We start from the raw sequence: 144,179 nt of genomic DNA on the forward strand, positions 1-144,179 counted from the left end.
CAAAGAGGTCCGGAATTCAGTTCACTATGCTGCCATGGCTTTGTCCTTTGTGGGTGGATTGAACAGGACCCAATCAGTTTCATCATACCGTCCATAAAAGACGTCATCAGCACTATGTACAGCCCGTTACCATCAACGGAGAAGTTGTTGGATACCCTCAGCAGCGCCGTTGTGTTGGTAGTGCGAATGAAGAGACTACTGCCCGAAGAATCTCTGTAATAGCTCTAAAGCGAACGTCATGAAGCACTTCCATCACATTATGAATTAAATTGAAGTCACAAGGGCTTAATTCCTGAAGGCGTGGTGCGTGGTATGGCATCCCTCGGCCCCACTGATTGAACAAATCAGTGCCATATGCATCCGACAGTGGTCTTGCAAAATGATGAGCCGATCTTGCAGAAAGGGTCGCCGCTTCTTCCTCTAAGCTGTCCACTTTTGGAAAACAGCCTGTGACAACCATAGAGAAAGAAGCGGCGTTACTTTCTGTAGGATCGGCACACCATTTTCCAGGAGAACGGTAGGATGCATATGGGACAAGTTGTGTATGAACTGTTCGAGCGTTGAGGCTGGGAAGTGTTGTACCACCCGGCCCCTGTCACTTCATTTTGAATCATAAAGGTGCAGGAACCACTTCATGGCTTTCGAAGAAGAGTTAGAGAGATTCGCCAAGCCATAGGCCGTTCCACTACAAATATAGATACAACTGACTCTGCTAAGAGTATTCTACGACTTCCACATTCCTGACAACGGATTATACATGTACTGGTGACTATTTGTGACAGAAAAACTCGAATCTTTTTTTTGCTTATTTTCTAAAATATGTGCTTATTTTGTATAAGTTTTAAATAAGTACTGGCCCCTATTAATGGTTCATCCGTTGTATCTGCGGAAAAGTAAAGCAACTTTTGCATCACTTATCCTCTGTCTTTAATAATTTCTATTTAAAGCCCCAATGTCTTTTCGTGTTTTTCTCTCTTGATAACTCCTAGCACACTATGTACATCATCTTTCATTTCTACCACGATGTCACAAAGTCATAGTTTTGCTCACGATCTATTATGTACATTTCTGACTTATCATGTCATCAGGTATAAGACTTTAAAACTACCTTCGAAATCTGGTATACTTCTGCCTCTATTAAGGTTTAGTTTGGCATTAGCCATATTAACTAACGAAATAAATGCCTTTTGGCTTCATCTTACTATTAAAGTTTTCAGTACCTTCTCTTCATAAAATGCCACTATACCACATCAGATCCTCACGAAATTTCTGAATAGTTTTCTTAAGAATATATTCTATTAGGGACCTGTCATTGGGCACTTGAAGCTATTGCTTTCTTATTAACTTCTTTAAAACATTTTATACTTTATTTTATTTTATTTTTCCTCCTTTACATACACTTTCCTGTCTACCTATGTGCCTACGTCAAATATGCATTAATCGGCCAAAACGTTACAACCCCTCCCAACCGTGACTTTGGATGACGCCTGCGAATGTTGCTGGCCCTCGATGCGATAACAAAAGTATGTAAGAGGAGCAGACATGAACGATGAATCACCCTAGTGAAGATATTGGTTGCCAATGGGGAAATCCGTTAAGATAACTGACATTGACCAAAGGCATTATTATTACACAGAACCAGTGAGTGAGTATCTCGGAAACTGTGAAGCTGTGTCGAATGTTCACCTGCTACTGTCGCGAGCATCTACAGAAATAGAAATAAGGACAATGAAACTACAACTTTGCACTAAATTGTTGGACATCTACGACTCTTCATAGGACTTGGGGCTCGGAGGCTAGTCCACTCTGTCAAGTACACAACTGGACATTAAAATTACAACACCACGAAGATTAAGTGCTACAGACGCGAAACTTAACGGACAGGAAGAAGATACTGTGATATGCAAATTATTAGCTTTTCAGAACATTCACACAAGGTTGGCGCCGGTGGCGACACCTACAACGTGCTGAGATGAGGAAAGTTTCCAACCGATTTCTCGTACACAAACAGCAGTTGACCGGCTTTATCTGGTGAAACGTGGTTGTGATGCCTCGTCTAAGGAGGACAAATACGTACCATCATGTTTCCGACTTTCATAAAGGTCGGATTGTAGCCTATCGCGATTGCGGTTTATCGTATAGCGACATTGCTGCTCGCGTTGGTCGAGATCCAATGACTGTTAGCAGAATATAGAATCGGTGGGTTCAGGAGGGTAATACGGAACGCCGTGCTGGATCCAAACGGCCTCGTATCACTAGCAGTCGAGATGACAGGCATCTTATCCGCATGGCTGTAACGGATCGTGCAGCCACATCTCGATCCCTGAGTCAACAGATGGGGACGTTTGCAAGACGACAACCATCTCCACGAATAGTTCGACGACGTTTGCAGCAGCATGGACTATCCGATCGGAGACCATGGCTGCGGTTACCCTTGACGCTGCATCACAGACAGGAGCGTCTGCGATGGTGTACTCAATGACGAACTTGCGGGCACGAATGGCAAAACGTAATTTTTTCGGATGAATCCAGGTTCTGTTTAGAACATCATGATGGTCGCATCCGTGTTTGGCGACATCGCGATGAACGCACATTTTAAGCGTGTATTCGTCATCGCCATACTGGCGTATCACCTGGCGTGATGGTATGGGGTGCCATTGGTTACACGTCTTGGTCACCTCTAGTTCGCATTGATGGCACTTTGAACAATGGACGTTACATTTCAGATGTGTTACGACCCGTGGCTCTGCCCTTCATTCGATTTCAGCACGATAATGCATGACCAGATGTTGCAGGTCCTGTAGAAGCCTTTCTGGATACAGAAAATGTTCGACTGCTGCCCGGCCAGCACATTTTGCAGATATCTCACCAATTGAAATTTCTGGTCAATGGTAGCCAGCCAAGCAACTGGCTCGTCACAATACGCCAGTACTACTCTTGATGAACTGTGCTATCTTGTTGAAGCTGCATGGGCAGCTGTACCTGTACACGCCATCCAAGCTCTATTTGATTCAATGTCCAGGCGTATCAAGGCCGTTATTACGGCCAGAGGTGATTGTTTTGGGTACTGATTTCTCAGAATCTATGCACCCAAACTGCGTGAAAATGTAATCACATGTCAGTTCTAGTATAATATATCTGTCCAATGAATACCCGTATATCGTCTACATTTCTTCTTGGTGTAGCAATTTTAATGGCCAGTAGTGTAATACAGATGGTGATCTGTGGCATCTCTACTGGTGCAGGCACAAGTGTCTCGGAGCATGCCGTTCGTCGTACGTAGCTGAACATAAAGCTCTGCAGCAGAACACCCCTACGTGTTCAAATGTTGATCCAAGGAAATCGTAGGTTAGGACTGGAGTTGACTCGAGACCATCGGGATTCTACCGTCGATCAATTGAAATCTGCGGCTCTTCGGGTGAATCACAGTTTTGTTCCACTAGGTCGATATTCGTCTCCACCAAAGCTGCCATCGAAATGAAAGACGCCTACAAGCGCGCAGCGCGCAGCGCGCCACAGACGCAAGCTGGTGGGAGCAGTACTATGCTCGCGTACAGTTGGCAAGTTGTGGCCGACTCTGGCGCATGACGACCCTCTGGATGTACATTTATTGCACTTGTACGTCATAAACATAGGAGATTTTATCGATCAATATTGCTGAACGAACAAACGGAACTATAGGTGTTAATGTTTCCAAAAATGTATTTCGGAAAAGTATTTAATGTAAAGAGCCACACAGTATCCAGAGTGGCTGGGGAAGATAGAATTACTTCGCACTCACCTGGGCGATCAACCACAGAAGTACGATCATACTGGCAATCAAAGTACTTCAAGGCGCCACTGCTGCTTACCATGAAATAGAATTCAAAGTAATGTACAGATAGCTTTGTTCATGAACACATTATCGCCCGACATAGCAGTATATTTTGCGTCAGGCCAGTCTTTTATCGGATTAACTCTGAAGCTTGGATTCGTTTAAAATATTTCACTGTGGCAGGGGAAATATGGTCCATTTCATGTATCTCGTGTTTTCCAGAACATGTGATTCAAGATATTAGAACATTAGTAATGCTTGTGATAAGTAGAGGCCGCTCGGAGTGGCCGTGCGGTTTGAGGCTCAAAATCATGGATTACGTGGCCGCTCCAGCCGGGTTTTCGTGTCCTCCCTCGGGCATGGGAGTGTGTATTGTTCTTAGCATAAGTTATATTCCGTGTAGTTGAAGTAGTGTGTAAGTCTAGGGACCGCTGACTTCAGCAGTTTGATCCATTCGAAATTCACACACATTTTTGATTAGTAGATTTGTTGCTTGGAGTACTGGAGTGAGAGTGTACTTTAGTGTTTTGAATACTGAACAGTTGCATTTAACCAACTCTCATGTCTGGAAAGCCATGTGTGTTTAAGTGCCGCTTCTGGTACGGGGATGTGCCCCAGTCTCGGATCGACTCCGCATATAAAGGACGAGGGACGGTACGCCGGCCATCCTGGACGTTGTGTTCGGAGGTTTCCCTTCATCCCAGTTACACAATTCGCTAACATTTCGGAAAATTTCCAAAAATTACCCGTGAATGACAGGACTACACATACACCATTGTGGAGCAGGATATGATGACGACATCAGGAGGGGCATTTCGTGGCCCCTTAAATTAACCAAGCCTACTCAGTTCATAACCATGACCACTCTGTGCAGACACAAAACAAAGGCACAAGAAGTAGAAAAATTCACATTCCATTTAATGTGTGAAAATAATTATCACCAGTGATGTATCCGGAATGAGATTTTCAGTCTGCAGCGGAGTGTGCGCTGATATGAAACTTCCTGGCAGATTAAAACTGTGTGCCCGACCGAGACTCGAACTCGGGACCTTTGCCTTTCGCGGCCAAGTGCTCTACCAACTGAGCTACCGAAGCACGACTCACGCCCGGTACTCACAGCTTTACTTCTGCCAGTACCTCGTCTCCTACCTTCCAAACTTTACAGAAGCTCTCCTGCGAGACATGCAGAACTAGCACTCCTGAAAGAAAGGATATTGCGGAGACATGGCTTACCCACAGCCTGGAGGGTGTTTCCGGAATGAGGTTTTACTCTGCAGCTGTGAGTACCGTGCGTGAGTCGTGCTTCGGTAGCTCAGTTGGTAGAGCACTTGCCCCCGAAAGGCAAAGGTCCCGAGTTCGTGTCTTGGTCGGGTACACAGTTTTAATCTGCCAGGAAGTTTCATATCAGCGCACACTCCGCTGCAGAGTGAAAATCTCATTCCGGAAACATCCTCCATGCTGTGGCTAAGCCATGTCTCCGCAATATCCTTTCTTTCTGTACTCGATGTTAAAAAACTTATTTTCTATGGAAACGCTTTTCTTTCCAATGATAGCCTACACTTTACACCCTCACTAATTCCCCCATCATCATTTATTCTGCTGCCCAAACATCTATTACTTTAACTGTCTTGTTTGTTAATCTAACTCACTCAAGATCACTTGATTTAATTCGATTTCATTCCATTATTCTTGTTTTGCTTTTGTGGCTGTTCATTTTGTACCCACCTTTCAAGGCACTGTCAATTCCGTCCAGCTGCTCTTCCAAGTCTTTTGCCGTCTCTGTCAGAATTACGGTGTCATTGGTAAAGCTTAAAGTTTTTATTTCTTCGTGTTGGATTTTATTTCTTTCTCCTAATTTTTCTTTGGTCTCCTTTACTGCTTGCTCAATTTGCAGATTGAGTAACATCAGGGATAAACTACAACCCTATGTTATTCACTACTCAATCATTACTTCCTTTTCATGCCCCTCGACTCTTGTAACTGCCACCTGTTTTATGTACAAGTTCTAAACAGCCTTTCACATGCTGTATTTTACCACATTCCAGTAAAGAATATCAATAACTTTTTTCTACGTCTACAAATGTTATATACTGAGGTTAGTCCAAGATACGTCGTACGGTCAGTATTGCCAAAGTGTCCACATTTCTGTGGAACCCAATCTTATCCTCCCCGAGGTTGGCTTCTACCAGTTTTTCCATTCTTCTGTGAAGAGTTCGTGTTAGTATTTTGCAGTCACGATTTTTCGATAATAGTGGAGGAAAAATACCACTCATTCACGTAGTTGAAACGACGGAAATTTCTTAGCTGGCGCCGAATGACAACGAACAATATGTTTCATTTAATTTTTGGTGTGTGTGTCTAAAATACACTTCTATTCTAGGAACTGAAGGCTGTTGTGAGACATATTAATTACTGACGCCAACAGTAGATTACAATGCATCTAGAAATAACTGAGACATCTCTGCCAAGTATAGTTCTTGTTGATATGTGTGTAAAGTTATTTTGATTTGCAATATACTTTTCATACTTGCTTGGCACGAAAATGTCCGCCTCTGTAACTCTGTGCTCAGCTTGTCTGGCTCCCACATGAAGGGCCCCGGTTCGAATCTCAGCGCTGGGAAGGATTTTTCCTTGATTGGAGGAATGGTAAGAGACGCACCCATATTTATGAGGCCAGTTGGGGAGCTACTTCTGAAAGAAGTAATTGTCTTCCACATCAAGGAAGCCGACATAGTCAAGGAGAGCGCTGTGCTGAGCTCATTCCTCCTGCATATCACATAGAGTAACACCATTGGCAGAGGGTGATACGGCGGTCAGTCGGTCCCAAGAGGCCCTTCGGGGCCAAAAATTAGAGTTCTACATTGCTTATCACGGAAATAGCAGATGTGTAGGTAAAAAGTAATTGAAAATTACTCAGGATGTTCCTTTCAGTTTTATATTCGCATGGCTCGTTTTTTTTTTTTTTTTTTTGTTTTTTTTTTTTTTTTTCTGAGGGGGGGGCGGGGGGAATTACTTGAAACTGTTTGTACATCATGAGACGAGATCAGTTTCATGCTCTGATCAGTTCCTATAGATCCATGCGGCTGCACTGGCTGACAACTGCAACTAAATGAACCTCATTCGGCCTTACTTCCATGACTTACGTCTGATGCCAAATAATACTGTTCAACGCGAGTGAAGCTTTCTTCGATTTTGATTACATTTTCCAGAGACATATTACATCAGCAACATTTTCGGAAATATATCCAGTGTTGTCAATTACAACATTTATAACGCACAAATTTAATCCTAACTCAGGAGGTGAAATCCCTGTAACGTGTATTAGGATGTGGGGTCTCTGAGATCCCGGTATGTAAACCGAGATCTAAGTCAAAAATAATCTGAAATTTTTAATTCAAATTACATAATACCATTATTATTGTTTCATTATTGTTCAAGTATCCTGTAAACATTGGGTTGATTTAACTTCTCTAATGAAGCCGGCTATATTTTACTTTTTATCTTACAAAAATAACATACCTTTGTAAAGTCTTTTAAACAGTGCAAGTTAATGGACAGTTAGAGAACTGAATATTACTCTCTGAGAAATTAAATACACTCCCGGAAACTGAAATAAGAACACCGTGAATTCATTGTCCCAGGAAGGGGAAACTTTATTGACACATTCCTCGGGTCAGATACATCACATGATCACACTGACAGAACCACAGGCACATAAGACACAGGCAACAGAGCATGCACAATGTCGGCACTAGTACAGTGTATATCCACCTTTCGCAGCAATGCAGGCTGCTGTTCTCCCATGAGACGATCGTAGAGATGCTGGATGTAGTCCTGTGGAACGGCTTGCCATGCCATTTCCACCTGGCGCCTCAGTTGGACCAGCGTTCGTGCTGGACATGCAGACCGCGTGAGACGACGCTTCATCCAGTCCCAAACATGCTCAATGGGGGACAGATCCGGAGATCTTGCTGGCCAGGGTAGTTGACTTACACCTTCTAGAGCACGTTGGGTGGCACGGGATACATGCGGACATGCATTGTCCTGTTGGAACAGCAAGTTCCCTTGCCGGTCTAGGAATGGTAGAACGATGGGTTCGATGACGGTTTGGATGTACCGTGCACTATTCAGTGTCCCCTCGACGATCACCAGAGGTGTACGGCCAGTGTAGGAGATCGCTCCCCACACCATGATACCGGGTGTTGGCCCTGTGTGCCTCGGTCCTATGCAGTCCTGATTGTGGCGCTCACCTGCACGACGCCAAACACGCATACGACCATCATTGGCACCAAGGCAGAAGCGACTCTCATCGCTGAAGACGACACGTCTCCATTCGTCCCTCCATTCACGCCTGTCGCGACACCACTGGAGGCGGGCTGCACGATGTTGGGGCGTGAGCGGAAGACGGCCTAACGGTGTGCGGGACCGTAGCCCAGATTCATGGAGACGGTTGCGAATGGTCCTTGCCGATACCCCAGGAGCAACAGTGTCCCTAATTTGCTGGGAAGTGGCGGTGCGGTCCCCTACGGCACTGGGTAGGATCCTACGGTCTTGGCGTGCATCCGTCCGTCGCTGCGGTCCGGTCACAGGTCGACGGGCACGTGCACCTTCCGCCGACCACTGGCGACAACATCGATGTACTGTGGAGACCTCACGCCCAACGTGTTGAGCAATTCGGCGGTACGTCCACCCGGCCTCCCGCATGCCCACTATACGCCCTCGCTCAAAGTCCGTCAACTGCACATACGGTTCACGTCCACGCTGTCGCGGCATGCTACCAGTGTTAAAGACTGCGATGGAGCTCCGTATGCCACGGCAAACTGGCTGACACTGACGGTGGCGGTGCACAAATGGTGCGCAGCTAGCGCCATTCGACGGCCGACACCGCGGTTCCTGTTGTGTCCGCTGTGCCATGCGTGTGATCATTGCTCGTACAGCCCTCACGCAGTGTCCGGAGCAAGTATGGTTGGTCTGACACACCGGTGTCAATGTGTTCTTTTTTCCATTTCCAGGAGTGTATGTCGGTAGAAAGTAAATTTTCACAAGAAACAGAAGTCTAGTGTTTAAACTTGCACGCAAAAATTGCCCATGTTTGATATAATACGATATGATGCATCACTGACATTCTATACCGTGATCTACATTTATTGATATCACCACAGAGAACTTGTTTAGTTTGGACTAGCACTTTAATTTTTTCATGGAGAAAGAGAAGGGGCCCCATCACATTCGTCCTGAAGTTTTCCTCTCAATAATCCTCTGTTAGTAGGATTCCAATCATTAGGTATTGTAAAATCGTCATCCTTTTCATCTATTTCTTGTTCTATATTACTGACGTATTCCTGCATCCACCAACTAACAATTGCAACACACTCAGGATCGTTAAAACTAACACGTCCCTGTAAACACTTGGTACGATAGCGGAGAAAACATGCGTGTAATTCAAGAGGCGTGGTCTAGGGGACCACAACACGTGCCAGTAACACGTGTCAGCAGACAAAGAGGGCGATAATGCTGGCGACAGCGATACATTGTAGGGCTGGTAATTTAAGGAGGGCAGGAGGGTGGTGATGATGGTAATGATGTTTGGTTTGTGGGATGCTCAACTGCGTGGTCACCAGCACCCATACAAAGTCTCAATTTTTGCGTAGTGCAATTTTTTTCACATCCCAATATAGCTACAATCACGAATGATGATGAATATGATGAAACGGTGAGGACATCACAAACACCCAGTCCCTGGGCAGAGAACGGGATAGGAGGGTCTATACAAGCATTTTGCCAGAAATAACCTTGATGAAGGATTTCGAAAATTTTGACGTGGCCTGAGATACCACACCTCCTAAGTTAGGGGTTAATTAATAACAGTCCCACGCGTCTTGCTTTAAATAGTAGCAAGTTCTCCGAATCATAACATCTGAACTGAGAGCAAGCCTTGGACTTGAGAGTCTGTAGTTGTCACGAACAGTAAAACTGACGGGTGTTAATAATGCAAATGTAACACCCTACGTCCTCATGTTCACATGGGTGATACAATTATCATACTTTATTTGGTTTCTATTTCTTTTACAAAGCCACACGCATTAGGTTTCTAATATAAATGTTTCTGTATATGTAAAACTTATATAATTGTGTTTATGAATGACATCTCGCTTAAACCTAGAACGGTCGGACGAAAAATAGCTTGAAGAGTTGTCGGGCTGCGACTGAGATGCTCCATAAGTAATACACTGATAACAAGTGACACACAGTATATTTACATCAAACAATGATTTTTTTTATTCAGGTACAACTAAATGATATACTGATATTTTTGCAACTTAATGAATTATAGAATTATTGAAAAAATTGAAAAACTTACTCCTTTGCAGTAATACATGTAAGTAAATTTGACTGAAATACTACTATAAATGAGAATAATTTGTAGAACAAAGAAATCAAAATGTTGAATTTTCATTATATAAACGGAAATTGTGAATGTAACGAATAGTTTCTGTGATAGCGTCCTCTACAGTCACCGAACATCCATCTCAGCTTGAATGCTTCCAGGCAAATGCAAGGTAACTATGTTGTAAAGTCTTGTTCGAACACTTTGTAGGAAGTTTTTTTTCCATTTAATTGCTTCATTCCTTCCTTTATTAAATCGCATAGGTGACGGACCTGATTCAGTTATGAGAGATGTACTCGAATGAACAACAGTAGATGCATCGGTGCTGACAGAAGGCCAAACATCCCCCTTTCAAATGGTTAAATGGCTCTGAATACTATGGGACTTAACATCTGAGATCTTCAGTCGCCTAGAACTTAGAACTAATTAAACCTATCTAACCTAAGTACACCACACACATCCATGCCCGAGGCAGGATTCGAACCTGCGACCGTAGCAGCAGCGCTTCGGGACTGAACTGCCTAGAACCGCTTGGCAACTACGGCCGGCTCTTCTATTTCATCACCAGTTACTTCACTATTACTGTGATGTACCTGAGTTATGGGCCGGCGGGAGTGGCCGTGCGGTTCTAGGCGCTACAGTGTGGAACCGAGCGACAGCTACGGCCGCAGATTCGAATCCTGCCTCGGGCATGGATGTGTGTGATGTTCTTAGGTTAGTTACGTTTAACTAGTTCTAAGTTCTAGGGGACTAATGACCTCAGATGTTGAGTCCCATAGTGCTCAGAGCCATTTGAACAATTTTCAGTTATGGGAGATGTACTCGAATGAACAACAGTAGGTGCATCGATGCTGGCAGAAGGCCAAAGACCTTCTATTTCATCACCAGTTACTTCACTATTTATTCACCGATTATTTCGAAATTTGGGTCCGCGTCATAACAGCATCGTCTACTTCACTCTCAACATCATATCAAATTCTGTAAATTTCACTGTATGAAAGATTTTGTCTTGCCATTTTAAACTGTAAACTATTGACGATAATAATTCGGTTTTGGCACATTACAAATAGTTCGCAAAATAACTCAATGACTCAACCACATCAAAATAAAAATTAGATGGCACTGGCAGAAATTAGTAACGTAAACGGTCGGACTAGGTCTGAGAGGCCCGCGCCCTTTTTTGAAGACCGCCAAATACTTACTAAACAATGCAAAACCTTATTGACTACGTGAATTCTTTCTTTTCGATGTTACAGGAATCTAGCAGAGCGCTCCAGTCAGATCAGCAGCTATAAGAATACAATATCATTGAAACAAGAACTAGTGAGTCTCACAGACATAGCTCAATCGTTCTAGGGTTAAGGAATCTATTGTGCTAAAAAAAATGAAGAAAACACATTTCGTGGAATAGCATTAAAGTGCAAGGACCATTCTGGATATGTGTCCGCAATGTACCCATGTTTGTAAAGAGCTACAATTGATCATACTCGCGGATACATTGCCACATTCTACCGTAGCGCAGATTAAAAGCGCTACTCTTCAACAAACATTCATGTTCCCTCATGGTAAAGGAATCCGTTTCACTCTTCTAGCATGTAATGTAAAGATTATAATAAGCATACCGACAAGGGAAAATGAAAGTTAAGAGCTCTTAGAGTCCTTACATTACAGGCGGAGTTGAATACTGGCCACGAGGTCATCGGGGAAAACCTCCGTGCTGTGTGGCGCAGTTGTTATCTGATTATGTCATCCCACTTTGAACGAATTTATCTGTATTGATGAAACTATACTTCCGGGTGCGTCTGTTAATATACAATCCATATAGAATAAGTACCTGCCGAATAACAGATGTCCATACGAAACGTATAATGGTCTGCGATTAAAACTGTTGGAGTCCACGTAAAGTGCGCTCGCTGTTTTGTCAGTGTATTATTCAATAGGCTTTCCACAGACAGTAAGAGCTGTGGTTTGCTCCTGCAAAGGTCCGTCTACGGGAACCAGTATTTATGGCTGACGCACCTATGAAGCTTTCCATTTGGTGAAGGAATGACAGCTCTTTGAACCGCAGGGTGTACATTACAGCTTCGAGGGATGCGATGTTAAACAAATGAGACCGTTTCTTAAAACAGCCGCTGTCCACGTGACCCGAGGGCGACAGTTAAAATTCCGTCGTAAGGCCAGCAGGCCATTTGTTGTCGACTGGAATCCAGGGACGTCACAAGGGAGCGAGTCAGTCAGGACTGCTTCCGCCCGTGGACAAAGATAAGGTTTCCTCCGATTAACTTTCTTCTTCTTCTCTTGAATAGTTTTAATTCATAAACGATATTACGAACCTTACTATTTGGTGATTAATACAAAACAGTATATGAGATCCCATATAGTTTTGCAACGTGTAGAAAATTACAATGCTTGTTTCTAGGTTTAATTTGCAAACGTTGTAGATGATGTTATTAGACCATCTCATTCCGGTAAGCGAATGTCCGTAGCCTCATGTAGTTCGTTTGAACGGTCTGTTCGCGTTATGTTACGAGTTATCAATTCGGAGGCATGCACTGATATTTATTTTGCTCAGTGCTGGTTAGTTCAGAAAATTTTTTACGCCACTGTTCTTCTCAAATGTCAATGCATATATTCAATACATTGTCTGATGCAGCAGAGTGACAGTTGCATGTTTCTACACACTATCATCCTTACAGCTTACGCTATGACTGTTTCGAAGGAAATGTGATACATTATCCTAGAGGAAAGAAATGGCAACACCAGTTTTCGATCATTTGCATACCATGTACTATTAACAAATTTTAAGATGGAATTGTAAAACCAGTCTCCACAGCCATCCACCGTAAGACATGGTGTCACACGTGAGGGATACATAAAAATCACCTCAACTTCTTTGATTATTTTAGCCTTTGTGTCTTTTATTCTGGAAGAGTGTTTTGCATCTTTGTGCTTCCACTCATAATTGAGTCAATATTTTAACAAATATGTGAACATACACATTTTAAGCTCATTTTTGTATTACAACGTTTTTTCCGTATAGCCAAGAGAATCAGCAGCCGCACTAATATTTAAGACCATTCTCATTTACTGTTCCGTCTCAGTCGCACATTTGTCTTTATATTCCATGTTTAGATGTCTCAGGATCATCATTAGATCTAAGTAGTAGCCCCAACAGCCCGCCTTGACTACTCAGAACCACATATAACAGCACTGTGGTCTATAGTTCTGAGCAGACGATACAGGTTGACGAAGGAACGACTTGCATCTTAGGATGATCCTGAGTGATCGAAACACGTAGTCTAACGAAAAATGTGACACTGAGGAGGGATAATAAACGATAAATATCTTGAACATTTTTTATATTTCTCAGTACGTTGGGTAAATGCCTAGTCTCTGACCACTATACAACTGTAGATCTGCAATTAACCAATACAGTGACAGAACTTGGTACGTACGTAATCTTTAGAATAGTATTAAAAGATAAGATTTATGTGATAGAGAAAAGTTTCGAAAAAACCATGGAGTGTTCTTAGTATTTTCTTTTGTTATGCGCTTTCTAGAAGAGAGCAGTTAATGAGAAGTTAACATTGCTTCTGGACTTCACAAACTGATGAACGGAAGGCTACTAGGCAACGTCCTGTTATTCGGTCGGCAGAGGTTCTTATGGCTACTAGCTTATCGTTTTAGTAGTTGCACGGCTTTCCTTGAGTATAATCAACTGCACTAAAGAACCATGTCATTGATAAGGTAAGGTTAGAGACCACATCGGAGCAATTTCAAAATTACCATTTGCAAGAGATTTCGAAAGAAGTTTCCACTTCTGTTTGTTCCTTATTACAAAGTGAATTAAGCTGTCTGGCACAACAGGGAACTTTACGTTTGACAAGAAGTTTGTTTCTAAAAGCAAATGTAAACACTACCTGATAGAAAATATGGCTCCCTGCGTTTACAGTTACCACAGTGTCCATTACAGCAGTAGAAAGCCTTAGGCAATGCTAATACTTTTCGCAGTATTTGTTCCATGTGGAACTAATTAGTGGACGATAGTGGCACCAATTTCGAAATCAACGTGTTGCAGCAGAAAGTTTTCATCCAAACGTAATAGATAACAAAGCAAGCACTGCATCTACGACGACGGTTGTGTGAGACAGTGTGTGTAGAAAGTCCCGGAATGAGTCGTATATTTTCAGGGATGTGAAAGGGCTGATCATTCGAAGCAAAGAAGTCTAGCAAACGTGATTTCTAAAAAGAATTTTTTAAGAACTACGACCATTTGTATATGTTTGCTACTCTGAAACGCGTCTTTTCTATTGAATCAGTGCTCATAGCTCTGAAGGTGCGCATTTTAGAGCTCGTGTTTACTGGACAAAATTGCTTCGAATGAACGTTCGTGTCAGGCTCTTGATCAGTGATCATTTCTAATGGAACAGCCTGTATGCTTGTTACCCTATTAAAAGCAAAACCGAAGATGATGATGTATCAAAGAAGAGATGTGAACAAGCGTATCAAGTACGTACACACTAGTGAGCCATTGAATTAGATGTGCCCGATACGTTAGTCAGACAGCTGATCCGTCACGATGGTGGGAGACGTAATTCCATTCGAAAGTTTTAATATACATAAGTTAATTCCACCATTCTTCAGTGTCGGTGGATCCTGAGGATAGAATACAAGGATGCCCATATCCATATACGCAGAGGTGGTAGGGGGGGGGGGGGGGGAAGGCAGCTAATAGAAAGAAAGAAATATTGTGTAGTCATGTGTTTTTCTTTCAAGAAAATGATTTAAAATTCGGTATTATGCAGGTTTGAAACATGTTCAGTACTTGAACTAATTAGGCTCTATAAGTCACTATTCGTCTTCCATCGTATTAAAAGTACTCTATACTCTAGGTGTTACGTCCCCCTCCCTAAAATCTATCGCACGGGCGCCTTTCGGAGGCTATGTTAATGAAACGAATAACAACACGTTGAATTGTTAAACGCCAAAATGAAATAAGTCATGAAAAGCATAATACAAATAATAATGAACACATAATACAAGACTCTTTTTTTTAATTTACGTAGATACTTAGAGTTGGTGGTCTAGCGGGTAGAGTGCTAGATTCCAGTCCTAGAGTTCCTGCGCTCAATAGTGGAAGCTAGACTCCAAGTGCCATTAGATTCCAATTGTAAAGTTCCCTGGTTCGGTACCGGGTGGGAGCGGGAAATTTTGTATGTTCCAGCTCTCCACGGCAGCCTCAGACCCATTCAGCTATCCATCGGGGGATCTTTTCTGGAGGGAAAAAGGCGATCGCTGCTATGGAGTCGTCGCCCTCCCCCTACCAGCGGCACAGTGAGCGAGAGGCTCCTCTCTGCCTGCAGTCAGAAATCAAAAACTAATATCCCTTCCCTGATTACTGAAGTAGTATACTTCTTCTAAAATTTTCACATTCATTATTATTTTCCATGTGGCTGGATTTTTCCGTAGAAAGCAGTTATCTTAGTCTTATTGGTAGATATACTGAAATAGTAATATATCTTCTCTTTGTACAATTATGTTCCCATTACAATCAAATACAGTTTAATGGTGCTCTAGATCTTATTTCAATTTCTAACTGTATTTCATCTTTCCACCTCAAAACGCGTAACCAGTACACTAATTAGTTAATGTGAGTGAAGGGCTAAACTTTTGTCGAACACCATAGGTTATTAAATTTTCATCCGACATTTCCCCAACTTCAGGAGACTTATAAGAGGGAAGGTAACGTTTTAACAACGCTGAAATGAATGGTCGAAATGGTGGAACATCTACATCCTGTCGTGATGCCCATACAATTATTTTCATCCTATGCCTTCCAACAAAGTGACTCTAAGATGGATAATAGACGTAATTCCTAAAGCATATGCCATTCGTTGATACAACGACAGACTCCACGCGACACTCAATTTCCTTCCTCCAACTGCGGGATAAAATAAATTTTTTAATATGGTGAGGTAAAGAGCAGATTATGTGACTACCATTACAACAAGTATTTCGTTAAAATTGATATCATCTCCATAGTATGATAATTTGTTAGTGGAATGTTAGTCGTGTAATGAGTCAAGATGAATTACATTGCACGATCTCTAAACTCCAAGTCTCTAGCTTCGATCTTATACAATTTACTTGCTTAACGAATTTTCCATTTTATTGGTCTGTGTGAAAGAGACATTGAAATGCATGCTGTGTTCTTCTAGCATTGTCAGTTATGTAAACTTACATATAAGAGGACAGTTAAGTCTTTCAAATTGTGCAAAACAAATGTCCTGTTTGATTTGTGTTATACTACATCATTGTATCCGAGATATCGGCGGGAATTCATATCAAGCTCAAAATCCAATTTAATATAGAAGACCTTTGCCTGCGACCAATAATAGAAGGGAAATGCATATGGCCACTCAGTGTGATGCTACTCATAGTTGTAGGAGAAAGATGCACCCTCTCATAAATATCGCTCTGTTGGCATCACATGTGCGAACAAAGAGATCAACATAGTGATGGCAACGGTTAATGGGATTATAGAAAAAGTTAAAATCAGCCCTAGATAAAGTTTCAACATTTTGCATGACTCACCTAAGATGATAAAGGAAGCCGCCCTATGGGATCCGCAACCTGTCATAACCATTCAGAAGCTTGATGAACCCAGGCAGCAGCAGCAATGTAGGAGCCATGTCGGACTAATCCGGATGACTTATTCAGGCGCTTAACCAAATTTTTGTTTTACATGATACAATTAGATATTACTAACTTTAAAAATTAGTACGAAGAATATGAATTTAGTAAAAGGCAAATACAAATACACGGTGAACAAATACATGACACAGAACTAACTGTTACACATTAAAATAATATACTTATTATTGAGATCCTTATTCACACGCTCAACAGTATCCATGTAAATATATCGCATTCCATCTTACCTCCTTACATTTATGTTGAAATCAAATTACATTAAACATTCCTGAGTATTTTACAAATTTTGTCCTGACTCAAAGATTAGCTAAAAACGTTTGTTACATTGTTTTCTGAAGCGACTTTACAAATGTCTATAATTCCATTCATATAGCACTCATTTACAAAATGGTAGGGTACTTCAATTTGTATTCATGTACTTTAATAGGCTTGCCAGACTTAGTATCAAAAATATTCAAAATGTCTCTAGTTTTTTCAATCTCAGTGAGAGTTTCTGACGATTCTACACACTCAGCGAAAGTGTAGTCTGGTCTTCTCAGGAGCACAGTATTGTGAATCTGTGTGGCTCAATAGCTGCCTCACGAACTTGATCGACGTCCAGTTGAACCACACTATGTGGTTAATAACTGGTGCAGTCCGACCAACACCAGTTTATTGGCTTCCTCTGCTGAGCATCAACTATCCACCCACAATTCGCAGAAAGGGGGTGGGGCTTGTTTAGGAAATACCGCAAGCTATAGGAGAAGCTGGAACTGCCCATACAGGAAGACATACCAAGTCTACGACGAAAGAGACTCCGTTCAAGAAACCCATTATTGCAGCAAGCACAACAGCTAGACGCCAGTAATACTTAAGTGGAAGACCTGTGGGACCAGAGCTGTCAACTTATTGAAAATCCTGAACAGCGTGAGTGGTTCCAAAAGTGTAACTGTGCTAGTATTGGCACATGACTCGACAGGAAACTACAGGTTAAATTGAACAGAGCTCACACTGGGCATGGACGATGTGCAGACTCTTTAAAAATGGTGTGATAAGATACTTTGGGACCAAACTGCTCTGATTATCGATCTCGAGGCCTACACACTACTTAAACTAATTCCCGCCTAGGAGAACGCACACAAACATGCCCGAGGGCGGACTCGAAACGCCGACAGGGGGAGCCATGCGAACCGTGACAAAAAACCTCAGACCGCACAGGTACCCCACGTGGCGACTGTGTTTACAAATGGCGTCTTACAGTGTATCCAGTTTGCGATTGTGGGGCTCCAAATCAGACAATAAAACATCTTAGAGATGAATGCCCCTTTTTTTTCTAAAAAGGGAGTTGGAACAACCTCATGAAAGGCGAAGATATGACTCTTATATGGATTATGATCTTGGGTACTTACATTTAGTTAGTTTTATATGTAGTTTTGTATTTTCATATTCATGTTATATATAGTATAACTAAAGTTATATATTTGTATTTTTAAGCCATACAAATACGCAAATAATAAATATCTCAGCAAAACTAAATTATTTTGTGAAATTTTCTTCTTTCTGAGATTTCCAAAACATTAAATTTCCAAATAATCTAATTGCATAACCTAGAGTGGAGTTACAATCTATAAATCCCTTGTCCAAACTACATCTACAAAACTATTTGGGAAATCAATATTTTCAGCTCATTCAAACGTTAACATGAAACGTTTTGTTCGATATAAATATTTCGGAACTCACAAAGCATACTTACAGCAGTATTCTAATAGTTTGGAAGTCTACTCAAATAGTTCACACTGTAGCTTATATCCGGCTGTCTTCTTGAGCAGATGTACGGGAGAGCACCTACTCCATATCAGAACTTAAATATTGTGCTACTTTCAGTATGAAATTTTTTTCCATTTCAGTGCTGTGCAAATTTGAATGTTCAATCTGATATTATTAGCTAGAGATCTTGTATAGTTTCCCTGACTCAGAGTCATTATATCCTCTGTATAATTATAATTAATATTTATCCAAAGATAATTATTTAACTTGCTCAATTCTTTCATCTGAAATCATTTGGATAACAGATTTTTATTTCTTGTAATTTACCTTCATCTTTAAAACAGATCAGCATGTTACTAATAAACATAATTATATAAATTGCACGATTTTCTGTCATCAGTGTATACAGACATTGATGACATTTACTTCTTTGAAACTAGTGATCTGTCAAAGACTCATTTAAATAGTCATACGATGCTATGGACTTTCCATCAAACGAAACAACGCATTAAATAACTTACAAAGTCTACCTTTTCTCTCCTTGTGTCCAGGGGGCTGCTCCACATAAACATCTGAGATGATTTTACCACTATGAAATTCAGTCGTACATCCACTTGTCCTACACTTAAACCCTTTATTAGAACAGAATGACAACATAACTTCCAATGTTTGTGTCGAATGGTTCAAATGGTTCTGAGCACTATGGGACTTAACTTCTGAGGTCATCAGTCTCCTAGAATGTAGAACTAAATAAACCTAACTAGCCTAAGGACATCAAACACATCCATGCCGGCCTCAGGATTCGAACCTGCGACCGTAGCGGTTGCGCGGTTCCAGACTGTAGCGCCTAGAACCACTCGGTCACTCTGGCCGGCTTTTTGTGTCATAGCTGCTGAAGAATAAATATCATCTACTATTTCTCTCTGTTGGAAGCGCCTTGCAACTAATCTTGCTTTAAAAGTATTACCTGATTTTCCATTTCATATGAAAACAGTTATATTCACTGATTTAGTTACTAGTTTTTAGGTTTTATATTTATTAGAACTTCCAATTCCTGGTTATTGCTCGCTTCCAAATTTCTTATTACTATTCATCATGGATTCTCAACACTACAGAAGTTTACATAGCTGAAGATACTCATCACATAATCATTAAAGCTACCAGATCTTCTGCATTCTCCAATTGACCTTCTCAACTCTTGTTCCTGTTTATGATTACGATCGCTTGAATACTCTTCGATACGACTATCTTCCAGTTGCTAAGTTACTGTGATTCACTGTGTATGCTGTTTCACTCAGAATCAGATTCCTTAACATCAGTACATCATTGTTGTTGTTGTTGTGGTCTTCATTCCAGAAACTGGATTGATACAGCTCTCCCGGATACTCTATCTTGATAATGTGCAAGTGACTACTGGAACCTACATCCTTCTGAATCTGCTCAGTGTATTCACCTCTTGGTCTTCCTCTACGATTTTCACCCCCACACTGCCCTTGAATACTACATTGGTGATTCCCTGATATCTCAGAATATGTCCTACCAACCAAACCCTTCCTCTAGTGAAGTTGTGCCACAAATCCCTCTTCTCCTCAATTCTGTTCAGTAACTCCTCATTAGTTATGTACTCTATCCAATTAATCTTCAGCATTCTACTGTAACACCACATTTCGAAAAGCTTCCATTCTCTTCTTGTCTAAACTATTTATCGTCAATGTTTCACTTCCATACATGACTACACTCAATACAAATACTTTCAGCGAAGACTTCCTGACACTTAAGTCTATACCCGCTATTAACAAATTTCCCTTCTTCAGAAACACTTTCCTTGCCATTACCAGTCTACAATTTATATCCTCTCTACTTCGACCATCAGCAGTAATTTTCCTTCCCTAATAGCAAAACTCTACTACTTTAAGTGTCTCATTTCCCAATATTATTCCCTCAGCATCACCTGATTTAGTTTGACTACATTCCGTTAACCTCTTTTTGCATTTGTTGATGTTCATCGTATCTCCACCTTTCAAGACACCGTCCATTCCGTTCAACTCCTCTTTCAAGTCCTTTGCTGTTTTCTTAAAGATTTTTGTCTTCTCCATGGGTTTTAATTCCTGCTCCGAATTTTTCTTTCATTTCTTTTACAGCTTGCTCAGTATACAGTTTGAGTAGCACTGGTGATAGGTTACAAGCCTATCTCATTCCCTTCCCAGCCACTGCATCCCTTGCAAGCCCCTTGGTTCTCATTACTGCCATCTGTTTTCTGTACAAATTGTAAACAGCGTTTCGCCCCCTGTATTTTACCGCTGCTACCTTTAGAATTTGAAAGAGAGTATTCCAAACAACATTGTTAAGAGCTTTCTCTAAGTCTACTGATACTAGAAACGTAGGTTCGCCTTTCCTTAATTTGTCTTCTAAGATAATTCGTAGGGTCGGTATTTCCTCACGTCTTCCAACATCTTCCCCGAGTTCGGCTTCTAGCAGTTTTTCCATTCGTTGGTAAAGAATTTGTGTTACTGACTACGAAGGCTTTCCCGGCGTAATAATTGATAATATTCTTCTCGGGTATGCAGCCGGATCAAAACGTCTCCATGACATAATATTTCCGCGGTCCAACTGAACGCCATCTTCAGGTGAGAGTGCTGGTGCACGATCTCGCCGGCGAGATCGTGCACCAGCACTCTCATCTGAAGATGGCGGTCAGTTGGACCGCGGAAATATTGTGTCATGGATACGTTTTGATCCGGCTGCATACCCGAGAAGAATATTATCAATTCGTGTTACTATTTTGCAGGCGTGACTTATTAAACTGATAGTATCGGTAATTTTCACTCCTGTTAGCACCTGCTTTCTTTGGGATTGGAATTATTATATTCAGTCTGACATCATCTTCCATAATATAAATGATAAGTTTGGGGTTAATCAGTACTCTCTATGGAACTTCACTATACCGTATTAAAATGCCCACTTTGAGATTCTCAGCTGTTAAGGCACTCATGCAAAAAGACCACTTCCATAAACATTTAAATGTTTAACATCAGGTTTCTTCCCAAACAACATCTCATAAGAAGTTTTCCTTTTAATATATTAGCTCAAGTTTTGTTTTAAGGCGTGTAGCTGGACAAACTGCTTCAGGATAAAGTCTCCTACCTACTCGCGCTTCAGCTAACAGGCATCTTGACACATTTATAATTCACCTGTTGTATCTTTCAGCTATACAGTTTCATTTATGTATGCATGGAGGACATTCATTTAAAATGATTCCTTTCTGTCTAATAAATTGATACATATCTGAATTTAAATCTTCTTTCCCACTGTCACATCTCTGTTTGTTAGTAGTTTCAGGAGCTTCATTTTAATTTGCAGTAACATTTTCTGTAAGAAAACTATAAGCTTGACTTTTAAATTTGACTGTGTATACTCTAGTTGCTGTACTATAATCGTCAGTAAAAGTGAGTTAGCTTTACCCATGCAAATCATGAATTGATGAGGTCCATTCCGATCAGTTCGAATAATCTCAAATGTTACTATTGCTTTGCTTCCATTGTTTTCGAAAACTAAAGTGTGCATTTTGTTTTCCTTACAAACTTTATACCTCAGAAATTTAGCCTCTAAATTTGTTGGCACTTCATAGGCTACCTGATGTTTACACAACGTTTTAAAATCATTAAAATTTACCTCTCCAAGTAGATGAATGCATTTGTCCTTTACTGACATATTATCCTTACTGCTGTCACTATTGACTTTAATCACTTTCTTGTAAATTTACTTATCGTTGTGCACAGCCTATGTTGTTTCAAAGCAATTGTAAGTAAGTTATTGTGTTTATCACAGATTCTTCGAGATCTCACCTACAGCTACAATTTTTTTTGTTTTTCTGTTTGTTACTTTTACTCAGATAATCAAATTTCTGTCCATGCATCTGACATAAAATATATTTTTCATTTCGAATGGGACCATGTCATCATAAACTGTAATATCCAACTTTTGTAGCTGGCAGAACTTCACCATTCGCTATTTTTCCATCCAAAGGCTCCATTAAGTTTGTGCATTGAGACATATAGTTCCCTTTATTAACAGTATGATCTGAACAATCGCTAGACAATAATCGATCAGTCTGTAAGTTGTCACTTGACTCAACATTATTAGAGCTACACACCACTGTAGGTTGTTCCTCCATTACAAACCTGCTCATGCCAGTTAGTTCTTTTGACATTCTTAGCGTCCTGGGTGACGGCTACCTCTTGAACCGTAAAGTTTACTCTGAAGACATGAACAGTTATCGTCCCCCCTGTGATGATCGCTTTGCCCATGTTGCCAACAGTTGCGACCGCCTCCTAAATGATGCCCGCCTCGTATGCATGGACCTCTGCTCGTTCTTCACTGGCAACAGCCACTTTTGAAATCTTTTGGTTTGCGACATTCGTAATGCAGCTGCTTCTTATAACTCGTACTTGTTTCCCTTTCAGCGAAAAGTGACATGGTTATCGCACTTACTCTTCCGTCATATCTCCTAAATCCACCATTAGAAGTTCAGTTTTAATATATTGCATTGTCTGATCGTGTTCTTCTTTCAAATCATCAATCTAACCACCAATATAACGCAAGGATTCCGGCAAGGTTCTGAACATGGAGTTTAGCTTTTTACGCCACATTCGCACATGCTAATTTTAATTTGTTCGCTGCTTTTTTTTTTTCAAAGACACTTAGGAATGTTGCCACGCCTCTATAGTCCTTTAACTTAATTTGTCCAGACTATTTCAACACACAATTCGTAGAACTGTTCTTTGGAGTATAGCTCCTAGAATTTTTCATGATCTCAAATGCGGTCTCTCACGGCTTACCAATTCTAGTTTCTTGTTCGAGACTGATACGTATACGTCGTACATTGCAGACACATTTTCTTTATCCCCATACCCACCTCTTCGGTGCTAGATTTTGCTCCTGAAGCCGCTGCATAGCATTTCTTCGTTTTCAGACACAATTCTATTCTCTCTTTGCAATTACCATGGTCTGCATGTCAGGTATGTCCAGTTTCACAAAGCACACATCCCGAAGAAAACCATGTTTGTAGTTCATAACCGATCGCTACTTTCGCGAATGATGCTCTTCTTTTTTAGTTTACAACCGCAGAGTCTATCATCTGTAGAATCTTTATTTAGAAGAAGGTAAATACAAATAAATCTTTCTTTATACAGTGAACACATTCATGGCACGGAACTAACTGTTGTGCAACAAAAATATAATACGCATTGTTGAGATCCCTATTAACACAATCAGTACTATCGATATAAATGTACCACATTCCAGCAATTAATATGCACAGAAATATAAATTTGGAACATAAGCATATAGAAGAAAAACACAAAGATTTTACCTTGACTGCATCTCGATTTTGTTCCTTCATTTGGGAGCATTTCAGCTTCAATCGACCAGTGTTGCGGACTTTTGGTCCATAGTTAGAAAAGTGTGACCGTTATGTTCAGTATGTTGCCAAACAATATTTGGTTCTTATTATGGAATCTTATTATTTGATGTTTGAATTCTGTTTACGGACAGCAATCATTGAAAACGTCTGGTCAGTCGTAAAGTACGTAAACCGTCACGTGTCTGGTCTTCAACATTTTTGCGTTTTATTTGGATCGTGGTTACTGCAGCTTTCGCGGCCTTATCATTTCCTCTGTGTCTACGTAAAGTCCCCTCCGGATGTAAGACGTGATCATATGCGGATCCTCATGTCAACCTGTCAATTAATGCGTCGACTTAACCGTATATTTCCAATGTAAAAGTTCTGCTATGATGGAGGTAGTATTAATTTTTCGTTTTTGCTCGTTTTTCATTGACGGTCATGTACTATATGGTTTCAACATAACATGAGGTGACAACGCTGCGTGTATTCCTCCAGACGACGTTTAATTTTATCTGAGGACAGAGACCTTCCATCATCTCTGGCTACATTTCTTGGTTATGGAATTAATTACACACTTAAGAGCCAAAGAAACAGGTACAGCTGCCTAATATTGTGTATGGCCCACGAGAGCCCGCAAAAGTGCTGCAACACGACGTGGCAGCGATTCGACTAATGTCTGAAGTAGAGCTGAAGGGAATTGCCATCATGAATCCTGTAGGGCTGTCCGTAAATCCGTAAGAGTACGACGGGGAGGAGATCTCTTCTGAATTGCACGTAGAACGGCATCCCTGATATGCTCAATATTGTTCATGTCGATGGAGTTTGGGGGCCAGCTGAAGTGTTTAAACTCAGAGGAGTGTTCCCTGGAGCCACTCTGTAGCAGTTCTGGACGTATTGGGTGTCACATGATCGTGCTGGAATTGTCCAAGTCTGTCGGAATGCACAATAGACATGAATGGATGCAGGTGATCAGACAGGATGCTTACGTACGTGTCACCTGTCAGAGTCCTATCTAGACTTATCAGGGGTCCCAGATCACTCCAACTGCACACGCACCACACCATTATAGAGTGTCCACCAGTTTCGGCAGTCCATTGTTGAGATGCAGGGTCCATGGATACGTGAGATTATCTCCATACCCGTACACGTCCATACGCTCAATACAATTAGAATCGCGACTCCTCCGACCAGGTAACATGATTCCAGGCATCAACCGTTCAATGTCGGTGTTGACAGGTCCAGGCGAGACGTAAAGCTTTGTGCCGTTCAGTCATAAACGGTACGGAAGTGGGCCTTCGACTCCGAAAGTCCATATCGATGATGTTTCGTTGAATGGTTCGCACGCTGACAGTTGTTGATGGCCCTGCTTTGAAATCTGCTACAATTTGCGTTTTTTTCAGTCGTCGTTGGTCACCTTCTTGGAGGATCTTTTACCGGCCGCAGCAGTGTCAAAGATTTTGTGTTTTACCGGATTCCTGACATAGACAGTACACTCGTGAAATGGTGACACGGGAAAATCCCCACTTCATCGCTGTCTCAGAGGTACTGTGTTCCATCTCTCGTGCGCCGATTATAGCACCACATTCAAGCTCACTCAGATCTTGATCACCTGCTATTGTAGCAGCAGTAACTGATTAGCGTGTATTATTTTTCATTTGTTGTCTAGAGCAATGTGCATTGTCAACTTCACCTAGCAGAAGATGTGCTCTGTTGGTGCAACATAATTTTACAGCGATCTAACAACTGCGCCAGAGTGTTGTTGTCTTATATAGACGTCACCGATAGCAGCGCCGTATTCTGCCTGTTTACGTATCTCTGTATTTGAATACGCAAACCTATAGCAGTTTCTTTGGCGCTTCCGTGTATTGAGGCACTGTGTTTGTCACCATGATGCCGAGTCACTGTTATTGCAACTGCCATTGTGAAGTGCTAAGAGATCGTGTTCTTTAAAAGTCTGAGAGTGTCCAAGGAAGTGTTTCTGCTCCACGACATCATCTCAGCTCATTGCGTATATGGCACAACGACACATGACGTATTTTTTGAGCTAACACGCTTAGTATTTTCCAGACATAGTACCAACTGACTTCCTACTCTTCCCTGAAAAGCAGGCTTCTATAACTAAGATTTTCGTCAAGTCGTGAGGGAAAAAATGTCGCACTTCAGGATGGATGAGTAGAGAAGAATTAATACCTTCGCGTAGTCTCAAATTCGTATCTCGATTTTCCCGAGTAGACAATTAAAGTTTTACTCCTCTCCCTCATATTTCAATAACAAGGAATGATAATGTTTTGTTTGTCAGCGAACTGTGAACCTGATTTTACTGTCATGTGTTTGAAAATTCTGTTGCTCTCTGCAGGAGAATGAAACATACAAAAAGCGACTGCAGCAAGGTTCTGGGTCCGGAGGCCTTAGTGCTGGATGTGTTGGGTCTTTGGAGGCCGCAGCAAGGTGGAGAGAACTTCCCTAGAGTTCTGCTTGCGTCTATAACTCTGCTCTCCATCGCTGCGGTTCCTGCTGGGGCTGCTCTCAGACTGTGTGCAGATTTTCCTAAAGAGCTGGAGGATCTGGCACTCTGTAGCTACATGCTTATTATTTGCTCCGGATCTTTCATCAAGGTGAGGCTCACAACGTTTCATATAATGACAGTACTCGGAAAAGTGACGTACGGATTTGAAGGGCTGTTCAGGTCACCATGTCGATCTCGATGGTGTTTCATATTTTCTTTTCTTTCTAAGTTTTCACTTTAATATTATTATGCAATGTTCAAGTAACAATTGGTTCTTGCCTATGTGCCATGTAGGATTGTCCATTCAGAAATGATTGAGAGTACACAACAGGATGCTTGCGAGAGAAACCACTTGTTGGCTGCTGACCTTGAGTGTCGGATCCAGACTGGGCTCTCCCTCTGCAACCAGGTTTCAGTTGGCGATGCCATGAGCGACCTCCTCACCGTCCTTCCTTCCAGAACTTTGTTCTGACACTAGAACTATGATCTTTTCATGATCACCATCGCTGGCTGACGATCTCACAAGCCGACCAAGTAGGCCCCTTACCTATATGGCATAAAGAATGACTCTTTTTTTGAAGAAACTCGCTGTAAAAGCTCAAATTCCTGCCTGTCGTGGGCAGGTTCCTCTCTGCACCTGAACACAACAGCTCTGAAAGAAATGTTTCAAAATGATAGCAAATTCCCTGAGTTAGGGTTTATTGCAAAATTTTTGCCTGTATTTTGGCACTGATCTAAACTCACAAATAACTCTACACTCTTTCACAGAAATGGTACTGGGCGAGAAGAAGAGCCCTTGGTCAGGTTTCACCAGGGCACTACATCTCCACTGCATCGCCTCGCCATTCCGTTCTATTCTTCCTACGTGTCATATTAGGATTCTAAATCAGATCATTGACGTTTGTTAGGTAGCTTCTACCAAATGAACACTTGATTACAATCCACTTACCAAGTGAATTTGTGAATCTTTGAAGACACTTCTTGCATAAATCATTAGTTTATTTTCTTGTAGCATTTTCCGCGAAATCAAAGTAGCGCACAATAATGTAACATAAATCTCCAACTCTTAGAAAAGATGCCCTGATTGAATGAAATCTTAGAGGAAGTTTATAAACACTATACCAGCAGTAAATGAATGAATGGTGTTCACTCTGTTTCAACAACTCCCTCTCTTATGTGATTGGAAAAATCAGAATTCTCCAAGTTTCTTATATAAAGCGCCATTAAACGAAGCGGGAAAACGAAAAGTGGTGACGAGTAACATTTAGTCTTTTAGAGATCAAATAGTGGTGGACTTGGAGCCAGAGAAGGTATGATGATCGTACACAGCGACAAAATGGTACCAGACCATGCAGTTACCCACATGATGGGATGAATGACATCCATGCTTCGTAATGCACTATGTAGCTCCTTTGGCTCGATGCAAGTGCACACACTCCATTGCATCGACGTTTAATTTCCAGAAACTTTGACCGCTCTCCAATGCAATACCAAGTGAACCCTGTGGGTGAGCCGGCCAGTGAGGACGAGCGGTTCTAGGCGCTTCAGTCTGTAATCGCGTGACCGCTACGGTCGCAGGTTCGAATCCTGCCTCGGGCACTGATGTGTGTGATGTCCTTAGGTTTAAGTAGTTTTAAGTTCTAGGGGACTGATGACCTCAGATGTCAAGTCCTATAGTGCTTAGAGCCATTGAAACCTGTGGGTGGCATGTTTAATAGAGTACTGTAGTATGCTATAAAGGAGTGACACTACAGCAGTGACAGCATGCCTATTATCTATCACTATGGTGACCGAAATCTAACAGCATGCTATGCTGACTGGTCAGCCAGTTGACAGTATTTTAGCGAATCGGTTAAAGAAATGTATGTCAAAGGTATCAGGCACTTCTTTCAAGCACTTTCCAATTTCATTTCCAACTCCTTAAAAGTTCCAACCTACCAACCCAGACCAACTTTCTAGAATGAAGCAGTTCACCCTGATAAAATATGGTGACATGGGATGCCATCAATGCTCTGCTGTGTCAACCCACAGTGTCAACCAATAGCGAATGGGTGAAGCGAGTCAAATGTGTGGTTATCGGAGGGTCTTAGAGGACACAGTGGATTTTCATCTCTCACTTGCCGCCTAGTCGTCGTACAGAGCGGATACTTTCTTGGTCTCTAGCTTTTGGACAGTGTGGGTGGCCTCGTACAGCCCATCTCTGGCCTGCTCTCCAGGACAGGTCACCAGCCACACAACTCAGAAGTGCCTCCTCTCATTCTTCCTGTTTCTTTCCTTTGTTCACGGAGCAGCTAGACTGGGGGTCAGCCTTTGCTCTTGTCCTTTCAAGCTCTTTACAAAAAATCATTGAGAATGACTTTAACTCTTTTATACCATCAACTATCTTTTGACGTTCACCAATCTCACTACATAACCTGTACAACTGGTATAATTATCGTTGGGTCTCGAGAGTGACTGCGAAGTTCTCGGTTGAAATTGAAGCTGTGTGGCAGGTCAGAAATCCCACACTGGCTGGGAGCTGTGGACAGGCTATGGATGGGTCATGTTCGCACCTTCTGCCACGCCAGGGTCATAGTCTAACTGTTCATCCACCAAAGCTGCGTGCGAAACGAGCCATGGGTTCACCATGCAATGGAGTGAAGCACAAAGTACACATATTCGCGACATGCTTTCCAGTGCCTGCTGTGAGTGCAGAGCACACGATTCCACTGAATGTATCCGAACGCTGCCGCTCACAGCCATCTTCCCCTTAGTTGGCTGCTGCCCAACGGAGTTCCCTCACCAGGTGCCTGCTTGCTGGCCCTACTGAGAGCGTCGCCAAGTTCCCATGGGCACCACCCACCAGTTGCCGCACGACCTAGCCTGCCAGCCGCCTTGTCGATACCGCAGACCATAATTTTTAATGCCACTTAGTCACGTGGCACATTTTCAGTACATTAATCACTGATCACCAGCATTGTGATTCCGTCACCAGAGTGGCATCAGACCGCTGCAGTCTGTAGCTGTGTAGACCATCAGCTCATCCGTGATTCCCGTTGTTGAGGTGTGCCAAGTCGCTGCCGAGCTGTAGCCACGTCTTACTAGTAGCCGCTTGCTGCAAATCATACTGCCATCCAGTTGCACAGCCTACATTGCTCTGTGCCATGTGGCCCATACGTCACCTGTCTGTCACCTGAGTACTTTGGAAAGGAAATTACGAATTTATGATGATGCTTTTAAGGGAGTTGTTTATTTAACGTTCATGTCATGAAAAGTGGAATGTTAGTAACGTAGATAACAAATTAAAAATGCTAGCGTAGTTTTATTAGATATTCAGTAATAGATGATTAATGTTGAAATTTCATCCAGTTTTAACCACATTATGACCTTGGGTTTAGTCTTGCTGAATGCAGGTGGCTACGTCTTGCCAGTTTCACGTTTTTACATGCCACACGGTATTTGAAGCAATGGAACTTTTTGTATGAGTTATCTTTTACTGGTTCCTGGAAGATGAAGCTTAAGTTTCCTTGGCCCGTTACTGTTCTTATATTCTGAATTTGCCATTGAAGGAGAATGATACATATAAGACTTTTTTGAAGCTAAGAGAAACCGTTTAGTGTTCACGTACTAGTTCTGTATGTGATCCCTTAACTGTTGTCTCTACGCAGATATATCGATAACTATTTATGAGTGCTCCAAATGTCTTGAAGCAACTGTGAAACCGTCTGCTGAATTTTTTATTGTTTGCTGAATTGTAAACGGATGTTGGCCATTCTACTGTATCTGCTAATGCAGTACATTCTATTCGCTGTGGACCTGTATTGGGTTCGGTCATTTACAGTTGACTAAATTTGGTTTGGGGAAATCAACGCTCACTGACTTTTGCTGAAACTTAAGTTGGATGTTGCTCCATACGATGTAGACTTTCATGGTCGGCATTTGTGATATTGCTCATATATGATTTCAGAGGATACGTCTGCGATCTAAAGCATATATCTATGCCTAGCTTCTTCCTCTGCTGGAGATTTCACTATAAACTTTAACGATTCAAAGCTGTTAGAAACTCAAAACAAGTTCAGCAAGCCAACTTGTTTATATGTACCCACGCAATAGTCCTTTTGTGACGTCATCAGACCACTGCCTAGTGCAAAGTAAACGACCAGTGACAACTCTACAAGCTGCAGGGCATATGTCGGCGACGCTCCACTGTCCAAGAAAGCTGTCTAATGACGTCACGAACAGCCGTTGAGTAGAGGGTCATTTAAACACTTCTGCCTGATGAGCTGTCTGTAACAGCTTCCTGAGACGTTAAAGCTTGTGATGAGGTCTCCAGAATTCAAAGACGAAATCTTAGTCACAGAATTATAGCCTTATGCCCATATTCAAATATTTCTTGCATTTGCTTGAACATAAAATGACACCTTTCTACAATAGTACTATATTGTGGGCTATAGTTTTTCAATGAGTGTATTATAATAGCTTTTTAACATTTGACCACAATTCTTTTTCTGCATACAGTGTGAAGGAACAGATTAATTATCAGTTTCATTTTAGATTTATAATCACATCTATTACTTAATTTTAAGTTACGATAGGTGACATGTTAATTATATAGACAGTTGATTTATCAGGCTAATTTAGTTTTGTGCAGAATTTCCACTTTATTGTGGGTTCAGTAATAGGAGATTAATCTTAAAAAAATTTCCCAATTTCAACCACATTATGATCTTGTAACTATTATTAAGAAGTCCACTGACGTTTGTATTTGGATTCCATTCTACAATCCCCCTATTGCATGACATTTTTGATTAATTTTAATTAATTTCTATAAATTAAACCACTGGTGGTTACATCTAGCCGAAGATTCATAAGCAGTGGTTCGCTTACATTGCTCTTCTGCATTGTAAAGGAATTTAATTGCAGTCACGACAGGCAAGGACTATTTGGGACACACATTTGGCGACACAATTTCTTGTGCTGCTAAGGCAATGACATCGCAGTTGTCTGTTCTGCCAATCTGCCAATATCGATGGGCAGTTGTCTTTGACACTAACCTGATTCATTTTTGGTCTTCCCCTATTCAGTTTTTATCCTCCTGCTGTGTACCAACGCTATTCTGTGTTTCTTCTTTTGACAAGGAAGGATACCTCACGCTTAACCCCTTCTGCTTGTACCTGTTTTTCTATCTCGCTTTCCCATCCATGATTACTGAGGCAGCGTGCTTTCCTTCTTACAGATTCTGTCTAGCTGTGTTCGCTGAAGCTCTTCTGCTGTGACTGAGCTTCCCTTTTATTCTCCCTGCGCATGATTAACAATCAGTTGATTTTCTTACCATTAACTTCCTATTTTGATATTTCATTTTAGTAACTCCTTATAGGTATTCGAAAATACCTTTCCAACCATAATTACACATGTGTACATAAGAGTTGTAGTTACTGCTACGATCTGCTGTGAGACCATTTATATATGCTAATTAACTAAGATATTCTACATTGAAAGTTGGAATTTCATTCTTACCATATCTAAGTATATGAGAATAATCGAGCATAAATTAAAACATGTTGTATCTTAGTATTTCTACTTATGAGATGACGAAATCCAAGAGAGTTTTTATATTGGGAGAAAGTTAGGATTTCGCAAAATCAATGAAACGACAATGGCGTAAATCTATCTGCTTACTGATCTGTCTCATTAACGGAGAATACTACGACAAGACAAACATTTGTATTTTATTTGATTGAGTATTTCAAGATTATTTCAAAAGTTTACTTTCATTTTGGTGATTATGATTTTAACTGTTAAGATTAAGAGAAATTTAAGTATATAAAAATCCCATTCCTATGGAAACATTACAGACATCAACTTAGATAACTATCACGTAGACTCTAAACACCTACTGGGAAAGCTGCGTTTCTGAAGGAGTGTTCGCTGTCTTTTTGTAAACCTGGTGAACTGCCATTCCCCATGGTAGGGGGAGAAACACGTACAGGATGGCCAGTAAGTGGAGAATGTTTTAGAGAAATGGTTAAAAATATTTGTTTCAAATATACCGGCCACATTATTTAGTTATTATTATTATTATTATTATTATTATTACTATTATTATTATTATTATTGCCCTTTTATTCACTAGGAAATCTAAACTTAACTGATAATTCAGTCGCCTAAGCGCAGCTATTACTATAGTTTTCTTCTGAATAAACACTGTTCCTTTTTTGCCTTTTTACTGTAAATATGCGACTCTTAAAATTTAACCCCAGCGATATTGTCTTATGTAGCATATTACGTAGCTGTAACCTCCTCATGTGAATCGTATTCACAAAAAAGTAAAATAAAATAAAAGAGCCGAACCAAAAAAGTTTGGTAAAATGCTATTTACTTCTGAGCGATTTCCAGTTTTCTCGGAAACACCTCAGGAACAATCATACTGATTCTAGATCTTGCTAATACGGTAGTGGCTGTACAAGAGAACTGAATATTTCAGGTAAGGTGTAGGAAAAAATACTGTCTTCCGCGTTTATACACTGTCACCGATGCCTTATACTTTGTTATAGATATTTATGTCCCAAATTATGAGGATGGCGTAAGAGTAATCTGCCTATAAAAAGTATAGTTTCTTTCTTTAATTTTTACAGGCTGCGCTTTTCATTGGAGAGGGGGGAACACTACACGAACTGGTGCGGCTAATGAACGCCACAAGGCGGCAGTACGGCGGTGGTGAGAGCACTGACTGCATCCGAAACCATTACACAAGAATGATGGACACGCTGTACCGATGCTTCCAGGTATGTGTTCTTCTTTAACCTTCATTGTTTCTGGTCACTTCTTGTTGCTTTGTAAGGCTTCTTGAAGTGATGTTACTGATTTTAACTTCTTTTCAAGTTACACAAAACTACGCTGTTTGTTTGTAATCTGATACGGAGTAGAATGCATTTTTTTTTTTTTTTGCGCCATTAAGACAACTTCCTTTGAAAGAACGCGATATCTATTAGTCCGTTAAATAGCCTCGCTGTAAATACCGCGTAAATAAACATACACTGTAATTATATTATATACCTTACAATATTAATTTTATAGTGTTTGGTGCCCTCCGTCATTTATCTGCAATTGTATTCGTTCTTCTGGTGATTCATTTTTTGTTGTTGTTTACTTTAAATGGCATCAGCAAACATCATACATGTAGCCAGTACAATTGTACTTCAGTTGATTTACAAAGACATTATATTCAATTATGAAAATATCATTAACTGGGTATAGTGTAACCCATATGCAGTAGAGAAAATATAAGCAATAACACAGTCATTTTACACATATGTAGCTACTCTGAAAATAGTTTCATACAGAACACCAAATTAGGGAAAGTTTAAGACTTCATTTGCAAATGTAGAATATTGTTTATACAGACAAGGCCAAAATGTCAAAGTCTTCAAATTTAGTATACCGATGACTGCAACAAAACCACCAGACTGCCAGTCATCTTAATAGGCCTCAGATCTGCTGCATTTGTACTGTGATTTTTAATCTGCATTTTGGCCCATGCTAGTTATTTATAAATCGCATTTTACTTATGTAAATTAAACTTATGCAATGAAATAGTAACAGCATATAGTAACAGCATTTGGTCATGAATTTATTTGTACTCTGTATCTTGCAGCTGCTTACTATTAGTGCATGACTTAGAACATTAGTCAGGTCAACCTCATCATTTTTAAAGCCATCACAACTTCCAAAATATAGAGTTATAACGCAATGTAAATCTCTACACAGCATTCGTATGCCCATTACGGACGTCACACCAAGTTCGCTTAGTACCACGCAATCGAACTATGATCTCAATGAATCCTCTCGCCTTCAATCTGCCGTCAGGCAGCTAAGAAGCACATTTGTGTTATTCGCATTGGGCAGATAATCGCATCTCAGTTCTGAAATCAGTATGTGGAGTCGTCATTTGCTGGAGCTGAGCTTCAATAATGTCCTTGTTTTTCAAATTGGAGAACTCTCTCATTATCACAATGGAAAACTGTACTGAAATGCAGGAGGGTCTGCAACGAATTGACGCACGGTGAAGGGAATGGCAATTGAATCTCAATGTACACAACTGTAATGTTTTGTGAATACATAGAATGAAAGATCCTTTATCATTTACCTACACTATAGCAGGACGGCAACTGGAAGCAGTTAATTCCATAAATTACACTCCTGGAAATGGATAAAAGAACACATTGACACCGGTGTGTCAGACCCACCATACTTGCTCCGGACACTGCGAGAGTGCTGTACAAGCAATGATCACACGCACGGCACAGCGGACACACCAGGAACCGCGGTGTTGGCCGTCGAATGGCGCTAGCTGCGCAGCATTTGTGAACCGCCGCCGTCAGTGTCAGCCAGTTTGCCGTGGCACACGGAGCTCCATCGCAGTCTTTAACACTGGTAGCATGCCGCGACAGCGTGGACGTGAACCGTATGTGCAGTTGACGGACTTTGAGCGAGGGCGTGTAGTGGGCATGCGGGAGGCCGGGTGGACGTACCGCCGAATTGCTCAACACGTAGAGCATGAGGTCTCCACAGTACATCGATGTTGTCGCCAGTGGTCGGCGGAAGGTGCACGTGCCCGTCGACCGGGGACCGGACCGCAGCGACGCACGGATGCACGCCAAGACCGTAGGATCCTACACAGTGCCGTAGGGGACCGCACCGCCACTTCCCAGCAAATTAGGGACACTGTTGCTCCTGGGGTATCGGCGAGGAACATTCGCAACCGTCTCCATGAAGCTGGGCTACGGTCCCGCACACCGTTAGGCAGTCTTCCGCTCACGCCCCAACATCGTGCAGCCCGCCTCCAGTGGTGTCGCGACAGGCGTGAATTGAGGGACGAATGGAGACGTGTCGTCTTAAGTGATGAGAGTCGCTTCTGCCTTGGTGCCAATGATGATCGTATGCGTGTTTGGCGCCGTGAAGGTGAGCGCCACAACCAGGACTGCATACGACCGAGGCACACAGGGCAACACCCGGCAACATGGTGTGGGGAGCGATCTCCTACACTGTCCATACACCTCTGGTGATCGTCGAGGGGACACTGAATAGTGCACGGTACATCCAAACGGTCATCAAACCCATCGTTCTACCATTCCTAGACCGGCAAGGGAACTTGCTGTTCCAACAGGACAATGCACGTCCGCATGTATCCCGTGCCACCCAACGTGCTCTAGAAGGTGTAAGTCAACTACCCTGGCCAGCAAGATCTCCGGATCTGTCCCCCATTGAGCATGTTTGGGACTGGATGAAGCGTCGTCTCACGCGGTCTGCACGTCCAGCACGAACGCTGGTCCAACTGAGGCGCCAGGTGGAAATGGCATGGCAAGCCGTTCCACAGGACTACATCCAGCATCTCTACGATCGTCTCCATGGGAGAATAGCAGCCTGCATTGCTGCTAAAGTTGGATATACACTGTACTAGTGCCGACATTGTGCATGCTCTGTTGCCTGTGTCTATGTGCCTGTGGTTCAGTCAGTGTGATCATGTGATGTATCTGACCCCAGGAATGTGTCAATAAAGTTTCCCCTTCCTGGGACAATGAAATCACAGTGTTCTTATTTCAATTTCCAGGAGTGTATTTGGGAGTGGGCATTAGAAGTGATTTAAAATGAAATGACCAAATAAAATTAATCGCCAGTAAAGCAGATGCCAGACTGAGGTTCATTGGAAGAATTCTAAGGGAATGCAGTCCGAAAGCAAAGGAGGTAGGTTACAGTACACTTGTTCGCCCAATGCTTGAATGCTGCTCACCGGTGTGGGATCTGTACCAGATAGGGTTGATAGAAGAGATAGAGAAGATCCAACGGAGGATCATTTAGTAATCACGAAAGCGTTACGGAGATGATAGATAAACTCCACTGGATGACTCTGCTCTGAAGAGAGACGCTCAGTAGCTCGGTACGGGCTTTTGTTAAAGTTTCTAGAACACACCTTCGCCGTAGAGTCAAGCAGTATATTGCTCCCTCCTACGTATATCTCTCGAACAGACCATGAGGATAAAATCAGAGAGATTAGAACCCACACAGAGGCCTACCAACAATCTTTCTTTCCACGAACAATACGAGACTGGAATAGAAGGGAGAACCGATAGAGGTACTCAAGGTACTCTCCGCCACACACCATCAGGTGGCTTGCCGACTATGGATGTAGATGTAGATATTGAGCTGCAGATGCCGCTGCCCAGAGCAAGCGGAGACGAAAAGTTCATTTAGCATCCCTTAACCTTTTTAACTTTTTTGAATATCCCAGACATTGTAAGATACAACAGTCATGGAAACTGGCAAAATGAATGTAGGGCTCTTCTTAACAGGATTATCAATTATTTTCATGTAAATTGACAGTCCAACAGGTGCAGTTTTCTATGTGTGACTGAATAACACGTTGAATGACACACTCAAGCGATTTTTTGTATCCCCACAGATTTTTCTGTGTTAGTACAAATTATCAATTCCTGTGTGGGAGAGACTTATGATACGAAGACGATGAATTAAAAATCTGATTTTCCTACGGTGTTACCCTTTCTTGCTAACAGTTTTTTAGTTGCATGGCTGTCATCAGCTTTCAGATGATTATATCACCTGACACAATATAGCGTGCATGCAACAGGTTTGTAAATTGGAGACAACAATCGAGAGACATGTTAGGAATCTTTCTGAGTAAAGCTTACTTCAATAGTATAAAGCTTACTTCAATAGTATAATGTTCTGGATTTCAGAAACCGAGGAAAGTGAGCCTTGTAATATGTATAGAGGAATGGGGAGTTACTTTACGCCTTTCTTTTGCAAATTTACTACTCTATTCATGAGCATTATATTTTGAAACTTTGCAAAAATATATATTGGCATTAATGATTTATTTTGCCAATTCTACAAATGTATTAAATTTTTCAGTAAGAAAATGTGAATAATTTAAGCCTTAGTGGTGAATGTGAGTTGTTGCAACAAATGTAATATTCATGTTTTCTGGTTCAGGACTCTTCTTACACATCTATATATCTTTAAAATATGTGTTGTAAGTAAAACTCAAAGATAACTAACAAAATTTGGGTTTTCGATATTTTTTGTAGTATCTTAAAGTACGTCTCATCTACATTTAAACATTACAGGAAATGAAACTGCTATTATTACGATGATGTGCAAAGATGTTTGCAGGTTCTAGACCATACCTGTGCATCAGTACCTATTTCAAAAGATGTCTTGTTAACAAAAGTTAACAACAATCAACGACATTTTTTTAAATTATCTTTTGGTGTTCCTAGTACCCAGTTTGTTTTTTTAATTATTTTTTCGGTACCTACTATCTTGCACTTAGTGAAGATTAAGTAAGATATATATAGGCAAGTCAGTATCACCAATTTCATTTTTCTAATATAGATCACAATTCATTCTCTGCTCACACAATAATAGAGCTTCTTGAGGCTTTCTTGTCCAGTCTCTCATTTAGCATAAAATTTTAAGTCTTTCCTAAGTACAGTACAAATGTTTTGTAGAGTTGTAAAACAATCTATATGTAGACCTAGGATTGTGGAAATTAATTTGAGAGCTGTAGCTGTCATGCACTAATTGCATCCTTCCACCAGCTATCAGTAACGTAGACTACCCATTTGTCTGTGTGCTTCCCTGCTTTGCACAGTAATTTGGCTAACACACGTTTTGAGGATTTATAGGTTTAGTCAAGTTTCTTTTGCGAACATTGTTTCATTCAGTCTATATTAAATGTCAACTGTCATCGTAAGATGTTACTTTTTATCCACATGTGGTTTGTGACAACTGAAATGTGGAAATAATATATTGCCACACAATACGCAAGCCCACAGTCATATTTGAAGTATCAATTTTGTCAAATGTGTGTCTTTGTGTGTGTGTGTGTTTCAATTGAAAAGCATGACATAATGGATTATTACGTGGATCTGTTGTGCCTTACCCCAAGTGTGGTACAAAGATCGAGTAATAGATGTTCACAAGTTCTGCTTAACATGTAAGTTCATGGGAAAAAGTGTGTGTGTGTGTGTGTGTGTGTGTGTGTGTGTGTGTGTGTGTGTTGCTTCTATTTTAGATGAATAAATAAGTTACACTTTTAATACAATTTTTATTTTTTGTGTACTAGTGTAAGTTGACAGATATACTATTTCAAATAAACATCATTTTTCTATTTTTCATTGATAATAAAAGTCGTTCAGACACTTATGAACGTGTTAGCTGGTTAAGTACTAGGCTATGACTGGGAGAGGGGAGGGGGATTGTGATGTCATGGATATGCCCTAATGCCCTACATGACCTTTAGCCGACATCTAAACGTTGAGCTATATCACGTCCCTCATCCCCCACAGGCAGACTACATTAGTTCCAACAATGAATTCCTAAGGACAGAAGGATAATCGCTGCAGACAGTGCCTGTGATGCTTGCCCTGATTTGCAGGTGATGGCTGTTCCGTCGCTGATGTGGTGGGTGGTCTCTCCGCTGCTTTCCAGTGGCGTCCGGAAAGAAGGCCAGGAAAACCAGCGACAGCTACCTGCACCTCTCTGGCTACCTGCAGACATACACTCGTCGCCGGTCTATGAACTGCTTTACGTCACCCAGATCTTCTGTCTGACACTAACAGCAGAGGTTACGATGTGTATGGACGTTTTCTTTGTTCGCCTCATGATGATGATTGCAGCTGAGATTGAAGTTTTGAATCACAATATTTCAACAATGTGTGATTTCCATTTGAAGAGTGCAGTATCGGATAATTATCTAAGTGGGCTGAAAGGCAGCGAGCTGCCGTCGATGGTGTCCGATAGAGATAAGTCATTTCTAGCTGCAGACAACACCACACGGAATGGTTCAGATGAGATGTTCTCAAGGCTAGTGAAGAATGTTCTTCATCATCAGACAGTTCTCAGGTTAGCACCAAAACACAAATGAAATCCACATCATTCACGTTCTTGAGCAGTTAATACCATACAACTTCCAAACAGTGTAATGAATAGAGCTTTTAGAGCAGTTGCACTGTAGTAGCGTAAATATGTTGACAAATATTTGAAATATTTTACGTTGTGCTCGAAATAATTCTGAAATTAGTAACGAAATGTAGTCTACACAAGTTTCTATACACTATCGCCAACATTCCTCAAAAATGTGGTATCAATACCCGTTGCATGCTGTAACAAAGTCTCGACTTGCTATTTCTCTGTAATATATCAGATTTGAAGGTATTGGACTGTTACATACAGAGAACATGTAATCATTTTATTGAGCAATCATGCCCGAAATCATACCACTTTCATCCTATGGGAACAAACATGTATAACGTTGGGTTGAGCTCTATTTCACCTGCAAGACAAAGGAGCGAAGAGAGTGATTTACTATTAATGTAGTAGTTATTAATCTTGAAACCAACTACCCAATGTACCAAAAAATGAATTTAATAATCGGCGCTGCAAATTTAGTTTCTTAAAGACCTTTCCAAAATCAATGTTTATTTACTAGTAGTTTCGGTTACAATACAGCTTTGAAGTCTGTCTAGTTAACAGAAAATAGTAAAAATACAGACGCTCACTTATGATTCAGCGTACATAAACGTGTGAGCAAGCAATAGATAACTATCATTCTAAGTACCACATAAGATACTCATACAATGTCACCGTATTAAAAGAATATGTGGATAACCAATAGGTGTCATACGTCATATATGGGTTGACAGGCGTATAGAACGTAAGACATTACAAAAACAGAAAACCACTGGAAGAAAGGAGCCTACAAATTAATACTGAGTATCTACTGACAATACAAAAGAATGGCAATGATGTGACCGTTACATGTGAAGGGAACGGGGCAAAAAATGTGCTCAGGTGTCTCAAAAATTGTGATTTCTTCTTCAGGACAACTGCGTGACATAAATACGTGGAACACAACGTCCTCATTCTGAACGGAACATCATTTTGAGGATTTTTCACAAAGCTTCTGTTAAATGTTGGCGGTATACAATCTTGAACGACCAGTCAACAACCAATGACCGAAATGTAGAAGATATATTAGATCGAAGCTACTGTTTCGCTACGTTTTGTAATACGTGAACTGTAATTCACAGTTTTACGAGCATATACACTTACTGTGTACGATCATCTCCTTCTGGAAACGTAGCAGTTATTTACAGAACATATTCTAACAGTACCGAGATAGCAGGGACACCAAGAGCATAAAAATTAAGACACCTGTAACTCTTACCTAAAATCAACTCAGAAACATGGATATTTACTGGTACTGAGATATGCATGACAGCCAGAAAATATGGTCTTATAACTACACGTCACGAGTAGATAATGAGAATTGTACTCCGCAGCTCGTGGGCTAGCAGTCAATGTCGCTGTCTGTAAATCGTGGTTATGCGGTTGAGTTTTCGACAGATTAGGAAATTTTCTTTGTTCAGGGACTGTGTTGTTCCAAATACTCCATCTTTTCATCATCAAAAAGACGCGCAAGTGGCAGATGCAGAGTCAAACAAAAGATTTGGGCCAGGCGGCTGAACTGCTCAGGTGAGATCTCCCGGCAAATAATGCCTTGCTATCCAGAAAGATTTTCACTCTGCAGCGGAGTATGCGCTGATATGAAACTTCCTGGCAGATTAAAACTGTGTGCCTGACCGAGACTCGAACTCGGGACCTTTGCCTTTCTCGGGCAAGTGCTTTACCAACACTTTTTTTTTGTATTCGGTCGTTGCGGACGTCGCAAGGTATCCTGTTCAAGTTCGGTGGTTGATCCTTCCACTCAGGTTTTTTGTTACAGAGGCCAACCGGCTCTCTGACCGAACACGCTGAGCTACCGTGCCGGCTAAACCATCTGAGCTACCCAAGCACGACTCACGCCCCGTACTCACAGCGTTACTTCTGCCAGTCCCTCGTCTCCTTCTGTAAAGTTTGGAAGGTAGGAGTCGAGGTACTGGCAGAAGTACAGCTGTGAGGACGGGGTGCGAGTCGTGCTTGGATAGCTCAGTTGGTAGAGCACTTGCCCGCGAAAGGCAAAGGTCCCGAGTTAGAGTCTCGGTCTGGCACACAGTTTTAATCTGCCAGGAAGTTTAATGCCTTGCTATGATTTCCTCTAGTGAATATTGGGATGTTATACAAGACCCGCCTTAGAAGGGAAAATTTAGTAAAATTTTATGCTTAATTTCATTTCATAACTGCCATCCATGGTAGGACATACAGGCAGTTAGCTAGTCCATCAGTTATCGGAATGTACCATCGATCATTAAACAATATGGCAACATACTGATGAATTACATAATAAGTCAAGATATGTTTTTACACGAAAGCTGTAATTTTTACTTAACTGCACTCTAAGACAGAGGAAAAAGAAAATAAACGGCGGAGCTCGAAGAAATTATCCAAATAGAACGAAATCGGTAGATATAATTTACGTAAACAATCAAATGATTACGATTACAGAAAAGTGGATGACTTGTTCACGAAAAGAGCTTCACAAGTCGATTAAATATATAACGTGTTGGTTCATCTCTGGCCCTTATACAAGCAGTTACCCGGCTGAACATTCATTGAAATAGTGGTTTTATGTTCACCTGAGGGATATCGTGCCAAATTCTATCCAATTGGCGGGTAAAATCCTCAAATTACCGAGCTCGTTTGTTTGCTCTTCCCATAATGCTCCAAACGCTCTCAATTGGAAAATGAGATCCGGCGACCTTGCTGGTCAATGTAGGGTTTTGCACTCACGAAAGCAAGCAGTAGAAACTTTCGCCCTGTGCGGGTCGGCATTATCTAACTAAAATGTAAGCCAGGAGGGCTTGCTATGAAGGCCAACAAAACGGAGCATAGAATATTGCCTACGTACCGCTGTACTGTAAGGTTAGCGCGGATGTAAACCAAAGAGATCCCGCTATGAAAAGACACGGCATCCCAGACTACTACTCCTGGTTGTCGGGCTTAAGGAGGTCGACGATCATACCAGTGTCCGACCACTATGTGGGGTGTCTCCACATACACCTTCGCCGGTCATAGCGGGTTCAGTTCCAATCGGGACTCGTCACTGAAGACAAATGAGATTCCAGGCTCAAGAAATGTCTGAAGACGCAACGGGCAGCAGCGGATACCAACTTTTCTGTGCCTGCCATACAGCCAGACGGCCAGGAGTGATGGTTTGGGGAGGCCATTCTGGGCTTACATTTCCGCAAGGTAATGCCCGTCCATTCACGCGAAATTTTCTATTGCTTGTCTTCGTGCTTATCAATCCCTAACTTGCCCAGTAAGGTCCCAGAATCTCTTATCAGTTGAGACCTTTCGAACGATTAGGGGAAAAGTTATTCAACCTCACGGAGTTTTTACGATTTAACAAGTCAGTTCGGTAAAACTTGGCATGAAATTTCACAAGAGGACACTCAAGAGTATGTCACTCAATTTCCAGCCAAAGAATTGCTTGCATAAGGGTCAAAGGTAGACCTACACGATACTGACTTTTTCCATTTGTGGGACGTTTCTGTTGAATAAGTCATCCATTTTTTCCGAAATTGTATTCATTTGTTGGTCTATACATGTACATAACCTCTACCGACTTTGTCATATTCTGATAATACCTTAGTGGCGCGTCGTTGTTTTTCTTTTATCTTCTTCTTCTTCTTCCAGTGTATATTCAGTTCCTCGTCATATATGTTCAGTTTTTCTTACGTTTATTTAAACACGTATTCACATTACGATTACACAATCTGGAATTCTTCTGTGGAATATAAGGAAATGTGAGCAATTCCGATTTCAGCTCGAGATTGTAGATAACTGTATTATGGATTACATCCTTTATATGTTGTGAAAGTTTTTTACGTCTGAATATACTCACCCCTTACTGTGGCACATTATGTTTGAGAGACAAGTAGAGTAAATTACTTATACCTCAATTCTTATATTTATAACAGTTACTGTTGACACTAGAGTTTAGGACAAGTAAATGTGGGACATTTGTTCATATGCCAAATCGTTTAAAGGTTTGTTTAGAAGATAATGTAAAGAGAACACCACATATTATTCAAATGGCATGCGTCTGTGCCACAAACACTTACGACTCTAGTAACGCATAATCCCAGAGTGTGATGCCATAAGGAAAAATAATCGAAATTCTTAATTTACAATATGATATTGTCCTTGGCCCAAACGTTGCACAGCTTGGACGTGTAACAAAAATTGCAACTTGCGACTTTCTTTTCATTTTCTTATCAACATAAACACCTAAAATTGGGAATAATCTGTTATTTCGTCAATTTAAGTTATCTATTATTTATAGCGGTATAATCAATTCTTGTGCCTCGCAGAATTGTGTGTAACGTGCTGTACCTAATTTCAGCAACTGTCCATTAGCTATATGTCAATTACTGTTCTTCTAGAAAGTATTGTTTACATTTTCAAGTGTTGAAGTAACTTCAATACCCTAGAATTTTATATATACATTGTCAGTAAGGAAAACTATTTCTTCATTTATAGTATATGTTGGAAGTCATGAAAATACAACAAGAGTGGACAAATATCGATCTCTGTACTAAATCATGGGTAACTTTTGCTTATTCAGAAGATAACGTGTCGTTGCTTACGCTTTCCGAGTTTCATAATGCAATAGTGTGTCGTATCAGCTAGAAACAATTAAAAATATTGACCAATAAGGAGTCAGTTGATGAACAAAGGATTGAGAGTCGAAACTAAAAGTCTATTGATACTTATTACATAATGCCGCCCCTATGTCGACTGCACAAGAGGTGGTATTCCTCCTACACGTTGGTCACGTAGCTGAAGGTGGCGGGGTGAAACGTTGAAACTAGTCGGATAAATAACTTACATTCAAAATATACAGGGTAAGTTACTAACTATTGCCACGTAGAAGAACTCCTAAAGTAAGGAACCGAAAAGTTGGTGGGACAAATTTTATATGAGAAAACGGGGGCCATAATATGACGTTGGGTTTTTGTTGCTGGGTGGGCTTTCTTCAGAGATCTCACTGTCAACTCTATTTTTTCAAATGGGATGCAATAGTTTGTAGTCATTTTCTGAAGCGGTTATCAAGACGAATCCAGTGATGTGCAACAGTAATGTCTTCGAAGGTCACGCAGGTGGCATGAACGTCCATTTACAGAAGGTGTTCGGAGTAATGACAATTGGTATCAATGCAATTCTGCAATCTTCTTAACATGGTTTGAGTGGTATTCCCTATCACATAGACATTTATCGAAGCACATGCTCTGATAATTCTCTCTCGCATATCTTCAGGTGTAGTTAGAACGTCTTTATAAAAAATGTCTTTTAAGAATCCCCACAAGAGAAAATCTTGGGCATCAAGGCTGGCGAACGAGCCAGCCTTCCCTTCGCATCCAATCCAACGATTTGGAAATTGTCTCCTCAACTCATTTCTAGAGAGCAGTGAAAAATGTGCCGGACACCAATCGTGTTCATGACACATTCTGTTCCTTGTTCCAAAAGGTATTTCTTCCTATAACAGGCCTAATGTGTCTTGCAGGATTGTGATGTACTTCCTACCATTAAGATTTCCTTCGAAAAAATAGGGCCTGTAATTCTGCCCTGCAGAATCCCGCACCATACATTCACCGATCACGGTTTTTAGTGTGCAACTTGCCGCAGCCAATATCAGTTCTCAATTGACAACACTGCATGTTATGCACATTAACATTCCCATGGTTCGTAGATGTAGCCTCGTCAATAAATAAAACAAATTAATAAATGTGTCAACCCTCTGAATCTGAAGTTGAGCCTATCGGCAGAATTCAGTGCGACGCGTACAATCCGTACCAGTTAATTCTTGGTGGACACTGATATGGTAAGGATAATATTTATGGCGATGCAGAACAATAGTCTGGTTCATGCCAGATTCCCTTGCGATTTGACGCGAACTCACATAGTGGCAATAGTACCGATTTAGGTTTCCTCATCAGTAGCTTTCTTTCGCCAAGTATGTTTCCTAAGCTTTAAAGGTCTAGTTGTTCTCAATTTATCATAAACATATTTAAAGGTACGACGTGTAGGGTGAGTGCGTTGAGGATATCTTTCAGTGTATAATTCTCTAGCTCTCATTAAATTTCATTGTCATTCTCTGTATATCGACATTCTCTTGATTCGACGATTCTAGTCTTACCGTTCCTATTAGTGTCGTAATGTGAAACTGTCAAATGATGTTGATATGTCAATGGCACGTTAAATGGATACACCGTATTCGGCGAATATTTACTATTTATACGATATACGAGAGAGAATAGTAAGAGCATGTTTCCAAGTCATAAGGAATACCGCTCAATCCATGGTAAGAAGATTGCAGCACTGTACTGATACCAATAGTCATCACCTTCTATAAATGGACGTTCGTGCCATCTGTGTGACCCTGTGTTGACGTACAAAGACCTTACTGTTGCACATCATTGGATTAGCCTCGATAGCCGCTATCATAAAGTAAGCACCACACTATAGCATCCAATTTAAAAAAGCGAAGTTGATCTTTATATCTCTCTGACGCGACCCCACCTTGCAACAAGAAACCAACGTCACAATATGGCCCCCATTGTACTATGCAACATTTATCCCACAAACTTTTCAACTTCTGTCATACTTTCGGAGTTATTCTAGGTGGCAATAGTTAGTGACTCACCATGTAGATGGTTGAAGGTGCTTTTGGTTTCACATTTTAATGAAGTACCAACTGTCAACATTTGTAGTTATTTAAATTCTGTTTAACCTGATTCGTGGAACGGCAAGCAGCATGTGTCCTCAGGTGACATGTTTGGGAAGACGCACCATGGAGGTGCAGAGCCACGTTTAGATAGGTCGATGACTGTAAAGTGACAGTGGATTCATGGCCCGACTACAGGTACAACTTTGGACGCTAATTTCATGCCGCTTGACGATAACTTCCGATAAGAGTCTTTTCTCTCTTGCACTTCTCCAGAACTGTTTGTACTTCACAATGCTTCTGCCGACTGCAACTTCTGTTATCTCTCACCCTTCGGACTCTGATATCTATGGTGGCAACAGTCGAATACTTTGATTTTACTAACTCTGGGAGATAGACTCCTGTGTAATAGTTTAGCCTGAATAAAATAAAGGAGTTTTATGCAAAACCAATGAGGCTCCTACGAGTACCCTTCTTCAGTCACAAAATCCGGACTTCTCAAAGGTCTCCTGTGACATTGTTTGACGCTGGTCCGAACAATCACCAACCATCAGTGGAATTCTGTCTTCCAGCACTTTATTCTAACCTCAGTAAAATTTCAGACTTATTTGAACCCTTTAAACCCTTCTTCAATTCTATACCAGTACACGACAACGGGTCGAGTTGTTTCTGCTCGGAAGGGAGTATGAACATCTCAGGAAAACGACTGGAACAACAAATGAGCAGCTATTCCATGTAATTAATGATCACTTCTTACCAACTATGCCGGCCGCTTTGGGCGAGTGGCTCTAGGCACGTCAGTCCCGAACCATACAGCTGCTACGGTCGCAGGGTCGAATCCTGCCTCCGGCATGGATGTGTGTGATGTCCTTATGTTAGTTAGGTTTAAGTAGTTCTAAGTGTAGGGGACTTATGACCTCAGATGTTAAGTCCCATAGTGCTTAGAGCCATTTGAAGCATTTTACCAGCTATATTCACAGCCCGCAAGCCTACTATGACAAGAGGGCTGCACGAGGCATTGCTAGCGTGGGTAGGCAAGCTGCCACCAAGAGCTTCGTCAGTCGCCGCCACTACAGTAGCTTCTGGCACGTACCACATTTTCAGGGACTAGATGTTTGTCCCCTGGTGTAAAAATTCCAGGCTGACTCCAGCCGCTGCTCGACTTCTGACCAAGGTGCAACGGATCGTGCACAGTTATGCAGGTACATTCCCGTCTACACTGGTGTGGGCACCATGGCGGCACACGTCAACATTCGCAGAGGTGAGATTTCCGACTGAGTAGCTGGCAACTACTGTATTTGTTCGACCATCGTCTACACTGCTGATGACTTGACTTGCGCCATAGGGTGGTGGGATTTCGGGTTCCGCTGAATAGGTCAGGAGTTCACTACACTCAGCTGGCGGCTACAAGGGTAGCAGAGGCTGTGTGGCGTGGACTGGGCGGTTTTTTACGTTAGAAGGCCTCGGGAAAGAACGGGGTGCAGGGCAAATACAGGACGTGCTTGGATCGAGGAACAGTCGGAATTGTAGTTGTAAATTGTTGTAGTTGTGCTGGGAAAGTCCCTGAGCTTCAAACGCTAATAGCAAGCACAGGAGCTTTAATCATTATAGGTACAAAAAGCTGGCTAAAGCCTGAAATAAGTTCTGCAGAAATTTTTACGAAGTCTCAAACGGTGTTCAGGAACGATAGATTGAGCATGCCTTTTCCGTTGCCTCTGCAACAGCGTTCGGACCTGTTTTGTGTACCATGAGGGATCAGTTCCATCTCTGACGAATTTATGAGGTATGAATCTCTCAATTGCTGTTGCTACCACATCTTTGAATTTGAGCCACATCTCGTCTGCATTTGCGTAGTCAGTTCGGAAGGAATGGAGATTGTCTCTTAGGAAGGCTCCTAGTGACCCTTTATCCGCTTTTTTTAAATAAAATTATTTTGCGTTTGTTTCTGGTGGATTTGGAAGAAACGGTATTGAGCCAGCTACAACGACCTTGTGATAACTAATCCCTGTATCAGTCATGATGCTCTCTATTAGCTCTGGATTGTTTGTGACTAAGAGGTCAAGTATGTTTTCGCAACCATTTACAATTCGCCAGGGTTCTTGGACTAACTGCTCGAAATAATTTTCGGAGAAAGGATTTAGGATAATCTCGGAACTTGTTTTCTGCCTACCACCAGTTCTGAACAAGTATTTTTGCCAACATATCGAGAGGAGGTTGAAGTCCCCACCAACTATAACCGTATGAGTGGAGTATTTATTGGCTACGAGACTCAAATTTTCTCTGAACTGTGCAGCAACTGTTTCATCGGAGTCTGGGGGTCGGTAGAAGGAGCCAATTATTAGTTCGGCTGTTGAGTATAACCTCCACCCATACTAATTCGCAAGGAGTATCTATTTCGACTTCACTCCAAGATAAATCACTACTGACGGACAGAAACACTCCACCACCAATTCTGCCTAATCTATCTTTCCTGAACACCGTCTGAGACTTCGTAAAAATTTCTGCAGAACTTATTTCAGGCTTTAGCCAGCTTTCTGTACCTATAATAATTAAAGCTTCTGTGTTTGCTATTAGCGCTTGAAACTCAGGGACTTTCCCAACACAACTACAACAATTTACAACTACATTTCCGACTGTTCCTTGATCCAATCACGTTCTGTATTTGCCATGCACCCCGTACATTCCCGAGGCCTTCTAACGTCCACTAAAGAGACTGCTTACACTACACTCGTTCGTCCTGTGTTACAATATTGCTGCGCGGTTTGGGATCCTTACCAGGTGGGAGTGACGGAGGACATCGAAAGCGTGCAAAGAAGGGCAGCTCGTTTTGTATTATCTCGTAATAGGGGAGAGAATGTGGCAGACACGATACGCGAGTTGGGATGGAAGTCATTAAAGCAAAGACGTTTTTGTGGCGACGAGATCTATTTACGAAATTTCAGTCACCAACTTTCTCTTCCGAATGCGAAAATATTATGTTGAGCCCAACCTACATAGGTAGGAACGATCATCAAAATAAAATAAGAGAAATCAGAGCTCGAACAGAAAGGTTTAAGTGTTCGTTTTTCCCACGCACAGTTAGGGAGTGGTATGATTTAGAGATAGTATGATTATGGTTCGATGAACCCTCTGCCAAGCACGTAAATGTGAATTACAGAGTAATCATGTAGATGTAGATGTAGATGCAGATGTAGATACCACCCACAAGCAGTCATGCTAAGCGTAACTGATCCACGTGCTGGTAGCTGACCATAAGGTATCATTAATCGTTACGGCATACACGTATTATGAGGAACTCGCTTACCACCCTGATAGGCCGAGAGGTGTAGTTGACACGTTGCAGCGTATGAGTGTAGTCAAACGAGATATAATAAGGTGACTCTAATTCGATACTCTTTTATGAAGTTACCATAAGCCATGACATTCCACTACAACCAAAACCTACACAGAATGCCAATGTCAATGTCAAATCCACCACAGTGGGTGTATGAATCTTACGTTCTGACGAATTTCATGTGTGGTACTAGGATCAAAGTATGCCCACCTACTATGTTGTTCTCTTCATTCCTCAGGCACGTTTGATGCAGCTCTCCATTCTACTCTATCCCGTGCAAGCTTCTCCATCTCTGAGTAACTAGTGCAGTCAACATCCTTCTGAATCTGCTTAGTGTATTCATCTCTTGGTCTCCCTCTACGATTTGTACCCTCCACGGTGCCCTCCAGTACTAAATTGGGTGATCCCTTGATGCCTCAGAACATTTCCTACCAACTGCTCCCTTCTCCTAGTCAAGTTGTGCCAGAAACTCCTCCCCAATTCTATTCAATACCTCATAATTAGTTATGTGATCTACCCATCTAATCTTGAGCATTCTTCTGTAGCGCCACACTTCGAAAGCTTCTATTCTCTTCTTGCCCAAACTATTTATTGTCCATGTTTCACTTCAATACATGGGTAAACTCCATACAAATACTTCCAGAAACGACTTCCTGACACTTAAATCTATACTCGATATTAACAAATTTCTCTTCTTCAGAAACGCTTTCCTTCCCATTGCCAATCGACATTTTATATCCTCTCTACTTCGACCATCATCAGTTATTTTGCTCCCCAAATAGCAAAACTCCTTTACTACTTTAAGTGTCTCATTTCCTAATCTAATTCCCTCAGCAACACCCGACTTAATTCGACTTCATTCCATTACCCTCATTTTGCTTATTCTGATGTTCATCTTATATCCTCCTTTCAAGACACTGTCCATTCCGTTCAACTGCTCTTCCAAATCCTTTGCTGTCTCTGACAGAATTACTATGTCATCGGCGAACCTCAAAATTTTTATTTCTTCTCCATGGATTTTAATACCTACTCCGAATTTTCTTTTGTTTCCTTTACCGCTTGGTCAATATACAGATTGAATAACATTGGGGAAAGGCTACAACCCTGTCTCACTCCCTTCCCAACCGCTACTTCCCTTTCATGCCCATCGACCCTTATAACTGCCATCTGGTTTGTGTAAAAATTGTAAATAGCCTGTTGCTCCCTGTATTTTACCTCTGCTACCTTTATAATTTGAAAGAGATTATTCCACTCAACATTGTCAAAAAGGTTCTCTAAGTCACCAAATGCTAGAAACTTAGGTTTGCCTTTCCTTAATCTATTTTCTAAGATAAGTAGTAGGGTCTGTATTGCCTCACGAGTGCCAACATTTCTACGGAATCCAAAGTGATTTTCCCCGAGGTCGGCTTCTACCAGTTTTTCCATTCGTCTGTAAAGAATTCGCGTTAGTATTTTGCAGCTCTGATTTATTAAACTGATAGTTTGGTAATTTTCACATCTGTCAACACCTGCTTTCTTTGGGATTGGAATTATAATATTCTTCTTGAAGTCTGAGGGAATTTCACGTGTCTCATACATCTTGCTCACCAGATTGTAGAGTTTTGTCAGGACTGGCTCTCCCAAGGCCGTCAGTAGTTGTAATAGAATATTGTCGACTCCTGGGGCCTTGTTTGGCGTGAGGTCTTCACGCAGTATCGTATCTCCCATTTCATCTTCATCTACATCCTCTTCCATTTCCATAATATTCCCCTTAAGTACATCGCCCGTGTATAGACCCTTTATATACACCTTCCACCTTTCTGCTTTCCCTTCTTTGCTTAGAACTGGGTTTCCGTCTGAACTCTTGATGTTCATACAAGTGGTTCTCTTTTCTCCAAAGGTCTCTTTAATTTTCCTGTAGGCAATATCTATCTTACCCCTAGTGAGATAAGCCTCTACATCCTTACATTTGTCCTCTAGCCATCCTTGCTTAGCCATTTCGCACTTCCTGTCGATCTCATTTTTGAGACGTTTGTACTCCTTTTTGCCTGCTTCATTTACTGTGTTTTTATAGTTTCTACTTTCATCAATTAAATTCAATATTTCTTCTGTTACCCAAGGATTTTTACTGGCCATCGTCTTTTTACCTACTTTATCCTCAGCTGCCTTCACTATTACATCCCTCAAAACTACCCATTCTTCTTCTATTGTATTTATTTCCCCGATTCCTGTCAATTGTTCCTCTATGCTTTCCCTGAAACTCTGTACAACCCCAAGTTTAGTCAGTTGATCCAGGTCCCATCTCCCTAAACTCCCAATCTACAGTTCATAACCAATAGATTGTGGTCAGCGTACACCTGCCATTGGAAATAACTTACAATTCCAAACCTGGTTCCTAAATCTCTGTCTTACCATAATATAATCTACCTGATACCTTTTAGTATCTCCAGGATTCTTCCACCGAGCGAGGTGGTGCAGTGGTTAGCACACTGGACTCGCATTCGGGAGGACGACGGTTCAATCCCGTCTCCGGCCATCCTGATTTAGGTTTTCCGTGATTTCCCTAAATCGCTTCAGGCAAATACCGGGATGGTTCCTTTGAAAGGGCACGGCCGATTTCCTTCCCAATCCTTCCCTAACCCGAGCTTGTGCTCCGTCTCTAATGACCTCGTTGTTGACGGGACGTTAAACACTAACCACCACCACCACAATCAGGGTTCTTCCATGTATACGACCTTCTTTTATGATTCTTGAACCAAGTGATAGCAATGATTAAGTTATGCTCTGTGTAAAATTCTACCAGACAGCTTCCTCTTTCATTTCGTACCCCAATCCATATTCACCCACTATGTTTCCTTCTCTCCCTTTCCTACTCTCGAATTCCAGTCACCCATGACTGTTAAACTTTAGTCTCCCTTCACTACCTGAATAATTTCTTTTATCTCATCATACATTTCATCATTTTCTTCATCATCTGCAGAGTTAGTTGGTATATAAACTTGTACTGCTGTGGTAGGCGTGGGCTTCGAGTCTATCTTGGCCACAATAATGTGTTCACTATGCTGTTTGTAGTAGCTTATTCATTATTAAAGCTACTCCTGCATTATCAATATTTGATTTTGTATTTATAACTCTGTTTTCACCTGACCAAAAGTTTTATTACTCCTGCTACCAAGTTTCGCTAATTCCCACTATATATAACTTTAACCTATCCATTCCCCTTTTTAAATTTTCTATCCAACCTGCCCGATTGAGGGATCTGACATTCCATGCTCAGATCTGTAGAACGCCTGTTTTCTTTCGCCTGATAACGACGTCCTCTTGAGTAGTCCCAGCCCGGAAATCTGAATGGGGACTATTTTACTTCTGGAATATTTTACCCAAGCGGACGCCATCATCATTTAACCATACAGTAAAGCTGCATGCCCTCGGGAAAAATTACGGCTGTAGTTTCCCTTTGCTTTCTGCATTTCGCAGTACCAGCACAGCAATGCTGTTTTGGTCAGTGTTACAGGGACAGATCAGCCAACCATCCAGACTGTTGCCCCTGCAACTCCTGAAACGACTGCTGCCCCTCTTCAGGAACCACACGTTTGTCTGATCTCTCAACAGATATCCCTCCGTTGTGGTTGCACCTACGGTACGGCCATCTGTATCGCTGAGGCATGCAAGCCTCCCCACCAACGGCAAGTCCATGGTTCCTGGTGGGGGGGGGTGGGGGGTCCATCTACTAACTTATAATTTATTTCATTATTGTCTACAGGTGAGCCATGTGTATTTTAGTACGTAATGTAGACAATTCAGATGTGGAAACAGTTCACTTTAAAGCATATTGTGCCTGCACAGTGTGGTACAGCAATCGTAATTTCGGTGTTAACAAGTGCTGCTTAACCTGAAAACCGTAACCTGTGATTTGTGCTCAAAATCTTCCATCTTTCGAAAAATAGTACAATTTTAGTTTATCTGCAGAGTTCGAATTTACGTTTGAGATCAGAGATCTGTAAATATACTTATGTGGCAAAATTTTGCTTTCAAGCTATCGACCTTTCATTTTGTGTCTTGTTACACCACCATCTTTGGCGTTGTTCCTTCTCTGTCTTCTGCCAGCTCCGTCTTTGTCGTGTTTTAATCTATGTGAATTTTTCTTTTTAGGATGAGGAGTTTCTTCTCGCATATTACGAAAATATATAGTTAAACGATGTAAGACATAATGCATGTTACCAAAACGCATCAGTTTTAGTAAGATTTGTTGTTCTATAGTGTCGAAACAAGAAACGTAGATGGATAAACATAAGTTTAACATCTTTTTTTAGTACTAGTGACATTCATTTGGTCCTATCAGAAGCAGTTAACTGCCCACTTAGCAGCTACATGTGTGTACATAATACACACAAGTTACACACGGAAATAGCATGGGTCACTCAATATGATAGTCGACTGTCACATTTTACGCATCAGTTTTGTAGGACACGGCGCTTTTTAGTTTTTACCTTTATAAATACGTATTACTGTTGTACTGCAACGTTCGGCGCTATCGACTGATGATGGAAAACGTTTGGTACTGCTAGACAAAGTCGGTATCTCACCATGGAGTCGCCATACTGTTTAGCTGACTGTGAAAGCCTAGAAACCCTTGTTATATACCTATATGAATGTGTATTACTACTGTTCAATATGTTATTGCTTCACAGAGTCGTGTAGTTCCCATTGTGTTATAAGAGAGAATAACAAATATTTTGAACTTGAAGATGTAAAATGTCGTGTTACTAGGACCTCCCGTCAGGTAGGTCTTTCACCTGGTTCAGGTCTTTGGATTTGACGCCACTTCGGCGACTTGAGCGTCGAAGGGGATGAAATGATGGTGATTAAGACAGCACAACATTCAGTCCCTGAGCGGAGAAAATCTCTGACCAAGTCGGGAATGGAACCCGGTCCCTTGGGATTGTAATTCTGTTGCGCTGATGACTCACATACCGGGGGCGAACGGCTGCAAGGTAAAATTAATTCCCTAACATCGTGTCACCATAATGTTTAGCTGACCCTGACAGCAGTGTTAGAGACGAGTTTTTGACGACTTACACGTTGCCGCATTCATTTAGGTGATTCTCATTGACAAGAGAAGATTTAGGTATATCTTAAATGGGAAGTGACGCCCACGTATGCTTAGTAACGCAAAATGTGTGTTATACTAGGCTGTGCTGAGAGTCTGATGAATTGAATTTTAACATGAAGTCTTTTCTGAACAAAAAGAACTCAGACAGCAAATTCGCTGCTGATGGCAGCCTGCCAGCCTTGTGCCAATTGACAGGGTTTGTAAAACAATTTAGAAGAGGAAAATAATTTATCTCAGCCTCTATTATGCCCTGCACAGTCTACTGTACGAATATTTAAGTTTGCTTTTAATCAAAGCTTCCTTTACATACTTATTTTGGTTAAATGCTTTTCAACGTGGCCTGTGCTTTCGGATACTTTTACCACAGTTAAGATGACTAAATTGTGATTGCATGTCCTTATCTCTGTCAGCTCTCGAGAAAGATAACTCACCAACCTCTCACGGCTATTTTACCTTCTGCAGTGACACCTCTCGATAATGTCAACAAAAATGCTATAATAAGTAGTAGTAGCTGGAGCTATTAGCAAATTTTCAGTTATGGACATGCCTGGAAACGTAGACGGTAAAATTGTGACATCTGCCTTGTTTCAAAATATGGATTGCGGACTCATTTTTTTCAGGTAGTTTCAACGGAACTCGACTTCAGTGAAATGTACGGCTGGTTTAAATGGCTCTGAGCACTATGGGACTTAACATCTGACGTCATCAGTCCCTTAGAACATAGACTTCTTAAACCCAAGTAACCTAAGGACATCACACACATCCATACCCGAGGCAGGATTCGAACCTGCGACCGTAGTGGTCACGCGGTTCCGGACTGAAGCGCCTAGAACCGCTTGGCCACCGTGGCCTGCAGTGAAATGTACGAATTACATTTTGTTCCGTTTTTCTTTCCGTTACTTACTGACGATACAAGGCAATAGTAAATTGGTTAGTAGTGGAAACAGTTTAAAGAATGCATAAAATACGTTCTACCAAACAAACAAATCAATAAAATATACGAAAAAACGTAAGTACAGACTATCAATTAATATCCATTGTGAAAATAACTGCAAATCCATACATATACTTCTTTTTAGAAAATAAAATATATATGTTGGTAATTTGGACGGTATTTAGGTACGAGAATCTCATTGAAAGGAATGTCACAGTACTATAGTTTAAAATTTTTACCAAAGTCTCGAAAAGCTCTTCACAGGTTTTTTTTATCAAGATATTACACAATGGTCTATAGAACAGACGTTACCTTCATACAAGCAAGGGAGAAAGGATTTTAGCAAAAATCTCAAAAAGTTCTTGAGCGGTTTGCGTCTAATTTTCACACAATTTACTACAGACTTCTACATGATACTCTAATAAACTGACGGATATAGGCCATATATTTTAGTAGTATGTATGGTACATAAATATGAATGTAATACATTTACAGAAAACGTTGCGAGTAAACATTTTTCTCTACACTAGAATAATCTTTCGGACGGATATAGGCTACATGCTTTTTAAACAAATGTGGCATATAAATATATACGTGGTAGATAAGAAGGAAATGTTGTTAACAAAAATCTCGGAAACATCTTGACAAATTTACTTGAAGTTTTTACTCAATACTTCATAAAAATTCTGACAAAAGTAGGCAGTATTTCTTAAATATATAGTATATTCAAATATATATAAAGCACATAAAATAGCAAAAATCCTAACACGTTCTTGAGCAACTTATTTCAGATTCTTACACGCTGCTCTAATAAATTAAGAGACACACTGGCCGTATGTTTTTTTTTAAATATATAAGTATAAAAAAGTTCTTAATATATAAAGGGAAAAAGAAGTTAGCAAAAATCTATAAGAGTTCTCAACTGATTTCCTACAATATCGTTATACGGTTTTCTGTTAACCTTCAGATTCTCATGAGTGACATATATTTTTTAACAATAGAAAGAAAGAAAATGATGCGCTGGGAAAATGTGCTGACTGCTTTTTTTTCTTTTTTGTATTTCAAGGCTTTTAAAGAATTAGACAAACCGTTTATTTCACATACATTATTACCCCCTACATACCTAATTTTAAACAAAAACTGTACATATGACAGTATGTTGCTCTGTCATCTTTGTCACAGTTAGTTTTAAGAGGAAATAGAAATGTTGTATAATCGATTAGTACTTAGAATACTACTAGGGAATATGGATCATCCGAAACTTAGCAGTCTTACCCATTGGTAGATTACAACTGTAAGAAATACTGTCATTGTAGCTACTTTCCTCATAGACCCAGCTGTTGGAGAAGTCTGCCTTGTATCCCTGATATTAATTATCCGAAGCAAATTACCCATTCATTCTGATTGACTCCATTTACCTATCCAACGTTGGTCCACAATAACAATAAACAAGGCAGAGGTCTGAAAGATTGGGTAAGAGGAGAAGGACAGTGAAGAGGTTGAGAGTGAGAGAGATAGATGGAGGAGATGGGCAGCTATAGGTGTGAGGTGGAGATGGTTAGAGATTGGATGCGAGGAGAAGATGGACTGAGGTAGGGGGGAGAAGCTGGAGATAGCCAAAGAGGAGGGGAGGAAGAGGAGGAGAAGAACAGAGAATGGAGGCAGAGGAGATGGACGTTTGGGGCGGGGGAGAAGGAGATTAGGACGTACATACGATCTGTATACACATTTAGCAACTGCGAAGCATTGATGACCAGTCTAATTTGTGGTTAAGTCCTCTGATGAGATGCTGCCAGGCTTTAAAATGTTAAATTATGTATTTAGGTGTCAGAAAGACTATCAAAGCTTAACCAAACCACTATGGCCTTATATATAAATAACATAGAAAACCAATCAAACTTGTACCATACTTGTGCATAAAGGGTAAAGTTTCATTAAATGTCACGTATGTAAGGAAAAATGACTAATTAACGAAACTGAAAAAAGAAAAGAAAGACATTAAGGCCTTTTCTGAAAGCGAAATGATAAAAGTCATACGATCATAGCACTTTGTCGTATTTCAGAGAACAAAGGAGGATGAGCGAAATGCATCCTGTAGAATTAATAAAACCATTATTTCTGACTGAAGGCAAATTTTTATTTTACATTTTACTGGGACGACGTAGTCACGATTGTACTATCGACTTAAGTTCCTACAATAATGACCTTGTATCCTTTTTACTTTTTGTTTATTTATTTTATTTTTACAGCAACACCATTATCTATGTTAATTAGTGAAACTGAAAAAGATGAAAAAAATAAAAGGGTTTTGTAGAGAACGATGAGACAAAAATCATACCAGCGGAGCACTCTGTCTTGCAAAACAACAAAACACTTACTGTCTGATGTAAACATCTCGCATTGCATGGTTAAACGCATGCTTTCATATCGTTTATTATTCTGTTGCAGGTCGGTCTCTTTGTTGCAGACGTCAATGAACATATCTATCTTCATTCTTCTGTTTATCAACATGGCAAACTTATGTTCCAATATGTTTGTCACATGTGGTGTAAGTAATTTTACTTCATCGATGATAAAGTGTAAACAACATTTGCATGATCTGTAGTGCATATAGTAAACGCTTTTTTTGGTTTCTGTGTAGACACCACAGAACACTAAGCTTGAAGGCATCGTTAACTCAGAAAATGTTTAGCAAGTAAGACGTTCAACAAGTGCAAAGCTGTTTCGCTTTGATAATTATGTTGTGTCCGTCTCAGCAAATTCCTGCATGTGTCATATTGAAGTATCATGTGTATACTTACGTAATGCTTCCAAACATTTAGCTTATATCACTAGCATCTTCTCAGGAGGAAATTTTGTGGTAAGTTCCTATGGGACCAAACTGCTGAGGCCATCGGTCCCTTGGTTTACACACTACTTAATCTAACTTAAATTAACTTACGCTAAGGACAACACACACACACCCATACCCGAGGAAGGACTCAAACGTATGACGGTGGCAGCCGCGCTAACAGTGGCGAGATGCTTCAGACAGCGCGGCTACCCACGGTGGCTTGTGAGCAAGAAGAGAAACCCGTAACCTAAGAATCATTTTCCAATCAGTATGAAGTAAATGGGTATTAAGAGCTGTTAGTGATGTAATACAGCGACTCCACATGCTTTTTCGTCCCTCTCTTACTGACCAATCGCTGCTTGCTTTCCGCATTAATGTTGAGGTAGCATATGTTCACCACAGCCTTATCTTGCTGCCGAGGATGCTGCTACGACTAAGCAGAAATAATTGTTGGATCAATGTAGTATATCCACATTTTCCCTTAATTCAACTTACACTGCATTAAGTAGCATAAAATGAAATTAAAATATGCCATTAGCATATTTCTATGTAATTTTTCTTATAATGTATATTTTCTTGATTTCTATATTAGTTTCATCTTTTTGCGCCTGTTTTCCTCGATTCAAGTTTATGGTAGCAAACCTAAAGTGAAGACTAGTGATTCCTTAACTAGCAGATTTTTTGTGTTTCACACTGATACGTTATGTAACTTTTAGTAAGATTTTAATGGTGGCGACATGAAGGATTGAGTAGCATCAACTGCAAGGGCTTACAGTGAGGTTTACTTTCTCGCTAATATTTTTCGTGCAGTAATTTGAAAGTGTGTTAGACGTAGCACTTTCTTCTGGGAATTGTCGCCGTTAACTACATTAATTTTACGAGAACGGAAGTAATCGTAATTTCAAGGGAATAAACATTCCTGTATAAAATGCATTATATCTAATGATCACAACAAAAATTCTGGCTTGATTAGCGTGAATTATTTTTCATTTGTTGTCTAGAGCAATGTGCATTGTGAACTTCACCTAGCAGAAGATGTGCTCTGTTGGTGCAACATAATTTTCATAATATTAACTGTGGTAAGCTGACGCAGCAGTGAGTGTGGAAGGTGTTACAAATTAAGCTAATTGAAAAAAATCAGTGCCATTAGCAGGTTTGCTTACACGCTTAGGCCGACATCCGAATTTTCTTTTGTGTGTGTCCATGTGCATTGCACTTGTGCTTCTCAACTCTAATCCACAACTAGGACTCTACATTTAAAGTATTGATAAGGTTTCAGGGTGGTGTCGTGTTTGTCAAATTCCTTTAACTGTTCAAAAGAGTCAATAGAACCTCTTGACTAGATTATCAACGAGTCACAGTCGGAACCAGTAAACTCTACACAAATACCTAGAAGTAATGCTTTGTAGGGATATGAAATTGAACTATCACATCGGATCAATCATAAGTAAGGCACGTGTCAGACATTAATAGAATGCTAGGGAAATGTTGCTTACTAATTATTACCCGTGCAACCCATCCTAGAATATTACATAAGTGTGTGGGACATGTAACAAATGGGACTAATGGAGAAACTGAATTTATACAGAGAAGGACACAACAAATGATCACAGGTTTGACTGAAGCGTGGGAGAGTGTGCACTCGGATAGAGAAGAAACTGAATACCCTCACGCTTAGAGACAGATTCCAACTATCCAAGAAGCCCTATATACAAAATTTCAAGAACCAGCCTTACTTGAGGATTTTAGGAATGTACTACAGCCCACCACACATCGCACTATAGGTATCATGAGGACAATTTTAGTTACAGCTCACACACAGCCTCTTAAGCAATCATTATATCCGCGTTCCATACATGAGTGCATCAGGAAGACTCCCTAATTACCGGTCAGTGGGAAGCACACACTGTCATGTACTTCACAGTGATTTGCTTGGTGTATTTGTTAATGTAGATGTGAAGCAAGACTTCATAATCCGTTGTGGAGAGTTCGTTTGTGTGATACTCACAGAATCGCTGTTATTGCTTCATAAGTCATGAGTAACGCGTGACACTTTACCAAAGTAATAATTACTTTTGATTCGCTTGTAGTGATTGCAGTCATGCTTATACCAGTTAATGTAGAAGTCATATGTTTCCCATACTTACTCATAATTCTTGCTCTGCTATTTTTTAGGCAGAGATGTGTGTGTGTGTGTGTGTGTGTGTGTGTGTGTGTGTGTGTGTGTGTGTGTGTGTTGTTTAGTGCACACGCAGGTAGCTTCATAAATACATATGTCCAGTGTTATATCATAGGAATATTGTTTTAAAAATATGGCCAGCTGATTTCAAGGGCACTCAGTACATCAACGTTCTGTTATGAATAGCTGCTGCAGAGAGACGGAAGTCTGACAAAGGCTACGAAGGCGCTCTTGACGATACCTCCTGTCCTTTTCCAGACAGGGATGTACTGCATTTTCGGACAAATCACTACTGACCAGGTATGTGGTGATATATATAATGCCACTCAATTATATCGACATCCGTTTAGAGCTCTATTTTTTATTTGGTAGTTAATTTCAGAGTCTCACATACTGCATCCCTGTATAAAAAGCTGGAGAGTTGCGTGGAAATTGGTAGACTGTAGCGAAAACATTACCACCATGGAGAGAAGGAAAATTACAATCTGTCATTGTAGAAATGCGAATCGATTTTACTCACATCTGAGGTTGTAAACTTTACCAGCAGGGTTAGCCAAAGTGAGTGGAAATCTTTAAGAGGGAGAGTTCCTCTACTAGCCGGCACCAAGGGTCGGAAAAAATTCTAATCCTTTTTTAATAAACCTGTGCTGTATCCTGTGTATGAGGGGTGGATCTCCCAATCGCACACTAAGATTTATTTCATTGATTCAGAAGCAGATAACTACTAAGAGACAGTTTGCAAAATTTAGTAACTGCATTGAATAAAATGAGAAGAGAGAAAAAGAAAAACAACAGGTACGTGAACACAAAGTGCAATAAGACCTGCCGCCATATAATCAACTAACATGCTAATAAAATTCTGTGTATTAGGAAAGGTTCCACTGGACAACTCAAGAAGATGTTGGAAAATATGAACCAGTGCCATTATAACATAAAATTCAATATTGAGTTAGGGATTTCCTCCATTAATTTCCTAGAATCACCTTACAGATACAAAACTGTAAATGGAAATTTTAAATTTATCAGGAGAGGCACCTTTACTGACACATTCGTCCCAGTTGCTTCTCTACATCCCACAACTTATAAATATGTAGCATTTCACCACATGATACACAGATCTCCTTCCACCACTATGTCCCACAGAAGGCTAACAGCAGTAGTTTAATACAGTAAAAACAATAGCTACAGCATTAATTTAAGGTCCAACATTATTGAAACCTATCTCAGTTATAAAAGCGAAGAAAGAAGGCAGATCTTTAATCTACTCAGCGAACAACATATGCCGAATAGGGAGTGGTGCAGATTACCATTTATAGGTATAATTTACCTCTGGACAAGGAATTTTTGAAAGACAAAGAGTTTCTTTGTGCTTATCTGCTTTCCATTTAAATTAGGTAGACATTTCTTCAACGTAGAGAATAAAAAACCTACCATCATGAAAAGGGAGGTTTATGAGATTATTTGCCAGGATCGTAAGTCCTGCTATATAAGATACACTGGGTATCCGATCTGTACTAGGCTCAGACAACATCGTTGAAGCTGGTGATTAAAGAAGGCAAAGTCATCCTTTGTTGAATACTGTTTAAATTAGCACCATAGAACTGCAATAGATGTAGAAGTTCGAGACATAGGAGGAACTGGGGCAAAGCTCACACAAATGTAAATATTAGATATTAAAAAACTGATATGTGTATCCCCACTTTTACTATGGAATGAGTATCCTCAAGTCAATTTTTCACTCCTCATAGGTAATGTGTAAACTTCCACATAGGATGAGAACCTTGTTGTCCTTATTCCTAATTAGGTTATAACACAAATACACATTCCTGTCCACATAATCCAAAGTCTCTCTATTTATAGTTAGACTACATATTAACCCAATGAATATTATAGGGGTGTACATTACAAATATACCTATGTTAAAGTAGCCAACACAGATAAATTTTACTTTGTGGGTCGTCCACTGATAGATTAAGAGTTTGGCAGATTTTCTTTGCTTGATTGCTATCTTTGGAATCAACAGTCTTATTGCAGATATAACTTAACACAAAGAAACTATTTCATACGTAAATAAAAAAATGAGAAGCAAGTCAAAATACACTCCTGGAAACTGAAATAAGAACACTGTGAATTCATTGTCCCAGGAAGGGGAAACTTTATTGACACATTCCTGGGGTCAGATACATCACATGATCACACTGACAGAACCACAGGCACATAGACACAGGCAATAGAGCATGCACAATGTCGGCACTAGTACAATGTATATCCAACTTTCGTAGCAATGCAGGCTGCTATTCTCCCATGGAGACGATCGTAGAGATGCTGGATGTAGTCCTGTGGAACGGCTTGCCATGCCATTTCCACCTGGCGCCTCAGTTGGACCAGCGTTCGTGCTGGACGTGCAGACCGCGTAAGACGACGCTTCATCCAGTCCCAAACATGCTCAATGGGGGACAGATCCGGAGATCTTGCTGGCCAGGGTAGTTGACTTACACCTTCTAGAGCACGTTGGGTGGCACGGGATACATGCGGACGTGCATTGTCCTGTTGGAACATCAAGTTCCCTTGCCGGTCTAGGAATGGTAGAACGATGGGTTCGATGACGGTTTGGATGTACCGTGCACTATTCAGTGTCCCCTCGACGATCACCAGAGGTGTACGGCCAGTGTAGGAGATCGCTCCCCACACCATGATGCCGGGTGTTGGCCCTGTGTGCCTCAGTCGTATGCAGTCCTGATTGTGGCGCTCACCTGCACGGCGCCAAACACGCAAATGACCATCATTGGCACCAAGGCAGAAGCGACTCTCATCGCTGAAGACGACACGTCTCCATTCGTCCCTCCATTCACGCCTGTCGCGACACCACTGGAGGCGGGCTGCACGATGTTGGGGCGTGAGCGGAAGACGGCCTAACGGTGTGCGGAACCATAGCCCAGCTTCATGGAGACGGTTGCGAATGGTCCTCGCCGATACCCCAGGAGCTACAGTGTCCCTAATTTGCTGGGAAGTGGAGGTGCGGTCCCCTACGGCACTGCGTAGGATCCTACGGTCTAGGCGTGCATCCGTGCGTCGCTGCGGTCCGGTCCCAGGTCGACGGGCACGTGCACCTTCCGCCGACCACTGGCGACAACATCGATGTACTGTGGAGACCTCACGCCCCACGTGTTAAGCAATTCGGCGGTACGTCCACCCGGCCTCTCGCATGCCCGCTATACGCCCTCGCTCAAAGTCCGTCAACTGCACATACGGTTCACGTCCACGCTGTCGCGGCATGCTACCAGTGTTAAAGACTGCGATGGAGCTCCGTATGCCACGGCAAACTGGCTGACACTGACGGCGGCGGTGCACAAATGCTGCGCAGCTAGCGCCATTCGACGGCCAACACCGCGGTTCCTGGTGTGTCCGCTGTGCCGTGCGTGTGGTCATTGCTTGTACAGCCCTCCCGCAGTGTCCGGAGCAAATATGGTGGGTCTGACACACCGGTGTCAATGTGTTCTTTTTTCCATTTCCAGGAGTGTAGTATTTCCTTTAGTTAACGCAACATAGATGTTTCACTAATAACTCATATTTGATTCAATAAAAATTTAAGATAACGATACTATGCACTTTTGATTTCAATTAACTTCCTGTTCCCAAAACTACCAGAAGGTTATTTCATTCGTATGTATTTTCACTGTTGAGACTTTACCCTAGACGACCATGCATTTATCTCATTATTTTTACAACGATTGTCTCTTCAGTGGATTAACATTCAGGACCCATTCATTGAAAGTGGTTTATTTACAAATTTCATATTGACACTGGTTGAGAAACTTAAATTGTATCTATGCACTCATTGCAAATAGCAATAAACTGTCTGCTATCTGTACTGAGCTGACCTCTGCTAGGTCTTCCAGAGTACTGTTCCATTACTATGTTTAAAATCATTTTTCTTCACAGACACTGTGGACTCTCACATTCCGTTGGGGATTTCATCACAAATAAACAATTCTGTACAAGTAAATAGCACTATACTACATCCTGGTTCAAAAATGTATAAACCGGTTTACTCTGATGCCATGGTGCTTTCACAGTTTTGGCCATTACAGAACAGTAATATATGTTCATTACAAATGTGGCGTCAGTAGTCCTAGTGAACGTCAACCAATCCTTTAACTTCGGTACCCAGAGGATATAGACATTGAAAATGCTGTGAATAAATTTAAGACCTATGGCGTTACGAATTCTGCAGATGTGCCGTCTCACCACCAGTAGTGACTGTAAAACTTTTTACCAAGTTCTTCGTCGTTAATGAGACATTCATTGTTACAGAGTGAGAAGCTGCCCGATTCTGCCTTCGGCTGTGGTTGGATCAACTGCGATGCTCACTTCAAACGCAGCCTGATCATCCTCATGATGATGGTGAGAAGGCCAGTCGAGATCACAGTGGGAAAGACGTGTCAGCTGTCCAAGCAGATGTTGCTCCAGGTTAGCAAGCAGCACATAAATCTTGAACGTAGATAGCCTGATCTCTGCCTATTTCCGTAAATTTTCTCTCTATTGACCCCTCCCGTGCTAAGTTAACTACTCAACACGTACTATAGAGCTGTCGGCTCGTTTGAAAGGGGACAGTTGTGATGTATTTGCTAAGTCATTCGTTAATAATACGTAAGGTTGTCTTTCTTGTGAATTAGGAGTAGGAGTATGTAGTATAAGGCGGATGATGAATTCACGGAAATGGGCAAACTGGCGGAGTACCGAAAAATCCTGTAGAAAAAGTGGTGTAGCGCGAAATGTCAATTATTTGCCCGCTGTTAGTTCATCAGTTACAACCACAACTGAAATTATTTAAACCGGTGGTGCCTTACACCCCAAAAGGGCTTTCATCACTATTATTCCGTTGACAGTGAGGATTGTCCGCAGATTCGTTTCCGATGGCATTCATACCACCATCTCTTCATTTCAAACTTTCTCTGTCCACTGAAGTCCTATCGTTCTTCTGTAGCACCATCACGCTTCGGCTGCTAATTACTCCACCCCAGTTGTCCCCTAGTACTGGGTTACTGCCATGTAATGCTGCTTTTAGAACAAAACTACTGTTTTAGAAACATCTGCCTCAAATTCGTTTCAGTACTGAATTCAGTACAGCACTTTCGTTAGAGGCAACTGCTTTTCCCGTGGGTATCTATTTCTTCTGTATGTGTCTACTTCTTCTACCCTTTGTAGATTTGCAGGCTATGTAGCTAAATAATTCAGCTCTGTACTTCCTCCATCTCATTCTGCTACGCAATCCTCACTCCTCATCGCTTTCTGCTAGTAATTTTGCAATAACATCTGTAGCTATATTCTTAAGGAAACTGCTGAACAACTGCTGATTTCGTTGCCTCTGGCATGTTCTTGTGCCTTTCCCGGTGGGTGTGAGAGTGGCTTTTAATATTTTTTTTCAGCTGCCAATTATTCAAATGTTTCATATGCATACTCCCCTAACATAACTTTAATACAATGACAGACTTTTTAAGAAGTTTTAAGTGTTTATTTAAAATGCAGAAACATTTTCTGTGATGCATTATATACATAAACACTGTGCCCTGTACGGAAATATATACATTTTATACACGTAAACAGAATAAGAATCGAAAAAAAATACGAATGCGTGTTAGAATGATGGAAATTTCTATGTCAACATGGTTAGGGTCAAAATGACAAAGTTCTTGTGGTCTTTCTGTATATGAATATTTCTTCACTGGCATCAAGACAAGACAGGAATGCAGCAAATTCATTCTCATGCTCGAAATCTGTTTGCCAAAAAATATTTGACGAAAACCTAATATATGTACCCGTTATTACATATGTATTCAACTAATACAGAAAGTCCCCTTATTTGAGAAATAACTTCTCGAAAATTTGAAGAGAACTAGTTTGTATTTGAATCGCACTCCACTTAAACACGTGAATCTATTACTGAACGTATTTACGAATAGGGTATTGCGTAGTGAAATATATTTGGTATAGGTATTTCTGCTGCAGCCATGTTGGTGGTAGGTGTCAAACCATACAACAAGGTACAACAGCCTAAGAACATATTGGATGTGATTTGATAATTCGTACAAACCATGGAAGCCCATAATTATAGCAAAGAACATACTGATATCAACACACTTCACAAAAATAACGTCGAAGTAACGAGGAAAGTATGAAAACGCGCGTTTGTACATAACATGCACAACACACTAAGATGTAAGATTTACGTATTTGAAATTGTTAATGAACTGTATGTAAGGTGTTACTATGAATCCGACAGCCACAGTTCACGATTTTTCATTGTTTAGCCTTTTGCAATCTGTTCTAATTAGGTATTGTTCTACCTACAGGTGCTCAACGGAACTTACGTCCTGCTGAACATGCTATTCCAGGTGCGCAGCACTGAGTGAAATTTCAGCAACGAGTACGGCTGATAAGTAGTATAGTGCTCAAAACACATCTCCACTGTAGTCTGGAGTAAAATAAAATATAGGAGTACTAGTACCACATTGGGAGACGTACAGCAAAAGTTAAATGTATATCTTACATAAGCTAAGACAAAAATTTAAAATGAATAATACAGTTGTTCACAAAACTTCTAGTTTAGGTTATTGTGCATGCTCCTTTCAAATGACATTTTCAATATTTGTTATCTGAAGTGTGTGACATAGCCTCATACACTGTTCCAAATCATTTATATGCTCACTTGAATAATAAACAATGACAATTCATACCAATCAAGTAATTTACCTATTTGTTGTGATTATTACTTCTTTAATAAGTAATTTAATTCAAATCTTCACTTGAGTGAGGAAAGAGCAACTGAACAGAGAAATGAAATTAACTGCACTAGTTGCAGAAGGGGAGACTTATCTAAACAAATTAGCTTTGTCACGCTGGTTATGTCCCTTTAGCGCTGTGTCCAAAAAAATAATTATATTTTATTACAATTATCAGACCTACCAATACACAATATTCATGACTCCAGCACATTTAAAACATAAAATATAAGAAAGTGTAAACATAACATCAGTTATTACATGATTCATAATAACCAAATGTATATGAGAAGAAGTTCTTCCGCAAAAGTAGATTTTATTAGACTGGATTACTCATTTGAGGCCATCCTCGTTTTAATTCTAGAGTGTGAAATTTTCTTCTGTACTGCAATTAATGGCATCGTTAATATTCTTTACATTTTATGAAGTTGAATGGCATCCTGTAACATTTTCCGTCATCTGAGTTAGATCCATCCCAACCTTCTAATGTTCTATTAACGGTATCGTTAAAGTCCTTTCAGTGATTTCAAGTTCAGTGGCATCCTCCACCATTTTCCCTAACCTGCATGAAAACCTTTACTACTACTTTACTTTCCTCCTTCATGTCATTACTGGCCATTATTTGCAAGTGTAAAATACGTAACTAATGCCAATAGTTCTGTTTTTTTTTTCTTTACTGTCCAAAAAATCTGGTATACAGCAGTGCACATGAATTTAAAAAATCACGTTTCCTAAAGAAGCTGCTAATTTTAGTAAGTGCGAAAAAATCAAAGACATATTCTACCCTGTGAAATCTTTGAAATTTACGAGACAGCAATCTGTCACCTGCCCTATCTCTAATCTGTTCAAATATTAATCTCATCTCATCAGATTTTTCATGTTTTAACATGTGAAGCCTCATGTTATTATAGTGAGTCTCCAACTTTCACTATTTCTCTCTCAGTGTGTCCACTTTATCTTCTGTGGAACTGCCCTTTATTCGTTTAGTCTGGTGGCCAGTTTCCAGAAACAATGAATTTTTGTCATATATTAAGTTATGACGGTTTGGATTCAGTGTCTGTGTCTATCTTATTTAATCTTATTCATATATTTTCCGAAGTTCTAGTTTGTGGTGTATAGAAATTCATCTAATTATGATACTGCCAATAAAACACCTTATTCATTCAAAAATATTCCATGTAAATGTTTTTCACATGGAGTATCTGAAGTGTGTAACCATTCCATCTATTAAACATGCCTTTAATCTATATAATTAGCCCTTGGTGGCTCAAATGCACTGATAGTTGGTGCTTCTTTAATTATTATGCTATTTTCATCTCTTCTTCTATTTAATCAGCTAGCCAATTATTGCTGCTTATAGTTTCTTCGTATCATCACCACCTACTTCAAAAGTGTAAACAAATTTATAAGGTATTAAAAAATATTAAGTATTTTCGTAGTTGGTAGTGTGGACAAAAGAAGGAATGACTAGTAAGCATGGGCTCTAACATGTATGGCCTTAGGCTTATGAGCACTTGTTTATATTCATTATCATAGGACACATCTCTTCTACTGCAAGCTTCTTTCTATTCAACGATTTAGGGAATGTACTGAACAAATGAGGAAAAATTCTGCTGTTATTGTCCATGGATATTACATTCAGTAAATATCTCTGTGTTGTTACTGTAAACCATATTCACAGCTCTGGATGAGTGCAATCTGTACATGAGCTCCTATGGAACCATTTGGTGTTGTAATAAACTTGTGAATTCCTGTGAATTGTCGTCTGGTCTTCATCCTCACAGTTTATCAGAACATGAAATGGTTTCACTCAAACTATATCACAGGATTATATCTGAAACGATTCCACTCTGCAGCGTAGCTTACGAAGCTATGGAACTGTCTGACAATTTAAAGCAGTGTACCATACCAGATCTGGACCCTGTAACTTTTCTTAGGCGCGATATACATATAACGAGAAATGAGTGAAAAACTGTATAGTTGTGTAATTGATAAGCTCGCACAATGATCAAAGTTTACATACTACACTAAACACCAAATTACCTATTGTAAAAGTGTAAAAGACGACAATACACAGGAGTTAGTATGTTAAAAGAGCATAAAAAGTTACACGCTAATTTATGTGTATCCTATGATGGAACGTAGACGAAAGATCGTTATCCTCCCCTTCATAGCGGGTCAATACTTGACTCTGAAAATGTTTCTGATATATTGACGTTCTCATTAAATTTTACATGTATTGTTACGCAACAAGGTATGTAATAAAGAATGGTATCATGTATCAACTGGAAGCAGTTGTTACAATAGCATTTTATAATTTCGCGACGCCGTTTGCTAAGTGCAATGAAGCTGCTTACCACTGACTACAGATAACATTCTGAACACATGTGTACAGTTTTGCTCCACATGAACGGGAAATATCACAGGAAGAGATTCTTTGGGATACTAGTGTTCAAGGTAGGTATTTTCATTCACTGCATCCCAAAAAAAAAATAACGTAAATGGTTTTAAGATGCTGAAGGAGCTGTGGGTACAGACAACGATACAACAATAGGGAGAAATAAATATCAAATGGGAAAGTGATCTTTTCTTCGTTTCTCTAAATCGTACATGAGACTTCATTGTTTCTTCGGTGTGATTCTCCACTTTCATCGGAATCCGATATAGTATTAGGGATGCCTGCTATATCTTGGAAATACGAGCTCCAATATACTAGTATCTGTGAAATTTTTTCACTAGAAATTTCATCTTGATTCGTGATTCGGAAAATGTTTGCTTTTGAAGCAGTTTTGCCAACGAAGAGAACTCATTAAAATACTAGACAATTGGACTCCTTTATCAATACTCCAGTCATCATTCAATTTGATGGAGAAACATTGATTACGGCACAGTCTGTCATTACCTATGACAAATCCTCATCAGCGGGGCTAATAGAAGACCTATAACTGTAATTTCCCATCCACTATTTTAGTATGAAATCATTACGGAGTGAGATCGACTCCTAGTCTCGTCAGCCATCATTTGCTCTAGTAGTAAAATAATCCAACGGCTTAGATGTGTATAGGGTATAAATCACAGTCCCTGGATTTGTAATACAGCTCTAACGTTAAAAGGTAACGAACTTAGCTAGAAACGTCAATAACTGATTACAGTCGCTTCCCACGCATTTGTCAACGAAGTAAGAAAATTCTTGTTCGAGCAAATTACAGCAAATCAAGAGAAATACACTCCTGGAAATTGAAATAAGAACACCGTGAATTCATTGTCCCAGGAAGGGGAAACTTTATTATCACATTCCTAGGGTCAGATACATCACATGATCACACTGACAGAACCACAGGCACATAGACACAGGCAACAGAGCATGCGCAATGTCGGCACTAGTACAGTGTATATCCAACTTTCGTAGCAATGCAGGCTGCTATTCTCCCATGGAGACGATCGTAGAGATGCTGGATGTAGTCCTGTGGAACGGCTTGCCATGCCATTTCCACCTGGCGCCTCAGTTGGACCAGCGTTCGTGCTGGACGTGCAGACCGCGTGAGACGACGCTTCATCCAGTCCCAAACATGCTCAAAGGGGGACAGGTCCAGAGATCTTGCTGGCCTGGGTAGTTGACTTACACCTTCTAGAGCACGTTGGGTGGCACGGGATACATGCGGACGTGCATTGTCCTGTTGGAACATCAAGTTCCCTTACCGGTCTAGGAATGGTAGAACGATGGGTTCGATGACGGTTTGGATGTACCGTGCACTATTCAGTGTCCCCTCGACGATCACCAGAGGTGTACGGCCAGTGTAGGAGATCGCTCCCCACACCATGATGCCGGGTGTTGGCCCTGTGTGCCTCAGTCGTATGCAGTCCTGATTGTGGCGCTCACCTGCACGGCGCCAAACACGCAAATGACCATCATTGGCACCAAGACAAAAGCGACTCTCATAGCTGAAGACGACACGTCTCCATTCGTCCCTCCATTCACGCCTGTCGCGACACCACTGGAGGCGGGCTGCACGATGTTGGGGCGTGAGCGGAAGACGGCCTAACGGTGTGCGGAACCGTAGCCCAGCTTCATGGAGACGGTTGCGGATGGTCCTCGCCGATACCCCAGGAGCTACAGTGTCCCTAATTTGCTGGGAAGTGGAGGTGCGGTCCCCTACGGCACTGCGTAGGATCCTACGGTCTTGGTGTGCATCCGTGCGTCGCTGCGGTCCGGTCCCAGGTCGACGGGCACGTGCAACTTCCGCCGACCACTGGCGACAACATCGATGTACTGTGGAGACCTCACGCCCCACGTGTTGAGCAATTCGGCGGTACGTCCACCCAGCCTCCCGCATGCCCACTATACGCCCTCGCTCAAAGTCCGTCAACTGCACATACGGTTCACGTCCACGCTGTCGCGGCATGCTACTCGTGTTAAAGACTGCGATGGAGCTCCGTATGCCACGGCAAACTGGCTGACACTGACGGCGGCGGTGCAGAAATGCTGCGCAGCTAGCACCATTCGACGACCAAAACCGCGGTTCCTGGTGTGTCCTCTGTGCCGTGCGTGTGATCATTGCTTGTACAGCCCTCTCGCAGTGTCCGGAGCAAGTATGGTGGGTCTGACACACCGGTGTCAATGTGTTCTTTTTTCCATTTCCAGGAGTGTATTTTGATACGACTTCCACAAATAGAATGACCCAATGGACGACTTGTGGGTACAGCAGGGCCGCCTGCCCACAACCCCACGCCGCCAATTCGTAAGCAATGTTTAAGACAGGACGTGTGAGACATTAAACAGATGAGACACATTTTTCTGGTGTATAATAAATGTTTATTGGATGTGAATGGAAATATAGGGAAAGGTCTGACAGGTAAGGGCCCTCAGTGTCGACAGTCGCAAAAGTCAGGTGCCTGAAAGTGGCTATAACTAGCGCCAAACTCACTCTGCCGTCTGCGGTTTGTTTCCCGCTACAAAGAAAATGATTTTTAAAGCGGCGTTTTTCGTGGACATTCTAGAGATCGGTCTCAAATTAGTCTGGTACCATATATTTTTTATCGATATGCATTAACAGGGACATAAAAAAAATGATACAGCCCTCCAGCAGCGACTGGCGCGCCACCCTGGCCACCACTGACTGCTGCCGCCGTTGAGCAGTGCTGCTCAGTCGCTGCTGTAGTACTGGCTGATGTTCCTGTTTTTCTGTCCTGTTAACGCACACTGATAAACCTAATATCACACTAGACTAATGTGGGACCGCTCTATGCAATGGACACGTTGAGTTCAGCTTCGAAAATCATTTCCTTTTTAACGCGAATGACGTGATGAATGGTATTTGTTTGGGCTGATTCCAGCCACATACTGCAAAAGCGAAATTGCAGCTACTTGGTGAAACACCAGAGCAAATAAGTCTGACTATTCTTTGAAGGCCGGCCGATGTAGCAGAGCGGTTCTAGGCCCTTCAGTCTGGAACCGCGCGACAGCTACGGTGGCAGGTTCGAATCCTGCCTCGGGCATGGATGTGTGTGATGTGTTAGGTTTAAGTAGTTATGAATTCTAGTGGACTGATGACCTCAGATGATAAATCTCATCGAACCACTTTCAACCATTCTTTGAAGTGACGCCCTAGATACCAGCTACACACTCTACATTCTCGCAGGTAGCACTAAGTATCTTAGTTGGACACCTTGTCTAGCGTATTGGTGATAACATTATATACGCAAAGTTACCTCAATTATCACTGTATTAGTGAGCTTAGTGACCACCGTATCAGAAACACTACAGTGGTCCCTGTGTTTAACCTTCACATAACGGCAAATAGCATAATAGGGTCTGAAGATGGTCACGTTTTGACAGAAACTCGATGTCACTGCCCATAAGTGTTTTACTGTGGTCTGGACTGCCGTTATCTACTTTTATAACAGTTAACACGACTACTGATATTCAGCACTGGAAATGTTCTAAAAAAATTTCAGTTTGTAATCTTCATGATATGTAGTTTGGAGTACTGAAGTGATAGTGAATTTCAGTGTGATAGCTAATTTGGTTTTTTTTTTTTTTTCGCGTGTATTGAAGAAGATCACATAGAAATTTCGGGTGAGATGCAGTTTATTTGTCAGGGCCATCATTTTCATTTACCATCGCACATTATTGGGGAGTAGTTTTAGACTCATATTCCGGGTAATTTCGCATGGACCGGACTTAATATTCTTTCCTAGCCCAGGAGCGGGAGTGTGTGAAGATGGACAGACAGGTTAAAATGGCTCTGAGCACTATGGGACTTAACATCAGTGGTCATCAGTCCCCTAGAACTTAGAACTACTTAAACCAAACTAACCTAAGGACATCACACACATCCATGTCCGAGGCAGGATTCGAATCTGCGACCGTAGCGGTCGCGCAGCTCCGGACTGAGCGCCTAGAACCGCGAGACCACCACGGCCGGCGACAGACAGGTTAGGAAGACTCGATATGCACATACAGACAGGTAGATTGACACATGTTACTGTTGTTTAACAATTTTTCTTGCAATATGTATATCTACTAGAAAGTAGTGGTAATGTCTACAATGTCAGAACGTCGTCGTTTCAGCTTGTATAGCGAGACGGAAATTGATAGCAGGTCCTTTCCGGCACTATTATAGCTGTAGTGCTGTTAGCTGTTATGTAAATAAATGATCACTGGAACAACTGACGGATTGTTTCAGGAATATAAACTGAGTGTTTAGCCTCTGATATTTATAAGAATTCGCTGTGAATACTCCAACGAGTACGAATGAACAGCATCACAGTCTTCATCACTTGTATTAATCACTGCAAGGGAAGTGCGAATCATATTGCAATCAAGAATAGTTATCCGCAAATTATGAAATACACACCATTTCGTCTTGGATTCATTGATTTTAGAAAACTTTTGTCTAAGTTTTTTAAAAACTATGCTAATAGCTCTTGAGAAACAAGGCACTCATTAAAATATGTTGGTGTACAGAAGAATATGTACTTCAATGCTACAGATCCATTGGGCTCCTTCAAGATTGTGAAACTTAATTCAGCCAGAAAGATTAGATATCACTAAAACTATTTTTAGTAGTCCTAGGTGCTCTTGGTACACTAAAAAAAATTCCAAACGAGGAATGCCTACAATCAGTCGATGTTATTTGTTTTGCGTTGACCCAGAGAGACAACGATTTTTAATGTGAAATCCAAAACCAGACTCTCACACTGCGTACAGTGGAGAGGTGAGTAAGTTTCGAATTAATGTGAGTGAGAATAAACAAACTACGGTACAAGTTTCACTGACTCATTGAAATATGCCATGGAGCATTCGGGAAATAGTAACTATGAATTAATCAAAATGAAATGCAAATTAAGAAAAGGAAGGAATGAAGATTAGGTTTTAACGTCCCGTCAACATCGAGGTCATTACAGTCGAAAACACGTGGTCGGAATGGTCCGTGCCGTAGTTAAAAGTGCTCTAGCACCGAACTGTCTGTAACTTCCTTCTTGGGAACTTAGTCGGGCGTATGGCGGAAATGTAAGTAGTCTTTGTCTTGTGGGGCCCTGTCTGGACGCTAGCCTTAACTAAGTACTCTCTCAGTTTCCGGCAGCTCAGGTGTTATGCGATCTTGACAAGCATATTGCGATTGCCATCGAATGAGTTTGTCATACTTCTTATTTTAGTTATCAGCTGCTCATTGTTCACACGAGCAGCACAACATCACGACTTCATATTACGAAATCCACATCCACCTACCACATGAGACCAAATGTGTTTTCTGAAATTCGCTCCTCTAGGCGAAAGCTCTCATAACTTTAGAATCAGATGCCCCATTACTCTGTAAAATATGCAAAATCTCAGGTCAGAAACAGAGTCCAAAATTTAAATATTATTGTCAGTCTTTCTGGAAAAAATATTGTTTCGTTTAAAAGTTGACAAAAGGTAAATTCCTATGGGTGGAAGCCTGGAAACCAACATCTCGGGAACGGTAAAGCAGATGGGGTTTGCACATGCTACTATTATGAGAACGTCTTTGGAAAATGTTTGAAGGACGCTGAAACCACAAGTAGGCGCTAAGGAGGTGACGTCCACACATCTCAGAACATCTGAATCAGATTCTTCCACGCACTGTAAAGGATAGGGAGCGATATCCATCACACCCGATGACAGAGCCTAACGGTGGTGCGGGCACAAAGGTTTCGAAGTGCATAATTCGACTCTCATTGTTTGAACATGTGTACCCACGTGGCGCCAATGATATTTTCAAATTCCATTGCTGTGAGTATGGAATCATCTAGATTGGACTGTGAGCCAATGGAAACTTGTCACCTTGTCGGAAGACCCTCTTTTGTTTTTACACCAAGTCGACAGTCGTGTCCAGATTCGCCGTCACCCAGGAGAGCGGCTGCTCGAAACATGCACTGCGGGACGGACGCAGACCTAGGAGGACAGTGTTATACGATCAGGCAACACGGTGATCATTAATGTTAATGTTGACTACTTGCAACACTTTATGCATGATGTTTTAACCAACGGTGATGGCAGATTCCAACAGTATAACTGTCCTTGTCACAAAATTAGAAGTGCGGAGGAAGAGCAAACCCTAATTAGTGGTGAACATGGAATCCAAAAACACATGCATGCTTGCGTAAGTGCTTTCGAGAATGACGAGATAACTCAGGGAACGTCTTAAAAACATCTCCCAGACCATCATTTTCAAGACCATGATAAGAATTCACGTTAATAAAATGGTTCAAATGGCTCTGAGCACTATGGGACTTAACAGCTTTGGTCATCAGTCACCTAGAACTTAGAACTACTTAAACCTAACTAACCTAAGAACATCACACACATCCATGCCCGAGGCAGGATTCGAACTTGCGACCGTAGCAGTCGCTCACGTTAATATACTGCCCACCAATTTCTCCTGGCCTGAACTCGACGGAACACGTCTAGGAAGCTATCAGGAGCCAGGGCCATGCCCATAAACCAGTGGTCCACAATTAGTGAAATTTGATGACCTGTGTGTAGACACCTGCTACTATGTAATCCGGAAATGTATCAACGACTTGCCGAATGCATGCCACTGCTGTCGCTGCTGTATCGCATTCTAAAGTGTAGTTTCATGCACTCAGCCTGGTAATAATGCTTTGGCTGACAATCTTCATACATTTATGCCAGTATTTAGCACTTTTTGAAACACGTAGCACCAAACAGCAGCCTAACAACAGTAACGTTAAAGTGAGTAGTTTCACAAGGTAAAACATAGATGGAACCATAATTATAGCAGTTTATCTTATTATGAAAACGTTGCTTTTGTTTTACTGTCCGTTATATAACGTCGAGGATATGTTTCTTATTTTCTATTGTAACACAATTGATTTGAACAACTACAGGCTTCATTTTCACGTAAATTTTGGGTTATACAAAAAAAAGTAAGCTGTGCATCCGAAACATATTTAAATACTACACTGTCCAGTCACGTTTATGTGATCACCTGTTAAAAGCCGGAGCACCAACCTTTTGCAGCAAGTACTGCTGCGAGACGTGCAGGAAGAGAGTCATGGAGGTTCTGAAAAGTACCACCGGGGATGTGGAGTCATGCCGACTCCAGCGTCGTGGCCAGCTGTTTTTAGGTTGCGTATCTACAGCGCTAACAAAATGGCACCACAGATTCTCGATTCGGTTTAAATCATGGGGCTCGGTGTCCAGGGGAATACAGTAAACTAAACCCGGTGCTCTTCGAATTACGCACTTACACTGTGAGCTGTGTCTAATACGTTGCATTGTCCTACGGATAGATGCCATCAAGCGGAGGAAAGGCAAACGCGGGTTTAGTGGTGGACATGTTCAAAAAAATGTATGTGAAATCTTATGGCACTTAACTGCTAGGGTCATCAGTCCCTAAGCTTACACACTACTTAACCTGAATTATCCTACGGAGAAACACACACACACCCATGCCCGAGGGAGGACTCAAACGTCCGTCGGGAGCTGCCGCACAGTCCATGACAGCAGCGCCCTAGACGGCTCTGCTAATCCCATGCGGCGGTGGACATGGTCCCAAAAAGTACATGCATACTCGCGTTGATCCATTGTCCCTTCCGGAAGGACGAGATCACTCAGGGAATGTCGTGAAATCATTCCACAGACCGTAAAACTCCAACCTTTGTCTTGGACACTTTCGAAAATTGTTGCAAGGTGCTTGCTTTCAGACTTCTTACGTCTAAATCATATGAAAAGGCCAGCAGTCGCCAGTCAGTGAACGTTCAGTAGAGCTACTGGCGTGCAAATTCCACCTTCGTCGCCGATGAACAGCAGTCAGCATGGTTGTATGAACCAGTCTCTTGCGGCGGAGGACCACACGCACGAACGTTCGCTGAACGGTCGTTGAAGAGACACTGTAAGTAGCTGCGCGTTTCATCTGTGGAGTCAGTTACTCAACAGCTGCACTTCTATTCGCCCTACACATCTCCGCAGTCGTCGGTAACCCCTACCGTCTATGGACCGTGGTGTATCACAGATGCGTCGACACCGGTTTCGGATGCCGTCACTTTGCAATGCTGGGTATTCTTTAACCATGGGGCCTCCAAATGTTTACGAACTTACCCGTTCAGGAAGTGGTTCCAGGCCTAGGTCCGAAAGCCAATGATTAAGAAACTTTGGACGTCAGATAAACCACTCCCATTCCGCATTACGAAAACGACTGCGCTGTTATCTGCTGCCTTCTGCCTCCGACACTCTTTATACACGCTCCAATGCTAGAGTTGCCACCTGCCGTTTGTTAGCGGTTACTACACGTTGACTTGCAACATAGACGGTTGTCATAATCAATGTCAAGGAATACAGGATGTTCATAATTAAACTCTCGCTACTTGATCCATTCGCCGGCCGCTGTGACCGGGCGGTTTTAGGCGCTTCAATCTGGAACCTCGCGACCGCTACGGTCGCAGGTTCGAATCCTGTCTCGGGTATGGATGTGTGTGCTGTCCTTAGGTTAATTAGGTTTAAGTAGTTCCAAGTTCTAGGTGACTGATTGCATCAGATCTTAAGTCCCATAGCGCTCAGAGCCATTTGAACTTGGTACATTGTCATATGGAAAACTATTCATAGTATGGGAACGCATCTTTACAGGACTTGCGTTCAGACCGTGCACTGAAGGAACTGCTTTGTCAGTAGCGTTATTGTCGTGACTTACAGTTAGGTGTTGCTGCTGGCAAGGAGACTAGGGCTGGGACGCAACCATTATTAAGCATTGCCGTTGCAGGCAGTCGATAGTGGTCCGACCAAGGTGAGCAGGGCTTCAACATGATGCTGTTTTATCAAAATAACAGCAATAGTGCTGCTGTTTTTCGCGGGTGTCAACGTGCTATAGGAAAACAGTCTTATTTGTTCTGCAATATTGGAGAATATGACTTGAAACTTCGAAACTTCGAATTAACTGGCGGTTTTGGAACTGCTATTGGGACAGGCCACCGGCCAGCTCCACCACAAATAGCCGAAGAAGCTACTGTTCCAGTGGCTGACAAAGCTGGAAGGAGTGTGCGACCTTCAAGCACCGTACGAGCAGTGTCACGGCAGCTGAACATTCCATGCTGTACCGTTGCGACAGGCCACCGGCCAGCTGCACCACAATTAGCTGAAGAAGCTACTGTTCCCGTGGCTGACAAAGCTGGAAGCAGTGTGCGACCATCAAGCAGCGTACGAGCAGTGTAACGACAGCTGAACTTTCCATGGTGTACCGTTGGGACAGGCCACCGGCCAGCTCCACCACAAATAGCTGAAGAAGCTACTGTTCCCGTGGCTGACAAAGCTGGAAGCTGTGTCCGACCTTCAAGCACCGTACAAGCAGTGTCACGGCATCTGAAAATTCCATGGTGTACCGTTGGGACAGGCCACCGGCAAGCTGCACCACAAATAGCTGAAGAAGCTACTGTTCCCGTGGCTGACAAAGCTGGAAGCAGTGTGCGACCTTCAAGCAGCGTACGAGCAGTGTAACGACAGCTGAACTTTCCATGGTGTACCGTTGGGACAGGCCACTGGCCAGCTGCACCACAAACAGCTGAAGAAGCTACTGTTCCCGTGGCTGACAAAGCTGGAAGCAGTGTGCGACCTTCAAGCAGCGTACGAGCAGTGTAACGACAGCTGAACATTCCATGATGTACCGTTGGGACAGGCCACCGGCCAGCTGCACCACAAATAGCTGAAGAAACTACTGTTCCCGTGGCTGACAAAGCTGGAAGCAGTGTGCGACCTTCAAGCACCGTACAAGCAGTGTCACGGCATCTGAAAATTCCATGGTGTACGGTTGGGACAGGCCACCCGCCAGCTGCACCACAAATAGCTGAAGAAGCTACTGTTCCCGTGGCTGACAAAGCTGGAAGCAGTGTCCGACCTTCAAGCAGCGTACAAGCAGTGTCACGGTAGCTGAACATTCCATGGTGTACCGTTGTGAATGGCCACCGGCCAGCTGCATCACAAATAGCTGAAGAAGCTACTGTTCCCGTGGCTGACCAAGCTGGAAGCAGTGTGCGACCTTCAAGCAGCGTACGAGCAGTGTAACGACAGCTGAACTTTCCATGGTGTACCGTTGGGACAGGCCACTGGCCAGCTGCACCACAAATAGCTGAAGAAGCTACTGTTCCCGTGGCTGACAAAGCTGGAAGCAGTGTGCGACCTTCAAGCACCGTACGAGCAGTGTCACGGCAGCTGAACATTCCATGGTGTACCATTGCGACAGGCCACCAGCCAGCTGCACCACAATTAGCTGAAGAAGCTACTGTTCCCGTGGCTGACAAAGCTGGAAGCAGTGTGCGACCTTCAAGCAGCGTACGAGCAGTGTAACGACAGCTGAACTTTCCATGGTGTACCGTTGGGACAGGCCACTGGCCAGCTGCACCACAAACAGCTGAAGAAGCTACTGTTCCCGTGGCTGACAAAGCTGGAAGCAGTGTGCGACCTTCAAGCAGCGTACGAGCAGTGTAACGACAGCTGAACTTTCCATGATGTACCGTTGGGACAGGCCACCGGCCAGCTGCACCACAAATAGCTGAAGAAGCTACTGTTCCCGTGGCTGACAAAGCTTGGAGCAGTGTCCGACCTTCAAGCAGCGTACAAGCAGTGTCACGGCATCTGAAAATTCCATGGTGTACGGTTGGGACAGGCCACCCGCCAGCTGCACCACAAATAGCTGAAGAAGCTACTGTTCCCGTGGCTGACAAAGCTGGAAGCAGTGTCCGACCTTCAAGCAGCGTACAAGCAGTGTCACGGTAGCTGAACATTCCATGGTGTACCGTTGTGAATGGCCACCGGCCAGCTGCACCACAAATAGCTGAAGAAGCTACTGTTCCCGTGGCTGACAAAGCTGGAAGCAGTGTGCGACCTTCAAGCAGCGTACGAGCAGTGTAACGACAGCTGAACTTTCCATGGTGTACCGTTGGGACAGGCCACTGGCCAGCTGCACCACAAATAGCTGAAGAAGCTACTGTTCCCGTGGCTGACAAAGCTGGAAGCAGTGTGCGACCTTCAAGCAGCGTACGAGCAGTGTAACGACAGCTGAACTTTCCATGGTGTACCGTTGGGACAGGCCACTGGCCAGCTGCACCACAAATAGCTGAAGAAGCTACTGTTCCCGTGGCTGACAAAGCTGGAAGCAGTGTGCGACCTTCAAGCACCGTACGAGCAGTGTCACGGCAGCTGAACATTCCATGGTGTACCATTGCGACAGGCCACCGGCCAGCTGCACCACAATTAGCTGAAGAAGCTACTGTTCCCCTGGCTGACAAAGCTGGAAGCAGTGTGCGACCTTCAAGCAGCGTACGAGCAGTGTAACGACAGCTGAACTTTCCATGGTGTACTGTTGGGACAGGCCACCCGCCATCTGCACCACAAATAGCTGAAGAAGCTACTGTTCCCGTGGCTGACAAAGCTGGAAGCAGTGTGCGACCTTCAAGTAGCGTACGAGCAGTGTAACGACAGCTGAACTTTCCATGGTGTACCATTGGGACAGGCCACCGGCCAGCTGCACCACAAATAGCTGAAGAAGCTACTGTTCCCGTGGGTGGCAAAGCTGGAAGCAGTGTGCGACCTTCAAGCACCGTACAAGCAGTGTCTCGGCATCTGAAAATTGCATTATGTACCGTTGGGACAGGCACCGGCCAGCTGCACCACAAATAGCTGAAGAAGCTACTGTTCCCGTGGCTGACAAAGCTGGAAGCAGTGTGCGACATTCAAGCAGCGTACGAGCAGTGTAACGAGAGCTGAACTTTCCATGGTGTACCGTTGGGACAGGCCACCGGCCAGCTGCATGACAAATAGCTGAAGAAGCTACTGTTCCCGTGGCTGACAAAGCTTGAAGCAGTGTGCGACCTTCAAGCACCGTACAAGCAGTGTCACGGCATCTGAAAATTCCATTGTGTACCGTTGGGACAGGCCACCGGCCAGCTGCACGACATATAGCTGAAGAAGCTACTGTTCCCGTGGCTGACAAAGCTGGAAGCAGTGTGCGACCTTCAAGCAGCATATGAGCAGTGTAACGACAGCTGAACTTCCCATGGTGTACCGTTGCGACAGGCCACCGGCCAGCTGCACCACAAATAGCTGAAGAAGCTACTGTTCCCGTGGCTGACAAAGCTGGAAGCTGTGTCCGACCTTCAAGCAGCGTACGAGCAGTGTCACGGCATCTGAAAATTCCATGGTGTACCGTTGGGACAGGCCACCGGCCAATTGCACCACAAATAGCTCTAGAAGCTACTGTTCCCGTGGCTGACAAAGCTGGAAGCAATTTGCGACCTTCAAGCAGCGTTCGAGCATCACGGCAGCTGTACATTTCATGGTGTACCGTTGGGACAGGCCACCGGCCAGCTGCACCACAAATAGCTGAAGAAGCTACTGTTCCCGTGGCTGACAAAGCTGGAAGCAGTGTGCGACCTTCAAGCAGCGTATGAGCAGTGTAACGACATCTGAAAATTCCATGGTGTACGGTTGGGACAGGCCACCGGCCAGCTGCACCACAAATAGCTGAAGAAGCTACTGTTCCCGTGGCTGATAAAGCTGGAAGCAATTTGCGACCTTCAAGCAGTGTTCGAGCATCACGGCAGCTGAACATTCCATGGTGTACCGTTGGGACAGGCCACCGGCCAGCTGCACCACAAATAGCTGAAGAAGCTACTGTTCCCGTGGCTGACAAAGCTGGAAGCAATTTGCGACCTTCAAGCAGCGTTCGAGCATCACGTCAGCTGAACATTCCATGGTGTACCGTTGGGACAGGCCACCGGCCAGCTGCACCACAAATAGCTGAAGAAGCTACTGTTCCCGTGGCTGACAATGCTGGAAGCAGTGTGCGACCTTCAAGCACCGTACGAGCAGTGTAACGACAGCTGAACTTTCCATGGTGTACCGTTGGGATAGGCCACCGGCTAGCTGCACCACAAATAGCTGAAGAAGCTACTGTTCCGGTGGCTGACAAAGCTGGAAGCAATTTGCGACCTTCTAGCAGCGTTCGAGCATCACGGCAGCTGAACATTCCATGGTGTACCGTTGGGACAGGCCACCGACCAGCTGTACCACAAATAGCTGAAGAAGCTACTGTTCGCGTGGCTGAAAAAGCTGGAAGCAATTTGCGACCTTCAAGCAGCGTTCGAGCATCACGGCAGCTGAACATTCCATGCTGTACCATTGGGACAGGCCACCAGCCAGCTGCACCACAAGTAGCTGAAGAAGCTACTGTTCCCGTGGCTGACAAAGCTGGAAGCAGTGTGCGACCATCAAGCACCATACGAGCAGTGTAACGACAGCTGAACTTTCCATGGTGTACCGTTGGGATAGGCCACCGGCCAGCTGCACCACAAACAGCTGAAGAAGCTACTGTTCCCGTGGCTGACAAAGCTGGAAGCAGTGTGCGACCTTCAAGCAGCGTACGAGCAGTGTCACGGCAGCTGAACATTCCATGGTGTACCGTTTGAAAAGTGATGCGAAGAACTGTGGAGAGGTATCTCTAATACATTTCCAGGGTGTCGTGATTCCATATGTTCGTTAAATTCAGCAAGGTTTGTAATCTGAGTTATATACAAGTATATACGCACATAACGAATTCCATCCTCTAATGTGCGGATTAAAATTTAATTATAACCACTCGCACATCAGATATTGTCTTAATTGGCTGTGAATTGACGATGAGACTGTCCATTTAGATGAACTATGTCTAGGTTTCGACATAGTGAGATGAGAAAGACTCGCAAAGAACCTGCATAGCGTATTAACAACGTTTGTTCTGATTCATGGTCCAGGTAGTGTAGTTATTATGAGAATTCCCATGAACTTAATATGAGGGTTCCATGTTCTTTTAGGCGAATTGTGGAATGGTCTCCAATTTCGGTCTCAGAAAATATGTTAGAGATATAGGTAAAGTATGATGACGTACTGAACGATGTTTAAGCTACAAACAGACAGGAAGCGCACCCTGCAGCAAAGCTGAAATGAAATAAAGTCTCCTCATTAACGAGAGCATGATTCGTTATGAATAGGAAGGTAGGGCAGAGAGTGATTTACTCTAAACAGTTCTGGGACAGGTTTGTTCCCATTAGTATTGAGAGAAAATCAACACCACCAACAACAGTTCAGCTACACATGCCGAAGGTGCAAGCACAAGTTGAAGGGACAGAGAAGGTATATGAGTTTACGCAAAGGGTTATTCACTACTTAAAAGGGTACGAAAATCTAGTAGCCATAGAGCACTGCAATGCGGTTGTAGGCGAACGAGTAGAAAAAATAGTTACATGAGAATATGGGTTTGGTAGTAGGGTGAGTTCTGCAATAAAGTTCAGTTGTTAATAGCGAATACTCTGTTAAAGAATCACAAAACGAGGAGGTATACTCGGAAAGGGTCCAAGCATAAAGAAATACTTCAGTTACATTACAGCAAGGTGAGGCAGAAATACCGAAATCAAATGTTGGATTGTAAGGCGTACGCAGGGACAGAGGCAGATCACAGATTCGTAATGACAAAGAGAAGACTGAATTTTAAGATATTAATCAGGAAGAATAAATACACAAAGAGGGTCCAAGCATAAAGAAATACTTCAGTTACATTACAGCAAGGTGAGGCAGAAATACCGAAATCAAATGTTGGATTGTAAGACGTACGCAGGTACAGAGGCAGATCACAGATTCGTAATGACAAAGAGAAGACTGAATTTTAAGATACTAATCAGGAAGAATAAATACACAAAGAAGTGGGATACAGAAATAATAATGAATGACGACAAACGCTTGAAGTTCTCTGACGCTATGTCTACATCTACGTCTATTTCTACATGGATACTCTGCAATATATATTTAAGTGGCTAGCAGACAGTTAATCGAACCACCTTCACGATAATTCTTTACTATCCCAATCTCGAACTGCGTGCGGAAAAAACGAACACCAATATTTTTGCGTGCGAGATCTGATTTTCCTCATTTCATTCTGACGATCGTTCCCCCCTATGTAGATCGGCGTCATCAAAATATTTCCCCATTTGTAGGAGCAAGTTGTTGATTGAAATTTCATGAGAAGATTCCGCTGCAACGAAAAACGCCTTCGTGTTAATGAAGTCCACCCCGAGCCCTGTATCATTTCAGTGACACACTCTGCCCTATTTCGTGATAGTACTGGCCTTCCTTGAACTTCATCGAAGTGCTCCGTCAATCCTATCTGGCAACGATCCCACACCGCGCAGCAGTATTCTAAAAGAAGACGGGCAAGCGTAGTGTAGACAGTCTGTTTAGTAGATGTGTTACATTTTCTGAATGTCCTACCAATAAAACGTAGTCTTTGCTTTTCCTTCCCCACGCCATTTTCTATGTGTTCTTTCCCAATTAAGTTATTCATAATTGGTTTTCCTAGATATATAGTGGAATTTACGACCTTTGTATTTGATTGATTTATCCTGACCCTAAGGTTAACTGATCCCCTTTGGCAGTCATGTGGATAACCTCACATTTTAGTTATTTGGGGTCAATTGCCAATTTTTGCAATGTAGATACTGGGCGAATGAATATCTCAGGAGCCAATTCGGTTGATGAAGAATGAGCATTCCTTAAAAAGGCTATCACAGAAGTTATAGGGAAAAACGTAGGTACAAGGAAGCCAACTGCGGAGAAACCGTGGGTAACAAGGAAGTACCAAAATGTTCAGGGAAATTCAAGAACATAAAAATATGTCACTTAGAAATGAAATAAATAAGGAGGGCAGGGAAGCCAAGGCGAAATGGCCACTTGAAAAAGTGAAGAAATGTAAAAAGAAATGATAGTCGGACCAACTGACTCAGCATACAGAAAAGTCAAAACAAACTTCAGTGAAATTAAAAGCAATGGCGGTAATATCATCCGCAAAATTCAGAAGATTGCAAGAGCCGACAAGTGCGTGAAGTGCCGCACAGTCATCTTAACAGCCCATGCATCCAACCTGCTGACAAAAATATACAGTAAATTGGGAATCTGTCAGATGAGAATCAGTTTGGCTTTAGGTAATGTAAAGGGACCAGAAAGGCAGTTCTGATGTTGCGGTTGATAATGGAAGCATGACTGAAGAAATATCAAGACACGTTCTTATTATTTATCGACCTGGAAAAAAGCGTTCGAGAATGTACAAGGTGTCATATGTCCAAAATACTGGGGAAACTGGGGTTGAGTTATTGGTAAAGAAGAATAATATACAGCAAGTAGAAGAACCAAAATGTTACAATAAGTGTGGAAGACCAACAACGAAATGCACAGATTAAAAAGGGTGCTTAACAGCGATGTAGTCTCTCAGCCCTAATTTTCAATCTATACGACGAAGTAGCCATGACGAAAATTAAATAAAAGTTCAAGAGCGGGATTAAAATTCAAAATGGTAGGATATAAGTGTAAAGATTTGTTGATGACATTCCTATCCTGAGCGAAAAGAAGAAGAATTACAGCACCCGTTGAATGTATTAAACATTGTATTGTGCACAGAATATAAATTGAGACTAAATCGAAGAAAGAAGGAAGTAATGAGAAATAACAAAAATGAAACAGCGGGAATCTTAAATCCTAACTGGTGATCACGAAGTAGATGAAGTTAAGGAATTCTCCTACCAAGGCAGCAAGATAACTCATGATGGACGGAGGAAGGAGGACATAAAAGACAGAGTAGGGCTAGCAGAAATGACATTCCTGGGTAAGGGAATTCTGCTAGTGTCAAACATAGGTAAGTTGAGTAAGAAATTTCTAAGAATGTAGGTTTGCAGCACAGCATTGTATGGCAGCGAGACGTGGGAAACTGAAACAACAGAGAATACAAGCATTTCAGATATGGAGTATGGAGCTACAGAAGAACTTTGAAAATTAGGTGGAATGGCAAGGTAAGGAATCAACATGTTCTCCGCTAAATCGTCGAGGAAAGGAATATATGGAAAACACTGACAAGAAGAAAGGACAGGAAGATAGAACATATATTAAGACCAGAATGAGATTTTCACTCTGCAGCGGAATGTGCGCTGATATGAAACTTCCTGGCAGATTAAAACTGTGTACCGGACCGAGACTCGAACTCGGGACCATGCCTTACGCGGATAAGTGCTCTACTAACTTTTTTATTTTTTTTATCTCATTTTGTTCGTTTTCGTTCGTCGTATCTGTTCTGGACGAACGTCGAAAGACACCCGTTTCAGTTCGTTGTTGATGCATTAACTCAGTTATTTTATTACAGAGGGCAGCTAGCCCTCTGACCAAACACGCTGAGCTACCGTGCTGGCTGCAACTGAGCTACCCAAGCACTACTCACGTCCCGTCCTCACAGCCTTACTTCTGCCAGTACGTCGTCTCCTACCTTCCAAACTTAACACAAGCTCTCCTGCGAACCTTGCAGAACTAGCGCTCCTGAAAGAAAGGATATTGCGGAGACATGGCTAAGCCACAGCCTGGGGGATATTTCCAGAATGAGATTTTCAGTCTGCAGCGAAGGTCCGCAGTTCGAGTCTCCGTCCGGCACACAGTTTTAATATGCCAGGAAGTTTCATCTATTAAGACTTCAGCAAACAATTTCGCTGGTGCTAGACGGAGTTGCAGAGGAAGGCAGATATTCGATTACATCCAGCAAACAGATTAGGACGTAGGTTGCAATTGCTACTCTGAAATGAATGTTTCAAACCTTAAGCCAACCGTAGTTAATTGTTAGACCGGTGCGCACTTCACTTTTAAAAAAACAATGGAAGCAAATGCATACAAGAGTATCACACTGACCTTAGCACATTTTGTAGACGATTTACCCATTATTTATAATCAGAGGCCACAAAACTATCTGTAGCAGCTCCTCTTCTTCACCGACGGCGTGCAGATGGAGCTATCATACTATTGCAGAATTTCGAGGATATATTTTGTAGCTACGGAACGCAAGAAGAAAATGCTCGGAAGCTAATAGAAAAATATAAGAACTGAGTATATTAGTAGTAACATCCTTAGTCTTACTCTTTGAAGCCAAAGAGAACTGTGTATGTTGGTACACAAAATAACTCAGTGACACACATACCCTGGACTTGTAACTATACTGGCAACACGAGGAATGGCTTACACCTGCTAGTGGCTACCCTGATTTTATTACTTATCTTCCTGTTTAGTCAGCAATTTGAAGCAAGCTTTGTTGGAAAGTCGAAACTTGTTAACGTCTGTATTCAAGAAATTGTTAATTCTGACATCATGCAAGTCATCATTTGCCCAACTGACTTGAATGAAAGTGTGGAGAACGTTTCCTGCAAAGGCAGAGCGCTAGTAATTCGCGAGTCGAGGGTTTGTTGAAGAGCTATGTTCAGTACAACACGTTAGACTAAAGCTAGCTACTAGACAGATTATTAACATATTTGTATGTTTAAATAAAAACATCGCCAGCAATATCGTTATGCACTTTAAATGAAGCCACCAGCATTTGTCGAAATGATGTGTGTTTTAAATCAAATAATTTCATACCAAGCCAAGTAGCTAACTTCCGATTTGCGAGTGGCTCATATTCTGTGGGTGAGCATGAATGTCTACGATTATTGCTTTGTAACATCAGAAGCAACATTCCCTGAAAGCTAAGTGGCAGGAGCAACTTAATGAACTCAAGATGACGCTCTCCATTTGAGTTGCGGTGCCTCGTACCTAACGCTGATCTAGAATGCATTTAGAGACGTGGAAGGTATCTCGTTATCTATAAACTGTGTGAATTCGTGCTACAGATGTATTTTCTACTTTCGTAATGAAATTCACCGTAATAAATATGGACAAAAGTTGTAAGCGATGAATGTAGTAAGAGCCTCTAAAACATAGAACAAGGTAGTAGACACTTTGATATTACTAATATTTTTCAGTGTTTATGGCGGTTTTTCGGTACTTCTCGGTATTTTCAATATATTATATACTTTTAGATACCTTCAGATATTGTTATCAATTTCCTAGTGGTTTATAGCGATAACTAGTGGCCTTACAAAAACATTAACATCAGCCAGTGGCGGTCTCATGTTTCATTCCAACTTTCACCAAATTCATTGAAATTTTTCTGTTATCTTATACAATTCTGTCGTATATTTCAAATATGTTAAGAACCCATAATCCAAAGATCCATATACACATTGAATACGATGATCTCTGATATCCTTCCAATTCTCATCCAAGTCTTATCAAAGTCTTATTCACCTGCAAATACACTAACGTTGTTTACGGGTGCCTAGACGTCGACAGATATGATTTTCGCCTCATACTTGAGTACAATATTCTTCCCCTATAACGGTGAATAAAAATAGGTAAAACAGAATTAGAAATTGCAGTCACTAATCTATTGTGGCCAAGTGGTTCTAGGCGCTACAGTCTAGAACCGCCCGACCGCTGGGGTCGCAGGTTCGAATCCTGCCTCTGGCATGGATGTGTGTGATGTCGCTAGGTTAGTTAGGTTTAAGTAGTTCTAAGTCCTAGGGGACTGATGACCTCAGGAGTTAATTCCTATAGTGCTCAGAGCCATTTAAACTAATCTGCTAAAGATTAGATATGACAGCTAAATTGTCTATGAAGTGGCTTCTGAGTGCATGTTTAGTTTTCGAAACCATTATCTGTTTCATGATTCAGCCCATATCACTCGAACTGTGCCATGATTTTTCTCAACATACAGAGATTTATATTGTCTCACATATCATAATTTGAAGACGGGTGATGAAATACACACAGGAAATGTGTCGGCATGGAGAGAACGAAAATGATTTAGATATTAAGATTCAAATGTGGGCTTCCACGAACCATCACCACACACCAATAAGGTCACTGAAATAATCTGGAAAGACTGGTACGGTAATTACTTTCCTTGCTAGCATCTAAACGTCAGGAAATAATTCATGCAATAATGAAGTAATATCTGTTGAAGAGGAACTTAGAGAACTAGCTGTCACTGTCTGAAGTTTTAGTCGGCTACAGAAAATGAACTGAAAGGTTTAATTGCAAAACGCATAAGACATTCCGTCTGCCCAAAGATGACCACATAAAATGCAATTTGCTATTTTGAAAGAGATGGGGGTTAGCATGTGAAACAGCCTATTTTGAACTATAGGCAGAGAGTTAGAGCTGACACTAGAACATTATCACAGCAGGTAAATTCCTCTGAGATGTTAGCAGATGCACGTGTGTTATCTTAATGAGAGTCGGCCGCCGTGTCTCACGAACGAGCTTCACACTGGCCTGCCTGACCAACCAGCAAGACGTTGGACAGCAACGTATGACATTAACGCTGGCCAGCGTCTGGAATACTAGACGGTACGCAACTGTTTTATCTGAACAAGGAACAGTCATCATAATTCAGACATTGGTTACACTGTAGAAGCGGTCCTTGAGTATCCAATAACTACCACTGACCTTGATTCAGATCTACAACTACGCTCAGAGAAAATAATATCATCACTGAGCAGCATCAAGCCAGAAGTTCCAAAGAAGTTGGTTTTCACACTATATGGTAAAAAATTATGTGATTCATACAGCAACTTAAAGCAGTGCCTGAGCATTAGATATAGGAATGCCTGCATTAGATAATTTTAAACGCTATTTGTAGGTTTCAGTTATGAGTATATGCTGAAGAAATTTGAGGAGAAAAGTTTTAAAATCTGTTACACAGCGACATATAGTTTAATTTCTAATGTAACTACTTCATATATGCATGATTTTATTAAAAGAGTTGTGGCTACGTGTCTGACACATATACTCACCCCAACAATAACATTTAAAACATCGTGTATTTCAGTAAACGAAAGATGGATTTAAGGAAAGATAATTTATCTGGTGCTATCGCTACGGAATCTAGGGAACTGAAAGAGAAAATATACACAACTGAAAACACAAGTACAAACCGAAACACAATGTTTAATGCTTAGAACTAAGGACGTAAGACATTTGTCAGGAAACGATTATTGAGAATGTTTGGTAAGTGATGTTGATATATCGACTGTTCAGTACACAATTCAATAAATGCTTCATACATTATGATAATGTGAGCTTGTAGGTGGTTCAGTTCGCCGCTCTGCGTGCAGTGGATCGCGACTTAAAATTAGCAGTAAAGTACTGGTTGTACTGTTCGGAAATTGTAGTCTACACGTAGTAGTGCTGCATAACATACTGAGATACATATCCTAGTGTTGTTCTTATGATTTGTTTGTACCTGATTAACTGAGAGGTAAGTGACAGAGATACCTATTCCAAACTTCGTGGCGAATATTTACAAAGTTGCCATCACCACCAGATGAGAAAGATGCCGTGTCCCCTCACTTATTCTTGAGGCAGGAGCTGTCTGGTTGGATATTTCATTTCTACACCGAGCTGTTATCTAGAGAACTAAATAGGTGTATTGGCTTAGGAGCTGTGTAACTGGCCCATTTCCTAGAAAGGAACGTGGCTGGTGGCTGATGAAACGGTTGCAAAAATGTAACTATTCAATCTGCATTGGCCGTAAAATATTGAGCCGTATTGGGAGAGCTAAATATGTCTACTTGCCTAGAAACTCTCTGATTCGTGTATTTGCAAAATGCTGGCGTGGTTTAAGAAAGGGGAGGTGAGGGAATGGATTTGGCTTAGGAATGGCGGAGGCAGATGATATGGCGGGGAAGGAGAGGTGAGAGGGAGGACAAAGCTAGTGGAGAAGCGTAGGAGAAGGGAGGAGGGGAATGGAAGGATTGGAGAAGGGAGTGGGAGGGCATGTATCATTGGCCGTATCAAATTTAAAACTTTTAGTCCGAAATCTCTATGGCACCTGTACTTGTTTTTCACCGATGTGTGAGGTGAAATAATGGACAATCAGACATTTCTCGATTATGGAAGTAAAAGTAGTTGCTTTAGAGGCGACTCTGCGAACCATTTGAAGTCCTATGTAGCTTACAGCGATTTTTTGTTTTGGCCTATATACGCTGATCTAATCGCATATCGTTTAAAAAACAAAACACTGATGTGCTGTGATTATCAATCAACGAGGTATAGTGTCAAACGACATTTGTAAACATAGGTAAATGGTTCGGACGCAGGTTCGAATCCTGTCTCGGTCATGGATGTGTGTGATGAACTTAGATTAGTTAGGTTTAAGTAGTTCTAAGTTCTAGGGGACTGATGACCTCAGATATTAAGTCCCATAGCGCTCAGAACCTTTTGAACCATTTATAATTAAACCGACACTGTTCCCAGTGCTGTAGTGAGGGCTGTAAATATCGCATGACGCTGAGTCGTCAAGTAACAAGTAACAAGAACAAGTAATATTTGAACTTTATGCCACCAGGTGAATATGTGACGCTGTATGCAGTCAGAATGCATAATGTTGAAATTCGTATCACTACTCAAGCTTTTTTGGTTCCTACTTTAATTACAAATATTCTTTAGTGCAGGTGTTGGATTTTTCAAGCTTTGAACTTCACTGATGCAGAATAATTTTCGTTTTCATAGTTTGTAAATCTACAATCATTTCGCATACTTTGATTTGATCAATGACTGGGGCAGCATTTGGCATTCATCTGTGCAGCTCTATGTTTTGGATTCTGTGTACTGAGTGTGTGTAAGGGTAAGTGAGAAATGATATGTTGATATGTACTAATTTTTGTCATGATCAAGGTGGACTAGAGGAATTCAGTTGCTCTTATGGACAAAATAGAGCATATTAGCAAAACACAAGAATTTATCACACAGAATAAAATTCTGGAAGCTCGTCAGACTTAAGACACATCTTACACAAAAATCAAAAGTACATCAAAGACACACACTTGTTACAACTGATCATAGACAAAAAGCTCATAAGCTAAGTATAAAGCCTAATGTTCTAAAGAAATGGTTCCAAACAATTACTCTTAAAGTTAACAAGCCTCTACGATGTGTCATTAATTACAGAAAAGAACCTGCTCATGCACTCACGAAACGAATGTTATACACAGACTGTAATACAAAACGCTAAATTCCAAGGCAACGAAACGCCAAAAGAACAAATAAAACACATTTAACACATACAAATATTAAATACAAGTATATTGACCTCATTTAATATGAAAACTGCCACTCCACAATATCACTCAAGGAAATAATCAAGATAAAAGAAATTTACATGTGTGCTTACAGTCGTTTACCACAGGAAAACATCTTTGAATGACGCACAGGCCAACATATTCTTATGAACAAAAATTTATTTCAGTTTAATGAAGAACATTACTTACAAGAGGAGAAACAGTCAATGGGAGCCTCCGTAGAGGAAAGTATATATCAGATAACAGTTCCAGGAAAAAAAATTGTATACTACATTGGTGGAGATACAAAGATTATATTGTTTGCCAGAAACGAATAGAGATTAACTACACAATACTCAAAAACGTTAACTTCACTGTAGAAAGAAAAGAAAGCAAGTGGGACAAACAAACTTCCTGGATGTAACTATCAGAAAGAAAAATAACCGTCCTTTATTCCGTATTTCAAGGAAAACAGTCACAGCAGACTCAATACTATATTAGTGATATAACATCCCACAGTATAAAAAACGAACAGCTCCCTGCTACATGCTCTCCAGAATAAAGGTAACACCACTAGATAAATGTATCAACAGAAAACATCTAGATGTAACAACTTACAAAACAAGGAATCTCTGTTTAGAAAACTGAATACGTAAAGCCACAAGGATATAAATATTAAACAAATTAAACACGTAAAATAAACCATGACACACTTACAGAGACACACGTTACTCACTACACACGTAACAGCAGCATCACTATTACAAGACAAGGATACGGCTTTAAGGTTTAAAGGACAAGCAGGACACCCATGTATGCAGGAAAACTTACACATATTCTAGCAAAATCCTTTATAAAAACTAAAAAAAATCAAGTCCAAAGAAAGGTTTCATACAGAACTGTTTAACGAAAGAGTATGATACTGGCATATATAAAAAGAAATCTCTCACTTACCACCTTCAGTCATACAACTGTAATACTTTGCCCACAGCACACATCAGTGAAATACTTTAAATAATATATAAACTACGTAAAGATTATGCAAGTGCGGTCAACATCTTTGACAAGACAACTACCTTGCAACCATAATATACGCAGCCATGAAAATAATCAGAATCTGTAATAAAAAGTTACTTATTGACACTATAAGAAAAGCTCCAATGCAAAAGACGGTCACCGAAAACTTTATTTTAGAAAATTCAGTTGACAATTATACAGAGACAGGAAGCTCGTATTGTCAAAGATTGCCACCCTTCTTATTAATTGTTAGACGTATACATCATTATACTCAAACCATTTCCGGAAAACATTCTATATATTATACCAGAAAAGTAATTTCGATTAAGACAGTAGTAATGGAATTCATTTGAGCAACAACCTGTTGTAGACTAATCTGGAAGCGATTTACGTAATAAGGCAATTTTGGGCGTCAAACGTACCTCGATAGTCTCAGTGGTCGAGACTGGTCAATGTGTTGTGTTGAGATGATGCACAATGCGTTTACTTAACAAGTGCCGTTGCAGAGTGTGACCAGAATTTGTCAATAAATATTGATGATATCAGAAAGCAATAAATTCCTTAGATTTTTCCTGAAACCAAAAACCGTGGACTTATTAACTAGAAAGCATAAATAGGAACCGACAGCCTACACTAAAAGACAGCTACAGAAAGATACTATTTATCTGCTAAAACAATGTTTCTGCCCTTATGAAAGTACATAAACCTTGACAACACTAGAGCAGTTAGTTCAACGGATGACACGAGTATTTACTTTCTGTACATCCATAAATATTCTGATAGTAAAGGATATGTAATGCTACAGTAGGTATAAATTTACTGAAAATTAGCCAGTGTTCCCGTGGGGTCTTACCCAATCGTCGCTAATAGGGAGCCTACGGGATGCAGCGTTCTCGCCAATTCAAACAAATAACATTAGTAGTTTTATTTCTAAATAGTAATTGACAACACTTAACTTTGGAGATTTACAAGTACACTACTGGCCATTAAAATTGGTACACCACGAAGATGAAGTGCTACAGACGCAAAAATTAACCAACAGGAAGAAGATGCTGTGATATGCAAATGATTAGCTTTTCAGAGCATTTACACAAGTTTGGCGCCAGTGGCGACACCTACAACGTGCTGACACGAGGAAAGTTTCCAGCCGATTTCTCATACACAAACAGTAGTTGACCGGCGTTGCCTGGTGAAACATTGTTGTGATACCTCGTGTAAGGAGGAGAAATGCGTAGCATCACGTTTCCGACGTTGATAAAGGTCTGATTGTAGTCTATCGTGACTATGGTTTATCGTATCGCGACATTGGTGCTCGCGTTGGTCGAAATCCAATGACTGAATATGGAATCGATGGGTTCAGGAGGGTAATACGGAACGCCGCGCTGGATTCCAACGGCCTCGTATCACTAGCAGTCGAGATGACAGGCATCGTATTCGCATGGCTGTAACGGATCTTGCAGCCACGTCTCGATCTCTGAGTCAACAGACGGGGACGTTTGCAAGGCAACAACCATCAGCACGAACAGTTCGACGACGTTTGCAGAAGCATGGACTATCAGCTCGGAGACCACGGCTGCGGTTACCCTTGACGCTGAATCACAGAGAGGAGCGCCTGCGACGGTGTACTCAACGACGAACCTGGTTGCACGAATCCAGGTACTGTTTACAGCATCATGATGGTCGCATCTGTGTTTGGCGACATCGCGGTGAATGCACATTGGAAGCCATACTGGAGTATCACCCGGCGTGATGGTATGGGGTTCCATTGGTTACACGTCTTCTCGGTCGCAACCGAGGGGCGACACAGATCACTGGTAACTAACGTCCACAATCCGGTGCCGATCTGCGCGGCCGAGGCTGCCCCCCCCCCCTTTTTTTTTTTTACAAGCCTTAACACAGCTTCACAGATTGCTCACGGTCTTACTGTGTTGTGGATATCAAAACTGTTCCATTCGACAGTGATTTGAAGGTGTGGCGGTGGTGGTTTAGGTTGCAGGTCTAGAGGTAACATAACGAAGAACAACATTAGGTATACACACTGGTGCTTTACGATAGTGGCCCACCCATCGAGTGGTCAATCAATACTAAAGCTGCATGAGTGGCCATAAGAAGGTGAACATTAACCGTGTTTGGAATCGGAGTCCTCAAGGATGAGGAACTGGGTTTCAGCGCAATCCCAGGATGTTGTGGTGCCATTGTTCTGTAAACCAGAGCTTCTCCTTTGGAATACAGACACCTTGTCTTCTCTCCTATGGACATCTTGAGAGAGGCCAGGTCCGTTTCCTCATGAAGGGTAACTACCCTCTTGAGGGGAGGGGCATGTGGGCTCTACCAAAGCTGCAAGCGCTGGGATTCTGGAGGTACTAATCGTAGTCCATGTAGTGGAGCCATAGGTGAGGGAAGGTTGGACAACCATCTGGTACAACTGGAGCTTGGTGTGAAGGTTCAATTCATTACTGGTGAACATTGGGTACAATGATTTCATCAGCTACTGTCTTTTTTGGGTTACATATTCTGTATGGCGATGGAAGAACAGTTTTTTTATCTGTATGGACACTAGGTATTTGGTATCAGGGGGCCATGGGACTGGAGCGCCTGTTATGGTGATGTTGTGGCGGAGGATGGGGACCCATTTAGTGAAGTAGACTGCTGTAGATTTTGTGGTATTGAGGGCAGTCTTCTTGGAATGGCACCAGGTCACTGTCGTGTCCACCTGTTTCTGGAGGTGAGCAATGAACTGGTCTATGTTGCGGCCCGTGGTATAGGGCACAGTATCAGCGGTGTATTGTGCAAGGTGGTAGTGTGGGAGGACTGGCATATCGTTAACATAAATGTTAAAAAGTGTGGAACACAACACAAAACCCTGAGAGTTACCCATCGACATGTGACGTAAGCTGGATCGCCGACTTTGCTGTTGCCTGTGTCAGAATTTTGTACTCAATATTGTCCTCCCGCATCTTGTCATATGCGTTTTGTAGGTCCATGAATACCGCTGGCGTCGACATGGTGGAGTTAAAGCTCTTGCTGATATGTTCCATGATCTGAAGGAGTTTTGCTGACAGTCGGGAAGCGAACCCAGATTGTTCTCGACTGACGTCCCCAGCTGTCGCCAGGGGCTAGGAAATGTCTAAATACTTTGGCCATGGTATTTAGAAGGCTAAGGGGCCTGTTGTTGTTAGGGAGTGCAGAATCCATTGATGGCCTGAAGATGGCAATCATTATGGCGTGCTTCCACTATGGGGGAGAACGCTAGTTGTGAGACAATGGTTCAGGATGCTGGTGAATAAGACCAGTGGATTGCATGCGAGCCACTGGAGTTGTTTGTTTAAGATACCATCCAAATCTGGAACCGACTGTCGACGCTCCCGCCAGAGGATCCGCTGGATTTCCGCTGTGTACATAAGGTGAGGGGCAGACAGAGGTGGTCTTTATGTGAAAGTGGCAACTTGCTGCCAGAATATCGTATTCATAGTGGAGGTAATCAGGCGTGAGGTCGTGGATGAGCAACTGGTTTTGGGACTCAAGGCATGGGCCAGAGTTTCTACCACACAGAGGTCGTCATAAGTGAAGCCATCCACTGTGCAGATGCGATGGTTGGTCTTCGCTGAGTAGCGCTACAGTGCTCAGGCAAAATCCCATTCAGATTTATGTTGGAGGAGGAAGACTGACATTTTTCTTCCCATTTTTCCGTTTTACAATCGGCGAGTCAGTGGCATAATTCATGCTGTAGATACTTAATGCGCTGCTTATCCTGAGGCTCCCGAAACTGCTTCCACCACCTGCAGAAGCGGTTCTTCAGGATTTTGAGCTCGCGCAAGAGGGGAGGCACATCATCAAGTGGGGTTAGAGCCCTTGGAACAATGGAAATAGGGGCCTTCATAGCCTTTCGGATTTTTTTTAGTTAGGTAATCAACAGCACTAACCAGATTGGCAGGGAGTGTCAGGTCGAGATTTTGACGAAAATTTGTCCCCATCTGTGTTGGTCAAGGTAGAATGGACGTCTAAAGATAGAGCAACGTCAGTAAGGTGCAGGAGCACGGGTTCATAGTCAGAGGCCAGTTCGTGGAGCGTTTCCAACGAAAACTGCAACTCATTTTTGTTGAAAATGGCCTTATGCACAATGTCTGGGTGGGAATCAGAGTGGACTGGTATATGGGTGGGAGAGTGAAGGCCACAGACCGACAGCACCAAATGAATTTCTAGTGAAGGAGCAGTCTGCCTTTAGGGTTAGCAACTTGAGAATGCCAAGCCGGATGCTTCGCGTTGGGATCTGCCCCAACAATGAGTTTGTCAAAAGATGTCAAGGTGCAGAGATCAGCTTCAAAAAGTGGTAGGTTAGTGGTTAAAAACGCCACAGCAAAAGTTATAGTACCAAGGCAGGCTCTCAATAATTCCTGCTGGGGCTGCTGTCAAACTGTGCGCAGATTTTCCAGAAGAGCTGGAGGAGTTGGTCTTTTGCACCTACATTTTTATTGTTTGCTTCGGATCTTTGATTAAGGTGAGAACTAGAAGTTTTGAAGAGTGATAGCTCTTGAAAAAGATACGTACAGCATTGAAGACGAATTGATGTAAATGGTAGATAGTCACCCCATTCAAGATCAAAATTTACACCTCTATTTTAGCGCTGTTCTAGAATTACAGACTTTTCGACGATCAGGACCAGCAAAGACATCTCTTGTGTGTTTGGGAAGATCAGTATTCTTTGAGGTTGCATAAAGAACCATTAAATGGTACGGGAACTTAAAAAAGAAATGATGAATGACATTTCGTCTCTTAGATGTCAAACAGTCGCTCTGTGGAACCAAAGAGTAGATGATGATCCTCCACAGCAACTAAATGGTTATAGACCACTCAGTTAACCACATTTGGAAATAAAAGACGTCTTGCAAGTACGTGCATATTCACTAACTGATTAAAAGTATCCACAGACTCTTATGTAAAACCGGAATCTACCACTAGATGTCAGGAGTGACAGGGCCTTAGGTGCAGATGTAGGTGGAGAGTAATATGTTGTCAGTAGAAAAGCAGTAATGGTATAATATGTTCGTCTGTTATTTCAAACATGGAACTCGATATCACCTCAGTACGAGAGAATGAAGGACATTTCAGCACTTCTAAACGTATCGATGACGACTGTTGGTAATGTGACTGTGAAGTGGAAATGCGAAGGGACAACCACTACTAAGTGTCGTTGCAAAACATGCGTGGAATCAGTGCAAGGTATCCCTCGTGAGTTCCAAAGTGCTAACAGGAGTCCAGCTAGGGCAATGCAGTGGGTGGTGAGTTAAGAAGTAAGGGATTTAATGGTCGGGGAGCTCCTCGTAAGCCGGACGTATCTCTGTAGTCATCACTAAGCAAAACTTGAGGTAGTGTAAACAGTGACTCCACTCAAAAGTGGATGAGTGGAAACGATTAATTTGGACTGAAGAATCACGCTACGCCCTGTGTCCACCCGATGGAAGGATTTGGGCTTCTGCAAATGCCCGGAGAACGTTACGGCCACCATGAGTCATGACCACAGTGAAGTACAGGACAGATGATGTGTTGGTCAAGGTAGAATGGACATCTAAAGATAGAGCAACGTCAGTAAGATGCAGGAGCACGGGGTCATAGTCAGAGGCCAGTTCGTGGAGCGTTTCCAACGAAAACTGCAACGCATTGTTGTTGAAAATGGCCTGATGCAGAATGTCTGGGTGGTAATCTTAGTGGACTGATATATGGGTGGGAGAGTGAAGACCACAGACCGACAGCACCAAATGAATTTCTAGTGAAGGAGCAGTCTGCCTTTAGGGTTAGCAACTTGAGAATGCCAAGCCGGATGCTTCGCGTTGGTATCTGCCCCAACAATGAGTTTGTCAAAAGATGTCAAGGTGCAGAGATCAGCTTCAAAAACTGGTAGGTCAGTGCTCAAATACGCCACAGCAAAATTTATAGTACCAAGGCAGGTAGGAACAGTGACTGCTGAAGCCTCTTATGTTCAACTGGTTGGAGAACCTCATGACAAGAGACTTATGCAGAAACAAAGCTGCGCCGCCATCTCGGCGAAGGAGGCAGTCAGTGCGATAACAAACCATGTTGCGGAGACGAAGATCGTCGGTGGGCTTCCGGTGGGCATCAGAGACATGGTGGTTGTAGAGGAAAGTTTCCTGCTCAGTCTTCAAGCCTATAAGACCATTAGCATAACAAATTGTGACAACTAGATCCTGAGGGGACTGACAGTTATGTGGTGGGCGATTCCCCATTATAACAAAATCTGGCTGAGCCCTTCAACAAGGTCAATGACCTCAGTCAGCCCATCCTCTGACCAATGTATCTTTTGGGCTGTTCCACGAATGACAGTCCTGATGTTGGGCCACGTGAACAGAGAGATGACCAGGAGGAACTCTTGCATATCATCCCAGAAAGAAACATCTTTCTCCACCTCTATGGGAACAACCTTGGTGGGCTACTTGACCTTGCAACAGGCATGGGCAGGCAAGGTGTCTGGTGGAGAAGGTGCCACAGTGGAGGGCTGGAGCGCTTTGGCAGGTGTGTTAGGGAAGCAGCACACAGTCTGTCAGCTTGGTGGTCTTTGGTATCTGTCACAGAAGACGGTTGAGCAGGAAGAGACAGCTGCAGCAACGAAATTGGTCATAGGGGTTGGAGCCGGAGGGGTCTCCTGTGTTGCAGATGCCTTAGGCGCTTGAAAATCTGTGGCAGGATGGTCGTCAGATTTACCTCACAAGACAGGGAAAAGGGTACAATCTCATTATGGTGTGGATGGTCGATTCGTCCTTGATTCCCTTCGTGCAGGGAGGGAAGACTTCATAGCCTTCTGGTATATAGAAAGCCAGGTGGGGGATAGTGAGAAGCGCCCAAACAGTGGGTACACATAGGTTTGTCTGAGGACGGGAGTTTACACTTCTCTCACGAATGCGAGCTAGCAAACTTGACACACCGAAAAGGCAGTAAACAGTAATTGACGGTGTGTTACAAACGTTGACACCTGTGGCACATGAAGTGGCTGTTACGGCCTTTATATGATTCAATACAGAACTTGATGCACAGGAGATACCTGATTTGGTAAATACATTCGACGCCCTCCTTCCGAGTAAGAGAGGCAACATGGGTGGCATAGAGATTAATTTCAGGGTCTCAGGGTCTCTCTTGTATTGGTGGGCCAAAGGGTCCAGAAACTGGAGTCAGAGTACTTTATGCCTGACATCTGTTCATGTAACTTCGCAAGGAAGGTATTTGATGACGATCTTTGTTCGTCAGTCGCCAGAAGCATGATGACTGTAGCACTCCATAGCTCTGGACTTCACATGGTGTCAATCAGGTGCTTAACATGGTTTTACTGGTATACTCTCCACAGATAGCTCGAAATAAGGCGTTGCAGTTCAGTGTTCAGTTTAATGTAGTTAGTTGGATTGTAAAGAACGATAGGAGGGATCTTCTCCTTCTTTGGTGGTGGTCGCGACGGATACTGAGAGCGGGGCCTGAGGAGAAGGGAGCGGGGGGAGGGGACTCCTGTCGTGATCCATGGCAGCCATAGGTGTCGCTGTTCCAGGTGCGGAGGCATCGGAATCTGAATGTCGGTCGTTGTGACGGGCGCGAGCAGAAGACTGTTTAGACTGTCAATCACGGAGGGCCGACAGGGTCGGAATCCTCAGGTGGCCGGTTGGGCGACGAGATGGTGGAGACGAAGCACCAGCGGACGGGACGTCTGCGTGGCAGTTAGCTGTAGCAATTCTGGGGGCCGACATGGCTGGACTGCCACTAGGTTACAGAGGTCCATCACCAGGCGACCATGGGAATCGTCAGAGGACAAAACACAAGGTCGGTCCCTCACGCGATGTTGCGAATAGGTTTCACGTGAATCGATCATTCGCAGTGGTCGCCGGTGACTTGTGTTAAAACGAAATATGTATAGTATACTGTGGCCACCACAAGCGCACTGAGCTGCTCAGTCTTTCCCCTTTTCTTCCTTACATCTTGAATAATAGACCATTTTCACCAACAGTTGAGGCGCCAGAGAGAAACTAATGAAGCTGTGTGGTATGGCGAAATCATGAAGAGCCTCAAGCAGAGACCATTCGCAAGGAATCAAAGGTGTCTGTGTATCGCCAAATTTGACGTTGGTTTTAGTGTTATGGTTATGTCTCATAACTTATGAGATATCCGTTCTTGTTTGCAGGAACATGGAATACAGAGAGCGTGCCCCCAGCCAACTCCTGGGTCCTGAGGCGCTAGTGCTGCGTCTGATGGGATTCTGGAGGCCATAGCAAGGCGGCAGGAACTTGCCCACAGTTCTTCTCACTTCCATAACTCTGGCATCCCTCTCAATAATTCCGGCTGGGGCTGCTGTCAAACTGTGCGCAGATTTTCCAGAAGATCTGGAGGAGTTGCTTCTTTGCACCTACATTTTTATTATTTGCTTCGGATCTTTTATTAAGGTGAGAACTAGAAGTTTTGAAGAATGATAGCTCTTGAAAAAGCCACATACAGCATTGAAGACGGATTGATCTAAATGGTAGCCAGTCACCCCATTCAAGTTCAAAATTTTCACCTCTATTTTAGCGCTGTTCTAGAATTACAGAATTTTCGACGATCAGCACCAGCAAAGACATCTCTTGTGTTATTGGGAAGATCAGTATTCTTTGAGGTTACATAAAGAACCATTAAATGGTACGGGAACTTAAAAAAAGAAATGATCAATGACATTTCGGCTCTTAGAGGTCAAACAGTCGCGTCTGTGGAACCAAAGAGTAGATGATGATCCTCCACAGCAACTAAATGGTTATAGACCACTCAGTTAACCACATTTGGAAATAAAAGACGTCTTGCCAGTGCGTACATATTCACTGACTGTTCAAAAGTATCCACCGACTCTTATGTAAAACCGGAATCTACCACTGGATGTCAGGAGTGACGGGGCCTTAGGTGCAGATGTAGGTGGAGAGTAATATGGTGTCAATAGAAAAGCAGTAATGGTATAATATATTCGTCTGTTATTTCAAACGTGGAACTCGATATCACCTTAGTACGAGAGAATGAAGGACATTTCAGCACTTCTAAAGGTATCGATGGCGACTGTTGGTAATGTGGCTGTGAAGTGGAAACGCGAAGGGACAACCACTACTGAGTGTCGTTGCAAAACATGCGTGGAATCAGTGCAAGGTATCCCTCGTGAGTTCCAAAGTGCTAACAGGAGTCCAGCTAGGGCAATGCAGTGCGTGGGAAGTTAAGAAGTAAGTGATTTAACGGTCGAGGAGCTCCTCGTAAGCCGGACGTATCTCTGTAGTCAGTACTAAGGATTTGGGTTTCGGCAAATTCACGGAGAACGTTACGGCCACCATGAGTCACGACCACAGTGAAGTACGAGACAGATGATGTTACGGTGTGAGGGCATTGTGCGAGATTAGTATGTGGCATCCTTCTTGCGCTTAACACTTTGCAGTCCGCACGCCTCGTACAAATTTATTCGTTCAGCGCTAATTCGGATTACTTGGCTTGTCGGTGGGCCGCTTGTCACCTTTACGTTGATGACAAGCTTCAAACACATTGACTTTTGCGCGCTTTAATTTTCCGGAAATCCTCTTTTGCCGTGTCGTTCCACAAACTTGAACTTTCTTTTCAGGTAACTGCTCTGCAAGATCTACACTGTTACAATAATTATCCATGCAGAAGTGATGCCACTTTCCATCTGAAGGTGTCCATAGCTTAAGCCTGTCCACCGCCGGAATCTATCTTGAATGAGGAAAGGTATCCCATACTCGAATCACATATCATCCGAATGAGTATGCCATACTTCGCAATTTTCGACTGATTGTAAACATGAAAATTTAACCGTCCGCACCACGGAACCATTCCCTAATCCATTGAGATGTTTTGACTTACATTAAACGTTTCTTTAAACTTTCGGGAAAAATAACGAATTACGAATAGCACTTTGACAAGCCGGTTGGCATTATCCGGTTTATTGTTGGTGCCGGAAAAATGTAAAAATGATAATCTTTGTCTAAATCGGTTGCTGGACTTCGTTTTGCGAAATATCAGTGTGTCGATCAATGGATTCGTTGACTATCACCGATTCGCTTTTATGGCCGTTTGAACTCTGCTGGGGACACATTGAGTTAGGTGTTTCAATGTTTGTGGAGAAATGGCTTCCAATCCTGGTTCTTCCTCAACTTTACGCAGCAACTACGCAATGCTGTCAAATGCATTGATATTCTTGCCCACTTAGGTTTTTCTTAAGACTATGCCGTCCGGCGACATCACAGTGGTGTCGTGCGCGAAATAGCAGTCAGTGGCCGGCGACAGTGCTTTAGTATCTTTTGCATTCTGTCGGTGTTTTCGTTAGGTAACAGTAAGTTACACACGTCAACAAGTTTGTTGTTTTTATAAGTAGTTGTGCCCTTTCATCATGGCGGACGAAACGTATCGACAGATAGTTGTTTGAGAATCCACATTCTGGTGTGCTACTAGCCTTTCAGAAGATCCTGTAGCATAGAAAATCAGAGTTAAAAGCAGCTGTTGCACTGGAGTTAATAGTCTATTTGCAGTCCGAGTCAGAAGTTTTCATAACACATTTTTGGACAATGTGTGCGTTGTAATGAATTTTATTTCATTCGTTGCTTAGAGGTAGTCACTGTGCTCAGAAATTACATTTTCATTTATTAGATTTTACAGGAAATTTCTGTACAATAGTTCTGCATCACAACTCTCATGTTCAGAGCTAGAAGACGTTAACAGGTATAAATTACCTAAATTACCTTTATAATAATTCCTGAGTATTCCAAATGAAGTGAATCTCTCTTCTTTAAATGAGTCGTCTGATCCAAAACCGGCAATCTTGACGACGATTTTAACGATCGTAACAATGAACAGACATCGATGAAAGGTAGAAATGGAAATTACACAAGAGTCAAGATTAGACAGTCGTCAAATTCGTAAACGATGCTTTGTTGAACCGGTTGCAATTATTCTCATACTATTTAGTTATATGAATTATTATTATTATTACTATTATTATTATTATTACTATCTTCGTTTCTCAGTCTAAATTTAATTGCTTTTTCAATCGCTTAAACGTTGTTATTACTAAATTTGTCTTGAGGTCCTTTCTCTTTCTATTTACTGTTAATATAAGGAAGATTAAACTCTAATCTTATTTTATGGTTTAACAATGATGCAGGGTGATGTATGACGTAGAAGTGATATCCTCCGATGAAACCAAAGTAGAGGTAAATAAATCCCGACACGTGCAAATAGGGATCAAGCTCAGAGGCTTCTGCACAAACTTAACTATGTGTGTAGATATGTTCCAGGACATTCAAGAATCCTTTAGTTTCTTTTCTATTTTTGAGTAATTTCACACTACCTACTCTATCTTTTAGTTTAATTCATTAATTTATGAGATATTTAAATAAGCTATGCTAACTTCCAATTGCAGATGTGCTGACTTCGTCTATCCTTACTCTTGTGGCTATTGCTAGTGAGAATTAACGGAAGTCTACACAGAAGGAAACAGGACAGCCGGCTATAGGGCTACTGCTGTTACTCAGATGTTCAAAATCGCTCTAAGCACTATGGGACTTTTAACATCTGAGGTCATCAGTGCCCTGGACTTAGAACTGAACCCTAATTAACCTAAGGACATCACATACATCCATGCCCGAGGCAGGATTAGAACCTGCGACCGTAGCAGCAGCGCGATTCCGGACTGAAGTGCCTAGAGCCGCTCGGCCACACACTGTTCTGTGTACGCTTCAACGGAGGTTTCATGGGATATCGCAACCTCATCCCAAAAAATGAAAGTGTAATCCAGCATCAATTAGCGGTATTACTTTGCTGTGAAACATTACGGACGCTCTATGTGTCATAGGCGTAGAATATCAAGGAATGTTTGTAAAATGAGCAGTCCATAATAGCCCTGCGTGCCAACATCTTAATACATCTACCTGTTCCGGAGAAAAATGTGTCGTCACACTTGAACATAGAGATAGACAGACAGACTGACAAGTATGTGATCCTATAAGGGTTCTGTCATCTCGAGAAAATTGCAGGAACAGGCATAGAATTTCTAAATCTTGACTTTATTTTATTCTAGGTAAGGTGTATCAGTAAAACTATTCCATCTCAGATAGCCTTTATTTTGTTATTAGGATTTAGGTGCCACAAGGAAAAGATGGTGCAACAAGTGGATGCAGATGAGAAGCATAGTTTCTTCCTTTCATTATTCTCAGGTTGCTCTTTTCATCGAAGAAGGGGGAACTGTACACGAGCTGTTGCGTCTACTGTGCACTGCAAGGAGCCAGTATGGCAGTGGCGAAACAAGTGACTGTATCCGCAACCTTTACAAAAGAATGGTGGACAAGCTCTACCGATGCATCCGGGTGTGTGTTTCTCTTTGCTCATCAAAGACGCAATCAGTTTAGTGTTATTTTTTTGAAGGTTTTCGAACATATGATATTGGTTCATATTTCTGTTTAGTTTCTACAAAACTCCACTGCTTGTTTGCTATCAGAAATGGACTAAAATGGAACTTTTTTATACCATTAAGACAATATTTTTGGTGTGAAGGGGTCCATTAAAAACCATTTGCTGGAAATATAGTGTAAATAAATATTATATTATATCCTTCATAGAGGCTGAATGCTAATATCACAGTATCTTGTATCCGCCAGTATTTGTTTAAAACTGTTGTCAGTCTTCTTAAAATTAGTTTTTTATTTAATTTAAATGCGACAGTGTACACTATACTTTAACTGGTTTAGTACAGAAAATATAATAACTAACTGTGTCATATACATCTATCCTGGAAATGGACTCATGTAGTTTACCAAATCGGATAAAGTTTGAACCTTCATATACAGATATTTATACCAAAGTATCAAACTGTCAACAGTCTGAAAATTTTTTTAAAAGCGTTTTTATTTCCCATCAGTTCTACTTTCGGTTATTTCAACCATTAAATACTGGAAGTTTGAACAAACAGAAGAAACCAAATGTAATACACACAGAAAGAAACATAGGATTTATCAGTTGTACCCATTAACATTAACTTCATTTACAGTAATGAAAATACTACAATTTCTGTTAGTATAAAAATTCAAATCTCTCATACATGACTTTTTTGTACACGAAACGTGGTAGTCACAAAACATGGAATGAAAATAACCAGGTTTGACGATACCTTGAAAAACGTATTTAAGTAGTATATACACTCCTGACAGTTAACTGATGACTCCATCTCAAGCCCATGTAGTCTTAGATGACCAAAGGGTCTAAGAACCCAGAATAAAAACGTAAGATGACATGTAATGCAGTTATTGTTCAAGTCAGATGCAACTTTAGTTATCAAGACTTATTTCAGTGTTAGCACGAAGTGGTTACTATCAGCAAACGATACTCCATGCATTCAGCATACGCAGAAACAGACTAAACAACGTTACCTTGCCAAGCATGTCAATAAAGTAAAATATAAATAAATCTTGTAAGACGCATATAAATGTAAAATAAGGGCACTGTATAAACAACACTTGTAAAAAGAAATTACGATAACTGAGCTTATCAATCAATGAAGAAATTTCAGGGTTACAAATTTTTATTACGGCATCAGTATAATTTTTATCACAATTAAAATGACTGGTCAGCAACCACAATAGACAATGAAAATGAGCTTTTTGTAAATTCAAAAGTAAATTGATAAATGAGCATTTATGTAAAATTATGAAAGCAAATATATTTGGTTGTACCTTCGACATCAAATGTTCAAAATTAATGAGGTCAGACTGTTGTGTATATAACACAAAAAGTTAATATACTATTGTAGAAACAGAGGATGCCAGGAAATTACATTAGATAATACACACTACATTAAGAATTAATAATACAGGCACATAGCACAATATAGGCCTCAGTTTACATCTTACAGGAAACTAAGAACTGTGGCTACCAATAAAATAAAACACTGGTCCCAGGCACTTATTGTAACTGATTATAAATCTCAGCAACAATATTTCCATAACCTTAATGATAATAAAGAGCAATATAAGTGATAATACTCACAGAAATATCATCGACATGTCGTCTGCTTTATGAAGGACTATTTAGGCAGTTAGTATGCTTATACACAAAGCAAGGCGTTATGTGAACAGATAGGGTTTTGAAAATAGTGTACACTGATAGCTTTAATTCTGAATAAATCTGAAACTTTTCATGTTGTTGTTGTGGTCTTCAGTCCTGAGACGGGTTGGATGCAGCTCTCCATGCTACTCTATCTAATTCAAGCTTCTTATCTCCCAGTACCTTCTGCAACCTACATCATTCTGAATCTGCTTACTGTAGTCATCTCTTGGTCTCCCTCTACGATTTTTACCCTGCATGCTGCCCTCCAATACTAAATTGGTGATCCGTTGATGCCTCAGAACATTTCCTACCAACCAATCCGTTCTTCGGGTCAAGTTGTGCCACAAACTTCTCCCCAATCCGATTCAATACTTCCTCATCAGTTATGTGATCTACCCATCTAATCTTCAGCATTTTTCTGTAGTACCACATTTCCAAAGCTTCTATTCTCTTCTTGTCCAAACTATTTATCGTCCATGATTCACTTCCATACATGGCTACACTCCATACAAATACTTTCAGAAATGACTTTCTGACACTTAAATCTATACTCGATGTTAATAAACTTCTCTTCCTCAGAAACGCTTTCTTTGCCATTGCTAGTCTACATTTTATATCCTCTCTACTTCGACCATCATCAGTTATATTGCTCCCCAAATAGCAAAGCTCATTTACTACTTTCAGTGTCTCACTTCCTAATCTAATTCCCTCAGCATCACCCAACTTTATTCGACTACATTCCATTATCCTCATTTTGCTTTTGTTGATGGTCATCTTATATCCTCCTTTCAAGACACTATCCATTCCGTTCAACTGCTCTTCCAAGTCCTTTGCTGTCTCTGACAGAATTACGATGTCATCGGCGGACCTCAAAGTTTTTATTTCCTCTCCATGGATTTTAATACCTACTCCGAATTTTTCTTTTGTTTCCTTCACTGCTTGCTCAATATACAGATTGAATAACATCGGGTATAGACTACAGCCTTGTCTCACTCCCTTCCCAACCACTGCTTCCCTTACATGTCCCTCGACTCTTCTAACTGCCATTTGGTTTCTATACAAATTGTAAATAGCCTTTCGCTCCCTGTATTTTACCCCTGCCACCTTCAGAATTTGAAAGAGAGTATTCCAGTCAACATTGTCAAAAGCTTTCTCTATGTCTACAAATGCTAGAAACGTAGGTTTGCCCTTCCTTAATCTAACTTCTAAGATAAGTCGTAGGGTCAGTATTGCCTCACGAGTTCCAACATTTCTACGGAATCCAAACTGATCTTCCCCGAGGTCGGCTTCTACTAGTTTTTCCATTCGTCTGTAAAGAACTCGCGTTAGTATTTTGCAGCTGTGATTTATTAAACTGATAGTTCGGTAATTTTCACATCTGTCAACACCTGCTTTCTTTGGGATTGGAATTATTATATTCTTCTTGAAGTCTGAGGGTATTTCGCCTGTCTCATACATCTTGCTCACCAGATGGTAGAGTTTTGTCAGGACTGGCTCTTCCAAGGCCGTTAGTAGTTCCAATGGAATGTTGTCTACCCCTGGGGCCTTGTTTCGACTCAGGTCTTTAAGTGCTCTGTCAAACTCTTCACGCAGTATCGTATCTCCCATTTTATCTTCATCTACATCCTCTTCCATTTCCATAATATTGTCCTCGAGTACATCGCCCATGTGTAGACCCTTTATATACTCCTTCCACCTTTCTGCTTTCCCTTCTTTGGTTAGAACTGGGTTTCCATATGAGCTCTTAATATTCATACAAGTGCTCCTCTTTTCTCCAAAGGTCTCTTTAATTTTCCTGTAGGCAGTATCTATCTTACCCCTAGTGAGATAAGCCTCTACATCCTTACATTTGTCCTCTAGCCATCCCTGCTTAGCCATTTTGCACTTCCTGTCGATGTCATTTTTGAGACGTTTGTATTCCTTTTTGCTTGCATCATTTACTGCATTTTTATATTTTCTCCTTTCATCAATTAAATTGAATATTTCTTCTGTTACCCAAGGATTTCTACTAGCCCACGTCTTTTTACCTACTTGATCCTCTGCTGCCTTCACTACTTCATGCCTCAAAGCTACCCATTCTTCTTCTATTGTATTTCTTTCCCCAATTACTGTCAATTGCTCCCTTATGCTCTCCTTGAAACTCCGTACAACCTCTGGTTCTTTTAGTTTATCCAGGTCCCATCTCTTTAAATTCCAACCTTCTTGCAGTTTCTTCAGTTTTAATCTACAGGTCATAACCAACAGATTGTGGTCAGAGTCCACATCTGCCCCTGGAAATGGCTTACAATTTAAAACCTGGTTTCTAAATCTCTGTCGTACCATTATATAATCTATCTGAAACCTGTCAGTACTTTTCATAGCTTTATGCAATCAAAATTTCGTTATCTTAATGTATTTGAGATTGGTAAATCCTGGTTAGCACGGATTAAAGATTTCTTTCAATTGAAAACAAAGAACATTGCGTTCTGGTCTTTCATATAAGGAATCACCTGTTCCATACATATTAGACAACAGATTTATTCCTGTAACGCAATTAGAAAGGAAACGAACACAGAACAGTTAGAAATGTATGATCAACAGTTTCTTACTGTTAAGTAAATACAGGTTTCTGCTGGGTTATATAACACAGCTACAATTCTTCAAAACTGACAGCTATGTTTGCTCAGAGAGAAACCCATTATATTCACTATTTGACATGTAGTTGTAGTAGTGGTAATAGCAGTAGTAGAAGTAGTAGTGAAGCAAAATATCAAGGTACTCTTCAGTGTATTTTGTTTACATTTTGACATCATATGAGAAGGTTAGTGTCCCCCATGTGACAGCACAAACTTCACTGCTTTATCAACGACGTCATCCCTCTTTTCCACCTTATCACTAATGTCATCATCGTCAAGAGGCAAATCATGACATGCCCTCCTACCCCTAATCTCCTCTACATGTAGTAACAATGTAGTATCAAAAGTAAACAGACGATCACAACGTAGTATTTTAGCAACAATTAAGAATGAAGGAGCCAATTCCAACGCAGCCCCAGATCTGCCACTTTGGCAGTGCTCAAAAGCATCACAATCATCTCAATATTCTCTGCGTCATCTTCAAATGTATTAATCGAAAGAATTACCTCTAGGATGAATCTTGCAGTCTTTCCACATCTATATACGTCAGCAATACATCCACGCACACACACACACGCACACACACACACACACACACACACACACACACACACACACACACACACATGATTGCAAACTCCACATCTAAGATACTAAAGGGTGTTAGAATTTTGATACTGTGATACTGGAAACTCAAGGACGAAGTGTTGTTACCTGATGTTTGCACAAGTTCTGTGCTAATGTATAACCTCAAGAACCACTATTTTATACGGTCGAATTTATTGCCACCATTCTAAACTAGAAAAATGTTCAATACTTGTTGGCAACTATTTCTCTTTATTACAAATGAATGAGACCAACTACTTGGGGACAAAATATTTCCTGAATAGGCTTGTAATATTTACATGGAAATAAATGCTGCCAAGGCTGTCTGAAATGTGAGTAGACTCTTTTTCTCATATGGAATGTAAAAAACAAATTTGCCACAGAGAAACGAACTGAGCAAAGATCATTTCATGAAGGAAGGAAGGAAGAAGAGATTTTAACGATATCTTTACTGTTATGTAACACTTCAAAAGTTCTAAAAAATAGATTAATGTTTAGTGTAAGTTTTATAAGAGTGTTTTTCGTATGTAAGCTTTATACAGTGTTCCTCAGGTGTAACGTTTCACCTTTATAAGCGTACATTCCTGAATGTAATTTTTCAAAAGAAAGTTATTACTTTTCGATCACAGTGGATCCTACAGACTTGCCTGAAATAAACTGTGGCTGCCTGAAGAGGTATTTGAACTTTTGATATCTGAGTATGTCGTTTTCGTTTGACTAACCTACAGTGTGTACACGTCACTCCCAAGATAACATGGTCAGCCTCTTAGTTTTCTAGTGATACTTTTCAAAGTGTTCTCTAGGAATGTCACCTCCTCTTCAGTACTCTCAGTACTGGTCAAAGTATTCATAGTGGTGCCGATTGATATGAAAAGGAAACTGATGTGAGATTGAATCAGATCAGGTTAATACTTGTTCCACAGATCGTGAGTAACGACACTCTGTAATGATGTGGAAAATGTCAGTTAAACATGATACAGTTGAAATTTTTCTCATAATTCTAAAGTTACTGATTCATACCCAAAAATTCAAACTCCTATATTGACCAGAAGACATTATCATTCAGAAAGTCTCTTAATTTGTTTTTAAACGCTGGCTGGCTTTTTGCGGATGATGCTGTAGTATATCGAGAAGTTGCAGCATTAGAAAATTGTAGCGAAATGCAGGAAGATCTGCAGCCGATAGGCACTTGGTGCAGGGAGTGGCAACTGATCCTTAACATAGACAAATGTAATGTATTGCGGATACATAGAAAGAAGGATCCCTTATTGTATGATTATATGATAGCGGAACAAACAATGGTAGCAGTTACTTCTGTAAAATATCTGGGAGTATGCGTACGGAACGATTAGAAGTGGAATGATCATATAAAATTAATTGTTGTTAAGGCAGGTACCAGGTTGAGATTCATTGGGATAGTCCTTAGAAAATGTGGTCCATCAACAAAGGAGGTGGCTTACAAAACACTCGTTTGACCTATACTTGAGTATTGCTCATCAGTGTGGGACCCGTACCAGATCGGGTTGACAGAGGAGATAGAGAAGATCCAAAGAAGAGCGGTGCGTCTCGTCACGGGTTATTTGGTAACCGTGATAGCGTTACGGAGATCTCAAGTGGCAGATTCTGCAAGAGAGGCGCTCTGCATCGCGGTATAGCTTGCTCGCCAGGATTCGAGAGGGTACGTTTCTGGATGAGGTATCGAATATATTGCTTCCCCCTACTTATACCTCCTGAAGGGATCACGAATGTAAAATTAGGGAGATTAGAGCGCGCACGGAGGCTTTTAGACACTCGTTCTTCCCGCGAACCATACGCGACTGGAACAGGGATGGGAGGTAATGACAGTCGCACGTAAAGTGCCCTCCACCACACACCGTTGGGTGGCTTGCGGAGTATAAATGTAGATGTAGATGTAGATACTTCAAACGTATCACACTATTTGGTAACAGACCTGTGCCTTTCATTGACTTGTGCCATGTTACCGCACTTATGCACTAGATTGCTATTTGCAGAACTGTCGTCAGTCATTAGCAGTGTGCCTATGTACAACGACTAAGGTCAGCTGTAGAATTAGCCCTATAAGCTGTTAGAGCGTATAATGTAAGCTGGAGTTATATTTACATATAATAGCCCCGTTTCTGAATAACGTTTTAAATAGTGATACAAACTTTGTTACAGGCATTTGCTAATGTTTGACTACTTTAATGATCGTATGTAACAGCATTTTAACTGATTGACGGTCGTATTTATAAGTATATGGTCATTCAATTGCACTTGCAGGCTTGTAATTAATATTTTATGGTAGATACTAGTTTCCTGCTAAACGGTGCGATGTAGCTCAATGTGGGGAGCGCCACCTATGGCGCCCAGGATGCAGCACATGTTACGACCGTGCGCCTAGTATTACAGATGTAGTGGCGGAGGACGTATGTAGTTTTACTTATTATCGAAACAGGCTTATGTCTGTTGAAATTATTTTATTTTATTTTTCCTGACGCAGTTGACAGCTAAGACATTTTTCATTGTTAAAAGCTTATGTAAGTAATACGTTATCACATTTGTAATTTTAGAAGTTTATGTATAGGTTGTATTACTGGTCCACAAGTTATTTTGATCACATTTCAGGACTTCTGAAGAAGGCTATCTTACTATAGCAGAAACTATGGTCAAGGTTTAGAATAAATATAATTAGTGCAACTATGGGCTGTTTTTCATTCGACAGAATTTTCTAACGGTCGTTGTTGTTGCTGTCACGATGAAAATAATCTCTAGGCGTTCCAAAACTATACCTTGGAAACAAGACGTCAAGAGGGACCTACTGAAAGCTCAGATAAATTATTCAGATATTTTGGCCAGAAAGGTATTTAATCAAAAAGCTGACAGATGCGAAGTTAAGTCATAGAACGAAGTCCGAAGCAGAAGCAGGAACAAAATGGACATAGGGAAGGAAGAACTCATGCAGAAAAAATTAGAGCTGTGTTGGAAAAAAGGAAAAAAAAATCAACTAGCTTTGCGTAGTCCAACAGGGACTAATCGCACATTATATATATATATATATATATATATATATATATATATATATCTGTGTGTGTGTGTGTGTGTGTATCTTTTGTACAGCGAATATTGATTTTCATAAATGATGGACTAACCGAAAATACGAGGCCATACTGACGCAGTGAATGAAAACATGTTTAATAATCTACATTAATCATATATCTATCATTAAAATTTGCAGTAACCCTAATTGCACTCTAATTGCATACCAATTGTTTAAGTAGCTGAACTCAAACGTTTCAGCATATTATCAGCATTATTGTTCGAATTGAACCTCTCATCAACGCACACACCAAAAAATTTTTACTAATCTGTCATAGATTCAGACGTCTATTCTAAATCTATTTTTATTACCGGCGATATGTCATTTACTGCACAGAATTGTGTATACTATGTTTTATCAAAATTCAATGAGAGACCGTTTGCAGAGAACCACTTCATAATTTTCTGAAAGACACTATCTACAATTATCTCAGCTAATAATTGTTCTTTAATGCAATAACTATACTTTCATCATCCATAAAAAGAGCAAGCTTTGCATCTTTATGAATCTAGAGTGGCCAGTCACTAATACCCATTAAGAACAATAAGGGACCTAAAACAGAACCCTGTGGACCATAATCTTGATATCCCCTCGGTTTGAGGAATCTGTGGATTCTTGCGCACTATGTGCTCTGAAGCTACTGAACATGCACCGTTTGTTGCAGAAGGACAATACAATAAAATAAACGAGAGCTACCTTTAGGTAGTAGTAGGAAACGTCTGGAAATATGCTATCGCATCGATTGAAAGGAAGAGATTATCATATTCTGAACAGCTCTATCGCTGCCCCTGCTAAATTTAATAATAACTAAAATTATATTTACACAAACAAGATTCCACTATTTTTGCAACATGTGATTCATATTAGGCTGTAATACATCGCAAACGACGCGACCTCATCTCTGATCTTCCGTGATTGTACCAGGCTGCATTGTGTCCTAGCTCCCTTTATTCTGATTTTGAGTTGTGACTGCTCAACGCTGTCCACTTGCGATACAGGCTCTATCGACACATTGGTGACTATCGGTGGACATTTTCCTTCGACCACACGTGTATTTGTGCTGTGTACAATGCCCAAAAAAGTACTGTAAGTGTTTCCGAATGAGATATCACTTGCAACTTTTTCAGAAAAATTAGTTTCAATAATAAAAACAAAGAAGTTTGCTATTTCTAATGACGAGATGATGATCAACTAAGGAATTATAAGTCTACGAGAGTCTATCAGAGAAAGGAATATCACAACTACACTCCTGGAAATGGAAAAAAGAACACATTGATACCGGTGTGTCAGATCCACCATACTTGCTCCGGACACTGCGAGAGGGCTGTACAAGCAATGATCACACGCATGGCACAGCGGACACATCAGGAACCGCGGTGTTGGCCGTCTAATGGCGCTGGCTGCGCAGCATTTGTGAACCGCCGCCGTCAGTGTCAGCCAGTTTGCCGTGGCATACGGAGCTCCATCGCAGTCTTTAACACGAGTAGCATGCCGCGACAGCGTGGACGTGAACCGTATGTGCAGTTGACGGACTTTGAGCGAGGGCGTACAGTAGGTATGCGGGAGGCCGGGTGGACGTACCGCCGAATTGCTCAACACGTGGGGCGTGAGGTCTCCACAGTACATCGATGTTGTCGCCAGTGGTCGGCGGAAGGTGCACGTGCCCGTCGACCTGGGACCGGACCGCAGCGACGCACGGATGCACGCCAAGACCGTAGGATCCTACGCAGTGCCGTAGGGGACCGCACCGCCACTTCTCAGCAAATTAGGGACACTGTTGCTCCTGGGGTATCGGCGAGAACCATTCGCAACCGTCTCCATGAAGCTGCGCTACGGTCCCGCACATCGTTAGGCCGTCTTCCGCTCACGCCCCAACATCGTGCTTCCCGCCTCCAGTGGTGTCGCGACAGGCGTGAATGGAGGGACGAATGGAGACGTGTCGTCTTCAGCGATGAGAGTCGCTTCTGCCTTGGTGCCAATGATGGTCGTATGCGTGTTTGGCGCCATGCAGGTGAGCGCCACAATCAGGACTGCATACGACTGAGGCACACAGGGCCAACACCCGGCATCATGGTGTGGGGAGCGCTCTCCTACACTGGTGGTACACCTCTGGTGATCGTCGAGGGAACACTGAATAGTGCACAGTACATCCAAACCGTCATCGAACCCATCGTTCTACCATTCCTAGACCGGCAAGGGAACTTGCTGTTCCAACAGGACAATGCACGTCCGCATGTATCCCGTGCCACCCAACGTGCTCTAGAAGGTGTAAGTCAACTACCCTGGCCAGCAAGATCTCCGGATCTGTCCCCCATTGAGCATGTTTGGGACTGGATGAGTCGTTGTCTCACGCGGTCTGCACGTCCAGCACGAACGCTGGTCCAACTGAGGCGCCAGGTGGAAATGGCATGGCAAGCCGTTCCACAGGACTACATCCAGCATCTCTACGATCGTCTCCATGGGAGAATAGCAGCCTGCATTGCTGCGAAAGGTGGATAGACACTGTACTAATGCCGACATTGTGCATGCTGTGTTGCCTGTGTCTATGTGCCTGTGGTTCTGTCAGTGTGATCATGTGATGTATCTGACCCCAGGAATGTGTCAATAAAGTTTCCCCTTCCTGGGACAATGAATTCACGGTGTTCTTATTTCAATTTCCAGGAGTGTATATAAATACCAAATTATTTACCGTTACAAATCGTATGACTTAAATTCATTCGTGCACGACAAGGAACGAAATGTTAATTGCAAATGTCAGCATTTATAATTTTACCATATTTTGCAGGTCATGATGGTGCCTTCACTGATGTTCTGGGTGGCCTCTCCGATACTTTCCAGTGTTGTCCTGAAAGAAGACCAGGAAAACCACCGACAGCTACCGAAACCCATCTGGTTGTCTGCAGACATAAACTCATCGTCGATCTATGAATTGCTGTACGTCACCCAGTTTATTTGTCTGGTGATAGCAGCGGAGGCTACATTGTGTCTGGACGTTTTCTTCGTTCGACTTATGATGTTGGTTGCAGCCGAGATAGAAGCCTTAAACCAGAGTATTTCGACAATCCATATTTTCCGTTCGAAAGCTGCAACATTGGATGACAACATATATGATTCTGGAGATAAAGAACGGTCAATCGAACTCGATATCAGTAATTCATCTCAAGCTGCAGACAATAATTCAAAGAACGTTTCAGGAGAGCTGTTCTCAAGTGTAGTGAAGAATATTCTTCATCATCAGACAATTCGCAGGTTGGCAGTAGAATACAATGGAACTATATACGGTGACAGGAAAAAGTCGAAACACCAAAAACCATTAATGTAGAGTAACGAAGTTTAGGGAAGAACTTTTGAAGATCACAGGTTGACGTAAGCACGAGATAAATCATTGCAAATGTGAAACGTTGCCACATAAATAATCGTCGTAACCACCAGAATGTAGAATGCATGCATGAAAATATGCACGACTTGTGCTGTACAGCTGTTGCATGTCAGAGTTCCTTCCACGTTGCATTTTGTCAGTAAGTACAGCGACGGTGAATGCTGTTTGTGGATGACTCTGGAGTTGTCGTCCAGTGATGTCCCACATGTGCTCTATTGGATACAGATGCGGTGACCGATCAGGCAAAATGCAACATGTCGTAACTTTGTAGAACATATTGGGTTGCGACAGCGTTATATGGGCGAGCGTCAAATTGTCGGAAAAAGACCACCTGGAATGCTGTTCATTAATGGCAGCACAACAACTCAGGCCATCAGTCTGACGTACAGTGCTGTCAGTGCACGCGGGATAACCATGTCAGTGCTCCTGGTGTCACACGAAAACGCTCCCTAGACCGTAACTCCAGGTGTAGGTCCAGTATGTCTACACCGTAGGCATCTATGCTGCAGACCTCCTCCTTCTAACCAACACGCGACCATCAGTCGCAAAGAGGGAGACGCGGCTTTCGATGAAAAACACAACAGACTTCCATATGACACCACTGAAGTCGCAAATGGCGGTGATTTGGCGTCAGTAGAATTCACGCTACAGGGCGTCCGGCTCGTAGCTCTCCTTGAAGTGATCGATTTGTAACAGTTGGTTGTGTTACTGTAATTCCTGCTGTTGCTCCAGTGGCTACTACAGATGCAATACGATGCCAAAGCCATACCCCGCGTGTTAATGGGTAGTGCCACGTGACCGTTCGTAGCCGAGTCCTCTTGCGGCCATACATTCTCGTGACCACCATTGCCAGCGACCATGTACAATGGCTACATTCTGCCAAGTCTTTCTGCGATATCGCAGAAGGAACAGCCAGTTTCTCGTAGCCGTAATACACGACCTCGTTTAACCACTGAGCTGTTGAAAATGTCATCTTTGATGCCATAAAAGCATTCTCAACCATCATCAACTCACCACGTTTAATTTCAAAGATAACTAATGCCGGCGCTCGTTATAGTGTTTAATTGTAGCAAACATTGTTTGTATTCTCATAACGGCGCTACTGGTGCCACTCTTATGTGACTGGCGTGAAATCTGAATAGACATCATGTTTCAGACGTAAAAATCATGCATGGCAAGTTTCGTTTGTGTCGCACAACTCCTTCTTGATGTTGTGACATTTTTCGGTCGATGTATTTTTTTTCTGTTTCTCTTCCTATTAATATTACGCAAGCGGCATACTCTGCAGAAATCAGCATCCAACAGTCGTAATGATATTGGTAACAGAGACAACACTATTAGCCAGGAATGGCATTTGCAGGAACTAAGGATTGTTTTTACCAGTACTTTGGACGATGAGTGCAGAGTTAGCAGAGCTCGGTCATTATAAACTACATTTATTGGGCATGAATTCCTTACGAAACATTTTTGTCGGCATACGGACAGCGTGTGGGGCAATGCAGCCAGTGGAGTGTTATTTCAGCGTATCTCCTATTGGCACGCTTGGATACGTGGCAGTGGGTGTGTACATTATGTAGCAGGTTTCTGCCTGAATGCAACAGTAGTGGCCGGCAGAGCAGCCATGCTGATGCAAGGATGGCACCATCCACCCGTAGGTTAGTTGCGCAGCAGCATCCTCGAACAGCATGTCAGGCAGCCTGACACACTGCGCTGAACCCACGACTCTCGTAGTCGCCCAGAGAGCTGGAGAAAAACGCGCTAGAGGTGACCTATGCTCGGTGGCACTCGCTCAAAACATGCATCCAACAGGAGTAGCGGTGCTCAGAGACCAGCGTCTATCTGATTATGCTGCTTTCCAGGGTGGCACTGACAGCTTAGCGCGGAGACAGACACGGTGCCAGCTGCAGTTGGGTATCCAGGGAACAGATGTACTGCAATTACTGGTGATGGCTGAGCGGCGAGCATTTATAGTCGCTGTGACCAGCTCTATTGTTACCGGGGTGTCAAAGTTGCTGTCTGTCGTCCGGCACAAGAGCAGCCAGGCTTCATCGCTCAGCAGAATTGGTTCGAAATCTTTGACAGGTTCATTGTTAACGTTCTCTGTGCTTTCAGTAGCAGTGTCTGTTCATTGAGAGTTTCATGCATGTCAAAAGGAACATTGCATCGTATTTCGGAATAACACATGCACTGCAATATTGTACTTATCCGGCGACACCGAGAAATGACTTTCACGTAAAATGCCTCTCCTGTATGGAAGTATACATAGTGCGTGAACCAGTACAGGCGGTAGTCACATGGTTGACGACGTATGGGATTTTGGGTGTGGTTGTGAGTCATTCTCGGATAGCCAAATAGTAAGGGTCTCTTCGAGATAACCGGCCGTTGTGGCCGTGCGGTTCGAGGCGCTTCAGTCTGGAACCGCGTGACCACTACGGTCGCAGGTTCGAATCCTACCTTGGGCATGGATGTCTGTGACGTCCTTAGGTTAGTTATGTTTAAGTAGTTCTAAGTTATAGGGGACTGATGACCATAGATGTTAAGTCCCATAGTACTCAGAGCCATATTTTTCTCCTCGAGATAAGCGGCAATTCCGGGGTCGAGTCCCGGTTCGGCACAGATTTTTAGTGTCATCAGTCCATTGTACAGCTGACGGTTGTCCATATTCACGACTGTGAATGCATTTCACGTGTTTCATAACGACTTTAGCCGCAGCAGTGCCTGTTCCTTGGGGCATATGTACCTGTCTGAAGTAATATTGGATCTTGATTCCGAAATACGCATGCTCTGTAGTATCGTATCGTATTGCGAAAAATTGCTGTTTGATGCAAATACCTTGCACTAAGTAGTTACACGCACAGTCTTACACAATTTGTAATTTTGTTACAGGTTCGTCTTTCTGTTGCAGACAACAATTAACACATCTACCTCTATTCTTCTGTTAATGAATATGGCGAATTTATGTTCCAATATGTTTGTCACGACTGGTGTAAGTAATTTACTTTACTGATAACAATCGCTTGCATGCTTGGTAGTGAACATGATGACAGCTTATAAGAGTTTCTCTTAAAGCACCATGCAACACAAGGTTCATAAGTGTCGTTCGCGCAGGTAATGCTAAGAAAGTAAATCGTCTAAGTCGTGCAAAGTTCGTTCCCTTTGCAACTATGTGGTAATCGTCTTAGAAGGTTAACGACCTTGGGCACGTAATATTGGAGCATTGTGTCTATTGCTCGGGGACGTGATAATATGTGAAAGGTGACACTTTAGGTGAGTGAATTTGGAACCTCAGAGGCATTGCAAAAAATCAAGGGTATCTTCAAAAACAACATGACAGGGGAAGTTTATAATTACTATAATGGACACGAATTACAATTATTTTGATTTATTCCAATAAGAAGATTGAGAGACAAATGGCGAACTGAGGTAATAATATTGTTGCAACAAAATCATAGATAGAACAAATGGCAACCTGTAGCAAAATTAATATGGTAGGATCTTAGAATGTCTGACATAGACGGTCAGGGGAAAAAGACAACGATAAACTCTCAAGATAAACTCTCAAGTTAATTAATAACTGTCCCATAATGTCACTGAGTCATGATGTTACAGGTATTACTAGAGAAGGGAATATGTCACACCTGTTGCAAGTGTTGAGAGGAAAGTGTTAATTGGTATTAAAATAAAGGTGTTCAGATTGAAGTCTGAAACAGCTGGGTTACTACAAAATAACTTTAATGTCGCGACGTATTTTCTCACGTTTGCGGCTCGATCTCAGCATAGCACTGCAGGTTGAGGCTGAAATGGCTGCAGAATCGTTCATCGGCGGAACCAAGGACCCTCGCAAGAGGCTACAAGCGAATCAGCACCCTTCAGTTCAGGTGGAACATCAGTCTGTTGAAGTCCACGGTATAGCGAGGAAATCTGGCAGCTACACAAGATGCTGTACTTTCCGATCAAATCTTAATTAAAAGGTAACTTCGCCTTGCTGCGTTTTGCCTCTCTTACTGAATTTCGATTGGCTCAGTTCGTGATCTTCCAAGCACCGACTTACAAAACTGTTCCTTACACAACCCGACCACCTTTTCTCTTAGCTGTTTAACGAATAACTTTCATCCTCCATCCTACACAGATAAAAGTCGTGTAACTCTCTCTCAATCTCACACAACTACACATGAGGTGCGCTTCATCGTTAACCTCTAGTGTCTCTTTCTGACATAACATTTGTTTGCATCAGCGAATGATCGTGGCTTTTGCGTTGTGTATTTGTTTTTTGCTGAGCCAAAGCATTCAGTGGATCTCACGTTTTCAAAGACTCAGTACTATTGGTCCATAATACTATTCCGAAATGGGTATCTCTAGATTCAGCGACAGCTCTTTACATTTTGAGTATAATGATGACTTCCACTTAGAAACGAGACTTTCCCCTCCACTTTTCAGCCTGCAAAACCTTTTGCGCCAGGAGGTCCGTCCACAGGCGATGTTCTGTGTTTGTACTAGACGTGGCTGGACATCCTAGAATGACATAACAGAGGTGGCCAGTGGCCAGCGGCCTACTGACCATCGACTATCCATCGAAGGTCGTTCAGCCAACTGGTTTTGAAGGGCAGTCGACTCCACTATTCTAGTAACCAATCACTAAATGCGCTCTGCTCAATCTTATGGTAGCATGTATTCAGCAGTAAAGACTAACACAACAAAAAGCTTGTAGAATAAATGGTAGCAAATATAACTTACCGTGCAAATGTTTAACGAACTAAGATATCGTACAATGCAACAACAGATATATAATATCATATAATATCAATACATTACACAGTATAAAAACACAGTCTTTTTTCATATGTTTTTAGGACGCCTGCAAATTCATAACATATTGAGGGCCAGCGCAGGGCCAACACCATACGCTACAAGGAAGATTCGGTGGGGAAAATGTGGTGTCACCGCCAGGCATCACACTTGCTAGGTGGTAGCCTTTAAATCGGCCGCGGTCCGGTAGTATACGTCGGACCCGCGTGTCGCCACTATCAGTGATTGCAGACCGAGCGCCGCCACACGGCAGGTCTAGAGAGACTTCCTAGCACTCGCCCCAGTTGTACAGCCGACTTTGCTAGCGATGGTTCACTGACTTCTACGCTCTCATTTGCCGAGACGATAGTTAGCATAGCCTTCAGCTACATTATTTGCTACGACCTAGCAAGACGACATGATCAGTTTCTATTGATATTGTAAATCATGTACCGTCAAGAGCGACGATCGTCATTAATGAATTACAGTTAAGTATTCCACCAGCTACGTCCGTTTTTCTCAATTCTAATTCCCTTGACATGTTCCAGATCTCACTCCAGCCTGCGTGAGCTAAAACGCGTGCATTTCGGCCTCCTTTACCAATATGGTTGGCTCTCCTGCCAACCACAACAGAAAACTTCTTAGTGTTCGGGGGCTAGTTTTCAGTGATTCCAGGACAGTAGAAGCTTGGATGCTTTTGTCGCCATTGCAAGAGGAGTGTATGGTGCAAAGAATTTTTCTCTCAATAACCGATGGTCGACAGCATGGGATCATCCGTTTTCCAACAAACTATGGGACGAAACAAGGTTATCGAAATAACGAAGTATATGAGGTTTGACAGCGATTCCAGTACATCTGAACGCCTCACAACTGACAAATTAGATCTCGTCTCAGTCATTTGGAATGCTTTGATAAAAAAACAGTACGACATGCTGGAAAGCAGAAGCTTATCTTACAGCTGACGAACAACTTTTGCTGTCTGAAACAAGATGCACATTCATACAATACATTGCAAGCAAGCCAGACAAGTTTAGTATAAATTATTTTTACGTGCTCATGTTTCTAAGAAATACAAACTGAATGTATTTCCAGACAGTGGTGCTGATCCCCTTCGACCAGCTGACCGAGAAGTAGGTCTAAATGTTCCTAGTCTTGTGGACCCATACTTAAGCAAAGATTTGAATGTCGCTAATGTTAGTCACTCTACTTTTCGAAGCCTTACAAACCGTCTGAGAGCACCATCCTCAAACTTCAGAAGGTACGTTGAACAGTAATCGAAGGGAGGTGCCTCCTATAACAAAGACGAGTAAACGGTTGCTCCACTCGACTACTGTGTATAGAAATTACGATCGAACAGCCCTAACAGTTTATCAGTGTTAAACAAATAATCATGTTTTGTTGTTGAGTTTACACTACTCTTACATATCTCCCCGAAAGTCAGAAGAAGACCCAAGATACAACGCAATTTTACAATGAAACAAACTTTGGGATCAACGTTGTGGATGAAATGAAAAGGATGTACTCCACAAAAGCTGGTACAATACGTTCACCAATGCATATACTTTACAACATACTTGACGTGGCTGCCACAAATTCCTTTGAGTTGTATAAGGAAGTGACTGTTAAGGGGTTTACCAGGCAGAAGTACATATTGTATTTGACAGAATAGTCAGAACGCAGGTCGTATCAAAATGAAATAAAGGAAAGGACCAGGATATTGCAGACACTAAATACGGACAACAGACCATAACAGAGAGAACGAAGTGTGCAATTCGTACATCATGCAAAGTAAATCATATTGCTACTGTTTGTTCAGGCTGCGACAAAGCAGTATGTGACAAATGTGAGAAGAGGAGACGAGCATGAAGCGACGAGTGCACCAGCAAACAGCAGTAAACACTGGTGGATTGCTTGACAAGTATTTATAGACCAACAGAAACTGTGCATGTGTGTTATATTACACTACTGGCCATTAAAATTGCTACACCAAGAAGAAATGCAGATGATAAACAGGTATTCATTGGACAAATATATTATACTAGAACTGACTTGTGATTACATTTTCACGCAATTTGGGTGCATAGATCCTGAGAAATCGGTACCCAGAAAACTACCTCTGGCCATAATAACCGCCTTGATACGCCTGGACATTGAGTCAAACAAAGCTTGAATGGAGTGTACAGGTACAGCTGCCCATGCAGCTTCAACACGATACCACTGATCATCAAGAGTAGTGGCTGGCGTATCGTGACGATCCAGTTGTTCGACCACCATTAACCAGACGTTTTCTGTTGGTGAAAGAACTGGAGAATGTGCTGTCCAGGGCAACAGTCTAACATCTTCTGTATCCAGAAAGGCCCGTACAGGACCTGCAATATGCGGTTGTGCATTATCCTGCTCAAATGTAGGGTTCCGCAGGGATCGAATGAAGGGTAGAGCCACGGTCGTAACACATCTGAAATGTAACGTCCACTGTTTAAAGTGCCGTCAATGCGAACAAGAGGTGATCGAGACGTGTAACCAATGGCACCCCATACCATCACGCCGGATGATACGCCAGTGAGAGATAACATCTTGGACCTACTGATAACAAACAGACGCGAACTTTTCTACTCTGTAAGTTCAGAACAGGGATTCAGTGATCATAAGGCCGTTGCAGCATCCCTGAATATGCAAGTAAATAGGAGTATAGAAATGGGAGGAAAGTTTATGTGTTTAGCAAGAGCAATAGAAGGCAGATTTAAGACTACTTAACAGATCAAAACGAAAATTTCTGTTCCGACACTGACAATGTTGAGTGTTGAAGGAAAAAGTTCAAGGCAATCGTAAAATGCGTTTTAGACAGGTACGTGCCGAGTAAAATTGTGAGGGACTGGAAAAACCCACCGTGGATCAACAACAAAGTTACTAAACTACTACAAAAGCAACGAGAGCTTCACAGAAAGTTTAAACGCAGCCAAGACCTCTCAGACAAACAGAAGGTTAACAATGTCAAAGTTACCGTAAGGAGGGCTTTCAGTGAATTCAAAAGTAAAATTCTATGTACCGACTTGACAGGAAATCCTAGGAAGTTCTGGTCTCACGTTAAATCAGTAAGTGCCTCGAAACAGCATATCCAGACACTCTGGGATGATTATGGCATTGAAACAGAGGATGACACGCATAAAGCTGAAATACTAAACACCTTTTTTCAAAGCTGTTTCACAGAGGAAGAGCGCACTGCAGTTCCTTCTCTAAATCCTCGCACAAACGAAAAAATGGCTGACATCGAAATAAGTGTCCAAGGCATAGAAAAGTAACTGAAATCACTCAACAGAGGAAAGTCCACTGGACCTGAAGGGATACCAATTCAATTCTACACAGAGAACGCGAAAGAACTTGCCCCTCTTCTAACAGCCGTGTACCGCAAGTCTCTAGAGCAACGGAGGGTTCTAAAAGATTGGAAAAGAGCACAGGTAATCCCAGCCTTCCCCGAAGGGTCGTCGAGCAGATGCGCAAAACTATATACCTATATCTCTGACATCGATCTGATGTAGAATTTTAGAACATGTTTTTTGCTCGCGAATCATGTAATTACTGGAAACCCGGAATCTACTCTGTAGGAATCAACATGGATTTCGGAAACAGCGCTCGTGTGAGACCCAACTCGCTTTATTTTTTCATGAGACCATGTAAATATGAGATACAGGCTCCTAGGTAGATGCCATTTTCCTTGACTTCCAGAAAGCGTTCCATACAGTTCCGCACTGTCACCTAATAAACAAAGTAAGAGCTTACGGAATATTGGACCACCTGTGAGGCTGGACTGAAGAGATTTTAGCAAACAGAACACAGCATGTTGTTCTCAATGGAGAGACGTCTACACGGCGTTCCGTATTCCCTTCTGAACCCACTGATTCCATGTTCTGCTAATATCTGGAACTCGACCAACGCGAGCAGCAATATCGCGATAGGATAAACCGCAATAGCGATAGGCTACAATCCGACCTATATCAAAGTCGGAAACGTAATGATACGCATTTCATCTCCTTACACGAGGCATCACAACAACGTTTCACTAGGCAACGCCGGTCAACTACTGTTTGTGTGTGAGAAATCGGTTGAAAGCTTTCCTCATGTCAGCACGTTGTAGGTGTCGCCACCGCCGCCAACCTTTTGTGAATGCTCACAACATCTCATTCCTGTCGGTTAAATTTCGCGTCTGTAGCACGTCATCTTCGCGGTGTAGCAATTTTAATGGCCATTAGTGTACATTATATGTCACTATTTGATCATACAAAAAGAACAAGCTGATCTTATAAGCCGTTAACAGGTTTGGGCCCAATTTGGCTCTGGCGGTCGTTGTAGGTAGTAGACAGCATGCAAAACTCCCACTGATATATTATTATGCAACCGCAAAAGTATGACACAGTTGTGTGATGCAACCAGAAATCCCGGTTTTGCTGGGCGATTCGATAAACAAATATGCCGATGTCGTGTTATGGTGTTTTCTTGTGTGAACTAGTTAAGTCGCTTCAGCTGCTTTTCTATGTGTTCAGCTTTGCAGGTTCCTACTGCGACATATGGCGAGTCACGTGGCATAACGTGTTGTTTATCACATCATGTCAGAGGAAACTGCATCTTATGCTTCTGTGTGACGCCTTTTCACACTCACCCCCACCTCCATTGGAGTTAGATGGTTCTTATCCCCAAATAAACATTCGTAGTTGTGGGTGTGGGCACAATAACTTACCAAAGTGTCATAGGAAACAGAAGAATGATTTAGGAACGCATAGAAGATGAACAAATAAACATTCATGTTTACGTGATAGATATGATTACATTAGTCGTAGGGTAAGAAAACAAAGAAAACGCACACACACACACACACACACACACACACACACACACACACACACACACACACACAACTTGTGAATTTCTTTTTATTTACAAACCATTGTACGAGACAGGACATGCGAATGTGGTTAATTATACCACACTTCTAGACCCACATCTTATATTCTTATATGATGAATTCATACAAATACCCATGGACTGACGCTTGGCATTTATCACAATGATTAGTTTTGGTTTATTCTGAAGGCAGAATAATCAGACATGCATGTTCCATCACCTTGGTCTACAAAGTTTCCAAAAACAGTGCATGTATGGTTACCATCTTTCACTTTTCTAATTTAATCACCAGTAGTATCTTGCATTTTTAAATTTCTCGCCATTGCAACTTTGAATTTTTTGGCGACTGCAGTGCCAACTTCCAGTGACAGCTAGAACTGTGAGAGGGAACATACGAAGGGCTTATTTCACAAGTGGTACAAGTCCATTTTTGTTCCTTTTGAGATACAGAGCCCTAAAGTTAAATAAGCGCTGAAAAATCTGCAGTTGAGATACCAGAAATATTCAACTATATAGCTTTTCGCTAGAAATGAACCTTTCTTTCAGTATGTTTGGATCATTAATTTCAGGAGCATTATAGGCAGAAAACTGCAGGTAATGGACTTGTACCACTATTGAAATAAGCCCTTCATATATAGCCATACCATCTACATGCAAATAATTTATATCACATTCTGACTACCATCATTGTTCTGCAGTGTTGTACGTATTTTTGAGTTAGTGCAAGTGTGTGTGTGTGTGTGTGTGTGTGTGTGTGTGTGTGTGTGTATGTGTGTGTGAGACTGAGTATATACACAGTACATAAATATATTACATTGTTACTGTAATATAAAAATAATGATTTATACATTGGTTATAAAGGCAGTCGATAGTTAAATGTTCTCTTATGAATAGTTGCTTCAGAGAGACGGAAATCTAACGAAGGCTACGATGGCAGTGTTGGCGGTACCTCCAATCCTCTTCCAGACAGGGATGTACTGCGTTTTCGGTCAAATCACAACTGACCAGGTATTTGACGATATAGAAGACGCACTTCAGACTTATGAGTGTCAATGGATATTTTGTTTTTATGTGATTTCATTGTTTTACGCTCCCTATCTCTGCATTTGTGTAGAAAATGACACAGACTTTCATGGTAATTTGAAGACTGTAGCTGATACATTGTTTTAGGCCTGTTTCTTGAACAAAGAGGGGAAAGTAGCCCCTGAGTTTTATAGGTCTGCCGTTCGGTAATACTCATACGTCAGGCTGTAATCTTGCCGACAGATAGGCTGGCTAGAATAAGAGGAAAAAGTTGACACAGAATTCCCTCTCCTAGTATACATAAAAATTGGGGAAACTTGTGGTAATTATGGCATAAAACAGACACATATTCTGTGTTTGTGGGATGGATCACACAGTCTTACACTAAGCGCACTTATTTTTACTTTTACTCAGAGACAGTTTCTGAAATTTAGTGACTGCCTTCAACGAATTGTGAAAAGGTTCACTGAATCCAAGGAAATTCAAAATTGATTAATCATGCACTGCTTATTTAGTTCAAAAAATAAGTACTTAAATACAAAATCCCAGTTCATCTTAACGAAAATAAATCAAATGAGAGGCTGCTCGATAGCAATAAGCTCATAAACATGCAGAATTGCTCAACATGATCCAAGTATTCTTTCTGTAACCATGTCCCAAGAAGACTACGAGAGGTATATAATACAACAAAAACAATAGCGACAAATAATGAATTTAAATCCAATGCTATTGATAACTTTCGGAGCATAAACGCTGAAAAGCAAGACAGATCGTTAACGTATCGAGGGAACAACACAGATAAACGAAAATAAATGAGCAGTTTTTCCTTTACAGATAAAATTTCTAATGCTGAAATCAACATTTTATGGACAAAAAACTTTCGCTAACTTTTCCTGTGCTCTCCAAATATTATCCACAAGTTTCCCCATCCGTAGTATAAACAACTTGGCATCATGAAAAGTGGCAGCTATAAGATCCTCTGCTAAGAAGTCGTTACTGCTATGGAGGATACACTGGCTGGGCGATCTGTATTAAGCTCAGAGAACGTCACGGAAACTGGAGAATAAAGAAGCGAAGTTCATCCACTGTTGCGCGCTTCTTAAATTAGAATCAGATGTATCTAGTAGATGTGGAGATACTACACATAGAGAGAACGGGGCAGAGCTCACTTAATTAGACATATCAGAAACTGAATTACTATTAAATAAGCAGACACATATCAACTAACCATCCCTTTTAGAAAATGATGCAACTTCTGCTAAGGAAGGAAAACTTCGAGCATTCATTCCTAAATACATAAATCCACAAACACGCATTTCTGTGCACATAGCTTTACCCCATCGTCTGTTTAATCGTAAGTAGTGTAAATGCTGTAACAGTGAAGGTCATACGATCGTACAATGCAAATTTAACTACGAGAAAATAGTCAGCAGAGGTATCTTTCACTGCGTAAGTCGAAAATTTATTTATTAAAATGTTGGCATGTCGTCATCTTGACTGGGCTTACTCTTCATGCTCCAGCAGTTACCTCATTATCTTCACAACGAATTTCTCAATAATTGGTTAATTGTTACCCCCAGTTCGTTTATAATTCCTCCTCACTCATTTCAATCTAATGTATTTGAAACACTTATATTTAAGAATATACTGACTGCAAATTTGGAAGAATTGTCTGCTCCTTAAAATAAATTCTTTATTGCAGTGCATCACGGTGTCCTGTGAGCTGCCTTTAGTGTTGCCTAGTGTTTCCATGATGGTCTTCCAAATTTACAATACAGTCAGTCATACATTGTTTTGAATGCAGTACCTAGCGATTTCTGTAATCAACTGACCACAGCCATGTTTCCTGGTGCACTATGATAACATTATTTTGTTTAAAACCATGTGGGGTCAGACATGTGTCACCTCCAAGTTACAAGATGTTTCTTCATGTACAGTGTGAATTGGCACGTAGCAGTTGGTGTTGTTATGACAAGTAAATAATACTGAAAAACAATACTGAACGACGTCCTTGTTACAAAGAGTAGGAGTGGGTTTAACCTGTGACTGTGGTGCAATCACATTTTCGGTCAATACTCAACCGCAATAAAAGTTCATAACAAGTGTAATATAAATAATGCAAGTGATCTTACGCAGGTGTTCCTTTAAATTCGGCTCGTAGAATGTATATCCACACAAAAATTATTGGGAAACTTAATAAATGTCATAATGCGAATTGTACCTTTGAGGCACATGTGCTGGTTCACCGATGGAACCGACTGTAAAATGTTTTACCATGATTTTCGCCGTTAATAAGACCTACAATGTTTCAGGGCGACAAGCTGCCTGATTCGGCCTTCAGTTGTGGCTGCATCAACTGCGATGCTCACTTCAAACGCAACCTGCTCATCTTGATGACGATGGTGGGAAGGCCAATCGAGATCACGGTGGGCAAAACGTGCCAGCTGTTGAAGCAGATGTTGCTCCAGGTTGGCAAGCGGCAGATAACTCTTGAACGTACATATTGTAGTCTCAGTCTATTCCAGTAAGTTTTCTTCCCATCTGATAGTTGCGGTGCTACTTATCTGCTCTTGGATGGAATAGCACAAGTACCACATTGCTTTCTTTCTCCTGAAAAGGCATATACCTATCACATATGTGCTAAGCCATCCAGAAATAATATATAAGGTGGACTTTCCTTGTAATTCGGTAGGGTAACTACACTAAAGAGCCAAAGGACCTGATACTCCTGCCTAATATCGTATAGGGCCCCCGCGACCACGCAAAATTCCCACAACACGACGTGCTACGGACTCTACTAATGTCTAAAGTGGTGCTGGAACGAAATGACACCATGAATCCTTCAGGGCTGTGCATATATCCTTAAGAACAAGGGGGTGGAGATCTTTCTTGAACAGCGCGTTGAAAAGCATACCAGATATTGTCAATAATGTTCATGTCTGAGGAGCTTGCTGGCCAGCGGAAGTGTTTAAGCCCAGATGAGTGTTTCTGGAGCCACTCTGTAGCAATCCTGGTCGTCTGGGTCGTCGCATTGTCCTGCTGGTATTGCCCAAGTTTGTCGGAATGCGCAATGGACATGAATGGATGGAGGTGATCAGAGAGGATGCTTACGTAAATTTCACTTGTCAGAGTCGTATCTGAGCGTAGCAGGGTCCCACATCACTCCAACTGCACATGCTCCGCACCATTACAGAGCCTCTACCAGCTTGAACTGTCCCCCGCTGACATGCAGGGTCCAAATGGTTCACATGCCTCTGGGCGCTATGGTACTTAACATCTGAGGTCATCAGTCCGCTAGACTTAGAACTACTTAAACCTACAGCACACACATCCATGCACGAGGCAGGATTAAAACCTGCGACCGCAGCAGCAGCTCGTTTTCGGACTGGAGCGCCTAGAACCACTGGCCCACGCAGGGTCCATGGCTTCATGAGGTCGTCTCCGTACCCGGACGGCAGTATTCTGCCCGTTTACATATCTCTGTATTTGAATACGCACACTTATTTCAGTTTCTGTGGCGCTGCAATATATGTATCATAAGAAGGACTGTCGGCTGTCCGTTTGTACGATTGCTCGCTAGCATCAAGACGCCGCCGCACTGGACTCATGGGAGAAGTGTCACGCTAGTGTTCTATGTTAACTTGTGGAAAAATAATGATAAGCATAAGATATATACCCATCAGTCAGAACAGTATGAGCACCGACGTACTATCGATATGAACCTGTCCAGGCGATAGCGACATAACCTGGCGAGGATGACTGCTAGCCAGACAAAAAAACAGTGCTTGTAATATTAGTGAGCGTGCTGTCCACATTTAGAATGGAGAATGTGCGTCATCTATCTTAGTTTGACCGAGGGCAGACTAAAGTGGCCTACAGGCTCGGCACGAGCATTACGGAAACTGCACTATTTTTCGGATGTTCGAGAAGTCCTGTGGTGAATGTCTTCAAAAAATCGCTAAACCAGGGTGAAATCACGTCCAGATGTCGTGGGGTTGGGCAGTCACCCCTCCTTAGAGATGTCGGATATCGTAGGTGCCGGCCGCGGTGGTCTCGCGGTTATAGACGCGCAGTCCGGAACCGTGCGACTGCTACGGTCGCGGGTTCGAATCCTGCCTCGGGCATGGATGTGTGTGATGTCGTTAGGTTAGTTAGGTTTAAGTAGTTCTAAGTTCTGGTGGACTGATGACCACAGCAGTTGAGTCCCATGGTGCTCAGAGCCATTTGAACCATTTTTTTATCGTAGGTAGTGAAGAGTGGGAAACCAGGACAGGTGGCGAACTGTGGCGGAACTAAGATTAGACTTCATTGCTGGGCAGAGTACTAGTGTATCTGAACACATAGCGCACTGAACACTCGTAATGATGGCCTTCTACAGCTAACGGCTCGTGCTTCTACAAATATTAGCTACACAACATCAGCTACCACGACATAAGTGGGCACGTGGCCATCGGCACTGGACATCAGCGCAGTGGCAGAGCGATGCACGGTCTAACGAATTCCGATACCTTCTCTATCATGTCGAAGAGAGGACGCGAATCTATCGCCTTCCATATGAACAGCTCCTTCACACTTGTACTGTAGGAAAGAGACGACCTGACGGCGGCTCCATTATGCTCTGGAGAACCATCACATGGCCATACATGGGTCACGCGGAGCTTGTGCAAGGCACCTTAACGGTCAAGAATTCGCGTATCCCAGTTTCACATCGTGTGCACCTGTTCATGGAGGTAATGCTCCCAGACGGCAGTGGCATTTTGAAACAAGATAATGCACCATCTCATAATGCCAGCAGTGTGATGGTGTGGTACTATCGATGTACAAGCAACATAAATCCTTCCAGACGATAGCAGCATAACATGGCGAGGATGACACGCACATAGTACCTTCTGTCCAAGTTTAGAATGGAAAGGTGCGTTACCTATCTTAGTGATGTGTGTGTGTGATTGGGTGGTTCGAGCATCACAGTGGGGAGTTCCAGTTGATGTGCTGGCCCTGCAACCCGCCACTTCTGAGCCCGCTCGAGCACATCTGGAGTGAGCAAGCCATGACGCGTCGCCGGTGTTAACCGTGTCATAGGTGGCCACACCAGCAGTTGGGTAGGTGGTCATGATTTCTGAGTGATCAGAATACGTACTATTCCTCACATTGTTTGTACAACTGATACAGCATTTCTCGTTATTTGACAAAAATGGTTCTAATGGATCTGAGCAGTATGTGACTTAACTGCTGTGGGTGATCAGTCTCCTAGAATTTAGAACTACTTAAACCTAACAAACTTACGGACATCACACACCTCCATGCCCGACGCAGGATTCGAGCTGCGACCGTAGCGGTCGCACGGTTCCAGACTGTAGCGCCTAGAACCGCTCGGCCACATCGGCCGGCCGTTATTTGACAACTACGTTCTCAAAAATAGGAAGCAAGTGGGTTTATGTTTGAATGTTATTTTACCTACACACGTTGATCTATTACAGAAAACATTCCACAATACAGTCGTCTGTCTTGACATATGTTTAACTAAATAGGTAATATGTAGCGAACTACAAAAGTGGACATGACAGCCTAACGCTGCAGGAAATGTTATTTGATAATTCATACAAACCACACTAGCTTATAAGTCTAATGTTAATACGATAAAAATAACATGCGTGCAGCTACAAAAAGATTGAAAACAGGCGTTAATACCTAATAAGCAGGACACAATATTACTTAGGAAATATATGTTTCAAATCTTTAATGCGTTGCTTTCAATATTTTATATGTCATCGCAAAACTGTATTTCGCGAATTTCATTCATTAGCCCATTATACTGTTCTAACTTACTTTTTCCTGACGACAGGAGCTCAACGGAACGTACGCCCTGCTGAACATGCTTCTTCAGGTGCGCAGCACTGAGTGAAACCCCAGCAATCAATGCGTTTGACAAGTAGCGCAGCTTTTAAAACACATTTCCATTGGTTATTAGCGTACAAAAAGTTGAATAATACGGATTTAATTAAAAATCTGTAGAAAACTTTACATTCTATGTACTATATACGCTAATAAAAAATTTAAAATATATTCATATCGATAAGTGCAGCTGTTCACAATACTGTTGTTCTATAGTTGTTGCACAAGTTCCTTTGAAAAGAGATTTTCAGTATTTGTTAGTTTGAGTATACGACTTAGCCTTATACGATGACCTATATTTTTTGTGCACAGCTGAATAATAAATAAATCCTGTGTCCTTTATACCTTCCAAATGACTTACTGTTTGGTTACTCATATTTCAGGCATGTTCAATAACTAAATTAATTAAAACATGCGTCGGAGTGATAAAATGACAATGAAACTTAAGTATGGCCTTAGGTGCGCCAGATGAAGTGAGTGGATATGGACACACATCGAAAAAAATTAGTTTTTTCACGCTGATTATCTTTAAGGCGCCGAGTAACTTAACCATTGCTTTTTATTACACTTAACAGTTATACCACTACACAATATTTCTGAGGAAAAGGTACTTGAAACGTAGAAAACAGTAAAACGTAAATCATAAAGTCAACTTTTATGTGATCCTTGATGAGCAAATGTATGTGAGAGTGATGTACCTTTCAGACTGTCGCCTATAGCTGGTCCTGCAATAGACGATTTATAGATTTTGTTAACTATTCTCAAATGACAGCATTAACTTTATGCGTGCTGCAGTCTTTTCTGAAATTATAAAATACTGTGCTGGAAGAATAGTCTTTTTCTGAAGGTCAAAATGGTATGCTAGTGAAATTAAATTATGAAGTATTAGCAACAACCAGATACAAATTCAGTCGTTCTTAATATAAAACTACTTTCAATTAAGACAAATTTCCATTTTCAGGACAGGGAGGATTGTTCAAAAAGTAAAGAACGACATTTTCGCACGCGCATATCATGGGTTCCACGGTAAAAATGACTTGCCGAATCAACGTACAAGATGATCACGATTCACCATGTATGGGCTAAAGACCTACATGCTATGTAACTAGTTTTAAAAACGGACAGAATTTTATTCACCACACAACTTTATAAAAGATTTAACAATATCATCGTAATTGAAAGACGAGATCATTTGATAGGGTACTTACTACAGTACGAAGGAATTGTAAATTATGACTCTTAGAGAAGTGTGTGTGCGGGGAGGGGGGTGAAAACTGTAAAATTCGGTAATGGCTTTATTAAAGGGAGCACTTTCATATGAATGTACGCAGCAGTAGTTATTTAGAGATACAAAGGCTGACGCAGGGTATACTAGTGCGAGCGCTGCATCAAACCATTCTTTGGAGTGAACACCAAAACAACAGCAGCAACCACCGCACGTGTATGTTCCCAAGCCTGCTAGCGTCGTTTTATGAAACCAAGTGCCAGGTAAGGCAGAAAAATGTTAATGTTAGATTATTGGCGTCTGGGTAGCACGCTAGTTTCTGCGGAAGTGTGAACAAGAACGTGGGTAACTCAGCAGCAGTGCTGCAAAGTGAACTGTGCCCTCATAGTGACCAATTACTATATGGGCATCAAGGCTTCACGGATTTCTTACCGCACAAGATTTGAAAGTAATTTCAAACTGTAGAGAGCACAGGCGCCACATTATACGCAGATGAGTTAGCCACCCGTACCACTGGGTTTTATCCAACCCGCAAAGTCTTCATACACCACCTGCTCTCGTGCTTTCTCGCTCGCTATGAATAACCTATTACTTGTACAGAAAAAGTGAATGGGAACTTTTTGCAGGAAATTTAATGTAGATAATTTTTTTATCAGGAAACATTTTCTCTAGGTTACGAATTCTTCAAGTAAAACGAATAAAAGTGACCTTCAAACGCCTTTCCTTGAATAACTCGGAAAATGTGGTCTCCAGCGAAAACGTATTCCGGTATAAAATGTAACTACGTTACATTTCCTACAAAACTATCCTGTTCATTTCTTCTGTAGCACTAGGAGTTTGCTCGAAGTGAGCGAGAGAATATGAAAATCTAGTATGTGGCGTTTGAAGCCGTTGCGGGCTGCGTAAAACCCAGTGACAGGGGCAACTGAATCATCCTTTATATCGTGATTTCCGACAACTCTGCAGGTGCCTAATCACAAACTCAAGAAAAATACGCAGAACTATGATTGATGAAACGTAAAAGTTATTCGTACACGGAATATGTCATCATATAAATCTAAGAACATCCCAGAGCAATAGGACACACGAAGACATCTGGAACAAATGGAACTAAAATACACGGAAAATAAGAAAGTGGGATAATGCTCTTGACCTACATAGCTCAAAGGAAGACAGCGATACCAGACAATCCTCTCAGCAAAACAACAAGAAAATCGAAAATTATAAGCAGAAATATGTCTAAAATATACCAAAAATAAAAATACAAAAATTGAACAGTTGGAATTGAACTCTTCCCCTGACCTTATAGGTTAAACGAAGACTGTTATACCGTAAACAGTAAACCCAAACATGGGAAGCAATATTGTAATCTTTCGTCGGATCTATACAACTAAAGCGCATGTATTGATGCCAAAAACATAGCCCAAGAAGTGATAAAAGTAGATAACAAAATTGTTAATCATGAATAAAAAGAAATTTCATTTCAGAAACAAAATACTAAATGAAATGATACAAAAAAATGTATGTATAAAAAGTACTTACCAAGCGTTGTGCACTCCAAACAAATTTAGGTTGGCCTCCGAAAATACTACAGACCACAGACACACGAACAGACACCCACACAAACATTCATATAGACAAGCGCACACATAAATGTGTAGAAACATATACAAAGAATCACAAACACGCAAGCTGATACACTTCCACACATAGGCCTAAAACACTGACATCTTACGAACATCTTGCATGTAAAGACAACATACACACCGAACCAGAAATTTAGATATCCAACAATATGAGCACAAGGGCACATACGATATTTATGTATCCGAAAGTAAGTCACTCGCACAGTGTCACGTAAATCCGACCAAGATTTCTCGAACTAGCAACCTCAGCAAACAGGTCTCCGGATGAAAACTACATTAACTCGTTATGTCGATGACAACTAACGAGTTCGGTAGTGATGCCAACGTAACCTAGAAATCCAATACGACTGTAGACATCATCACCCGTTGTATTGTCTGAAGACCTTGAAATCATTCATACAAACGAAACAACACCTACAAACGAACAAGAAATATCCAACGTTCATTATTAATAACCAATAAAAAGTTGAAAAGGTAATTAGCAGCTCGAAACCGGAAAACTAAATTAAAAACTACCGAAATGTAACGTACTGGAATAAGAACAAAAATGCCCAAGATGATACCCTTATGCAAAGAAATTAGCAGAGAAAGACGACACCATCGAAAAACGGCATAGAAACAAAAGAAGAACGTTAACAACTCTATTTCAAAGAAAAATGTGCTCAAAACACTGACAAATGAATGTCTGTGAAACTAGAAATTGAGAAAAAAGTGAAAAATATGAAATTTATTAAATCACGATCGAAATCCCAAAACACACCGTTTTAGAGACTACGAAAGAGCCACACACTATTCAAAAGAACAAGTATATGAGAACAAACAACAAACAAGCGATCTATAATCTGAAGAACGAAGATATTGAAAAGAAAAGGTTACAAGTGAAAAAGGAATAATGAGTAGGTGAAATGTCACTCCGAAAGGCTGGACACCACTTATAGAAACTAAATCACAAACATAAACATTCACAACAAGATACCGTCCCAGCATGCCTTAGAACTAACTTGAAATACAACAAACACACAATACTTCACACAACGTAGGACATTAACGTCACGATGCAAAGCCAACAAGTAGAATTGCAACTTACCGTAGACTAATATAAGCCAAGGGAAAACAACGATACAAAGCACAGAATTACAAAAAAAATTACACTCGAGAAATTACAAAAACAAATCATCACATAACCTATATAGTTCAGAGAATACCAGGACGCCAGAAACCCTCCCTCCCCCCCTCCCTCCGCCCCCCCCTCCCTCGGCCCCCCCTCCCCGCTCTCACCAAACAACTATTTGATAAAGTAAACGAAAAGGAATTCCTCCACAATAAAGGTACAAGGTATAGAAAGAAATTGGAATCGCAGCATTCTATAGGCCAATGTTGCTCAAACGAAGACAATGATTCCATACATCCCCATCGCAAAGGATCATATAAGTAAAAACAGCCCACACGCAAATTATTTCAGAATAAGCGAAAAACCTGTGAATAATCGCCTGTCTTATGTAGCTCAAACAAAGACAGTGACACCGAAAAACGAACTATAAGAAGCAATATCGCAATTTATGTTTGGGCCTATATAACAAAAACGCAGCGCAGAACTGAAAAAAATCAGCTGAAATAAATTTCCCTTCCAGAAAGGAAAGCAAACAAACAGACACATCCACGACAAGAGTAGGTCCACGCTTAATTGTAAATGTTAACTTTTATTACACCAAATATACACGACTTCACCCAACACATTTGCTTCATGAGTAATAGTTGACAGTCAACATGATCGAAAAATAACAAAAACAAATTCCTCCAGACTGAACGAAATGAAAATGTAAATAAACCACACAAGTGGAATCACAGCATACAATGGACGTATGTAGCTCAAACAAAGACGCCAGACACCATCCCCATGAAAGAACCACTTAATCGAAAAATGGTATACACGAATTCCTCCAGAATAAAGGAACAAATAAATCAAAAATTTGACAACTGTAATTTATCATTTCATTTGACTTACATAGCTCAAACGAAGACAATACTAAAAATCTTCAACTAGAGCCATAAAAACTAGTATGGCAATTTTAATTCATCTGTACACCCTATACCCCGCGTCCAAATGAATCTGAATATCCTCATTTCGAAGACATTTTGCTTCGACACACAAAGTGCAATCTCACTAAATTAAAATGCTCATAAAAAACTAACTAACCATGGACATTTCCAAATTAATGAAGCCAGACTACAAAACGTATTGCACACGTACACAAATAAAACTTAACTGCAAACCACAAATTATTCAAACAGATTTCAAAAACAAACGGCAAACACAATCATTCAAGATGACAAATGAACAAGCCGCAAGTGAAAGCTAACAGCCGAGAAACAAAAAAAAAAAAAAAAACAAAAAAAACTAATAAATAACCAGTAATTACCAAAGACTAGCTCCAATTCAACTGAACCATTACCACAAACCAGGTGAGGAACACAATCATTCACGACACTAGTGAGGCACCATTAATGATAATAAGAGCTCTAAACAACAAATCATTTCATATGCGCTTCGCATCCTCGACGTTACATTCGAAAAACTCGGCCAAATATATTGTAAGAATCTGGATTTTAAATAAAATCACTGCTCGCTTCAATCGCAATTATTTGTGCGAGACAGATTCCTGGCTAACCTATCCCTTAACAAATATTTCATATTACAGAAATAATTGTAAGAAACAACATTATAATTATAATCACTAATCGTTTCACTCGCAATAATTTGAATTATGCTCTTAGATTCCTACCTAACCTTATCTTCGGATATCATGCAAAGCACGAAAAGACACAACCAAATATTAGTCAAAACAAGAATATAAATTCAATCGCTACTACTTTCTTTAACAATTCTTTGAACTTTGCTCTCAGGTTCCACCTTAACCACATCCTCGTATATCACACGATATTTCGAATAAACAGCATAGCTTACCAACAGCTTAATTCAATTACTAAGAAAACCTGATATAACATTTAATAATAGGCCGCTTCACATTGCAGACTCAGCACGTCACACAGTAACTCAAGGGTCAAAGCAGACGGGTAGAATCGGATTTTGCTCTTGAGCCAAGAATGGAGAAAGAGTCATTTTTAGCTTTCTAAGAACTTTTCGTAAATGAAATAGAGTCAGAGGGTTTCCTTTTGAAAAATCTATAGTCACACACGACATTAGTGTACTGATGTGCAGACCAAAATGGCTCTGAGCACTATGGGACTTAACTTCTGAGGTCATCAGTCCCCTTGAACCTAGAACTACTTAAACCTAACTAACCTAAGGACATGACACACATCCATTCCCGAGGCAGGATTCGAACCTGCGACCGCAGCAGTCGCGCGGTTCCGGACTGCACCGCCTAGAACCGCTTGGCCACTCCGGCCTGCCATGTGCTGACCATTCGGATCACAAAATTTTATTTTAGAATCACTCTTCCACGAAAGAGGAACGAAAGAAGACTAGAATTTAAAGTGTATCTGACAACGAGGTCATTAGCGACGGAGAAAAGGCTCGGATTGTTTCAAGGTTGGGGGACGAAATCTGCCGAGTCCTTTGAAAGGAATCATCTCGACTTTTGCGTGCAGCGATTTAGCAAAATCACTAAAATCTGAATGTGCATTGTCGGATTGAGCCGCCGAACTCCCGAATGGGAGTCCAATGTGCTAACTAATGCCCGACATCGCTTGGTCTCTTTCACGATGCGTCTTTCAGTGTTATATAGCCCCAATCACCCTTACCGGCTATTTTCTAGGTTACACGACGTTGGAGCAACTCCCACTGAATTCTTTAAGAGTTCCCAAATCAAGTACAGAATGGCTCATAGAAAAAGTATATACAGGAAAAGAGTATATACAGATTGAAGTGTTTATCTGGCGAACCATTCCCGTACAAGTTTCGCATTTTGTCTCTTACAGAAATTTGTTGCATAGAAATTAATCTAAACACGAGTACTTGCTAGAAAGCGAAATCGAATTTAAAAAGTGTTTGTCGGTCTTGGAACAGAGCAAAGTAGATGAAAATAAGTAACTGGATACTTTTATCAGTCTCCAGATTTAGCTGAAACTGATACAAAATCTATCGAAGACATATTAATATCGGCAGTAGTAAGGTATGAGGATCTAGTAATAATAGCAGGATATAAATATAAGTTACCGGATATTCGACGGAGAACTTGGCATTAACAGCCGGCTGTATCAACAGTCTTGCGAGGTAGTGGTGAACTTACTCTTCAATACCTGTTACAGCAAGTCCGGTAGCCCAAGCACAATGGAAACATTGCACGTCTCCTGGCAACAGATCGTATAGTAACTGTTGAGAAAGAGAAATGACTTAATGATTTACTGTCCAGGCTACCAATGTTGCGATATTAATTGACAATCTATCAAGAGGACAACGAGGTTTTTAAAGTGGCCATCACATTTACTGACATATTATTTCCAAAACGAAATGAGTAAACTTGTCACCATTTCGATTCCTGTAGAACAATAGTGGTCTAGTTTCATTCTGTCATCCACAGCGCTCTGAACGTATTCGTGCCAAGCTGGTAATAAAGAAATAAAAATACTAGCCTTAGGTTTCTAGCGATGATCGTTAAATAATTGGAAAACTCTCGGTGCAAAATAAGCTATTGAAGACCAGTAGTATGTACTTAACGGAAACTACTGCACCTATGACGAAAAAAAATGCGAAATGCATACAATACATTCTGTAGCCAGGTATAGTAAAAGCAAAAAGGAGACATCACCCCCAAAAAATGTTGGATGCATTTTAATGCTTCGTGAATTAAATCTTTTCACGAGAAGCAGAAATGTAAAATGTAACTGACAAGAAAAGAATCGCAACACCAAGAAGGAGTTGTGCTACATAAACGCAAGTTCGTAGGCGTGGTTCTAGATATGGAACATGATGTCAATTAAAATTTCGCGATAGTCGCATAAGATTGATGGCCGTGGCTTCAGATATGTGGAAGAAAAATAGGTTTGCTTTAAACACACGCTATAATGGTCGTGAGTGTTAGTTATCTTTCAGATTAGACATGTTGAATTGGTGTTAGTCGAGAATGCATTTAAGGCTCAAAAGCCGCCATTATAAATACCGCACTGAGTTTGAACGAGGTCGTGTAATATGGCTGTGAGAAGCTGGCGATACTGCAGAAAGACTTGACAGGAATGTAGCCAGTGTACATGACTGCAGGCAGCTGTCGTCAGGAAAGTGTACGGTCGCAAGAAGACCGGCTCCGAACGGCCGCTTGCCACATAAGGGAGGGAAGACTATCGTGTTCAGGGTATGGCTGTGGGGCAACGTATTGCATTTACAGCAGCAATCTGAGCAGCATCTGGCATCACAATGACACAACGAACTGTTACAAGTCGTTTACTTCAAGAACAGCTCCGACCCACATACCCTGTAGTGTGCTTTCCACGACCTGAAAGCACCACTATTGGCGACGTCAGAGGCGTCAAGCGTGTGGCCATAGAAGGAAGAGTGTAATTCTGTTTCCTGATGAATGTTGGTTCTACCTAGGTGGCCAGTAATGGCAGTTTGTTGGTTAGAAGAAGGCCAATGAGGGCCTGCAATAAACCCATTAGCTTTCTAGACATACTGGACCGACACCTGGAGTTATGACCTGCGGTGCGATTTTTTACGACGGTAGCAGCACCCTCGTGATTATCTCACGCAGCCTGACAGCAAATTTGTACGTTAGTCTGGTAATTCGACCTGTTGTTTTGCCAATCATGGCAGCATTCTAGGATACGTTTTCTAACAGGATAACACTCCACCCTTTACCGTTATTGCAGTCCAGCATTCGCTACAGTGATTCGATACATTGCCTTGAGCTGCTAGATCACCAGGTTTGTCTCTAACAGGTCACCTGTGGGACACTATCGGAGTACAGCTCCAGTGTCATCCACAAACCGCATTCATCGTCCATTCATACACCGAAGAAATGCAACACGCATGTAACTCCAACCCACAAATTGAAATACTACACCTGTACAGCTCGTTGCATGCACGTTTGCATGCTTGATTCGACATTTTAGCTGTTACACTGGTAATTAATGTAGCATCATTTCAAATTTACAATGGCTTACCGCGTGCTTACATTAACTTGTGATCTTGCAATGTTAATCACTTAAATATATTAGCTAGACAAATCTATTGTCGCAATTTCATTTTATTTATTTATTTATTATATTTTATGGCCTTCACTGAACTACTCTAGCCAACTTTACACAAAGAATTTTTCAGTTTCCTGTCAGCCCAGTACTTCTTCATTCATGCGGATCTCAACGTTCTTTCTTCATCGGAAATCACCTTTCCTATTGCCTGTTTGTTGATTCTCGTTTGCAGTCTGGTTTGTTTCACTGTTGTTGCTGTCACAAATCACTCTTGAGTTTTTTCAGTTTTATATATGTCAAATCAATCTCGAGCGTGCAAAATCCTAGAAACTGAAAGAAACCGCCAGTAACTCACTTTTTCCACTAGAGTTAACGTTAACTGAACTTTACCTGTTACAGTATCCAGGGCAACACTGATCTAGAATGTAACGATATGCGTGAAGTGTAAGAAACTTCTCTCTAAGGTGTCAACATTGATTTAGGAGGCACAGCTTACGTCAAACGCACGAACTGTCAGGTACATCAAAGACATATGCTAACGAACACCTCTATAATTACGCGTGGCGTTCACAACTATTCCAGAGTGTCGACTAATTATGAAAATTTGTTGATATATGACTAGTTTGATGGAATTCTAACAGATATCCTCAGCCTTTCATGAGGCTCTGTGCTTAAGACATATAAGTCTATTGGGCATGATTGGAGCGAATAGTCTTAAGGCTACCATAAATAATATTTGCATAATTTCTCTACGTCTTTGGGCCAATCTAAGACCGTTTCTTGAACAGTGGCGTGACGGTCTTCTGCCCTACTCCTTGTGCAGTTACAGGCTGCTCTCCGTTTCTACTGACCTCGACATCATGATGTAGTTACAATGTTG

The 144,179-nt window shown here is 41.6% G+C and overlaps 2 protein-coding genes and 1 non-coding gene across 3 annotated transcripts; all 3 read left to right on the plus strand.

Annotated features, from left to right (window-relative positions):
• Positions 1 to 13,935: 13,935 nt before the first annotated feature.
• On the plus strand, positions 13,936 to 67,023 carry LOC126357350 (odorant receptor Or1-like). Its single transcript, XM_050007453.1, has 8 exons — positions 13,936 to 13,949; positions 26,423 to 26,681; positions 33,187 to 33,336; positions 39,009 to 39,475; positions 58,047 to 58,146; positions 60,797 to 60,910; positions 64,925 to 65,080; positions 66,964 to 67,023. The coding sequence occupies exons 1-8, from the start codon at positions 13,936 to 13,938 to the stop codon at positions 67,021 to 67,023; spliced, it is 1,320 nt and encodes a 439-aa protein (XP_049863410.1).
• Positions 52,015 to 52,087, plus strand: Trnaa-cgc (transfer RNA alanine (anticodon CGC)). The gene has a single exon. It is a non-coding gene; the product is annotated as a tRNA-Ala (tRNA).
• Positions 67,024 to 91,458: 24,435 nt separating the features above from the next.
• On the plus strand, positions 91,459 to 134,291 carry LOC126357504 (uncharacterized). Its single transcript, XM_050007467.1, has 9 exons — positions 91,459 to 91,493; positions 102,053 to 102,114; positions 102,166 to 102,311; positions 106,104 to 106,253; positions 117,092 to 117,555; positions 120,572 to 120,671; positions 128,261 to 128,374; positions 130,702 to 130,857; positions 134,232 to 134,291. Exons 1-9 carry the CDS (start codon positions 91,459 to 91,461, stop codon positions 134,289 to 134,291), a joined length of 1,287 nt encoding a protein of 428 aa, XP_049863424.1.
• Positions 134,292 to 144,179: the final 9,888 nt, after the last annotated feature.

The sequence above is a fragment of the Schistocerca gregaria genome, chromosome 1 (genome assembly GCF_023897955.1).
Source record: "Schistocerca gregaria isolate iqSchGreg1 chromosome 1, iqSchGreg1.2, whole genome shotgun sequence".
In the NCBI taxonomy this organism is placed as follows: domain Eukaryota; kingdom Metazoa; phylum Arthropoda; class Insecta; order Orthoptera; family Acrididae; genus Schistocerca; species Schistocerca gregaria.

What these genes read in the sequence shown, in the direction of transcription:
- LOC126357504 (XM_050007467.1), top strand. Translation starts at nt 91,459, where the DNA reads ATGGCGGAGGCAGATGATATGGCGGGGAAGGAGAG. An exon ending in GATATGGCGGGGAAGGAGAG is followed by an intron (nt 91,494 to 102,052) that starts GTGAGAGGGAGG and finishes TCTTGTTTGCAG; the next exon opens with GAACATGGAATACAGAGAGC. An exon ending in TCCTGAGGCGCTAGTGCTGC is followed by an intron (nt 102,115 to 102,165) that starts GTCTGATGGGAT and finishes ACTTGCCCACAG; the next exon opens with TTCTTCTCACTTCCATAACT.
- LOC126357350 (XM_050007453.1), top strand. An exon ending in GCTCCGGATCTTTCATCAAG is followed by an intron (nt 26,682 to 33,186) that starts GTGAGGCTCACA and finishes TAATTTTTACAG; the next exon opens with GCTGCGCTTTTCATTGGAGA. An exon ending in CGCTGTACCGATGCTTCCAG is followed by an intron (nt 33,337 to 39,008) that starts GTATGTGTTCTT and finishes CCTGATTTGCAG; the next exon opens with GTGATGGCTGTTCCGTCGCT.